Consider the following 144179-nt stretch of genomic DNA (forward strand, 5'->3'; position numbering starts at 1 on the left):
AGGGTGTCATAAGCAATGGTGATTGATAATAATGGCTCAGAAATGTCCCATTGATTCACTTCTATATCAGGCCTGTAAAGAAAAGGCTCTCTACATTAAAATCATAGGAGGTCAACTGAACCCTCTCTTCTATCCCCAAGTCCTTTGTTTTCAACACCATCGCCCCTCCCCCCGCTCCACAATTTCATGACGGGTGAAACTGTTTTGTAGGTGACACATCTGCGCTGCCTTACACATCTGTACAGAGCTGCTTTATATCAGTGATCTTTTACCTCAGCAGGCGAACAATTTACTATGTTTTACATGTTTACACGGGCCAGCGAGGGAAACCGAATGTTAACACTGGACATCACATTTTTCCAGCCAATCAAAACAAAGGAGACGTGTTACAGTTGGTCCGCTATGCTGGAAGTCTTTAATTTTTACGGCTGGGCTTCTTAACAGCCATGACTGATGGAGACATTTGGCTTTAAAGCTGTAACAGCTCCCGTTTGTTAATGCAGACAAGTTTGTGAGGCCACTCGCAATATGTCTGAGGATATACTTACAGCCTTATGTTTGCAGTCTGTTTGTATGTTTGCGTTTTTGTGTGTTTATAAGAGAGGGACGGAAAAAGAATGGGGTGGGCTGCTAATGACAATTTGGGAAGGTGTGTGTGTGTGTGTGTGAGTGTGTGTGTGTGTGTGTGTGTGTGTGTGTGTGTGTGTGTGTGTGTGTGTGTGTGTGTGTGTGTGTGTGTGTGTGTGACAGATTTTGCACCCACGTTATTATCGCACAGTCAGCATGCAAGCTCAAATCACTTCAATAGTTTCACATCAACCAATTTAATGGCACAATCCCGGGCCAGTGAAGTTTTTATTCCAAATCCTGTCCATAATCTAATGGCCTTTGAAAGTCTGCCACTTCCCCCTGGCTGACAGGTTGTGCATTTGGATTTAATTGAATCCATTTACATCCTGTGCAAATGGAAAGCACATGGAGGCCGACCCACCTGGTTCTGATCAGCTACTGAGTTGGGAGAACCGCACTGCTCGGAGCACGCCCAGTGCCAGCAGGGGCTACGCTACACAGCGGAGTGAGAAGAGAGGGAGGGAAGGAAGAGGAAACACGTTTTGATATTACTCTTGGCACTAATTTAAATCAGCCTGAGTTACCCCCTTCACTTCTCGGTGTATTCCTTGTCTGGCAGACTGTAGTCTTTTACAGTTGTGTGATATTTAACCACAAGGGGGAGTCCAGAAATATCCATTTATGCATCACTGTGTGCATGTACAACAGAGAAGAGATTAAATGAGCTTTAATATTTAATTTTCTCTATAAGGTTCAGTCTGACACAATTAAATTAAATTTTATTGAATTTTATTCTATATAATTCAATTCAAATTCATTCTCCAAGCAGTTTATGTTTTCCCCCCTTTCCATTTCTTTATTTGTGTGTTGGTTGTTGTTTTTTCTATCTAATCTACCAAAGGGATTTCCACAAAGATTTTTGGAGCTAAAAATTAACTAACTAATAACGTATTAGATGGAACTTGGGTCAGGGAAGAACCTATTAAATTTAGGGATCCAGTAATAGTTTTTTCACTTTCTTTAATGTAGTGAGATAGAGCTTTTTGACATTTGACAGCTTTCCAATGCAGGGAATAATTCATGGTTCCTGATGAAATAAAATCTGACATTTAGAGGACCGATTTCTATGAGGCTGTGAAATTTGGGGTATCTAGATAGAATTTAATTGAACCATTGGGCCAAAATCCCACAATGAGAAAGATCTTTTGCATCAAGAAACAATGAGGTCTATGTGGAGAGTAAAAGAGACAGAAACATGCTTTTTAACTCATCAGTATGCAGATGGCTGTTTGGTCAAAACATCTCCTGGACCTTAAAAAAAAAATCACTATTTTCCTTTGGAGACATGTCCGGCACAAACTTGTTCAGCCAGTAAACAGTGTACGGAGTCTTGGCCCAGATGTCCACTGTCTACACAGGAAGTCCCAAAATGACGGCCAATCTAATAATATAGTGATATAATATTAACCACAAATTTTTATTTTAATGTTTTGGTGTTTGTATGGTTAAAACCAATAACTTTGGAGGTTCTGGTTGTCAGATTGTGTCACATTTGGACAGAGCCAGACGATCAGTTTCCTGCCATTTCCGGTCCTTGTGGTGAGCTAAGCTAAGAGAGATATCAAGTCCTGGCAAGAAAATTGATGAGCACACTTCTACCTGCGCAGGTTTTAACATTTTACACAGTGTGTTGTCTTTGTGGTACAGTTGCAGTGTCATGAGTTCTAGACGGTCGGTGTCCACATCACGAGGAAGCGTCCCTGCTGGTAGAAAGCTGTCATGAATATGCATGAATATGCCACAGTCTGTGTGCGTGACCTACATTCATGCGTGTCTGCAAATGGATATAGTTAATGGGGGCAGTGGGTAACATCATGACCTTCATCAGGTGCCCGCTTGTGGTCCGTCGCAGCCCCACCTCACACCACATCTGGTTTGACCATCTCCACCCCCGAACCCCTGCTAGCCAACCCCCGCCTGCACCTCATCAATCCTCTGTGTCTTCATTGCCACACTTCTGGCCATTGCCAAAGTAAAGCCGTGACACCAAGACGTGAGAATGATGAATGGACTTTTCCGGACAGCGATGGTTGAAGAGACACCCCACCCTCACTCATCCGTCTGATCCATTTTTCACTTTCTTTCCTCTGCCACAACTCATCTGTTGTCCATCCTCCATGACTCAGTAGGAGCCAAGCGATCGCATTCCAAAATATATCCACACAATGGCTCTGAATATCTGACCTCTACTTACTCACTCTTGTTGTGCTGGTTGTGAGCAACGTTGAGGAGCTAAAGAAACATCCTAATTCATTTAATTTAGGAAAATAACACAGTTTCATCCATCTGCGTCCTATTTTTTTCTGATTTGACAAACCAAAACACTGTAGTTCTGTCTGTTTACACATTTCAATCTGTGACTGGTTTAGTCCTCACATCACCAACTGCAAGAATGAAAGTAAACCTTGTGGTTTTTCTGTTCTATTGTTGAGTTGTTGTGTCTGCCTCCCCACAGCATGTCCATTCACTGCTGTACAATAATGTCCTTTAACTATTATATGAGCGGCTGCAATTTTATTGGATGTTGATCTGAATAGAAGTCCCACTGTGTTCCACAAGAGACATTATCAGTCTCGATCACCGTAACTATTGGCTTGTGCTCAGAGGCTTCTGTCCAACACTTATCTATTGTCCCTGAATGCTGCAGAGCTTCTTATAATGGCTCATGACTGAGATATTCATCTCAAACTTTGGTCAGACATGGTTATTACCTTTATAAATTGTAGTAATTTTCTCTGTCATATGTCATATGATTTTAATGTTTGTGTCAGGGTGTGTGTTGAGGCTTCAGGGGCATGTTTTCGAACAGAGCCGACTCTTAAAATCCCTCCATAGTCATCGCATGCATTTTGCCCTCGTGAACTCTAGCTTCCAATATCAGACCAAAGAAACGCTGCCTTGTTTCTTTGGTCCCTCGGGGACAAAGCAGCACTGGTAGATATTTAAGAGATTTAAGCCTCCTTTGTTTAGGGAACTGAACCCCCTCCTATTCTCGCCCCCTGAAGCAGAGTATAAGGAGCAAAATGACTTCAATACAATATCATCATCATCTATACATCTAATTTCAGACAGGAAAGAATGCGTTCTGTTTCACTGAAAGTAGTGATGAATAAAACATTGACATTTTCTCAAGATCATTTGTTTTCCGAGCCTTTTAGAAATAATTCTCCATAGAGTTGCACAGTTTGTGTGACATCAGTTATTTCAAATAAGACAAACTGCTCCTGTTAAACCTGTCGTTCACAGCGGGACAGATGTGAATATTCAATAAAGCTGCAGGTTCAACACTCCCCAAAGTTTTTTTCTATTCATAATGACTATTTAACAGACGTACAGAGACGTATTTCATGCCACAGTATTTCAGAGTGAATATGTTAAGAAGTTCCCTTTCATATAATTTGATTAGTGGACCAGGATTCAAGCCCTCACTCATCTACTGTTATTGAGGAGAAAAACAATTAAGCTATACATGTTAGCTATCAAGGAGACAACACACCCATGCAAAGGGACACTAACAGATAAAGCACACACACACTCACCTAGGCACACACACACACACACACAAGTCTCATTTAATCCTTTATGATGTGCCTTGAATTTATAATGATTGTAATTAGGAAAGATGCAATAGGAGTCTACTCCGTGGCAATGCTGACACTCCAGGGTGCCCGGAGCCAATTAAAAATATGTGCTGATCAAACAGCCTGCCCTCGCCGTGCACAACTATCCCAGGGGCCTCGGCTGCTGCTGCAGAGGGACGGCCAAGCTCAGGGCCTCTCGCTCCCACCGAACAGGCTGCAGAGTAGCCGACTGAGCTACGCCCGTCGCTCTCCACCCTGCGATCTGGTGCGAGGCTATTCTCCCATTAACTGCATGCTATATTGGGCAAGGGACGACCGAGCATGCGAGTGGAAGAGGAGTCTCTCAGTTCACAATCAAACGTCTGTGAGAAAATGCTGCACACCTATTTGATCCCTACAGAGATCCTTTGTTTCCTCAAGGGAACAGACTCGGCCCAGTTTTCCCTCACTCTGAGTGAGAGCATTACATTAAATTATAATGATATGACAATTTAGAGTGACAATTAAGCCTGCTATTAATTACACTCTGTCTTTTGTTTCCAGCAATCCCTGTGATGTTGCCAGAACCACAATTATCCAAAACAGTTTAAATTTAAATGAATCTAAAAGAAACTTATATGTTCCAAATGTTATTATTCTCAAGGAATCCTTTATCTCTGTCACATCCTTTTCCTCCTCCCTCGGTGAAGTCCCTGGTCCCTCTATCATTAGGCATCTCTGTCCCCGGTGATTAATGAAACTAATGAGCATGTGCAGCCATTCACTCCGCCACACATTATTCTGTCCTTTGGTCGAGGCCATGTGTCACGTCTTCCTGAGGACGGGGAACATGGTTCCCTGGTCAAACAATAATATTAACTTAATCTTTTGCAATATCTTTGTCAGAGGGCCAAGTGATGCACATGCATATGCAGAGACGTGCATACCATCATTTTAAATTACTACAAAGATATTACATTTCTGAGAGAAAAAAAATCTATCACAAAAGACATATTGACATGTACTGGAGCAGATAAATAATGAGACAACATCCACTGTATGTGGACTACATTTAAAGTCAGTCGTGCAATGTGCAAATAATTCCCAATACATATCTAGTGGTTTAATCAAATGTGACAACCTACTGCTATGGCTGAATCTGAGTGGAATCTGTGATGGGAAAAAAAAGATAGATGGTTTTTTTTCTCACTCTTTCTTTCTTGTTCTTTTCTGTTGGATCAGACATTTGAACAATTCCCAAAAAAGATTCTGAAAAGCCGTTTATTCTCAGGAATCATCTTCAACCATCATCTCACTCTGAGGATTTTAGAGCACAGATTGCCCTTTGAGCTGACTGCGTCCGTGTGCTGTTTCTCCTCTTCAGTATTGTTGCAGTGATCTGGCGTTGTTAAACTTTTATCTCTGACAGACGTTGCACACTCGTCAGGTGGGCAGCTAGAGTGATAACTGCATATTTGAAGATCCATAAAAGGAGCACCCATATCTTTGGGAGTCCCATCAGCTGGGGCACTGAAATACGGCTCATCACTTTTATGTAGGAACCACAATCGGCCATCGGGATGTGAAATTAATATGACAGAAAGGCCATCTGCTTTAAGGGGGGGGCGAATGGCAACCATGGAAAACTGGTTTAGGCCTTGCAGAGGACGTTTTTAATTGGACACTTCATGCGAAAAGCATATACATGTCATATAAACTGATTCGTTGGTATGATGGCTGAACTGGATTTATGGCAGCGAGCAAAGAGACATGAGGAGAGACAGGGATGCTTGGATGAAATAGAAAAGTGGAGGCTGCCACTGGGACATTTGACATTTGATGCATGTTAAAAAAATGCTTAGTAGGTTATTTTTTTCTTAGTTGTATTTTGATTGTTCAAATGTTTATTTTTCAAGTCATAGCAGTTTAACATCATCCTACTTTAGTGCACATCTTCTATTGTCATTGATACATATCGAAAAACAAGGCTTTCCTTTGGGCTGCCTATAGAAATTAAACAATTTTTAGACATTTATCGCTTTTTAATTATTGTCTGGTGTCATGCTCTTCCAAGCCAATAATTTGACTTTGACAGAACATGCGGATAATGCTCAGTTCAAAAATGCAACTCACTTTCCATACTCCCTCATTGAAAAACTTCCTGATAATCTGATCTCCACTGTTTCAGAGCTCAGCCTATTACCAGTTGGCCGCACTCTGCAATGAAACCAGGACAAATACGTAGTTTTCATTTGTACCATTTCACCACCAGTTGAAACTTTGTGCTCTTATTTCTCTATCGAACTGGCAAGAGAAATCAGAATATCCTGATAAATCGGCTCTAACAAGCATTCGGGGTTGTCGTGTGAGGAGGAGGATAAAGCCTGAGTTGTGTGGAATGAATGTGCGGGCTCTGAATGACCAGAGAAAGCCTAAAGCCCCGCGCTGACTTAGCCATGGACAGACCTGGGTCTGGAACCCTGAACTGAGCGGCGTGATGATCGCTGCCCAGTTAGGCCATGTGACGCTTACGCAATGCTCCTCCAACCTGCAGCTGGGGGAGAAATCAATCACACCACAGACGTCCTTTTCTTCTCTCAAACAAGAGCTTTTTAGTGACAACAGCCATCTTGGTCACATGACCATGGAAGCATCGGGCAACCCCGGCCCAGCACCCCTTACTGCATATCCTGGGTAACAACATGGCTGATGAGTTTCATGGTGGGAACACAGTGTTGTTCTTGTGTGTTGTTAAGCCTCCAACAGCTGTGTTAGACATCCGCGATCACAAGACCTGAGTAAAAAAACATCACGACCTAATATGTGTCACAGTCTGACGCAGTGATGGAGAGCAATATTAATAGAATATCAACTAAAACTTTATTCATTTATTTGTATTTACACGCACATTAAGGCTGAGGTGATATTTTCATGCAGGCAGATTGTTGAACAGGGTCTGAGTGAATCAATAGAATTCATTAGTTCCGATAAAGGTTTTATGGCACACGCATGAGCAAGAACACACAGTTTACTCTTTAAACGTTCTGATTCTTTTTTTAAAGCGTAGAGTTGTGTAACTGACAAGAACTTTGCCAATGCTGTCATTTCCATTGTGAGCCTGCAGGGCTAAACAGGGGGAAACAGTGAGGTAATGACGGGGTTAAAATGTGACATCAGGTTACTTGGGTCTGTGAACTTAAAGGTAAAGAAGGTGCCAACAGTGCATGTCAGACGGCGTCACAGGATTTATCGTAATTGTAATGATTATATCCTCAATCTATGTAAAGCGGTCAATGTATATAAATAATATGTTTGGCTAACACTAGATAATGTGTGTGTGTGTGTGTGTGTGTGTGTGTGTGTGTGTGTATATGTGTGTTCTGATCATATGTGTTTCCACTGTTTCTCTGACATTCAAGCTTCTACTGATCTTTTGTTTTCAGTCAGAGGAAATGGGATGTGATGTAACTAGATGTGATTTACTGAAATTTCTGCCCTTTTTTAAAAAAGAAAAGTCAATTTCTCTCAAAAAGAATATATCTAAAAATAAGAACACACACACACATTTACGATGATGTGCCCACCATAATCATATCAAAACATTGTATGTTAAAGGTTCAGTGTGTAGAATTTTGTGGTGAATTTGCATGTTGCAGCTGAATACCCCTCACCTTACTCTCCCCTTCCAAACATAAAAAAAACACCGGTGGTAGCTTTCTATTTTTATGAGAAGTCAAAAGGTGTTTGGCCTCTTTAGAGGGACCCCCTCCCAATGTAAAGTTTTGAAAATTAAGGGGGAAATTCTTTGGATGAAGAAACAACAATTTATATAATTTAGATGAAACACACTGAGTGAGAACATTGCTAGGATTCCTTTATTTTCAATTCCTGCCAGTAGATCCCTTTTACCTCAATCTTACACACTGGACCTTTAATGTGTTAAACTTGCTGCAAAATATTTCATATTAATGCACAAAGATATACCTGATTTCTAAAATCTTAATTAATGTCGACTGATATCAGGTTATATGTGCATGCATAAGTGCTTGCACACACACACACACACACACACACACACACACACACAATATACACAAACTGTACACAAACACAGGTCAAAGGGTATCCATTGTTAACATCTCCATGTTATGTTGGGCAGTGGGTTTGTGGAATTAACTTGACCACATGCATTAAACCTAACCTAACCCATGAGTTCCCGTGTTTTAGGAGATGTTAAATATTATTATTTTTGGCCAGTTAGTCTATTTAAAATGTATTTCCACATTTTCAACAACATCATGAATGAAAACATATGGAAATCTTCCCTTCGAACTTTGGCATTTTGTTTAAAACTTGTGCTACCAAACCACTGCAATATTTTGTAGTATCACTGTCAGATGCTCCAAATGATCAGCCATGCGGAGAGCGGTCTAGTGTATTTTATATGTGGAATTAAAAGCATTCATCCAACGAGTTGTCTATAAGTAATATCCATGGGTCCTTTCTTCAACTGTAGATGTGGGTGGGAGGTGCAGGCTGTCAATCATCAATGCTTCATTGATCAAGGACAATCCTCGTCGTAAAACTGGCCTTTTTTCTTAAGAAATCACTCACTCCGCATTAATTATCACTTGTGTGTGTGTGTGTGTGTGTGTGTGTGTGTGTGTGTGTGTGTGTGTCTGTGTGTGTGTGTGCGCGCAGCTGACCCCCCCTCCCTGACTGTTTCACATTGCATCCATGCACTCACTTGAGAAAGGCCCATGATGAGAAGGAATTCCAGCACCTTCTTATATATACCATATATAAAACATTTATTACGTTATAATACATTAGAGCAAAGCAGCAAAGCTTTTTTTAAATCTCACAAGGGGCAATATAAGAAAACTAAAAAACAGTGTCCACTGTAGTAAATTATATCATGGTCAGAAAGAGTAAACAATAAAAAGAAAATATAAAAATCCATTTACTCCAACTCTACATTAATGTGTGCGAATAAAGATAATTTCATAAATATATTTCTTGATATAAGGGATTTAAAAAAAGATAATTGATAGATAAATAAAATATGACTTTTGAGGTGTCATTTGCTTCAAATAATAATTGAACTAATTAAATAAAAGTGAACACATTTCTAATTAATTTTGCCAGGCCATGTAAAAAAAACAGCTGTGGGTCTTGGAGCACTAACACACACACAGAAAGAAAAAGTGGTAATAATCTACCATAATTTCCCTACTTTGATGGGCTGATTTGTTTTTATATGATCTGTTGTTTAAAAGCAACATTTGCCCAAAAAATGTTTTGCAGGGGGAAAAAATTACAACAAAACGTCACTGTGAGTTTAAATAAATAAAAAAGATGGAAATGAGGAAACTTCTTTATTATCCTGATAAAATAAACATAGAATTAAAAAAAAGAAAATGTGTTGTGCATGAGAGAGTGGCTGCTTCATGTTCAGATCAACCTCTGCTGGCTCCATGCAAGCTTCTCACAGCCTCATCTGAATTCACTGGACGGCCACCATTACAAACAGGACTGCTACTTGTCCAAAAAAAATGCACCATAAAAAAACTAAATGCAGTGTGTTCTTTATCACTAGTGTGACTGTAATTTGAACGCAGCAGCACCGCAAAGACAAACCTCATGCAGACACGGTTTAAAAACGCTCCGTGCAGATTTTCTCCTCGGCGGGACGATCGTAGTGTTCTCCCCCGTTCAACTCTCACGTGCAGCCGGTAACCCGACGCGCTCGTTCCGCTCGCTTTCGCAACTTTTCATTAACGCCGTCCGTCGCGTGTTGTCCGAAAACTAACCTCGATTATTTTAAATATCCAACGTATAATTCCCCCCCTCCCTCTCTGCAGTATTCCCTTTGATTCACGCTTGACTCATATGGCTTCAGGGCCAATAGGGGTCCGCCTTTGGGGCGCCTGGAAACCGTCTCTTCTTTTTTTTTTATCCCCCTTTCATCATCTAACCCGGGACGCCTTGAAACCGCAGGGCCAGTTATTGCCTTTTTTTTTTCAAGACAGCCCAATGCGGACTGGCCAACAGCCAATCAGAGTCTTGTTTACACTCGGTGACTGACAATGCGCTGGCACCGCGCCAGCCAATCAAAAGCGCACATGCAGAAAGAAGGTGGAGTGGGGGGGGGGGGGGGGGGGGGTCATTTGTAAACATTTAGCATAATGTAATAACCAGAGTCCATAGTAATAACATGGGGGGGGGGTATTGGAATCACAGTGTTGTCTGTCTGATTCAGAGTTTCAAGAAATTGGTTCCGAAAGCATTTGCCAAAAAAAAAAAAAAAAACGAAGAAGGAAGAAAAAAAAATATATAGACACAAGAATAGTGAGTGTTTAATGTGGACTATAAATGCCCTGAATTGTTAACTTAAAATGAAATATACATAGAGCCATTAATCTGTAAAAGAGAGATAGGCCACCACTGTTTTATAGGACAATTTATTCAGCTTCATTATTTCTTTAATTCTCTTCATATGTTTGAGCTGTGTGTACATTTCTATGCAAATGTCATGAAGGAAAATATTTGAATTTTGTTTTTTACCCATTCATTGGGGAATCATGAATCTTTGTCATTGAAATATCAAAACAAAGATGTATTCAAAACATGATCTGGTGTAGGCATATATTTTTGACCATGCGTTCAGACTTAAGGCTTTTATTAACTATCATATAAGTAGCCTATATAAGTGACTCTCTAACCCCCATCAGTCCGAACGCTCCCTGAGATCCTCCAAAAGGGCCCGATTAACAGTTTCCTTTGCTGCCCCTGCCCCGCGACTTTGGAACCCCGTGCCTGGAGATCTCAGGGCAACAGTCGCTTCTTTTAAATCTGTTCTCAAGATGATCACATGGCTTATTTTTAACTGTTAATATTTATCTTTTATTTTCATCTTGTTTATTTTGTTAAATTGAATTTTGGATTCTTGAGATTCGGCTTTATAGTCCAGCCCTTTGAAACTTTGTTTTTGAAAAGTGCTACATACATAATTTAAGATAAAATAATCCTTTATTACACTTACGATGGGAAAATGTGCAATATTGCAGCAGCAAAAGTCAAAAAAAGGCATCAGTTAAGTAATAAGTTAATGCAATACTTATGTGTAAGGAATATGAAATGAAGTTATGTAATTTGTTATGCATCTTTTATGCTTCTTTTTCATTTCTATTTGGAACATTCGGCCAATATAACTTACATTTGGGGTCTGCACACAACTCAAACGCAGTTCTGACCATAGTATTTTCGTGCTTACGTTGCTATGACCGCTGCCCGTGGACCCTGCGTTATCTGCGGTGCATTTTGAAGCTGGGCTGAGGCTGCACTGAGCTCCATTGTGAGAGCATCACACCGACTCGTGCTTTAAATCTGGCGCTTCCTGCTCTGTTTAGTGTCTCCAGCCGGCGCGCCATTGGCCCGCGCTGGCGGCCAATCGGAGCCCTGCGTGTCCCCTGGCGGGCGACACGAGCTCATTGGGCATGCAGGTATCCGACCAATGGGAGGCCGTGTTTACCCTGCCCCTGAGAAGCGAGGTGCGCAGTTTGCACCGGGAGAGAAACCGCTGCTCGGAGATCGGAGCCGCGATCCAGCCAGGCCGGAAGCCCCGGTCCCACCGCTTCCACAGACCGAACCAGCGGGCTCCTGCACAGCCACAGATGGAGATACTGTAGGAGCTCCCTCTGAGCCACATGGTCCACTTCAGAGATTCTTTTTAAATGGGCGCACTCGGCCTCGCAGCGTCCCTCTCTGTGTTTTGTGTTTTTATAATTTATTGTTATGCAAGGATTTAACATACCAGTAAGTAGTCATTTTTTTATATACTTTATATATTTCATTACATTAAAATTATTACAGGGGCCTGAAAGCTGTGTGTGACGAGCTGTCCACTATAGACAGTGCAGAGGCATCAGTTTTTGGGATAACAAAACAGGATATCTGTTTCCTGTGGAAGAAAAAAACAATGATTTAATACAACGAGCTGACCAAATACACACACACTTAAATTATTATTTTTATTATTACATTATTATTATAATCGTCATCGTCATGACGTTATTGGCAATGCATTAAATAAAATACTTAATTTCTATAAACTACTTATTTTGTGCATGTTTTCTTAAATTATTCTAAAATTAAAAAACGTACCAGTTCTATTCATATATTTATTTATCTATTTGTGCTTTAGCCTTTAATAACATGGTGACATTTATATTTTTATTAGAAATTTAGCAGTGAGGTGCACAAAATGATTATAGTCTCGTTGTAAAAGCCTTTAAAAAATAATCCAGGCGGAATTGTTCGCACGGAGAAAGAGTGAGAGGGATCAGTGGGACACGCTGCCTCTCGCCCCGGCCGAGGTGCACTCCCTGCCGGCTCGCACGGTCGCGGAGGTCCGCCTGCCTCGCAGCGCGACCCGGGCGGACGCAGCGTAATTTAATTTATCTTTCTGCTTTCGGTTGGATCCTGTGAGTGAGACCGGCAGCTGCGAAATGAATCACATTAGGGCGTCGATCATTAGATTTTTTTAAATTTAAATGCAGTTTATCTGGTGAAGGAAGCAATCTGCGCATTTTAAAGGGTAAAACGAAGTAGGAACACCCACGGTGGTTCAGCCTTTACGCCACTGCGACTAAATTCCCACGAATGTACATACGCGCCTTAAAAAAATCGTGTCCGTGCTATAAAATGTGCGTTTATTTATATTTGAACACACGAGATTGTTCGTGGATCTACGTGAGAGAGAGAGGGGGCTGAGTGCTACAGCATGGCGAGGGGAAGGTAATGGCCGACTGCAGAGCACTTTCTCAGTGTGGAGACAAAGGCAGTCCTCCTGACGGGCGGCCATTCACCCTGGATCTCAACTCAGTCCACAGATACACATGCAGCAACAAGGCTTCTTCACCGTTTTCCATATAAATGTTTGCTCACCTCATAACATTTAGTCCCGGAGTCTGTGGAGGGATTTTACGCAGCTCTGAATTGTGGGCTCTGGCTGTAACTGGCTCCATGTGGAGATAATAGTGTTTAGGCTGCAACTGCCTTTATTTGATTAGAATATGCTCATCCTCGCACACAGCACAGTATATATATGCATTTCACACATTTCAATTTGTATTATTTAAATTTATATTTTGCTGGAGTTCTCTCCACAATGTCCTCTTCAATTAAGGTCCCCTAAAATGAGAATTTATAGTATTTAACCACACACACACACACACTCTCCCTCTCTCTCTCTGCGTGTGTGTGTCTCTGCTGTGTTTAGAAAACTCAGCCATGTATATTTTTATTTATTTGATCCACGAAATGAAGCTGCCCTCTGCTAGCCTGCTTTAGTTTTTAATCAGTACCATTGAAGCTGTCACTTGAAGACAAAAATCACATATATATATATATAATTGTTTTACAGTGAAGTTATCCCACTTTATATTTCAATTGATAAGACCGAGTCCCACCTTCTCTCCCCTTCTCTCCCCCCATCTCGACTAAATAATACTATTTTTGTGGCATGGCAGAGGATGCTGCCTGTAATGTATTTACTATACTCCATTTGATTACCTGACCTGAAATAGGTCAAGGCAGTGAGAGTGCAGTTATTCACATGCACACACACACACGTGCACGAGCGTACACACACACACACACACACACACACACACACATAGAGAAAGGGGGAGAGAGGGAGAGTCCATGTCTGCAGGAGCTGAAGCATCTCTGTTATGAATCTACATTATGATTCTTTTCCTATTTTAATTATCACTATGATTTCTCTTCTTTCTTTATTAAATGACAAGTGAACGTTCTTTATATTTGATAATGCAATTTTTTTGATGGACGCTACATTTATTTTTATTCATCATTATAAAGTGGGTTCTTTTTTTTTTAGTTTGCAGATGGTGCACAACTTGTCTATTTGGCATTCATTGCATATATAAGACCACGAACGTGAAATGTGCTGAGATCTCGATGGGGGTGCTGCTGATGGGAAAGGGGGGGGAAAAACGCCTGTATCAATCGGAAACAATAGGACGAGGAGAGGGAGGCATGAAGGCAGGCAGCGTTGTTCACCTTGAGATGTGGGCTGTTCCATCATTTTAATCCACCCAAACACTGCAACACTCTCCAGCCTCCAACACAACCAAACAGCTTTTTTATTAAGATTGTTTCAGCATAAAAATAAAAAAAATCATAAAACTATATATAGGTTATTTATTTCATTATGTGATTTTTGGAGCAGAGTGACAGCTGACAAGCGCTGTGACGTGTTTGGATAAAACGTAACACGGGTATTATTTATTAACCAGAAAAAGAATATGCATCTCTCATGTGCGCCAGTGTGCTCGTCGTGCGTGTGTCTGTGGAATATCAAGTGCTCTTCTCCATATGATGCATGTCAGGCCTATATATCCCAGGCTGATCGATAGAGCTGGGGCTGCTCACTGGGCTTGAGGACGAGCTCGCTGCTCGTTTGTATCCGCGGTGACTTTCCAGCATCAGCGTTTAGGCGATTTCACCTTTACGCACAAAAAAAGAACCCTTGACGCGAGAGGAAAGGCCGGTACAACCAAACGCAATGGAGCGCTACTAATTACTTGTTTTCTCTGACATCTCTAAAGGACTTGGCTATAATGCAATGTCAGTATTTTTGCAGCGTGTAATTCCTAACTGGGCTTTCCTTGTTTCATTTCTTGATAATGGACATTTGCTTTGAATTTCTCCTTTTGACAGAAAATATGATCGGGGGCTACTTTTTTGGCTGGATAAGCCTGCAGTCGACTGAATGCAACACATAGATCTGAAGGAAAGGATTATTATATGGGTTGCATTTGATTTTCCTGACCTGCCCCATCCGGAATTCGGATTACTCAACATTCCTCGGAATGGAAGGACGGGATTTCGCTGCTCCGGCGCACCTCCTATCAGAGCGGGGCGCCCTGGTGCACCGAGCCGCCTCTCGGATCGCTCCCTCGGGCCACGGCTCTGTGCAGCACGCCGGTCACTTCCCGCCGGGGAAATACTACCCTTCGCACATACCAATGGCTCCGCACTCAGGTTAGTCCAACATCGACGATGGTGTTTTGTCACATAATGGAGCACAGACTGAAATGTATGGTTTTCTTTTGGAGCAACATTTATCTACCTCTACGCTGGCTGTTGTTTCCAATGCCTTCCTTACACCGGTGCCTGTGCGTCTCTCAGCGTGCAGGGGCTGTGGCCTGCGTGTGTGGTGGAGCACAAAGCTGATTTATTTTTGCACAAAAGAGAGCCTCTGTGTTTTAAATAAACGATCGCTCAGGTGTGGCTGTTGACAGAGTTTCACTATTCAAATATCAGCTAATAAATTTGATTTACACGAGGCCTCAGAGGAATTTTGATTAAGCTGAATCAACAATTGTAGCTTAAATATCTCTAAAGGTAATAAAGGCGTCTTAGTTAAACAAATAGCCATTTGATAAGTTAGGTAAATGCCATGGCATTTGAAAATGGCATTAGAAGTCTGTTGTAGTTTGCAGTTTGCACTGTATGGAGTTGGACAGAGCACACTGGCACTGGTTTCCCACTGGCTATATGCAGCTGAATCTAAAATGAGATTTTGTCACTTCACGTTAAAATTGATACGAGTCACACTGATGCCATCACTTACCCATAAAACCCTGGGCCATACCCAGAGCTACAAGCAATCATGGGGAGAAGCTGGAGGAGCAGGTCTGCGTTGGGTTTACTATGTGTGGACTGGAGGTTGTAGATATAGGAGGACGAGCATTGCTATAGAAAATCCTCCTGCTGTGCATGGGCTTGGAAGTGTCTGGGTGCAAATGTGTTCACAGTGCATGAGTCAGGTTTAACAAGTAGACTTGTGAATCTTGTGTTCCCAAATGTGCACGATTACAAACACAAGGACACACATTTGTGTCCACAGAGAACAGAATAATCTATAGTGTCTGTTTTTGAAAATCCATCAGGGTGTGGACACATTGAAAGAAACACCTGTATAGTCAAATGGTGTCACAATAATCCTCCAAATAAAATGAAATAGAATAAATCCTTGGTAATGCCTTTAATCATTTTCCTTGCCAACATTTGGTGTCTATGTTTTATTGGATCTAATTAAAGCTTTTCTTAAATTTCATGTAAAAAAAATATGCACAGATGTTGTGATGATGGGCTGGATCACGAAATGCTGTCATTGCTTTTATTTTGTCCACGTATGTAAAACAAAAGAGGCTTAAAAATAAGATAAGTGACATCAGCGGCGTATTGGTTGCATCAAACACTTACACCTCTGGAACCATTTTCTTTTGAAAATATGTAAATGCAGCTTCTAAAAACACATGTTTGTGATGCGGCAGTTGAGGAATCTGCAGGTCACTGGGAAGCAAAGAAAGCGAAGCTCTTTAAAGTTATTTTATGTAAAGTGTATCTGCAAAATTCAGAACTGAATCCCGTGGGCTACATGTAGGTGGTTGATGTAGGTGGTTAAATACAGCAATCACTGAATTTAGTTTTTTTGTTTTTCTGCATTGTATTTATTTATTTATTTATTTATTTGTGTGTTTGTTTATTTATATCTTTTAATATCTTATTAAACTGCAGGCAGTGTTGTGGCAGGCTAATCAAAGATATTTTCAAATTCATTGTGTTTCTAAGGATCCAGAATTTGTCTGCAAAACCGTGCTGAGCATGAGGTATAATTAGTCATTCAGGAGAATTCATGGGCGCTGTTCACCATTCATCTCTCACCATTCATGTTTGCTTTTGGCAGCGCACACACACACACACACACACACACACACACACACACACACACACACACACACACACACACACACACACACAGTGCCTGCATCCATATGTGTTCTTTTTTTTTATTAAAGATGTTTTGTTGGGAGCATGAAGGCTAATGCTGGCTACAGGGTACAGGTGCTTACCCAACGAGATTTGGTGTTTCTTTTGTAGTGCTGCGCTGCACCAACATGAATACGTACCCTCCAAATGTCAACACTGTTCAATGAGCAGCACAGGTGGTTTATTGTTCTCCCCAGTCTCGTCGGTTACATGGGTGTGACTGGAGACAAAGTCTGTCTAATATCCGCAAGATTTGGGAAAATGAGTTAAATCTTTACATTTCAGGTGTTTGATTGAGGATAATGGAGAATAATTTGACATAAATTCACATAATTTCTAAATCTCCGCTGGGCTCTGTTAGAATAATATTTTGGTACTGCGCTCTGCTGAATCTTTGATTTATTTTAATTATATTTGAAAATGTCAAGCTTGTCATAATGCAAGAAGGTGGATGGGACAGGAGGCATAATTCACAATTATTCCTGGCATATATTTTTAAGACAGTAATTCATCCAAACAGTGAATATTGTAAATGTGTAATCTTTGTGACACAAGAAAAGGAATTTGGTTTTGAAAGCCATTTCCATTAATTAGGTCTAAATTTAATAAAAGTGTAATATTAACTATTCGTTTCAAATGTGTTAACGTTCAGCAGTTTTTTGTATATAAGTAAAGGTCAGTTGTACAATGAAACAACTGTCAAATGTTCGTAGGTTGTCTGGATGTACTGGCCTCAGAATGTTGCTCATCTTGACAGCGCAGGTCATTAGTGTCCCTTCAAGTGTCCTGTATGCTAGCAACATTAGCACAACTGAGCTTGTTGTTTGCAGAGTGTATTGGATCCCTTCAGTTTCTCTGCACTTTCCCCCCGGGGACTAACTTGCACACTGGTTCACATGAATACTTTAGAAAGAGCATGAATATTTCAGGGTTGATGTAAAAATGCATTCAGAGGCAGGTTTCTGATGTGGCTCCTTGAAAGGGCTCCTCTGACTTTGCAGAGGTATTTATTGTTGAGCGCACCCTTCACCCTCGCAGCTGAAAAGAGTGATGGCGGTTGCAACACCCCCCCCCCCCCCCCCGGCATTGTTCCTCGCCGGGCTACGGAGTTTCAGCATATTTTGGAATGAAATTTACTGTCTTTGTTTTGCTCGGACGGGTGAGATTGGTTACAATCAGGCAACAACAGACGCAAAACATGCATTCCTGCCGTCTTGTCCACTGAGCCATGTTCCCCAGCACTGGTAGAGATTCTGTCAGTGTGCGTTTGCCTCTGTCCATCTTCACCTACTACAAGTCAGTCATTTGTAATGCTTGTCAGGTGGTCGATTTATGTTATACACTTGCACCGTGTTTTGGGAATGTGACATTGGAGCAACTTCTTTATGCACATGCCTTCTGAAACCCTGAAACCCACAGACCTGTTAACTCTACCGTTTAATTCAGCCAGTTCATTTACAAGGACTTTGAAACAGTAATTTTATCTCATGCTGGCTCCGGTGCAGGGTTGGAGACAGTCCTCACTTGGCCGTGAGGCTGGGATTCAGATGTTGGATAGTGTCAGAACAGGAGACACAGTGGAGCTGTCTTTACTGCTGGCATTTATGGCTGGGGGCTCATCTTTCAGCCATATTGTTCTGATCAGTGTGCTCTGGCTGAGGTGTGGCTGTGTGAAAGCAGCAGGGGGTTCGGAGGCTGTCCATGGCTGAGCACTGCTCTAAACACCCCATGTAATCAAAGGTCATTTTTATGTCATCTTGCTCACTCGGCCTCCCCTTCCTTTACATCTCCTGTGTCTCCCTTTCCATAAGCTGGCCCCTTCTCTCCTCCCCTCCATTTCTCTGTCTCCTTTCTTTCCAACAGGAAGACCCTTGTGTCTGGGAAGAGGTGGTCTTCCTGCCACTTCTGTTTTAGCCACCCTCCCCTGCTCCGGGCCATTGTTGCAGACCCCAGCTTTGTGTGTGTTTTTTACGGCTGCTGTTAAAGATAAAAAACAGTCCCTTCCACCCCCTTTATTGTTTTCTGGTAGGATGTCCCTGGCATTCCCTTGGTTTTTATGTCCTAGCTGGATATCCGAGCAGCTTCCCCCTTCAAAGGTTAGCTGTGTTGTCTGCCTTCTCCTGTTTTTTTTTTCCAAAGGGGAATAAATAACTTTACTGAGACTTTTATTGAACATGTCATTGCTGGAACATCCCATGGGTCTGTGGTTGTTGGGAAGACGCTTCAAAGACAAACACAGGTGTTTGGCGGAGTTCGCAAAGAGCTGGTTACAACCAGGGTCTTAAAAAGAATAAACCTCAGTGAGTGGGTGAGGGTTGTTTGTGGGAAGGGTTGCTTCTTCTTAGCCTTGTAGTTCTTGTGTTGTGAGCACTCACAGTTCGTACCCCCCCCCCCCCCCCCCCCATTCTTGTTGACCCTAGACAAGAGTGGTGACAAGGGTGTGTTGCATGCTCAGAGTAATTATTCAGGACTACACCGAAAGCCTGTGTCAGTCCGTTGTTTTTAAATGCAACCGTTTGGGGGGATTTGGAGAGAGAAATTCACAAGGCTTACCTGAGCAAAAAAAAAACCTGACATCTTGAATAACCCTTCTTAAATATTACATTAAAGAGCTTCTTGTATCCAGGAGCCACTGTGGTGGAAGTGCAGTGACAGAACGTGGGTCTTAGGCCAAGTTACATTTGGCTGCAGCCTCATGCTCTCCCTCCCTCCCCTCTCCTGTCCAGCACTGCAAAACAGGGTGAGAACCTTGGCCTGTTGTTGGGCTCGTTTGTGGATTGTTGTGAGATGACACAGTTCAGACGCAATGTCACAAGAGCCCCTGAATAGTGGAGGTGTTGCTTGGCCTCCTACACCTGGCTGAAATAGCACCTTGCCCAATGCTGCCGCCATCTGTCACCTTCCCCTGACGCTCCCACTGTACTTGCCATGGCAAGGTCAGCCCTCTCAGAAAGGGTATGTCCCTTCCATATTTGCAAATAGTTTCGGTTACAAGGGTAACACACTCTGTGTTTTGAATGAATTCAATCATGCATATAAAAAAAACTTTGGCAAGCCCCAGAATTTGCCTTAATGTCCAATTACCCCCCAAAAATATAAAAATATATATATACTATAAAAAAAAGTGAGAGCATCTGTTATCTGAGCACACATTCAGGTAAAAGTGACGGATTTGATTTCAGATAAAAGGCTTCATCATCTTTTTATTCTTTGCATTTCTCTGCTCATCAGCAAAACTGTCCACAGAAAGAAAAAAAAGAAACAAAAAATTAGGGGTTTGCCTTTGAGGATTTTGGCCAGCGAGTGGCCATGCTGCCACAGAGACGGGCTCTTCAAACAGACCGCCACCCACACTTCACCGTGTGGCATGGTGCCACAGAGCCCTTGCCTCGAGCGCGGGGCGTGTACACAGGACAAACACAAAGGAGACCCACGGGTGAGAGCGACGGGCAGGGTAATACCTTCCTGTATCGGATTTCAGGGCATTAGATTTCAAAAACTTCCCATCTATTGAAACACTCAATATGAGGAAGTAAGAAGTTGAATGAAGAGTCCGACATGGCTAAAATCATTTGATCGCTTTGCATGACAAAAAAACGTGCACACCCGTCCAAACAAAAAAAAGTATTTGGAACAAAAATATATTGTTGTGAGATTGAATAGACTGATTAATTTACCCAAAGTCAGCCACTGCTGTTTTGTTTGTGATTTGTATCTCTCCCCCTGGTTTTGCTCTTTTTCTCTCTCCTTCTGTCTCACCCACCCCTCCCTCTCATTCTCCCTCCCAGTATCAGGCTGCTTCTCATCAGGCAGCCCCAGGCCCACCTCAGCGCAGGGCTGTATTGCATGTGACAGCTGTTAGACATTATTAACGGCTCAAGCAGAAAATCCAGATTATTTGTTTTTTAATTTCAGATTTATTATTGTAATCGTTCAGTGAAAAGAACAAAAAATGACCGTTGCCCTATTGTTGTTGGCAGATTTGTGGTCAGCGACAATCCTGAATGCACATGGGTGTGTGTGTGGTTTTGTTTGGGTGAGTGGGTTTTTTTGCGTGCGTGTGTGAATCCTGGATTGCGTTCTCCAGACAACACCCCCCGCCCCACTGCAGCCACGGCACCCTGTGGTTGGCTGTGAGGCCTAGACAGGTGCATTGTTAACCCTCTAACGTCTGAGTCTGTCCCTGCGGGATCTGCTGAAGATATCATGCTCACGATGCAGCTCGTGTGGCAGTTCCACTGTGTGCTGCGTTCACAGCAGCCAACTGTGCTGCACTAATGGTGCACATAAACATTGTATTTTATATCACAATTTTTCTATTTAACAGTTGAACGTACAGGGTGTGTGTGTGTCTGCAAAATTCTACAAAGAACAGGCTGACGTTTCTGCTGCAGCACTAAAGCCCAATTCCTGTTTCTGCGTGAAAGCTGTAGCCTATGTGTAGACATGTACCCTATGCAGAGCCCTACGCCGTACCCTGACCAGCACCTCCCCAAAAAATGGAAGATACGTCAAGGCGTTGCAGACCGCTGAGATTGGTCTGCCTGGTAACATCAACAGACTCGCCGCCATTTTTGAGTTGAAGGAACGAACACGGATGACGTCTTTCTTCTCTTCGGTGCAGTTCTTTTAGAAAAATGAATTGCTCTTCAACATCTATCAGCTCCCAACATGATCTGCTTAGTAACAATCGCCATTGTTCTGACATTGAAGAAAACCTGAAGACGCGAAAAGCCAGCATAGAAACTCTAACACCACTCGTGTTTTGGCGGTGCAATTGCAGCGTGACTCACACACACCTACGCACAACTATGAATGCCACGCGCTACGTGCTTACCTACAGCATAGCTTCAACGCAGATGCGCAAATTAATCGGGTTTAACTTGTTATTAATGTCAGGATTTGTTTTGAAATACAACTCTGCGGTTGTTCCTGTGCAGCTCTTCCTCTCTGCTCTCCTGTTTGTTTCTTGTTTCTCCATATTTTGTCTATTCTGAGCTTCCCCCGTTTTCACTTGGCTGACTATGATCCACAAAATGTGTTGGGAGGGCCAGGAGTGAGAGCAGATAAACTCAAATAATGGGCCACGATTCGGTGACTGTCAGCGGTGCAGCGGGCGGTGGCGACACGCGGTACCAAACAATGAGGTGTGCTGCTAAATATATGCAGAGATTTGTCATTAAATATACATGCAGTATGCCTCTCAAGGATGTGTCAGCCCTTTTGTGAGAAAACAAAGATTAGCATCAGGAATTCCATTTTAATAAGTCTCTCGGGACAATTCAACCAGCTGCCTCGTCCTCAATCCAAAGGGGACTTGTTGCTCTCTCTTTCTTATTTTTCTTCTTGCACTCTCTCTCATGGATTTCTTCTGTTTTATTATAATGAAACCCCTCTCCTCCTGTTTTTTGGGGGAGGGGTCAAATCACATGTTTTACAATACAGAATCTTTCATGTACATGATCCCTCTTTAAAGATCCACGTCTGTACCCTATCCACTCCTCCCTGTGGTTCTCCCCCTTCTCTTTTACATTCAATGTCCTCCCTGTTTCTGTCCCTTTATCCCTCTTTTTTTTCATTTGGTCCCCTCTGCCTGATGTGACCACTAGGCTACACTGCCTCCTCTCTCTGATACTGTATGTGTCCCGAGGATCTGGGGCAAATGACTGGCTCCTCAGCAACAGATGTGTGTTTGTCTGCCGGTGCCGCATGCATTAGCTTTCTCTGCTCGCTATGTACAACCACTGACCTACCCCATGGTGGATGTGGGGGAGGGGGGGACTGGGGTGAGTTTGTGTGTTTGCACAATAAAGGGACAGACAGACAGAGAGAAAGAGAGGATGACGACGGCAAGACTAGATGCACACTGTCACATGCTGTCATACACTTACTGGTGCATTGCAAGCAGATGCAATACAAAGGCACACACACACACACACACACACACACACACACACACACACACACACTCACACACTCACACATCTTGCTTCCCAGGAGGCTGTGGGGCCAGTGGGACAGAGCAAGCTTGAGAGTCTGGTTCGTCTGTTTACATCTAATTATAGAAACAGGACTATTTCTGCAACTGCTGCTCCAGCTTTTTTATATTCTTACGAGAGAAAGAGAGGGAGAGAAATGGAGAGAGAGAGAGAGCGAGAAGTGAGAGCGAGGGAAAAAAAAAAAACAAAGCTTTGACAGCCTTTTCTCACAATGGTGAACGGTTATCTCATCCCCTCAGCACCGCTACAGTCTGCAGGCTCACAGTACAGTACAACAGGAGATGGGGGGAGGGGAGAGTGTCTTGTATTGTAAGCCCTCTCATCCTCATGTTACATGAATGTGCAAATTTAAGAGAAGCAAGTAATGGCAAACAAGGCGATGTATTTTCCCCATTAGAAACATTCAGATGACAATCGCCCCGATATAATTTCCTCACCCCTGCCCCACGGGCTGTTGCCTTGACCTGGCAGAAAATGCTGTCCATCACAGCAGTCAAAACAAAAGGATGAAAGTTGTTGTTGTTATCCATAGTATTAAATTTATATAGTATTAAAGGGACAGGGCCAGTGCAGTGGTTAATCCTCAAGCTTGGTGACTAATATCAAGCTGAGTGGCTGTTGTTTGCCAGGGGGGGGGTCCAGAGAGAGGTGTGGTCTGTCTGGGAGCTGTTTGGTTGCCTCGGGATGTCAGGTGAGAGCCGGAGCGGGGCAGGGTTGGGCCTGTGCTGGGTCTATAGGCCTGACAGGTTGCAGCCTCTTGCAGGTGTTTTCATGAAGAGCCCCCAAGGCCAAATGCAAAGCCTGCTGTGTGCAACCTGAGCCAGGTGCTTCCCATCCCCCACCCAAATACATAAACAGCTCCATAATGGCAGCGTGTGCTTGCGTACACTCCTTCACCCTCCCCCCCTTTACTCTGAGACATGGCAGGTAAATTAATTGGCCGCAAGTATGTAACGTGTATACCGAGATAAAGGTGCGCTGTCTGGCCGAGGCGTAGCGTAACGGCCGTAATGATGGCTCCATTGTGTTGATGTTGAGGGGGGTAGTTAGCGGCACAGCCAGCGGGGCCCTCGCTGGAGGGTGGGATAGCCTCTGATTAATAGTGGAGAAAGCTTTGAAGTGACACCCAAGTGCACCGGCTCACAGGCTAATAGCAACCATCAGTGTAGCTCCCTCTTCCTCAGTCTTCATTAGCTAATGTTTCCCCAGCACTATCTCGCCACCCTCCACTCACACGCCTGCCTCATCCACAGAGAGGCCTCAGTTGCTCTTAGCTTTTTATTTTTGCAGTTGTTTCATGATTTCACTGTCATTTCTCTCTGTCGTGTTTGGTAAAGTAAGAGAGAGGAGGCCTTAAGTCTCAGAGCTCCGCTGCGCAGGTGAACTGTGGTACGGCCTAAAGACTCATGGGATTGATGTGCCACAAGTGGGACATGACAGGGGACTATTCCCAGGATCCATTTTGATCTCCCACGCTGACAGACAAGCTACAGCTCTGGGTGTGTCTGTGCATGTGTGTGAGTTGAGGAAGCCGGGACTCGGAGGCAGGGTCTGGTCTGTCAGCTGTTGGAGTAAAGTAAACTATTAGCGGTGGGAGAAGGCAGCGTTTCCAGTGAAGAATTAGAACCACTTCTAATTGCAGTGAGGTTGGGCTATGATTACATGCTGGCTAATGCACTGACAGACCTCTCACTTGGCTGGCTCTCAGAATGCTGCTGAAATGGCTGAATGCCTTTTGGTTATACAGCATAATGGAAGGGTGTGTGTGTGTGTGCATGTGTGTGTGTGTGTGTGTGTGTTTTCTGTGAGTGGGTGTCTGCCTGTGTGATTACTCTTGCTTGTAAGAGTGGGTTCCTGTGTTTTTGTGCGTTATGCATTTTGCTTGCATACGTGTGTGTGTTTGTGTGTATGTATTTTCTATGCGATAACTGTGTTCTGCTTGTTTCTTGAGTGCCTGTCATTATTTGTAGTGCGGACAACTTTTCTTTCCTCAATCAAAACTCAGCTGGCGCAACTGTCTCTGAGCAGTGAGGAAGAAGAAGTGTGGTTTTTTGTGTACGCATGTGTTGTATTTGTGAGTGTATGCCCACGGGAAAGCGCAATCAAAGGAGCTGCGTTGTTGAGAGATTGTATGAAAGGAGTGAGAGCGGATACAAGAGTGGCAGGCAGCTGAGAGGGCAGCGTGTGGGGGTGGACGGGGGGTTGATGCAGGTGCCTAATTCTACCTCAGCCCTGAGCGTTTTATATTCCATCCATTTCTGTCTTCTGCACTTGTGCACGAGGCTGCTGCGGGGATGCAGTAAATCCACATGCTCCAGCTACAACGCTGATTAGCCAATATACAGTATCTGTGACAGCAATCAAAATAATATCACACAACGATTGGTTTATACAGCAGTATACTATAATCTGCTGCATAAATAAGCAGGTAAGAGATTTAAGAAGCAGAATCTTTATTTTTTTTGCTTGTGGAACAGCTTGTTCTCAGGTGTGCCGACGCCCCCGTTTACAAGAAGCTGTGGTTCACTGTTTTGCTGGCGAGTGCTGTAAATCACATCAAGTTCCCAGCATATGGGACCATAGTTACGAGCGTGTATCGGCTGTTTCTTCATCAGGACATTATGCCCATGTTATGTCTTTTTTTTTTACGAGACCGAAGCAATGCAGATGTCCCGCAGTTTCTCTGGGGGGGTCAGAGGGTCAGAGACAGCCTTCAAATAACGGTATTATAAATAACAGGATTTTTTTGGTGTTCATCGCTGTTGCCGACATCCTGGGTTAGTCATAAGTCGTAGATGGGTTGGAGTGTTTCAAAGACGATTGAAGGGAATGTGTTTTCATGCAAGAGGTCAGCAGAAGACCGCGGTTGCTCAAGGATGGGCCTGATTGTACACATGTGGATTTGTGAGCAGTTGTTAGGAAACGAAACAAGAATGTGTTGAGTTTATTTTGTCGATGTGGACGATGTGTCTGTACTTCCCCCGCTAATGTGTGACAGAGCATTGAAGTATGAGGAGAGAAGTGGTCATCCGTGGTAACGGGGCTTGCCAGACCGGAGTCGTCTGCACACATGGAAACTGGATGGATCAATACCTCTGGTATGGTGGTAAACTTTGCAGCTGCGTGGGCAGGAGGGGACGGTTGGGCGTACTGGAACATATGATGGCACTGCAGATGTCTCTTATATTAGAGGGTTTTTTGAGCTATAAGGTCTGCGATGTATTAAAGTAATTTTTTGTATGTGTGGGTAAATGTGTGTATTCCCATTTGACAGATCTTCTTTCAGAAAGTGGAGCTGCTTTGAGGATCAATACTGACACACTGTCTGCAAAAGTACACACACACAACACACACACACACACTTTTAGGCTTACTGTCTCATCTGTCAGTTGACAGAGCTTTCTCCAGCTTCGTAGGTTCTCTTTCCAGCCAAGCAGATGGCGAACATTCAGAATGAAAGCAGATCCTAAGTCCTTTTGGATCTCCATCAATCCACCAGTCTCTGGGACCGTCCCACACAGGGCTCAAGTTTCTCCGCACTGACTGAGCCTTCCCAGCTCACCGTAGCCACCGCCTTCCTCACACAGCACATATGTCCAGTCTAACGGCAGTGCTATTTAATCTCACATCCAACAATAGTCCACATTCAGTCGCACAAACACATTTGTGCTGGAAAAAAAAAGGAGCTGCTGACAGTTGTTCCCATTGCTCACTCCTTTTTATCCCCACCAACTCAGCAGATACCTCCAAACCCAGCATGGTGCCTCAGCTCTTCCCCATCCTTGCCCAGTGTGTGGCACCCCACTGCGTGCATACAGCAAATGCTCTGAAGATCTCAATTCCCTCATATTCTCTCGTCTGCCTGTCCCGCTTACCTGAAGTAGCAGCTGTACCTCCCCCGGCCCTCCATCCTTTGCATTTTATGTGACAGAACGAGTGGGATTTATTTCAGCGCGTGTGCGTGCACCCTTTAACAGGGCTGGTTTGAAGGCACGCCGCTTTCAAGCCATCCGCCACTCTTAAGTGTAAGTGATTTTATGAGATGTGCTTCTGTGCCAGTCAGGCAGGCCTCTGCACCACAACCAGATTGGTAGAGAGCAAAAGGGATGCCATTCCAGTACACACCATCTGGGAGAGTGTGCAAAGAGGAAGGGAGAAACTGTGTGTTCTTGTGTATGCAAGTTTGCACATATGTTTGTGTAGGTGTGTGTTTGTGTGCGTGTAAATCAAGAGGGGTGGTTAGCGCTGGCTGTGAAAGAAAAAAAGAAGTTTGGCTTTTTGAGGGAGGCCTCACACTGCCCCTACCCGCGTCTACTGATTTATGGGCTTGTGAAGGAAATCTCTCATTTGTCACTTTTCATCTCTTTTCTCCACGTCATCCTTTTTTTTCTCTCTCACTCTCTCTCTCAGTGGATTTTTTTTCCCGAAATCTTCCTCTGCTCCCAAAGAACAGAAAGGGATATGGGAGGGAGGGAGGGAGGGAGGGAGGGATGAGAAAAGGAGGGAAGCCAGGAGGGAGCTGGTTTCTGTCTGAATCTGTTTAAAATCACGCTGCATAAAAAGGCATCTCTTTGTGGATATGTTTTTGTAAATATTCATAGTTGAACGTTACGCAGGCGTGTTGACATTCTAGCTTAATGTACTTTGTTTGTGGTAAGGATGCGTGTCATTAGACCGTGTATACATTTGCCTGTAAATAATTCAAAGCACTTGTTTTGGTGTCATTCCTGCTGTATTGCTGTCTGAGTGTTATTGTTGGAAATAGAGAAAGAACACACTGCGTCTGAGTCTGACTTGCAACACTGTGACTGTATGTGCAGAACATTTCTAGCCACAGCAACAAATACTGCTAATACCTGCTAGCCAGTACATTACTGCACTGGGGTCACAGTCAGGTCAACTGTTGTCTGGAGCTTTACCGTGTGTGTATTTGTGTGCTAGCCAGTGTGTGCTCGCCATGTGTTTGTGTGCCAGCATGCACCTCACTCACTCAGGTGGTAGCTGTAAATCTGCCTCACCCTTTCCTGGCCCGCTGAGGACACAGCGGGAGCAGTCGGGGTTTCACCCTCTTTCAAACTGGGGGGTGGTGGGGGGGGGGGGGGGGGGGGGGGGAGTCGAGGGAGGGAAAGAGCAAAGGGTTAGAGGGGAAGAGAGATAAATGAGGGAGGGGGCTTAATGAGAGCCCTGGCTCACATGATTATGGGACTGGCTGATAGAAATCAGGATCTTTCTCAAAGAAGTCAATTAACCCCCCCCCCCCCCCTTCCCTAATTATGCATGGATTGCTCCGCTGGCTCTTTACTGATAGGGCTGCTCAGCTCCGCTCAATATGCAGACTCATGCTGCTGGAGTCTACAAAGGGTTGTGTGTGTTGTTGGAAGCATTCGTCAACCCTTTTTTAAGAATCGGTCCGGTTTAAACTCAGGGTTTTTTAAAGCCATTGCTTAACCCCACCCCCCTCATCTTTCTTGTCACCTTACAGAGTGCCACTACCACGCAGAGCCAGGAGGGGGCTCCACTCCATGAGGCCCCTCAGTCATTAGTGAATCGTAGGCTAGATGATGGCTTGACTCTGTGGTCAGAGTAAATAAGCAGTGTTGTAGAATGTCAACATGACCAGGCGGCTCCTTCACAGCACTCGGTGTTGACATATCTGCTCTCTTATCTAAGGAGTGCAAAGCCCAGCCCCACAATAGAACTGTGCCAGAGCAAATACAGTAAGGAGATAGAAACCACAAGTCCACACAAACACATACACATGAACTGCAAGGGAATGAGTCGCATGGTGCTACCAGTCAAAGCTGCGGCTGCTGATGCCGACACACCGCAACGATCATAACCGTTAATACGTGCAGCAGTAGTGCATTCGACTTTTGGTTCCAGTGTGGGCTAATAATACTACCAGGCTGCCTCGTGTGTTCATGTGAGCTCATAAAAATAATGGGATGTTTAAGATCCCAGTAATCTGGGTGAAGGACGTGGACTTGGCTCAACACACTGTTCAACCTGGCGTGCGAAGGAGACCAGTCTGACTGTCATGAGACGAGCTCTGCCTGCAGGCTTACGTGAAGGAGATTGTGGAAGTTGCAGCTGCGATCACTGTGTGTGTGTTTGTGTCAAACTTAGCAGAGAGAAAGAAAAAGAGTAGCAAAGGAGAGAGGATCCAAAAGATAGATCACCGTGGTTTGGTTTTCAAACCTTTGTTTAAGTACCTGTGTCACATTTGCTATTTTTCTTTGTCAAAACATTTCACTAGACCTTCTTCCCCTCATTGCCTCACATCACCCTAATAACTCTTCTTTATTTTCCCTCCCCTGCCTCTCCCCGTCCCTCTCTGCCTCCCGTTCTCGCTACATTATGGCCCCTGCCAGATCTAGACCGAAGCTTTGGTTTCCACTGGCGTTGCGATAACCTGCTGAAAGCTGTTGCTCTCCCCCTGCATATGAGGACACCCAGCCGAGGTTTCTCTGCTCTTCATCTTCCTTGTGCTTCCTCGCTTTAAATCCACAGCGAAGACTCGCTGCCTTCTGTCCGCACATTTCAAAACCATTTCACCGCTAGGGGCCCATCACGTAGCCGCAGAGCCTTTCCGACCCAACGTGAAAGTGCTGACATGTTTTATGGCCGACAGAGCGAAGCACATATTAAAGAAAAATAAGAAAAGCCAACATGTGCGCTCGTAGGCACACTGTTCAAAGTCAGTTTAATGGTTGCTCTGGGACTTGGGGTCTTTATTTGAGACCAAAACACAGCCAGTAGTGCTATTGAACATGTCCAGTTAGAAAATATATGATTTTAATTTTCATCCCACTAATGTGTGTGTATGTATGAGCTTGTGGTATTTTTGTGTCTTTTTCAGCGATTGTGTATCTGTGCATGTGTGTGTGTGTTTGAGGATGTGCTATGGCAAACCGAAACGAGCAGCTGCAACACATCTGTTGACTTCGATCAGATGGTGCAAGCCTCTTGTAACACCACTAGGCCTCCCTCCTCCTAGCTGCCATTTCTGAATATGACCTACAGACAAATAAAGTGTGTGTGTGTGTGTGTCGGGGGGGTGTAACACGTGATTGCCCACCTGTCCAGCTGCCTAGATGTGATCACTGCAAAGGGAGATGGACAACTGCAATGGCAGCTATGCAGCCAACCAACCGGACAGACAAGCCATGAGCTGTTGATCAAGATAATACAGCCCCCCCCGCCCCCCACCCATGCCTCAGGCCCCACCCTACCCCCACACCACCCCCTCCCTGCTTTGACCTTGGATTGTGCCTTTTCTGCTCAGCTGGAGGAGAGGAGAGGCTTTTTTTTTATGGCTGCCCTGCTCTAGGTCACACTTCATCTGTTTGCGTTCGGATGAAGATGACCTTCTCTCCTCCGTGCAGATTGCAGGAAATGCTCCTAATTTTACTCGTCTCTGCTCAAGTGTGTTGCTGCAGATGTCGAACAGACCCCGGCAGCAGCATTCCATGGATGACCAGTGTCAGTGGTCAGGAGACATAACTCAGCTTTAAGGCCCAGTTTGTCACATGCATTTCATGAAAGAATTTACTGTGTGATTTGGCTGACCTTGCACGCACTTGACTTCGTAGTCCGCTACAGTGGGGAAAGAGTATAGTACCGGTATTGGCCAACTGGAGTACTGTCCTTATGGCCGAGGTTTGCAGCAGTAGAAGTCAAGGGGATGCACATGTGATTGTACAGCGTGTTCTTTACGAGGTAATACTGTATATCATTTAGCCTTGGCTACTTGGTGCCTCCCCCAGCCATGTCTGTGGGTTATCGGAACAGAAAGCTAGCATTTGTCTTGGCTAAAAGCTGCAAGAATGAAACTCCTTTGTTCCCCTTGTGAACCAATGGCAAATTATATTCAGGGTTGTAGAGAGACCTTGGACTGGCTGGCTGGCACGGCGGCTCTCGCCTCCGTTATCTGCACTGTTCTGTCTCTGAGCCTCTGACAGGACACATCAGACGGATAGAAGCCAGAGCAGGGGGCTGCCTTCTGTTTCTCTCACACGCATCACTCCAGGACTTTTATCATATTACAGGCCAATCCGAGAGACCGCAAAGGACAACTAGCAGTCTCCTCAACCAGGCCGCTCAAGTCCACTGTTGCTGTATGTGACCTAAAGGAGGCGCAGAGGGAGTGAGAGGATGGGAGGACAAGAGAGAACAGGACATTCCAACAAGCCCTGGTTGCCACTTGAATGCTGGGACGCTGATTTATGTGCGGTTCTGACAGAGGGAGGGGTCAACCTGTGACTCCTCATAAAACAAGACGTTCATTACCCACCCAGGCCTCAGGAAAAACGATGAACGGACGAGAGTAGAGAAACAGAGCGAGTGTGGGAGGGGAAAGTGTTTTTTAAAAAGCTGAAAAATGAAGAGAAAGTGTTTCCATTTTAAAACATGCGGATGATGGCAACTGAGGGAAGAGAGTGAGGTGATGAGAGAGGATAGAAATATGGAGCTGAGCAGCAGGGGGAAGGCGGGATGATGGAGAGGGTGTGAGGACGGAAAGGGGAAACTGAGAAGGGGAATGAGTGATGGGGCTTGAAGGAGCAAGGGGGCGAGGAGGGGATGAAAGTGAAAAAGGGAAGACAGCAGGCAAAATCTGCCCTGTTGAATGGAGCTGCTTGCAGATTTATGTGGTGTTGTGGGTATCGTTATACATCCAGAGGAGAGACGCAAGCAATGTGACGCCTGTGGGGTTTATCTGTGTGTTTATCTGTGTATGTTTTGCACCACACTTTTATTCTGCCTCCTCACGCCGCTCATGTCTCCTCCAAGGCAAAGTTACTTCAACAGAACACACTCGCCTGTGGTGAGGTAACATCCACCCACGTCCACACTCCACTTTTCCAAAGCCTATCTATCGAGCACCGCTGGTTGAGAAAAGAGAGGTTTAGACCACCCAGGAACGGGTAGTCAAAGAGCGGCTTTGATGTGGCACAAGCATATGTGCAGTGCATGGGTGCAATCTCTGCTAAAACACACTCACAAAACACGGTTTTACTGCCTCCTGTGCGGCACCATTACTCCTCGTCACCGGAGCGGTGGGACGCTCAAAGAGAGAGGGAGCGAGGGAGAGGCAGCCACCTCCTGTGCCAGGCCGTGCCGACTGAAACACTGGAGCCGTATGGTCACCCTGAGGGAGGGGAAACCTGCCCAGTCTAACCGCAGCTCAATTAACCAATTAAGTTCAAAGTTAACAGGGGACCAATTAGAGAGAAGAGCGCTGAGCTTGTGTTTTAATCTGCCACTTTCCCCCCACTACCTGGCCTGTCTGCGTCCCTGACCTCGCTGGCTGAGCTTTTGCTTTGGCTGAAACATGGCACGCAATCCGCCGTTACTCACCCATCCGTCCTCATGGCCAGGAAATAAAACCAATGGATTTAGACAGATCAGTCATCAGCTGTAAAACAAACCAGATCCAGAGCATTCCATGTGATTTTTCCAGTGGAACAGGAGAACCATGAAAATCATATTATTTTTTTTATTTTATCGGGAGATTGAGAGATCTGTGAGAGAATATTCTAAAGTGGAGGACACTAGTCATATCTATCGTGCCTATTTCCTGTTCGCCCCCTCGTATTTGGTCCTGCAGATGGGTTTTAATGGATGCCAAATGGGAGGTTTAGTGCCTCGCTATTGGCTTGTTGGAGTCTCTTTTTAACACCATCATAATAAATGACTTGTGTTTAGGACTCGAGGCTACAGCGCGCTCCTCTCGCTGATAACATGCCGCGGGCAGAGAGTGTTTGTAACTTACCACTAAAAGTACACATTTTATTCCTGTGTTCACGAGGAGGAAGGGGGGAGCTATATTGTCTGCTGTACCACCAATAAAAGATATGTGGGCTGCATGACACAATTGTAGTGGGGCTGCTTTGAGCCCCGGAGCCAAATGCAGTGTGTTCGGAATCACGTTGACAGCTAGATAGAGAGAGAGAGGTGAAAAATCCCTCTTTGACTCCACTCATTCTCCAGCAGGGATATCATTGTGCTTTGATTTTCTTTTCGGGGGTTTATTTGAAGGCTGTGACAATTTTAAGTTCTTGCATGGTTGATTAGCGGTGTCTGTGTGTGTGTGTGCGAGAATGAGGAAGAGTGTGAGAGAAGTCTTGGATGTCAGGATGCAGTTTGAAGGGTGAAGTACTCCCCTGTTGTATATGCGAGGCCCCGGAGGATTCCTCCCCCCTCTTCCTCTCTTCCTCCTCTTCCTCTCTCCGTCTTCGCCCCCTTACACTCATCCCTTCCTCTGTGAGACTCACAATGCTGGGAAGAAATGTGTCATTAACAGGGGAGACCAAAATAATGTTTATGGGCTCAAGCAGCACTGAAATCATTTTCCATATCGGTGCAACTGCATGGGCCCTGTGGGGGAGTAAATCTGATTTTCTCCTCTCTGTGCCAATGGGAAACATCATGGGAAAGAAAACAGATTGGATTGTTGGAGAGATGGCCTGACGCAGCTGTGGGCGGCTCTTTGTGTGTTTGGGTGTGTTGCTGTACGTGTGCTCGAGTGAGTGAGTGAGTGAGTGTATGTGTGTGTGTGTGTGTGTGTATATCATGAGACAACTAGGGGTAGAGGGAGAGAAAGCTAAATAAAAATGCGGATGTTTAGCGTTTGTGTATGTGTGGATGAGAGAACGAGATGGATGAGCCCCACTATGGTAATCACAATTTCATGCCTCAGGAATAAAAAACCGGGATGCAACAAACGGCCCTGGAACGCTCTTGTGTAACAATGGGTCAGTTAACAAGCACACTCACCGAAGTTTGGACAGATAACAAATGGTTCTCCTTGAGGAGTGTAGAGCTCCCCTGTATACAAAGAATAAAGTGCCTCTGGCCCTGCAAGTTCTCAGCAAAATGTCGAGCATTTATTTGCCGTTCCATAAGAAACACTTTAACTTTATGTGAACCAAATGACAAAAAAAGTGTCCGCTTCTGCAGGTCACATGGAGGTGGGGGGGGTTGATTAAGGTAAAATGCTGATGAAGATAACAAGGTAGCGCTTGGAGAGAAAACACTTTATAATGAGAGTCCAATCCAAGCAAAACTGCGACATGCTTTTTGTGTTTCATCATAAACAGTTGAAGTTCTCAGAGACAGAACAGAAAGGAGAGAATGTAAGAAACTGGAAGCAGAGCTTGGTTATGTTGAGTTTTGACACCGCTTTCCTTGTGTCTGCTATTAAAATGTGTGTTGTGGGCGTAGGGAATGTGAGTGTGCATGTGTGGGTGGGAGTAAAAAGGAAGGTAATGGGCCTTGAGCTCATTTGTCCTGGCCTGGTCCCGATGCTGTTTCACATCCATCCTCCCACCTCCTGTGTCCCAGCCTGGAATGCCTGCATGTTCTCCACAGATGAGGCCCAGTGACTCAGCAACACACGGCCGCTCTTTCACACGGATCACAGCGAGGACACCTAAACAAGTCCCAGACCTTTCCCTCAGCCATTTGTCTAGCCATTAACGTCACAGCGACTTAATGTCCAGTTCCTTTCTAATCTATCAGTTACACTGAACTTGAACATTGGGCTGTGTACCATGTTTACCTCTTACCTCCTCACCCTTACCCTTACCCCATCTGCTTCGTCTTACCGTGTCGCCCTCACCCACACTGCTCAAACCTATTAGCCAGCTCTTACTTTAGCTGCTTTCAGACATGAACGGAACCCCAGATTATCTCCTGACATTCACCATGTGTCAACACAAATGTCCGAGTGAGAGACTCTAGAGTTTCTGCGGCCAATGGAAAGAACTCACCATCATGTCCATGTGAGAAAACAACAGGAAATCCTCCAGAGGATTCACCGCGAGCCGACGCGGGTGTAAACAAAAACATGAAATATCTGTGTTGTCTTGAACGCGCCTGAGCTGCCATGTCCACACGTGAAAGTCAATCTCTGGAGAAAGTCCAGACTCAATTGAACAGACATTCTTTGCAGTTCATGTCTGAAAACGGCTTCAAGTTCCACTAATAATGAAAGAGGCGATCGACACGAGAAAGAGATGCATGTTCTTTGACATTGTTCCACCTCAGCTATACAACAAAATATCCCTCAGACAATTTTTCTGAGTTTTCAGCATCGTAGTCTGTGTGGATCCATTGTTGTTTTCAGGCTCCCTGCCAAACTGGAACAAGCCAGTTGGACTAATTTGTTTAGGATTAGAATCTCTTTTCCCTATCATGTCAACTTGTATTTTGTATAAACAGCTGGGTGAAGTGGGCGGCGTGTTCTGGCTGACCTTCCCGAGCTAATTTATGTGCAAATCACTCCTGCAAAAAAAAAAATAATTATTTAGACTAATTTCATCATCAAAATAATTCAGACACTAAATGATTCCCCATGATACAGGACACAGACTGGTAGATGTCACTTTATCTGTTATATTAATTTACATATGTACAAAGGGAAGGGTTGGCGTTTGAGGTGGGAGTGAGGGCTGTGTTGTGGGGAGTAGTGAAAGGCTGAGGGGTGGGAGAGAAAGGGACAAGGGTGAGAGGTTTCAGGGCAAACATCCGGTATTTCTCTCTTCTTTGGATAATAATTTGTTTCTCCACTTCCTCCCAATGTTCTCCAGCTTGTTCTCCATCTCGCTGAGCTCGTCCGGGCAGGCGAGGTGTGATTTAGTGGAAGCTTGTCTTTTCATGGTTTCTTTCTGGATCAGCTGCTCCTCATGTCAGACCTCCTTCAGATTGTAAACCTTTGAGCCTCATTTTTGGGGTTTTCCTTTCCGCTGCTCATTCCCTCAGTCAGACTTATCACCTGCTTTTTTTGGGTTCATCCTCAAGCATCCTCTGTCCAATCTTGACCTGCTCCTTCCTGGTGCAGATTTGCCTCCGGACTCTCACACTTGCCCTGACATTCAGTGAGCTCGGCTAAGCAGTCCATGTAGGCTTTGCTGCGTGCCGGCTGTGTCTTGGTCTCTTTTTGTAAGAGATCATCTTTCTCTTTCAGCTGGTCCTGGAGCTGCTCAACCTGCTCCTTAAGAGAAGAGTTTCCTTTTTTTAGGACCTTAAATTCACAGATGGCTCTAAGGAGTTTGGCTCTGAAGCTCTTCACGATTTTGTGTTGCTGCTTTGACCTTTGACCACCAAATTCAAATCAGTTAATCCTTGAGTCCAAGTGTATGTTTGTGCCAGATGTTAATGGATTCCCTCAATACGTTCCAGATATATCTCATTTACAAGGCAAAACATTTGCCAAGTGAGGTCACAGTGACGTACGGACACGCAACAATCCGAAAACATATGGCTGTCGCGGAGGCTCAGAAAATCCCAGTAACCCCTTTTATTTTCTAACCCGCTGTCGCTTCAATCACAAGTAAGTGGCTGACCACGAAGCCACTCTGCAAACACAAGCTGGCAACTTCAGCGAGACCACCACCATACGCGCACACAATCACACACACATACACACGGAGGCTCACATATGCTCGGCGACACACACTCCCACACACTCTCTGCTGCTCTTTCACTCTCAAAGTTTCTCACAGCTCCCCACACTTATCTACACTTCTCGTCTCAACTCTCGCCCTTTACCCCTCCTCTGGATGTTGCCCTGCAGCGCGAGGCAATCTCTCTCTCTCACTCGCTTCCTGCATCCGTCCTTCCAGCTGCTTCTCCCGCTCCCTTTTCCACTTCTCTGCTCACCCCCTCACTGACCACATCCACTAAACTCACTCCACAGGCACGCAGTGTGGAGAGTGTCGGAGGCGTGCGCTGCTGGCACTTTCCCCCACCCCTGCACTGGGCCCAGCTCCAGGACTGGACCGCCTCGCTCTCTCTCTCTCTCTCACTCGCTCACTCACTCACTCAGTATGCTTCTGATCAGACCAGCCTCCTGCTAAAGTTGCAGAGGGGGCCTTCTCCTCTCAGCCCCGCCGCCCAACCACCCACAGACCTAAAAAGATAGAGTCAGAGAAAGCAGTTTGGAGAGCAGAGGGGGGGGGGGGGGCGAAGCAACCAAAACAAAACAACCACCCCCAAAAAAGCGACAGTTGTTTCTGAAGTTAGGAGGAATTTGGCTACCAGTTGCGCTAATGTTTTCAAGATGACTCTGACTGTTTGAAGGAAATCCCCCCACTTTAGTAGCCATTTGAAATTCCTTCTGTGTTTTATTGCAAGGAAGTAGGCGCTGGGTTTAGTCAGCGGCCCTTCAGGGTAGCGTGTTCAGTCTGTCTGGGGCCACTGGTGTGTGCGGCTGCCCAATCCAATCTACTTTCCCCTACGTTACTGGAAAGGGTCTAAAACTTAAGTTGTGTGTTTATGAGTGGATATGTGTGTGGAAAGTCTGGCTGGGTTCTTCGTCTTCGTCGTCTTCTTCTCGGGCGTCTGAATTCCTGGGCAGAATATGCAACTGAATCACTAGGAAAGTCTGATGAGAAAGACACTGAAGTGGGTGTGAAACTCTCCTACCAACAGCCATCCTGCTCAATATGTTTTTACTTGGTAAGTAAACGTTCAGAATTTCTCTCTGTCTTCAGTCTCCACTGAGTCAAATTGCTGAGACTCAACTCCGACATGGAGATTCTTCAGGGCTTTGGTTGGAAAACTTGTTTGGAATCAGTCATCTTCTCCTCATACATGTTCTTGTGTCTCGTGTTTCTGTGTCAGAGCTACTTCTGAAACCAGCTGCTGGATTTTAAGATGCCCTTGGAATAACTAAAGCTTTCTTTCTTTGATCGCTTAACTCGTGGGGACATTAGAATAGACATATAATTTATTTAAGACAAAAAGGAAAGGAAGTCAGCGGACGTAACAGGGAGAGAGAGAGAGTTTGTGTGTGTGTGTGTGTGTGCGCTGCGATTGTTCAGGGTGTGTTGTGGGGAGCTGCAGAGGCTGGCTTCCATATGGCACTGACCACTTACTGTACAACCTCAGCTGCCTTGTGCTCACTGACTCCTTCTGTGACAGGATGTCTTATAAACTATTGGTGTGTGTGTGCGTGCGTGTGTGTGTGTGTGTGTGTGTGTGTGTGTGTGTGTGTGTGTGTGTGTGTGTGTGTGTGTGTGTGTGCGTGTGTGTGCGTGTGTATTTTATCTCCTGGCATTTCTACTTCTTCTATCCTCCCCCTCTCCGGTGCCTGCTGATAACTGAGCTGTGGAGAACAGGTTGATGCAGTCACACCTGCAATTTTCTCTCTGTCTTTCCTCTCCTCTTGTCACCATCACTCTCATCTCTCGTCTTCTGTGGTTTGGTGTCCTTGTCTAGACGACACGTCCATCCGTCCCTTCGGGCTGCCGTCTCCAGATAAGACGGAGCGCTGAAGACTACCTATTGGCTCATTTTTCAAGAGCAGACCGGGAAATATGATGCATGGTGAAATAATTGTACCTTATCTTCTCGTAGACAATAGGTATAGTCGTAGATCTGTGTGTGTATGTGCACGATCAAGCGCACGAGTGCATGCAGATAGGTGTGTATTTCTCTGGGAGGAAATTTTGATCTGATTCCCAGCATTCAAAAGAACAACGTGTTGTGGGTGGGTGCTCGTTGTGTTCTCAGCTTTTTTTTTTTCTTCCCATCACTTCTTGGCCCACACTTCGATGAATCCCTTTACATCCCATTATTGTGTGATTTCTTGTTAAGACACCAAACAACCACTCATCCCCCACTTACATAACTGGGCAGGGGACAACTCCCATCCACGTTAGGTTTAGACATATGTAGCTGCATTTTTATTCCTAGAATGAGCAGCTTAGTCAAACTTCAGCTCCTTTCACACTTAATTTTGATTTCATGTCTGGAATGACACAGTAATGCAGATGCAATCTAACTTTCGCAATTTGAGTGAATCACGTAGTAACCAGTTTAAACCGTGTACAGCAGCCCAGCAGTGTGATTTAATAAACTTGTAAACAAAATACTAAACTAAGCACTGCTCAGAGAACGACTTTTTTTATTGAAGCCAGAAAAGATAATTTACATACTATGTTGACAACATGTTATGGATGCTTTCAAAATTGTCCAAGACCTGAAATGTGTGTGGCAGTTTCATTTGTGTGGTACCATAGCATATTTATTGCACTTAAAGGGATAGTTCACCCAAAAATGAAAATTCACTCATTATCTACTCACCAGTATGCTGGTGGAGGAGTGGGTGAAGTCCACAAAACACTTTTTGAATTTCAGGGGTAAACAGTGTTGCAGCAAAATCCAATACAATTGAAGTAAATGTTGACCAATTCTTTAAACGTAAAAGTCCGTAAGACTCCAGACCCAAAATTAGTGTCTTTAGCATTTGAGGTATCGTCACCATTTACTTTACATTTACTGTACTGGATTTGGCTGCAACGCTGTTTCCCCCTGAAACTCCAAAAGTGTTTTGTGGACTCAAACACTTCACCCACCCCTCCATCTACATAAAGTTTTTTATGATTCTGATCTGCATAGTGGTGAGTAGATAATGTGTGAATTTAAATGTTTCAGTGAACTATCCCTTTAAGCTATGTGAGGTGCTAATAGATAATATTACAACACTGCTTTGAGTCGTTGTACTTAATGTGGCTATAAAAGTATGTTAACATCCTAATGTTAGGTTACCTGAATTTCTGTGTGTTGAGCCTCGAAGTGTCTCTACAGGTTTGTGGTTTTGTAGCCGCTGGGCGTCTCTCCCGACAATACACGTTCATTTTCTTTCATTACATTTGAACTAGGTCCAAATGTTAACCTGTTTTGTTGCTTTCATATTCTCTACCCTTCACTGTTTTATGATGTCCTACAGCCATAGGGTTTGTGTGCATAGCTAAGTACAGTCTTTCTCCAGTATGTTCATTCCAGCGCAAAGAAATGTACAACACAGTCATTTAAAGGACATTTATATTATTTTATTGTGATTTTGTGTTCTGTTTTTTCATTAACAATACCACCTGCTGGTTTTTAAATATGGAGGTGCTGTCTCCTCATTGTCTCCTTAGTCATCGATATAAATTAGTTTAGAGAATTCACACTAGACTTTACATTTCAAACAACATTGTAAGTGAAGGTGTAAGCGTGGGATGTTTAGTAACAGGGAGGGAGGTGGGGTTCGCTCATCCCAGTGCTCCCCTCTCTTTTAATTCTCTAATAGGATTAATCTTCATCGCTGTCAGGGATCGGCGCCGATTAGGATGCACATGACCCGATTTTCTTAAGAGCCCATGCAAGTGCTCGGCTGGCACCACTTAAGCATGAGAGAAAAAAATAAACAAGGTTTTCAAGAAAAAACAACACACAGGTACGAGAAAACACACAACTAACAAGGAGGCTCCATGGATCCATGTGATTAACAACCATTTGATAAGCTGCTAAATAAACAGTGATGGTGAGTCTGGTGCTGTCACATCTCGGACCTTTGCTCCACTTCTTCTGCACTTCTTTGCTGTGCACCCAAACTGTAACTGCCCCAGCACTGAGGGAGACCAGACCTCTTTTACAACCTGTGTGCTTTCTCACCAACACCTCTGATTCATAAAGCTTTCAATAGGTTCAGGGAGAGCATCGTATAAACTCAGCGTGAGTGTGGCGGTGTAGTGGTACGGACGGACGCTTGAACAAACTGCAAGAGAAAGACAAGAGATTTGAGAAGAATCATGCTCGGTGCATTTCTCAGCAGGAGGCAAACTGTGGACACAACACAGGGAGAGGTTATTTAGTGTGAGTGACAGGTTGAGGAGGCAACAAACAGCCAGTCTAACAGAGGTTTTTACCTCCGCAGAGGAAGTTATGTCTTCACCCCATCTGAAAGTGGTTTGTACGCTTGTACTTTAAGTGGTTTGTACGTACTACAGGACGGATTATCACGAAACTTGGTGGAAGGATGTGGTATTGGTCAGGGAAGAACCCATTCAATTTAGCATTGATCCAGATCAAGGGGCAGATCCGGAATTAGTTTTCCCCCTCTTGCTTTAGCATTGTGAGATTAGGTGTTTGTTCTCGAAGAATAAGTTATACAATTGGATGAAAATTAGACGTGTTAAGGAGACTGATATTTATGAGTGGATTCCAATGTGGATTCATAAGGGGTCTATTGGGCCTTGGTGGAGGTATTCTTACTCTGTGCCCACAACAGCTCAGATTAGACATGTGGTCAGCAGTTTTCCTATGGTAACTTAGATGTTTTCTCCAGTTGTGTTGTGAGAGCGGCTTCATGTATGTATTGATCCAAGATCGTCCTGAAGTTTTCCGTCGTTCCCCCCTTCTCTCCTGACTTAGACATCCTTAGTCATCCCACTTTCTTATGTATCATCCCTCTCCTTGTCTTTCTGGCAGAGGCTTTCTCTCCCCTCTTGGTATGTGAAGAGGGGCTTTCGCGGCCTCTCCCTGTCACTCTCTATGTCTCTCACCCCCCCCCTTTCTCTGTCTCTGGGGCAAGGCTGTTAATAATGCAGGGGGATTAGCTGATTTATATGAGCCAGGGGTCCTGGGGGCGACGCACAGGAAGACGACGCTGACGAGTGAGCAATGTGCGGGGCGGTGGCATACAGGAGCCTTGGGTGTCTGGATGATGGGGGCTGGATGTGTGCCCAGTGAGCATGCTGGCCATAATCCACCCCCACCCCCCACCCCTCCTGCCTCGATCCCCAGTCTGCACTCCACGGGGCTGTGCCAGGAGTGCTCCGCAGGGACATGGGTGATAGGAGGTGGCAGTGGAGAAGCAAGGAGGGGAAAGGGACAGTAAGCGTACGTGGTTGCTACGGAAACAGTTTTTATGTGGCTGGAGGTCTTTTTAAACATATTTTAGGGCCTCATCATTTTTGTCTGCTTTATTCTGCAAATGTTTGCGATGGTGGTTACCTCTGCCAAGGAGGTTATGTTTGCCTGTCAGTAAATTGGCAGGATTACGCAAAAAAAAAAATACTGGACGAATTTCCACGAAACTTGGTGGAAGGATGTGGTAGGGGTCAGGAAAGGAGCCATATTATTTTGGTGTAGGTCTGAATCAGGTTTTTTTTTACCTTCTTTAACATTGTCAGAGAGCGTTTTTCCATATTTTCGTTGATTCCTCAGAGAATAATTTATGGATCTGGATGCATGTTTAGAGAACTGATAATAATTGGTGTTGGCAATTCAGTGAGTGCAGTTCCAAATAAAAATCTGTATTTAGTGTATTTAAATTAGGTTGCATAAGGGAAGTGTTGGGCCAGGGTAGAGGTGCTCTATGTAAGTGCCAGTCCACTCTTCTGTATTTTGTCCCTAGTAGCACATCAGGAAAATTAATTCAGTTTAAAATTTTCACACATTTTGTAGAATTTGACTCAAAAAGTTGCAGCTTGACATAACTCATGAACATAATAGATTTTACCGTGGTCAAATTTCAAAGTGTACTTTGCTGTGCAGTATTTAATATACTTGTTAACCGTTTTCTCTCCTCACCTGTTTTACACACAGAAACAAGGCTGGTTTTAAGGTAGTTTTCACTGTAGGGTTCTGTTAGGTTGGGGATTGTGGGGGATTTCCACCTGTCTGGGCCTGTGGTGCAAAGTGTGACAGGAGTGTGTCTGTGTGATGTATGTGAGTGAGCACATCCCTGCCTATTTCTATGTGTGAAGTGTGTTATATATGTGTGTGTGTGTGTGTGTGTGTGTGTGTTTGTGTATGCGTGCCTCTGCATGCTCCTGTGCTCTGGCCCTTGAGCCATAGCCTATGCTGTGCAGGAGCAAGCAGCAGACTGATGGGTTTATCCCCGCTGTCTGCCCTGTGGATGTGCTCACTCACTGCCTGGCTGATTAAGACTTCCTCACAATTGTTCTCCCACTCCCAGAAAAGGATCGATTCATGTTTGGGCTGATTCATGCTTAAAGAAAGTCTAATCATCACCCAGCGTTCCTTGTTAGATCAGCTTGTCATCAGGGGCTGATAATGAATTTTTGCCATGTTGCTCTCCCCCCTCCTTTTTCACAGCTAGCTCTGCACGCACAATACTGTGTGTTTGTGCAAGTATGTGCATGTGAGCTCTCATCCAGGCATCACCATACATATGCATGAGTGTTCACGGCAGTGTGACTTGGGGGAAATGAATGTGCAAAGAGCCGGGCACCTGGGCCCCTCGCTCAAGTGCACTGGCGGGCGCGTAATGGGAACGCAATTTAAGCAGTGGTTAATCAGTGTGTTTTCTCCAGCTTGCCCAGTAATGCATAATAGACAATCAGCCCCCAGTCACACGGGCGTTGCTACGAATGGTCAATTACTCATCATAGTCTTGTTAAACACATAGTTCAGCCAGCCAGGGACAGATTGCTCTGCTGGTGCCATCATTATGGTAAAGAACAAAGCAACGCAATGCTATGTGTCAGGAAAAAAAGAGGGACAGAGCGAGGGAAGAGGAGAAAATGAGGGTTTAGGGAAGAGGCTCATTGAGGTGGCACCAAGCAGGGAGAGAGGAGAGAAGAAAGCACCTTGGTGACAAAGCAGTGGCGGCGAGGAGAGGGAGAAAAACACCAAAATGGAACCAAAGAAGAGGACAGGATTGTCAGAGTCAAGACAAGAATGAAAGAGAAACGGAGAGGAGGTGAAATGGAGCAGCAATGAGAGAGATTGAGGGCATGAAAGTGAGAGATGGAGAGCATAAGATAATGGAGGGAGGGAGAGAAATTGAGAAAGGGACACTGGGGAGCGGGAGCAAAAGTGTGTGAGAGCGAGAGGGAGAGAGCCTGAGAAAGTGTGTACTCAGCTGTGAGATGAGACCTCTGTCTGCCCATGGGGAGAGAAGACGAGGGGAGAGGACTCTGCTGTCAGTGAGGGGGAGGAGAGTCTCACACTCTTTCTCTCTCGCTCTCTCGCTTACACACACACACACACACACTCACACACACTCATTCACCTCCTCTCAACAGCAATCAAATTTGCCTGGTTTAATGATTCCACCTAGAGGGCCAATGGGGCTCCGTCGTTTTACATCTACTTGTAGATCTGCTGTAGTTTCTTTTCTGTTTTTTTTTTTTTGGTCACACTCATGTTCACAGTGTATATGCTCTCCTCTAATTCTAACCATGTTTTCTCTCCTTACCTCTGTCCCCGTGGGAATGCAGGCAGTGGATTGATGGGCAATTCCTCCGCCTCCTTCATGGGGACCTTTCTGGCCAGTAGTCTGGGTTCCCCCCCTTCCCACCCGTCTCACCCCTCCCGGCCACCCTCCTCGCCCTCCTCACCTTCCTTCCGGGGCGGACCCCACTCCAGCGCCTCGCAAATCTGGTTCCCCCATTCGCATGAAGGTACCTCAAATCACACATGTACACGCCCACAGTTCTCACCGCTCACCTGACCGCACTGCCTGGACGAGGCGATCACGTCATGGCAGTGTTGGCACAGAGCTTTACAGGGAGTATTGTTACTCTGATATTGTGTATGTTTGGGCCGTGTCAGTTTTCCGCCAAAGCACAGCTTGTAATTGTCTCGCAACAGCCAGGCTCCCACCCTTTTATTTGTGAACCGAAATAGGCACAGGCCCAGGCCCAATAAATTTGGGCTGGAGCACAGTGCCATGGTTTCTGGATGGGGACACAGGGTCAAAAGTTCAGCCAAGGAATCTTGCGGTATTCCATTCACGTCAGCAGGAATGCTCTGAGGCAGCATGTGCAAATGCAGGGCAGTAAAAATACGTTTGTAGCATTTCAGCTGGTGTCTCCATCATAGCTTAATAGGGCGGTTCTCACCCAAGTCTTAGCATTACAAAAACCCAGCTTTACACACACACACACACACACACACACACACACACACACACACACACACACATATCAGTACAGCACATTTCTGATCAGATACAACCAGGAACATCTCAGGACCCAATTCTCCAGGATTTACTCGCAGATCATTTTTGAAAACAACTCTAGTGAACCACAGTTTTTAACAGATTAGTTCGGGCCAGGGTGGTTGAGGGGGTTGTTTATTTGTGATCACTGATCAGTGGCGTCCTGGTTGCGTGATGTGTTGCTAGGGCCGAGAGCTGTCCGTGTTAAGCCACTGGATACCTCCCAGCCACCCCTACCTCCCTACCACACACCCCCTTTTGCTCCCATGTCCTGGCCACCAGGGGTTGAGTCAGTGTCCCGCGCTGCTACAGCAGTGAGAGGATGAGAAACTCTGCACCTCTTCAAATAAACATGGAGACAGGAAGACTGGGTTTGAATGACATGTCGGCTCGGTCAGACACATTTTCCCTCCAAACTCATTTTGTAATTATCAGTTTCTCTTTTACCTTATAGTTTACAGGGTTTCATTGTCAGACTTTCTTCTTGTGGAAATGTAGAATAATATTAATAAGAGTGATGATGATAATGCCAAGCCTAATAAAAGTAATGGAGGTGATTATGACTGGGATTATTACTCAGTTGGCAACGGAGGCCATTATCTCTATTGCAGTTTAATTGCATATAACGCACTAAGAGCATGATTGAATCCAGACTGTTCATCAACCACATTCAGCTGTTCCCTCCTCAAGATAATTGCATATTGTCTTTTTCCTGTTTTGCATAAAAAGCAAGTCATCAAAATGAGCGGCACAATTACCCAGACTCTCGCCTCCTCTCTCCGGGTGTCAGTAGAACCCCACAAGCAGCAGAGCAGGCACTGGCTTGTGTGTGTGTGTTTGTGTATTAGTGTGTCACTCGTAACCTTAAAGAAATATTCTCTGCGTTTTTTTTCCTTCTTGCAAATGTGGTTTTAAAGCTTGCATGCAAAACTGAGCATGAATTTGTACTTTATATTACTGTGAGATCTTCATGTCTCTGGCTTATACCTGTCATGGTGTAGAATGTCTTGGTCTTTATTCTGACATGTTTTGCACAGATTTCAGAGCTAAAATCTAACATGTATCAAGGAAATATTAACAATGATCTCACTAGTCACTTCCAATAAATACTGTACTCGTGGTCTGTGAGTGCATGGAGCAGGCTAAATCACAATTAGAACATTTTATTTGTTTATTTGAAAACATTTGAATTTTCAAGTTAATTAAGAACAGATAAATCGTATTCTTTATGAAATAACTTTGGAATTAAAAAGAGCCAATTCAGATGTTAATAAGCTCCCAAAGTTTATTATTGCCTAATGGCACCAAATACGTCTCAAAGGGCCGTGCATAAAAATCAAGCAATAATGAACAACAATATCAAAATACAACAATGTAAAAAGTGAGATGATTGGATATCAAATATAATTTTAAAATGTCATTGTAGTTTTTAAGTTTATGTAAAATACAATAATATACATTTGTTTGTATATAAAACCAAGCTGACATGTGCAGGAAGCTAGTGTAATGAAATAAGGACAAGGGTGATATGATCAGGTTGTCCAGTCTTAATATCCCAGCAGCAGTGATTGTACAGATTTTAATTTGCTAATGGTTGATTTAGGTGAGAGAAGGAAAAAAGTTGTCACTACTAAGTCTAAATGTTAATGTAAATGCACACTCTTTGTGATATCATCTGTAAAATAAAAGTCTGGGTCAAATAAGTAGACATTGACTTCTACTAGAGTTTTGTGTAATTGTGGCTTCAGCTTAGTGTAGACTTAGATCACTGAGTTTGTTTCAAATCTGCTTTGGATCAAAAACAAACAATTTCCTCAGCATTTAAGAAGAACTGAGTTACATGTCATTCAGTGTTTGTTTTCCATTAGACATTCTTTCAGCTTCACAGGGTGATGACAGACATCAGGCTAATGGAGACGAAAAGCTGCATATCAACTGCATAGGAATGAAAACAGTTTTAAGTGTACCAAGGGGCAGCATGTAAACAAAATATGACTTAAATAGTAGCCACATATATCCTTCAGGGTGGTCCCCCTTTGGTTGTATACCTCAGCTCATGGTGAACGCAACACACACATAGCCAATCTGTGTCATCACCTTTGAGAAAAAGTAAAGTAGATGTAGAATGTCATGCTTTCCAAGACAAATTTGAGAAATGCTCATTCTTTATGGCAAGCTAGTGACAAGCCAATATGCCTAGTTTGCAGGGACACATGAAACAGACCAGTGTTAAGCATCACTGCAGCTGGAACACTGTAAACTGGGTGAGTTCCAAGGACAAACGAATTGGATAAAGATAACACTCTTTGGAGGAGTTTGGGTTCCCAAGAAGCCTCTTTCACAGCACCACATTCTGTCAGAGGCAATGTGAGGCAGGCAAGTTTTATGGCGAGCTAAGAAGCTGAAACCTCAGTCAGAAGGAGCATTGTGAAGGAGTGCCTTGTTGCCACTGCAGAGCCTCTTGCACTGGACAAAGTAAATTTGTGCATTGTGTGCAAACACTGCATTTTCCTTCTCTGCAAAAACAAAAGCCTGCTATAACATCTGACATCTGAATATGCCGGTGAGTTCACAAAACCCCTTTAGGCTGCGTAAGTGTCATTTAATTGCTCGATGCACTCCAGATTCAATCATTACGATTCACAAATATTGTGAGCCCAAATTGGTAAAACATATTTGGGACAGAGATCTAAATGGTTTATCATAAAATAAGAGCATAAGACTGGAAAAAACAAACATTTACGACAGCTTCTGACCAGCACAATAGTCAAAATAATTTTTTGAGCTTTTTATTTTGGTCTTAACAATCTTCTCTGAACGTTTGATTTTAATAATAGAAAAGGTTAAGAAACCCTCATCTGAATCTAGATTTACAAAAACACTGTGATAGACATCAAGAGATACATGTTGTGGGTATATTTTTGTGATTCCGCAATGTTCAGGAGACAATGGCAAACCTTTTTTTGCCCTAAAATTTCTACCAAATAGTTTTTTGATGTTCCTCTCACAACAGGAACACAACTGGTCCAAAATCAAAACCTCCTTGGCGGAAAGAATAATACTAAAATGTATTTTATTTAAAATAAATAGATCTCACAAACGGCTACTGTACTTATGTATATTCTATTGATCAGATTACTATTTTATGCTCTTGTAGCTGTTTTTTCAAACAGAATGTGGAAAATAAATGCATAAGGCAGCACATGTTTTATCTGATTCGCTACTGAAATACAAACGATGTCATCAGAGTCAGTTGGCGAAGCAGAAGTACTTTTACCATGTTTTTGAAAAACAAGCTGTCAGTCATATATGTATTGTTCCTTGTATTTATTCAAATCAAATAATAACTTCCCAATATTTCCAAGTAAAAAGCTTTCTGGGAGGCCAAAGGGAAGCAGGCGTGTTGTTAACTCTGTATCCACATGTGCACGGACATGTCTGGGTATGTATACAGAGAGGGCCAGTTATGCATACATACTACAGCTCTACTGGGAGCATTAGTGACAAACCATTAGCTGAGTGACACATTAAGCACAGCTATAAATAACATCTCCACGCAACAGAGGTCCTTTTGGTTCCGAATAACTTTGGCAGAGAGAGTCGACAGATTTGGTTTTGTGGTAACTTTTGCTTAAAGATTGATTGTGTTGAAAGTGTACAGTGTACAAGGTGAAAGTGCCAAGAAGTGGCTTTCACAATGTCCGAGGGGAGAGTGGAATGAAAGAGGTCGTCTGATTGATTGAAGAACTGTAACAGCCATTGTGTGCACAACACATGGGATTGTCTGTTCATTTGCCGAGGGGAGATGTGGACTCACTGACACTAGAGAGAGGAGCGGCAGTATGATAATGGCTGCAAGAAGAGCGGGATAAAAAAAATTTAAACAGGGGGAAAAACAGACAGATGTCGTGTAGCGACTGCTTTAATAAATGTAATGCAAAATGTTTTTTAATAACACCTGGTAAAAAGGATTAGGCCCACGAAGCTTTCGAAAGATTGATGTTTTTTTCATGCATGGAACAGTTTGAATAAACCTCACTGAATCAACTGAGTGCAAAAAATGAAATAAAAAGAGGAGAAAATGGACGACAAAAAATCCCATGCAGTCACCTCACAGGCCTGAGGCCAGCTGGCTGCAGCCCAAATGACTTCTTACGCTTTGCCAGAAACAATCGCAGTCTCATATCTCTGTCCACACGTTCCACACAAACAGACACACATGCATGCACACACCTGTCTAATCCACTTCTGTTTGATACGCCTTTCCAAGCCTATCTTCAGTTGTCCATCTTTCCTTCTGTGAGCAGTTGCTAGCTTTTCCTTTTGTGGGATTTAAGCTGCACCCCCCACCTCTCCTCCCTTACATACTGCTGCCTCTTTCATTCTCTCTCTCTCTCTCTCTCTCTCTCTCTCTCTCTTGTGCCAGCCTGCATCCCTTCCTTTCAATTAGTCAAACCTGAGGAGATCCACTACAGCACTGCCCCTCCTCCACCAAACAGCTCCAGTCTTCTCTCTGCTTCTCCTCCCTCTCTGTCTTGATGGTTCTGTCACTTTTTCTCAATTAGCAGACTTGACAGGCAGCTCAGCCTGCTCCTCTCCTCCTGGTCCTCCTCTGCCATTCTGTCTCTCTGCCCTTCTATCTCTCTATCTCTGAAATGGCACAGCCATTTTGCCACAGATAATATACAATTTGGCCTTTGTGTTATTTTGCCTTTTAACAAAAATAAAGAAACCCTCATCAGTAATTGTATGTGGTGGTGTCTTAAGAGTGATGGGAGTGGAGAGAGGATGCTATCGAAAAATTCTGTCGCCTGCCTCCAATTCAGCAGGCTTAATTCTCCTTTTCCTCTCGGTGCTGTTCTTTATCAGACCTCTTCTTTGTCCTCCTTGTTGGCCTGCTTCTCTCATCCCACTGTGCTGTGAGAAATACCTTCAGAACTTCTACAAATCCCTCTATGGGACGCACTACTGTTCATTCTGCCTCATGCCCATGGAAAGGATGGCATGTCCTGTGAACTCCTCTCTGTCATTCACTTCCGGATGCTGACTTGTTTATGTGTGAATGTGTGGAGGGAGCAAAAGAGAGCAGGCTGCTGTGCAGTCAGCAGACTGCACTAAGACCCTGCTCATGCCGCCTGCAGCAGAAGCAGCAGCTTCCCTTGTCCAGGCCAGATTAATGGCTGAATGGGCTCTGCCGTGCCCAGCAGTCCCCCTCTTGCTGCCCCAGTGGACGGCATGCTGAAACTGAGCGGGCTGGCATTATCGGGCACAGCCAGACAACGCTGTGAAAAGGGATTACGCCGTCGATCGTCACGCTCACAAACAACATGCTGCCGTAGAAAAAAAAGCCCCTCTCTCAGCTTGGATAAAGACTGCCAAACAGCTCTCTGCTCTTCTCCCTCCCCAAATCAGAGAAAAATGTCTTGAACAAAGGATTCCTCTCCCTCCTCTATCTGTAGATGAATTGGCAGAAATGTGTGCGATTATTAATCATGACAGAAAATAAAGAAACAGAGACAAAATGGGAGAGAGGGAAGAGAGGTAGAAAAATAGGTGAAAGAAAGAAACAGAGAGAAAAAGTGAGGGTATGTAATTATTGCCCCGTTGCCCTCCTCGGAAAGCAGCACCTCCTGTGTTATTGCAGGGCTGTTGGCCCGCTCTATGCATTTCATTAATTAAAATTGGAGGATGCGGAGGCTGCTCTGAGACGAGGTCATTAAGCCCACCATAACACTCCTCCCTCCCCAGAGCTGGTCCCACAGCATCGGCTCCATTGTTCCACTGGCAGAAAGTGAGACGTTCAACACGCGGAGCTGACGTAAAAAAAAAAAAAACTAAAAAAAACACTGCGCCGCTTACACAGTGCATCTGCGCTTTACGGGATCAGGTCACAGGCTTGCCAACACAAATACGTCTGTCTTTCATTTAGCTCCCAGAGCCATGTATTCCTCTCTTTCTCCCCCTCCCCCTTCCTTCATTCCATCTGTGAGTTGTGTTTAAAAGTAAAGCTGAGGGGGAAACAGGTGCAGAAGCGGGGAGAAGGAGACATGAAGCACCTGGACATAAAGGTCACTGAGATGCTTATGTGCTGGTGGACAGTAGTCAACCGGTTTGTCCCACACAGAAACAACACATATGCAGAAAAACACCCATAGTGATTGTTTTCTTTTTCTTATTTGTGTATCACATTATAGCCATAATACCCTGTTTATGATTTACTCTACTTCTCCTCTTTGCAGTAGTACAAAAATATTTAAACATAAGATGTTTTATTTACCCAACTACAGTGGAAGTGGAATGTGATAGTGATTCTGTTTCTCTAAAATCATAATGAGCTTTCATCTTCAGCCATGTTTTCTTTCTCCTTTCGCCTCTACTCAACATTTCCTTTGTGATTTTGAATGTCCCATGGCAAAATGAGTCTTGTGTTTGGTTGTGGAGTAAACGTCCTCCAGATGGGCTTGATGTAATAAGCCCAGGTTTACTGGCCTCCAGGCCCAACATCTGAATGACCTTTACCCATGATGTGGGTTAGTAAAGGTCACCCGCCCACCTCTCATTTCACTACAAACACAACCTTCAAATCTGTCTTTATCACTTTGTTCAGATGGATAGAGGTGCTTTTGAGAGAGAGATAAAGAAACGGCCGTATCTGTCAAAGACAAATTTCATACACCACAGCAATCTCCAAGCTTGTCTTGTATTGTTTACATTGTAAACTCAGGCAGGAAAGGCAAACATTACAGGCAGAGCCGGTACTTATTTGCGTATGAACACCACCAGCTGCATTGGACCTGAAGGATTATACTGGGTTAGTCTGGATAACTGCATCGCGGTGGTTATTGTCCTGTCTTATCAATTCTGTTTTCCCTCTCTCCACTATCCTTTTCAGCAGCTCCAGGGTATCCTCGATTCTCAGGGAGTCTGGCCCACACTTTCCTTCCCATGAGCCACCTGGATCACCATGCCAACAGTGGAGTTCTCTATGGGCAGCACCGTTTCTATGACACCCAAAAAGGTGAGACATGAGATGATTAAAATTCAATCAGACAAATAACATAGTTAAATCCAATTTATTCAACATGGTATGGTATAATTTGATGTGGGATACTGATATAAGAATGCCTAGGGACACTATCATGCTGAATAATCAAATTCTGTCATTGCCTTTTCCTTTCTTCACTAATGCATTTGTCTTTGCTGCCCTGCCTTCCCTCTACTCTCAGAGAACTTCTACCTTCGAGGTCTCCCGTCCCAGCCTCCTCTCATCTCAGCCAATCACAGTCTGCCACCAATGTCCAGGGCAGGTTCAGGCCACTCTCAGGGGTCCTGCAGCAGAGACAGAGATGCAGGGGTGGGGACGGGGCTACATAAGGGTCTTAAAGAGGGGTCTGTCGAAAGAGGAGTGGTACCTGTGAAGGACAAGGAGAGGTCCAGTAGCAAACAGGAGGCAAAGGAGAGACATCAGCAGCAACAGCACCACAGCCACCAGCCACCCCAGCCCACACACCACCACCATTCCCACTCCCATCAGCAGCACCCACACTACCCACAGCACCCACTGCCCCTGGAGGAGGTCAACAGTCGGGCCCTGGAGAGGCACAAAGCATCACTAGCAATGGAGTACAGCAAGGAACATCCACAGAGTATGGGCAAACCCCTCAGTGCCTGCTTGCACAATGGCAAGATACAAAATGGAGATACTGGAACTGGGGCTGGGGCTAAGGCCTCCATGACCAGCTGTGGGGGAGAGGGCACAGCCCTAGGGTCAATGGGAGGTGGTGGTAGCGGCCAGGGCAGACATATGGGGTCCAGTGGCATTAGCCGCTGCACCAAAGAGGGGGTAAGTGGGGAGATGAGAATTAGTGAACAATCTTCGGACTGTCTGGAAAGGGGTCAGGCACAACTCCACCACTCTCTGTCCTACTCTGTACCCCCACCCTTACACATGGGTTCTGCTGCAGGTGGGGCACACCCCCATCCGCATCCTCACGCTCACCCCCATACACATCCTCACCCAGGGGGCTTCCACTGCCTTCAGCTTCACCCCAGCCACCCACACCACCCACATCATTCCCACCATACACACCACCATCCAGACTTCTTCTGTCCGCCCCCTTCTGCTCCTCTAGCCAACCCTGCTTCACATGAGAGGGGGGCAGCCAATGTGGGGCGAGAGCCTAAAATCACAGGACCTACATTTGTGCCATCTGTGGCAGATCTGGGGGACAAAACTAGTGGGCCATTCCAGCTTGGTAACCCTGACTGCCATGGTGTGGGCAATGGAGGGGGAGGTGGTAATGCCAAGGAGAAGGTAATAGAAAAGAATGGAGGCAGTGGGCATCATAATAGTTGGCATAGAAAACAGCAACAACAGCACCAACAACAACAACAACAACAACAACAACAGCAACAGCAGCAGCAGCAGCAGCAGCAGCAGCACGCTTACAGAAAAGCAGAGAAGGCTCCAGACTGGATGCAGTCCCATCACCAACATCTTCAGCCCTCACAGCTTCCTCCACCTCCCCAACAGCAACAGCCCCCACATCCCCAACAGCAGCACCAGGTAGTACGATCACGCAGTGCTGAGTGTATCAACAATGGTGTGGACATGGATGTTTTCAGATCCTCGCTGCCCCAGGGGCCCAAGGCTGGACACTCTGTCTCTCATTCTGTAAACACTTCCCCTTACAGAGACTGTTCCCATTCAGGACCCCCACCTAATGCCTCACCACTTGGAAGTAAAAGCATGGGTCAGCATAGTGGGGCTGGAGCAGCCCATGGCCCTAGTCCAGGAGGTAGCTGCTCCTTACAGAGAGATGGTCAAAAGGTAGCCAGGATACGCCACCAGCAACATGGCCGGCCTGGCCCTGAAGCTTCTTCTCCTGCAGACTTGAACCAGGGGACAAGTCAGGAGATGAAAAGAAAGATGGACATGTCTCCGTATGGTTACAGCAACAGCAGTGGGCAGCACCACCACCAACAGCCCCAAGTGCCACCCTGGACTATGAGGCCCCCCCACCATATGTCACAACCCGAGGAGGAGCAGAGGAAGTCCTACATGGAGTTAGGAAGCACTGGTGTGCAACACTCGCAGCAGCAGCAGCAGCAGCAGCAGCAGCAGCAGCAGCAGCCGGGTATGAGCTTGCCTCCTCCCCAGCCTCTCCCTGCACCTCCCCTCAGTCAGCAACAGCAGCAGCCTGAGCCCCAGGGTCAGACCCAGGGGGAGAGCAGTGCCATGAAAAGCTTACTAAAGTACAGCAACCAGCAACAGCCACTGCTCCTTTCCCAGAAAAGCCCATTTGGGGGTCTGGGAAACCTCAAGTCAGGTCCTGCTGGTGGGAGTTGTGCACTGCAGGGCAACAAACAGACTCTACCTTCCAGGAAGGGCCCGGCCAATGACAACGAGCGCCCTGATTACAGTGGACGGAGCCGAGATATTGGGGAAGCAGGTCATGGAGAAAGTGAGGTGCGACAGCCACCGGTGGGAATTGCAGTGGCGGTGGCCAGACAAAGGGAGCCAACTTGTCGCTCAACAGACGGTCATCCCAACAGCCGGCAGGGCAGGGTACATCCTTCTGTGAAAGGTAAGCAGTCAGGGTCACTGCCTCATAAACAAGATTTTGTTTGTGTGACCTAATCAGGACCTACCTGTTGAAGAATATGACTATAAAACCAGATTTAAAAAAAAAAAACATAAAAAATTCTGTTTAGTTATTCTCAGCTTTTATTTTGTTTGCCCTTCAACAAAATAACACTTTTCATAATTATTAATTGTTGAATCTCAAGATGAAAAATCTAAGTAAAAGAAAGGTTGTTATTACTAATATCACATCATATGACAATTCCTAAATTTGCCTAAAAAAAAGCAAAACACACAATTATGTTTATTTAATTTAGCATGTCCAATCAAAAATAAACTCTGAAGCACCATTATTATATTTAAATCTTAATATAATAATAAAATATTAATATATTAAATGTGCATTATCTTTAACAGATATGTGTCTTTGTTAGGACTCCTTACCCATTTGTCCATGTCCATTAAAAGTCCTAGCATGAATTGTCAACTGATTTCATGTTTGAGGAACAAATACAGGAATGATAAGTATTAGGCCATAAAATAGAGTGTATTCAAAAAGGTGGCTTTAGAAAAGCAGAGTCAAATATCTGTTGGGTGGAACAAACTAATGAGCACATTATCTCAAGTCTCTTGTGAATCACAACAGTGTTTTGAAAAATGGTGTGAGACTTGGGAATAGGTCTACACCAAGAGACAAAGCAGTGAAAGCTAATGGTTAAGTTAATGTTTGTCTCACAGGACTGCCCCGCTCCATGTATTCTTCAGATCCCACCACAGAGGAGGAGAGGAAGAGGATGAGTGGGGAACAGATAGGTCTAACTTGTTTGGACAGAGAGAGAGATCCATACATCAGGTGAACGACTGAAACCATTCCTTCATATACAACTCAAGTCTTCAATACCCTGGTTTTCGTTTTGATTTCTTGATCTTTGTCTCTTCCTGATATCAGGGATAATAAGGAAAGGGTGGAGTTTGCAAGGATCCATCCCTCTAACAGCTGTCACGCTGACCTCACCTCTCATCTCATGGTCCCAGGCGGGACTTCCCTCCAGTCTGGCCAATTAGGAGATCCTGCTGCACATTCTGCTCACCATCATTGGATGCCAAGAACTGGGAGTCCATCACTCTGGATGAGTGGTCATTCTTATGGTAAGAGGATATTGATATGTTTGGCCTTTATTGATAATCATATGTTGGCAATAATTTCAACATAAGCATCTTCCATTGGAGATTAACCAACAGTAGTCACAGTATGGTTGTAGCTGTTTTTTTACGAGGAATATGAGGGTTACATGATCTAAACTGTCATCCTTTAATAAAGCAGGTATAGGTCATACAGCCCTGCACCAGAATCTGCCCCCAGGTTTCTCTGCAGCCATGCCAGGCCCCCTGCAGCCGGTTTTGCCTCTGCCTCAGGATCCCTCTGGCCAGCTGGTTGTCCTGCCCACTGAGCCCCCTGCCCATCCTGCAACCCATCACCTGGGTATGTCATACCCCTTATCTCTCCTGTAAAACCAAGCTTATTTTTTATTCCACTTAAAACAAATGAGTCTTAATTTTAACATTTGTCCTGTCAATAAAGGTGCAATGCCAAAACATACCTTAAAAATGGATGTCCCTAACCTGTGTTTTATGCCTATGCTTCCACTGAGGCAGCATGTGCATGTGTACTGTTCCAAAATCTCCTGCTCACCATCTGCTTGGCCCAACAGGAATTGTGCTCTCAACGGGTCAGGGTGCACCCACATAGGCTACACACAAACACTCACACACACCTGCATGTATACACTCGTACCACACAAGCAGGAAAAGGAAGTGTGAGAGTACAGGAAAGAAAAGCTTCTCAGCAGTCCTAGTGGACACATATTCGGTGAACAGGCTGCAAAATTTAATTAGCCCACAATCTTCAGCGTTATGTTTCCTGCTGCACTCCACAGGAGTTTCAGCTGAGAGAGGACGTGCATCAAGCTTTCCCACAGGAAACATTTGCGTGTCCAACTTTATGTCACTGAACAAGGATTTTTGCAATGTCTCAGCAAAAAGGGTGGAAGAGTGAGTCAAATTGGACATAACTGTTTATGGGAAAAGTCCATTAAATACAGAGAATAGAAAAATGCCAGTTTTGCTCATATTACTGTGTGGGCCTATTATTACCCAAGTGGGACCTCTGTCATAGCAGCAGCATCTTTAAGTTGTACTAGTCCTCAAAGCCACATATTGAAAAACATTGTCCAATCACAGACATGGGAACCAAGCTTCCTGCTGAGCTCTTTCGTTGACCCCCTCCTGTGGTTTGTCCGGGCAGGTGGGACTTTTCGGCGAACAGGCTGAACGGAATGCTCCGGCGAGACAAACCCGCTTACCCACCCCAGTATTTTGACCCCTAATCAGTCTATAACCGTCATCTGTTCGCATTTCATCATTGTCATGACTTTTTCACTGCATTCCAGCAAATTCTCTAGGCAGTTCTTAAGAGACAGCTTTCCGTTGTTCAGAGCAGGAGAGAGTGTGGGATTAGTGTTGCCTGGGGAGATGTTGTGGGAAGTCGAAAATCTCATTTTTTATCTTTTTTTAAAGATTTGTCGTTATAATAAAATGTGAATTCAATGATTTTTAAATGATCCATAATGGTTTCAGTATTTGGAAATGTTGTGTGGGAGGAAGATAATGAGACATATGGATAAAACACTGTTGTATTGGTGTTGATGTGTATGAAAAGTGTTGTTTTTTTTAGTTCTAAGGTAGCCTCTGTCACATTCCTCCTCCTTTTTTCTCATTAGATGTGATGGAGCAGCAAGGGCTGTGGCCCCCTGTGTACGGCGCCCGGGGCCCACCCTCCCACATGCAACATCCTGCTGTGTACTCCCGATCCCAGTTTCTACGGCAACAGGAGCTGTATGCTCTCCAGCAGCATCAACAGCTCCAACATCAGCATCAACATCAGCACCAGAGCCACCCGTCACAGCAGCTACAGCCTCAACCTCAACAGCAGCAGCAGCAGCAGCAACAGCAGCAGCAGCATCACAGAGCTACACATGGCATGGACATGCAACATCAAGCCTCTCACAATGCACAGGTGATTACACAGTCAAAATATACAAGAAACAAGAGTTTAATCAACATAAGCTGCCAAAGATCTGTCTATACAAAATAGGACAAGTCTCAAATAATCAGCGTATATTCTCACACAACTATTTTTAATTCCTCTAATGTTTTTCTGGGATATGCTGATTTCCTCACAGGGATAAAGAAAGTCAGTGAATTTAGGCTGCGGAGAAAGTAGCTTTTTATTTTCATGACTAGATTACAATGACGTGATTATTGAATTGCTATTATACAAAATGATTTGCTTAAGATTGACAGGTTGTCTGTAGGACCCTTCAGCCGATGTATAATATTAAAATGATTTCATTTTCAATGTCACAGATGCAGAAGAGGACAAATGAGCCCTCAGTTGAGCTGGAGGAACTCATTTCAGAACCCAGAACGTCCAAACCTGCTAAGCCCTACTCCTATAACCCGCCCCAGAGGAACGCCTCTCCCCCTGGGGCCTGTGCTGCTCACCTGTCCCCTTGCTGCCAGTCCCCCTCCCTGCGAGCGCATCCCAAAAGCACTCCTTCGACACCCTGCCCTGCTCTCAGCCCCGCCACAGCGGCCCCTCACTCACCCGCCATCAGCCCTGCCCCACCACAGATGCCCAAGGGCGCCGACTCTCAGGACAAGAGAGTGGAGGGTCAGCCCCCACAGGTTTATCCAGAGTCTTTGGAGCCTGGTGAGTATAAACAAAAGCACCAATATGCATTCTAGAGTATACAAATCTGCCTTATCATTTTCTAGAATGGTGTAAGCATGAGCAGCACTGACAACATCAGCCTTTCAAAGAACATGCTGTTTGTAATCAGATTAAGATGCAACCAGTTACAAATGTTAAACTGAAGTCTGACACAGTGACAGAATAACGATAGTGAACTCTGTGATATAGCTGTACACCTTGTACATGATACCCAATGTACATGGAATAGTCACTGTTAACAATCAGTTTTTCCTGCTGGTGTTGTTATATTGTGTGCGGGTGACTCTGTTGGCAAGCCCCTGATTGACCGAACAGCTCTAAGCTGCAGAAAATGACTGCCAGATGAGCTGGGGCTTTCCAGTACTGTTACCTCAGTAATGACTGAGAAACACCTCAATAGCAGCCCTCGCCTCTCCTCCACCCCCACGGGCACAGCACTCTCTTCATCATCATTAATGTCGAGCTAACGGCCGGCGCACGCCAGAGGAATTGTGTCAGGCGCCCGGATAAACCAAAGGCCTGGCCCACTTTAAAGAAAAAAAACACTCAAAAAAGGTTGCATGTGGTCCTCTCCCCATCCCACTGCTGGGAGATCAAGGCAGCGTGCTACTTCATTTCCTTTTCCTGTTTTTTCACCCCTCGTGACCTCAAAGGTAGCAAGGGAGTTAAGTTCACAGTGGGCCTGAAGAGCAAGAATTTTAGTTCTGTTCATCACCTCTGCATGTAACAATCTCTTCAAGAAAAATGGTGCTGTCTGTAATGCATCAGATGAAATGATAGATGGTAACTGCATTATATTATATTTTTAATCATGTAGCCAATATTAATGATTCTGTTATCTATTTTTCTTTCTCTTTATAGACTTGCCTCCAGGATACACCTACCCTGCTATTGCCATGGGCTATAGGAGCGGACCTTCCCCTCAGGATGTTCGACTGGCTGAGCCAGCCGACCTGGAAGCAGTCCAAGTGGAGCCTGCTGAGCATGCTCCTGAACCTCTCTCCAGGCTGGAGGAGGAGCTAGACTGCCAAGCGGTGGTCAGGCCTCTTTCAGAGCCACTCCCACCTGAGGAAGCGGGGCAGGAAGAGGAGGGAATGGTGGTCGACAGAGTTCTGGAGCAGAAGGAGGAGGCGGAGGTAGCAGCCAACTTTGTGCCTGGGAAGGAGGAGGTGGAGGAGCAGAGGCCTGCTGAGGAGGAGGTGCTGGTTTGCCCCCCTGCTGAGAGCCCAGTGTGCGAGGCTGCTTCCTGTCCAGTTTCCCTGTCAACAGAGGAGTCTGAAAGGCCAGAGGCTGTCATCACGTTGGAAGAGGAAGATGATGATGGGGCGGTGGGGGAGGGGGCCCAGGTGGAGCAGGCTCAAAAGGTCAACATGCCTGGAGAGCAGGAGCCAGACCTGCCCACCATCTTTGAGCTTGCCCCAGCTTCCCCTGCAGCTGCAGAGCCGCAGTCCCCGGCCCCTGACGGAGCAAAGGACAGTGAGCAGCAGCGCGAGAATGAGATGACCGCTGATGACGCCTCAGTGGAATTTGTGTGTCTTTCCCCAGCCTCAGCTTCCTCTCCGAGCCAGACAACTGTCTCGGTGCCCCACAAACCTCTTGTGCCGTGTTACTGGAGTCTGGAGCTGCTTATTGCTGCTGCCTTCTGCACAGACGTTCCTCCATTTCCCATGTTCCCCTTCAGCACCCCATCAGTTGCTCCATCGCAGCCCAACCCCCACCAGGGTATGGAGCTTCTGAGTGAGCTGGCAGATCTAGAGCTGCAACAGCGGAAGCGCACCTGTGGGAAAAGCCAGGGTGAGGGACAGTGGATCCTCCATTACTTATACACATTATCATGCACACAGGAACACACTCTTATCAGCAGAATGCATTTCTCTCTCAGAGTTTACACTCCTTTTCCTTTGCATCCTCTGTGACAAAGTCCCACTCCCCCCTTAGGCCTTGCCTCGGTCGCTCTGTGTTCCCTCCCAGTTTCTCCTCTCTTCCTGCTGGTCTAAAGAGCCTCTGGTGGATTCGAACATGTCCCCAGAGAAGCTGTCTGCATGCCTGCTTGCCGTTCCTCTTCTTTGGTGTGTTAAAGGCACTTTTATTTCCTAAAAGGCTGTTCTAACGATGCAGAGGTCTCAGGAGAGGGAGAAGAAGCAGGAGGACAGGGCTGAACGGCAAGCAAGGGGTGTACACCTCCCCGTTCTCATTCCCTCTCTCCCTTCCAGCTTTCCTTAGGGAGCTGTTCTCTCTGTCTCTCCATCCTGCCGCTGCTTGATCCAAACGTGCGCACAATCACACGCACGCCCAAACACACATAAAACACACACGCAACCGCAAATACACACTTAAACAAAAAGGAAAAAAAGAAACACACTGGTTGGCATTCCACTCTCCCAAACACAACATGTTACTGAAAGTTAGTGTGTAATCACAAAAGCAGTCGATGTTTTCAGCACCCTGGGGCATTGCCTGGCTAATTAGACCCCATTGTTTTAAAGTGCCTTTAAAAGCTTCCTTGTTTTCAAAGCGCAATGTGTTTTTGTTTTTTTTATTCATGCAAAAGGATGTTTTGTGTTTACCACAGCATCCTAATGCATTTAACTGCTCCCAATAGAGGCTTCTTTAAAAAAAAAAAAAAAAGGTATCAACTGATTCCAGAGTCTGTGATGTTGTCTCTGTGATGCAATACTGTCGGCAGCTCGGAGAAGCGGCACATGTCGCAGCAGTAGTCTTTAACAAAACAAGTACTTAGTAAGGATCATCAGTATTTTTGTTAAATTCCTGTAAAGACATAAGACAGTGTCACATTTCTCCAGCTCCATGATAATGCTGTTACCCCTGCTGGCTGGATATACATAATTTCCCTCAATGTCTTTCTCTCACAATTTATTCACTATATAATATGGTTAATGCTGAATTTAGGAACTACATGTACAATATTTGACAATTAATGTGCACATGTACCACTCACATGCACAAACACCCCACTACATTTCTTGCTTACTTTGACATGAGCATGGACACAGAAGCCAGGGCACAAGCAAAGTGTCTTTAGTTCAGCTGTATTTAAATCGAGCATAAATGTGAATCGAATCCATGTTTATTTTTTCCCTCACAGAAGATGAGTTGCTGATGTTTGACCTCCAGAGTCTTGCTACCCTGGCCACAGCTCGTGCACTGGAGATGGGCACCCAGGAAGGCAGCACTGCGGGTTCAGGGCGACACTTCCCCGCCCGCAAGATCCTCAACTTGCGTCGGAAATGCAGCTGGACGCCTCGTAACGAACCAGTAAGTCTGAATTTACGGCGCGCCATTGTTAATGTAAAATGTTGTTTTTAATTTTAAAAATAAATTCTACTGTGTACTTCAGGTTTGCCCGGCCAAAGGTAGCATGGAAACAATGGATGGTCCTGAGCTTGCAATGCGTGTAAAGTTGGCTGAGCTACAGCGCCGCTACAAAGAGAAGCAAAAGGAGCTGGCCAAACTTCAGAGGAAGCATGATCACCAGTGAGTGGGACCTTATCCCCCTTTACCTATGGCTTATTTCCACCCCTCACAATAAAAGTGCAATTCAAACATCCTTTTTCGCTGAGGATTCCTTTCTGTGTTATTCCTGTGTTCTTTGCTGTGCTGACCTTTGGTGTGTAGTTATATTATGTATCTCAGGAGTTCCTCTCTCTGTCCTTTACATCTTGTATGTGCAAGCAGGAAGGAGGAAACCCCACGCAGCCCAGCGCGACGAGGACCGGGTCGGCCAAGGAAGCGGAAACCCACCCTCACCACAGGTCCAGTGTCCTCATCAGAGGGCCAAAGAAAAGTCAAGTGAGTGTCGGCCAGCCCGTCTATGCTGGCTGGATGCAGTCCAGTGCTGCCTGATAAGCCCCTCTGTGCCACTGGCATACAGGACTGGCTTCTCACTGGCATAAACAGGAAATGGGGGAATACAGCTGAACCACTTATGGAAGTCCACTTCTGATTAATTAAACACTGATGTTTATTGGTGCATGATTGTTTTCAGTTGCATGTATGTGAGAGTAAAAAACATTTGGTGTATGTGTGATATGTAAACGATACATACCCATGACTCTGATGAGGTTTCAACACGGCAAACTGTAAACCACAGTGGCATTACTTCGGTGCATGTCTAGCTTAGCTGGGCAGTGTTCGAAGGTGGGAGGGGTGGCTGGCTGGCTGGAGGGAGATGACAGGCAGAGGATGTAATTAGAGTACTGTGAATTCTCCTGTAATCTGTCCCAGCAGCAGGAATGTGACACACCACTGCCATTACAGCCCCACGGGGTCACCGGGAGTCCAAAGGATAATGTGACGATCAGACAGTCCAGCCACTCGAACTGACATTTAGAGCTTTCATACAACATGTGTGTGTGAGAGAAAAAAATAAATAAAGCAGGTTGTGGAACGCGGTGAGATGAACAGTAGAATAAGGGGGAAATAGGGGGAATATTAAAAAAAAGATTCACGGATATGCAAGAAACAAAAACCCTACTTTATTTCAAAATATGCTGTTGACATTTTAAAAGTTCAAGTGTCAGCTTTAGTCAAAACAGGGGTATCAGCGCTGTTTGTGTGTGGCACGGGAACTGATAAACCAAACGGGCCTCGGGGATAAAGGTTTGCTGTCAGGCTTCAATTAGCCTTGTCGTCAGGGTTTGGAAAGGCTTAGAGCACTAAATGTCACCTCGCAGCATTCTCGCTCCCTCCATCTTCTCCTCCCTCTCTCCGTTTCTCACTGTGGTTTCTGGGCAACGGTCCATAGTGTTCCCAGCTGCCCCTCTGCAATGTCACCTCCACTCTCCTTCCGCCCATGCACCCCTGCCCCCTTGCCAGGCCAGCACTGATCGGAGTGGGGACGCTGATGCTGGGTGACAATGACACTCAAATGAAAGGGTAACGGGCCAGGGCCCTGCAGCGAAGGGTGGTGGAGGGGAGGGTTGGGGCCCACGCGGGGGGGTTGTGGTGTCGTGTTGTACAGTAAACTGCAGTGTGACTCTATTGTGTTAAAATTTGAGCCACAGCTCAGACGCCTTTACTTTTCAAGGGATCCAGGCTGTTCTCTGTTTAGTGTCTGCTGTGTGTGTGTGTGTGTGTGTGTGTGTGCGACGCAGTAGAGAATGACATGACACTTCTGAGCAAGGAACAGGCAAGCAGACTGGGGACTGATTAGCTCCATGTTGCGTTACATGGCAGGGTTACGTAAAAACGTGTACTGCACCTGCCACTCATGCCACAACAAGATGCTGATGCTTGGGTGCTATGATGAAGGGCAGTGGGTCAGTGGGTAAGAGCTCAGCCTATCTCCTTCCTTAGCTTATTTAGCTGGAACCGCAGGGAGTGCGAGTGGCAATGTTGGAGTCAGTGATGTATTCCTGCCTGTCCGCCTGCGCATTCTATGCATCTGTGCATGTGGTTTGGATGCAGCTGTGTGCTTATGAGCATTTATCCCGGCATTGTTTGTTTTTCGTGCGTGCCTCTGTTATGCCTATGGGTAGAGCACTACGGTCCTTTGTGGTGCTACTTTGATTGGGGGGGTGGGGGGGCTGCAGAGAACTTCTGCTTGCCAGCAAACCCTGCTAATCAATTCTGTTTAATTAGTCACTGTACGCTCAGCCCCACCAACCCCCCACAGTGGGGTGGGACTCTGTCACATTGTGTTTGTCAGCAGCGTGAGGCAAGCCTTGGCGGGATCTGCCTCACAGGGACAACTCACACTCCACTGCTGCCTCTGTCGCTCTCCTGTCAGTCAATGGGCAGACATTCCGACTCCCAGACAATCACCTTCATTCTCCTCACGTTCTGTTACAGACGTACACACACACACACACACACACACACACACTACGATGATCAGATTCACACACAAGGCCAACGGGTTGGGTTTCTGTGATGAATGCGACAAGGAAGCAGGCACATATTTGATCCCACGCAATGTGTAGTCACAGAAATATATGCAGACAAAGACATAGCATGAAATTCTGGATATACTTTATTTACCTATGTCACATTTAAAACACTGCTTACTCTGTAAAATTCCGAGGCTGCACGCTCACCAGGAGAAGGGAAGTTAATCTTTTGTTTGGACATGGCCAGGCTCATGTCGGTGTGGTCTGTGGGCACGCTTCCAGGGGGAAATTCAAGGGGTATTTGGAGTGGCTGGCCTGTGATGCTGCTCAGCGTAGGGGAAAGAGTGTGCCACAGTGATGTGAAAATGCAACTAGAGAGCTACGATTTTCACTGAGAACAATGGTGCTGCAAACAAATGCTATGCCCTCCAACCGTTCAGTGTATCTTTCAAAGCTATGCAGTGCTTCACAGGCCGCAATGACACTCCCTAGATGTGGCGTTAAGGCTCATTATGCCACACTGCCCTCAAACAATCCCAGGGTCCTTGTTAGATCCCAATTTTTCAAGTGTGTGGCTCAGACACTGGGCTCTCCTTTTTTTCCTTTTTGTCATTCTGTTCATCAGACAGAGAAAGGAGAGTTATCAGATCCCACAGAGAGGTGACTCAACTCTGTTTTCCCCTGTGATGTTCTACCCCCTCTTTTTCTTTCATACTGCCACCATTTTTCTCTAATGAATGCATCTCCCTTGTTTTGACTGGCAGGTCCATGGGGGTGGGGCTTGCCCTGTCGCCTGAGGACCTCGGAGCGGGCGGAGACAGCCAGAGAAGGAAGAAGAGGCTGTCCAGTCGAGGCTTTGAGAGACTTAGCAGCTCACAGGTTAGGGTCCCCTTGTCCTCCTCCCTCTTGTCCTCTGTGCAACTAGAAATGAAACAGGGCCGTCTTTGTTTCTTTGTATTTGATATACTCTTTTGTTGCACACGATTTCTAATTAGGTGCTACCCCCAGGAGTCAAATCCTCTGCTCTCCATATTAATATCTCTTTTTCATTGAGGCTTCTGCTGTTCCTTTTTCTTTTCTGTGTGGGAGCAAATGAGAGTCCTCTCCCTCTGACGTCCTGATGCTTTTGCAGCTGCTGTGACCGGGAGTGTAACCGGCCCTCTCTGGCTCTCTCATCTCTCTCTGTTGCAGCAGATAAAAGTGCAGGGCTGCAGAAAAAGCAGTCTTCACAGCGTGCTCAGCTCCAAGCTGGCCAGCGATGTGGCTCAGCTCAAACAGAGAGCCCAGGGGAAAAAGAATCTCTCAGGGACTGGCTCCAGGGACAAGGAGGTTTCGTCCTGCAACTCTAACCCCAAGCACAGACACAGAAGCCAGGGCACAAACAAAGTGGAATCCCGACGAGAGTCAGGGGGACAAAGTGACACAGGTAGAAATATAGATTGTGCCCCACGCTGCTTTGTTCAATTATTGAATTCTTGATGTTCCACCAATATTCCTTAACTCACATTTGAACTGTGATTTGTTTCGCAAACTTTCTTAGCAGCCAGTGTTGACAGCGGCCCTCAGGAGAGCTGGACTGGGCAGGTGCGACATGGACGCAAAAAGGAATCCACCACCATGACACAGGGTTCCTCCTCCTCCAGATCGAGGATTCTCCGTGGCCACAGACAGGACGCCATGGCAGAGGGAGAGAGCTCCCCTGCAGAGAGTGACTCCTCTGATCAAGGTGAGACAGTGAAGACAGAGAGTTTCATATGAGTCTTGCATGTATGGTCACAGGTAATGAAACTGGCAACCCATGTCAGTGGTAAACAATGTCCTCAAAGCAAACAAGAACCGGGCATGTTTTTTGGCTTTAACCCTTACTATATGGAGCATAAATGGTTCCTGTATTAACACTTTAGATTTCTGGCTCTCTCCTTTACTACCACTTAAGCCGTTTTCAGACATGACCTGCGGGTAAAGTCCGGAAAATTGGGTCCCGCACTCTTCCTTTCACACATGCACAATGCAGCAGGAGGCAACAAATCCTCTGCATTTAGGAGAGAGGTGGAGCAGCCATTAATTCCGCTGCGGAGATCCCCCGATCATGTTTACAGCACATCTTCAGCTCTAATCACCACAACATCTCTTGACATCTTCACCCATGTCCTCTATGTGTGTGTTACTGCTTTTTCATTGGAATAAATTTGTTTTCATTTGTTTGTTTTTTTTTGCATCTGTTGCGTGTCATCAACCCTAATCTATAGACGGATGAATCAGGGGATATTCCTATTCCCTATTCTATGGAAGTGTTGCATCAATGACTGAACAGCCACCTATGAAGGTTGTCACTCAGTAGAGCACTTACCTCCTCCACCAGTCCCTTCAAATGAAATCAAGCTGCACCAAATTTCACACACTCATAGATATCAGTCCCCTAAATGTTTTTATTCATCAAGATCCATGAATTATTCCCTGGGAAAACAACACCTACACCCATTTTCTTAATAGCTAATCCATTCAGTTGATTGGGTTTAAAGGTTCAGTTTGTAGAATTTAGTGACATCTAGTGGTGAAGTTGCGTGTTGCAGCTGAACACCCCTCACCTCACCCTCCCCTTACAAACAGGAAAGAGAACTCTTGGTAGCCTTCAGTTGTCATAAATACTCAAAAGGTCCAGTTTGAACTACAGTAAAAAACATGGCAGCCTCTGTAGAGAGGACTTGCTAAAGTATTTAAATATAAATCTTCCATTCTAGGGTAAAAACAACTACAATTTGTAAAATTTAGATGATTACACACAAGTGAAAACATCCCTAGGATTAATTATATTAAATTTCTCCCAATAGATCCCTATCACCTACATTGTACACACTGAACCTTTAATCTTGTGTATAGACAAACTTACAAATCAACCAACAAACAATTAAAACCTCAATGGCCGTGGTAATAAGTGCAGTGTCTGAAGCACATGCGACTTGTTTCAACTTAGTAAATAAAGATACAGCCCTTATGTAGTAAACCAGTAGTAGAGTATAATTGACAATTGAATCAGGTGTCCTCTAAAGGTATGCAATGCTACTTTATGTCCAGCTTTAAAAGCAATGTGAGGTGAGTGAAAAGGTGTTGATGAATGTCTTGTAACAGACACGGGTGTGCATGGACATTTGACACCTCAGCGAACAGCCTCGTTGGCTGATCTGGGTTAGATGTGCAGCCACAGCTGTGGACACTTGCCTGTGAGAGGCTCTGACAGCCCTGGAGACTAGCTGACTGGGCCAAAGAGCTCCTTGAGAAAGTGCAGTGACACACACACACACATGCTCACTCCTACACTCCCCAGCACACTGTAGCATGTGGGTTCACACCAGGAAATACCACGGAGGCAAAGCACTTCATAGATCATTTCAATGAACAGTTAAACTATTTACTTATATGCTAATGAAGTGCCTGTGAAATGATGGAGGGGAAGTTAAAGAACTTCACTGGTGGGTAATGACTTCAAGAGCTGGATCTGATAAGCCAAGTGGGTTCATAAAACCCACCTAATAGTAGCATCTCTGTGCTGTATTGTTTTCCATCTCCATTAGATGATGAAGAAGAGGAAGGCAGTTATGATACTGATGAAGGTCAAGACTACAGAGCCCAACCCCACAGGGACGTCACTTCTAGCTCCTCCATGACAGGCCCGAGTCCCTCGTCCGTTGTAAAGCTGGAGGCCAATCAGAAAGCCAGGAACAAAAAACAGAGGCAGGAGCTTTATGGTAAGACCGTCCTTTGAAACTGATTTATGAGTCAACAAAACTGCCCCTCACATTCATGGGGAGCATCTGTTTTGTGTTTCTCCTACTGGCTTGGTCTGAGTCTGTTTCTCTAATTGAACTGCACAGCCTCCCAGTGTCTGTCTGGAGCGGAGGGGGTTGTCAAAGTAAGGGAGAAGCCCCCCTGTAGGATGGGCCTGGCCACTGCAGTCAAAAACCACCGTGAAGATCACAGACTCGAAGGTGTCAGAAGACCGTGTGGATCTCGGTCTAAGGAGCCTCGGTGGGGCGGCCTAGGGACCAGAGGCAAACGCTACAGGAGGAGCATGGGACTGGCCACCTTCCCGACCACCAGTGAGAGGCTAAAGAGGGCGACTCGCAAGAGCACCATGTTAAGAGGGGCCATCAATAAGGTTAGCAAAAACATTTTATAGACATTTAGATATACAGAATAAGAGCAGCTGAATACACTTTTTCTACAATTAGAAAATTCTATAACAAATATCAATAAAAATACCATACATAATAGGCAAATTTAGGCAATAGGCCAGAAAGTATCTTTGAAAATAGTTTAAATAGAGAGAATGTGAGCTGTGGTTGCACGTACTGGAAATATTCTGTTTAGGTGAGCAAGAGAAATGATAGAAACTGCATTAACACGCCCACTCACGTGTCTTCTGCTTATCTTAGCCGAGGTGTGAATACAACCATTCATTAGTAAGAATTCACATTACATGGACGTTGCACTCGGGGAGCTGGCAAAGTGAAATCAGTTTGAAGTCTTGTTCAACTTATTCAGTCATTTGCGTTCACACAAACAGTTTTTGTCTCTCACATTGATAAGCCTCTATCTGGTTAAAAAACTGCTTCTCTACTCCTCTGCAACTGAATAGTAGATGGAGAGAGGAGGAGTGAGCTCCTCATTTACGGGGTAATACTGGCGACTGTCTTCTACGGAAAGTAGCTGACGTTCGTCCAGGAAGTCATTAGTTTGTCTCTGGGGTGCTTTTCTGACAAAAAGTTACTAAGGGGGTGTGAAAAGTTGGTAAATTCGCAAATTTGCCAAGTTGGCAAAGTAAATGCCCCTGATAACGTAATAGAAACAGTGTGAACTATTCAGTTTCAACAGCAACAGGCAATGGGGAAACTCCCAACACTTGGCCGCCTGTAACTGACCAATGGTCTAACTCCATCAGAAACTCAACTCTTAGTCAGTCGTGGACATTCAGGGATGTTGGCTGTGTGTGTTTGGGTTCAGCCAAAACCTTCACTTAGGAACCAGGCACGTACAAACTGCCAAAAATGAATCCAAACGTATGAAAATCTGACCCTTCATACATTCCTTGAACAAATCTGGCGCTATCTCTCTGTTCCCGTAGAACTATTAATAGTGATTTGCAGATTGCACACAGCCCAACCTATGGGAGGAGAGGCTGGGAGAAAAGCTGTGGGAAAGTTGTGGGAGTGGGGGTCTCACACCTTCTACTGTGACAGAGTGAAAAAACATTTCAGATTAAAATGGCTACAGATAGGACATGATACAGGCACTGCAAAGTCCCCTGTGGATAGCTGCTACTTTGAGTTGCACACTAAACAATTTCTTCTTTCTTTCATCACACTTTCTATCTAAACATTTTTTCTTAACCATCCACACATCCATCTCTTCTTCTGTCCATTCCGTCTGTTCCATTCTGCAGCCAAAGGGGAGAGCGGTGAGTCGGCTTCTGGAGAGCTTTGCGGCAGACGAGGGCTTTCAGATGGATGGCAGCAGCTTCTCGGAAGAGGAGGAAGACAGCAACTGTTCATTCAACAAAAGCCCCGAATGTAAGACAATACACTGCATTTCTTGCAATAGGGTTCCCAGCAGCAGATAATGTCCGTGATTTTGAAATATTAATTGTTATGTTTGCTTTTCTTCATGCAGTTCCTAACTGTGTCCTGACCAAAGAGCTGTTAACCGATGGACTGAAGGTGCTGATCTCCAAGGAGGATGAGCTTCTCTACGCTGCCAGGATCCACACTCTGGAGCTCCCAGACATGTAAGCACCTGTGCAATGGTTTAAGTGATGGTTTTCACATCCTTGTGTCGACACCACATTTGTCCGAAAAATCTGTGGCTTTCCAAGTTGAGTTCTTTGTTTTGGTACTCACATTCTGCTGCTCCGGATAATTTCAGGAAAATGTCCAGACTTCAGTTCATGTCTGAAAGCAGTTCTAGATTACTTCCCTCAAATTACAGTGAAATGTTTGTACCTTTGTAAGTGTTAATTCTGCTACAATGACATGAACCAACTAATGCAAATACATCCTTCTAGATTTCAACCAATCATAAGAGCTCATGCACTAGAAGTTTTCTCTAGTATCCAAGTTTTTAGTCTCTGTCTTCCTTACATATCAAACCTCACATCGTCCCCTAGTAGCTCTGGTTATCAATACAGCTCCTCTGGCTCAAGCAGCGAAGGGATGCTCTTACAAAAGCAGAGTGGGAGTAACCTATGACATGGGATCAGGCAAATATAAAACAAGCATCTGGAAAAAACCTCATCTTTTATTTTCTTATCTGTGCTTTTTCTTTAGCTTCAGCATTGTTATCGATGGTGAAAGAGGAAACCGCCCAAGAATCTATTCGCTGGAGCAACTGCTAAAGGAAGCTGTGAGTTCAACCCGCTGCACTAAAACACTCTTTGTTCCAGGAAAAGCTAACACTTGTTTGGTCTTCTGGGTCGCTCAACACTTCTATTTCTCTTGAGCATCCTTCTCACCCCTTTTTGCATTCCTCCGTGTCCTTCCTTTGCTTTCTCTCTTTTAACCTCCTTTGAATCTCAGGATAACTGAGGACATCGAAACCTCTTTAAGTTTATGTGTGTAAGTGTCTGTGAATGTCTGTGGGTGGAATAATCCCACGAACACCTGGATTCATTCAGGTTTTGGAGTTTAAACGGGAGATCGTGTGAACTTTACATCCCTACTGGCCAAAGTAACAGGCTGAAAGACAAAAAATCATCCGATCACACACACACACACACACACACACACACACACACACACACACACACACTATGATCTCCTTTTTGTGCACAGTAGCATGTTTTTTTCTTTGGATGAGATCATTTGTATTTGTGATCCCCTTCTAGTTTCTTATTAAGATACAATTACAGTCATCCCTATAATGAGATATAATTATACATCGGAGAAACCACAGCACATTCTTGGGTGGTTTTCATTTACATTGAATTAACCTGCACTTCCTGGTGTGCTTTGCATCCAGAATGGTAGGTTAATGTTCACTGCTGGAGGTGACCTTTTTATTTTTTTTGACTGAGAAGATATAGGTTTCTGTGGAGTACGGTCTCCGAACACAATGTCGTCATTACTCACATCTTGTCTAACTATGGACATGACTTGTGTTTGCACACAATGGAGTGTCCGGACATGAAGACCCTGGAAGAGTAGAGCAGAGTTTAACTCACAAATGAAGGCAAGATAACAGTGCTGGGCCCTCTTCTAACATGGTCTTGTGATCACTTGAATATACATTTCTGCAACTGTAAACATATTTTGGAACCAGCTGAAATGTCTGTTATTATGGTTAAGTGCAGCATGTATTGACCTGAGCCGTTTGATTCTTTGTTGAAGGGTTATAGCTAGCATACATTTTCACTGCAAGTCCTGAGCACTCAATAGCCATACCCATAAAGTTTTCAATTAAAGCAGAATGAAATACTCAGCACATCATGTACACAAATTTAAATGCCAATATTTTTTAGATTAATACTTTGTCCCTGGCGCATTGGATTCAAATACAATTCCTATCACTTTTATTTTGATCTTTCGAACAAAATCATAAAAGAAGTCCAGTATCTTATTATTGTTTTAATCTGTCTATTGGCTAAGACTTATCATAGCATTTAACTGTCCCCAAGATCAATATTCATCAGGTTAGTGTTGTCCTGCAATTAAAGATACTCCCCTTCACAAATTCTATCCTTGCATCCTTGTACTATTTGAAGGCTTATCTACGTCTATTTCCATTGATGTACACTTGCTCATATTATCTCACTTTCTCTGCTGGAAGTTCTACACCATTCAAGCAGTTCTAGTCTTATCTAAACACTCATCTGATAGCAGCTGGCTCTAATTATGCCATACTTCTTGTCTTTAAATTAGCTCAAAAGCCATTTATATGACACCAATACCCCTATTTTCACTGAACTCCTTCTTCCAAGCCCATGTGTCCCTCCCACCCTCTACCGCCACATCCACACCTCATCAGTCAAAGGGTCCCTTGCCATGGCAACAGTAAATGAAAGCAACCTGAAAGAGCCCCCACTGAGTGGCGGATGCTGGGGCTGCCTGCATTGTTGGAGGGAAGATCTGGCAACCTGCAATCACAAGCCCTCTATTCAGGCCCTCTTTAGTATTACTCAGCAAGTCAGGATTTACTGCATCATGGCTTCCGTTCTTTTCAGCCCTGACTGGCACATTGGCATGAGATAAGTGCCGCTTGGAAACGTGGCACAGTGGCTGCCCATGCACAATGCTCCATTGCTCTCACAGTGTATGTGTGTGTGTTTATGTGTATGTGTCTGTCTGTGTGTGCTTGTGTGCAGCATGTAATGAATCTTAATCATGTTTTGGTCTGGCTTTCAGGTCCTGGATATACGTCCAGAGTCAGAGGCTCTGCTCAGCGAGGGAACCAGAGTGTGTGCTTACTGGAGCGAACGCTCTCGCTGCTTATATCCAGGCTATGTCCGCAGAGGTGAGACATCAGATTTTTCCATCTCTGTTTTTCCTCAACTTAATATTTTACTGCATGTACATACAATTGTTTCCTACATGTGACAGAGTGCAACTTTGGTCCTTATAGGTGCTTCATCTGATGAGGGGAAACAAGGAGGGGTGATGGTGGAGTTTGATGATGGAGACCGAGGGAAGATTTCTCTCCCAAACATCCGCCTCCTGCCTCCAGGATACCAGATTCACTGTGGGTGTTTCCTCTCTTTGTGTCTAGGAATTTGTCCTTTTATGTTACAATGTATTGTCCACCTGTTACTAAATGCTAATAATATTCTACCCCCTTCTCCTCTAGGTGGGGAGTTATCTCCTGCCCTGCTGGTATCCAGCGGGACAACAACCAAGAGAAGCTCCAGTCTTGAACAGGCCCCCATCAGTGACAGACACTCTGACAGACTCAACACTATGAACTCTCTAACAAGTAGTCAAACGCTAAATGTTCACAAAAGAAGACCGGGTAAGGATGAGCACCAACTATTTTATTATAAACTTCAAAATTTGATTTAGTATTCTTACATTTAGTGAAACATTTTAATAAATGTTTTATAGCTCCACGTAATGTGGAAATATTCCTTCTCTAATATTCTCTCTATTTAATTTGAAAAGCATGATCTTGTAGAAAGATGATTTATTTTTTTAGGTTTTGAATAGTTATGCTTATTCACTCTTAGTCAGAGAGGTGTTATTTCCAAGTAGCTTACTTGTAATTGTTGTGGTTTCTTAGTACATATTCATGATATTAAGAAGGATTCATAATTTTGTGTCAATTTTGTGTGTTAATCATGCACACAAATTGGGGTGGGATGATAATAGTAAAGTCATTATATCGCTGTCACAGTGTCAACATAAACTCTATATATCTGTAATAAAGAAGCATTAGCTTTACAACAACAGGACATATTGTGGGGCCGGTGTATCGGACTGTGTGGCTAAAACATATTATATATGTTTTCTTCATTTAAGGGAGACCAAAGGGTTCTGGGAAAAAACAAAAGCAACAGCAGCAACAAGCTGAGAGTGCCAATAAAAATCCTTCACCTTTCCTGGGTTGGCCCTTATTGGCCAACACCAGAAAGAGGACGTCCGACAATCTCTTTCAACTCAATGGGGTACCCAGGAAGGTCTTAAGAGGGAAGGACGATGACCGGTTTCCTTTGCCTCAAACCCAGCCACCGGCTTCCATCCCAGCCAAGGGCCTTTTTAGTAGCAGTTCCTTTGAGGTAGACTCATTTAGCAGTATTGCAAATGGCTACTCCTCCTTTTGTACTCAGTCTACAGGTCCAGATTTATCTCTGGGCCCCAGAAGTGGACTGTATGGCCAGAAGCGCAGACAAGATGAGCCGCCAAGGGGTAGGAAGTCTGGACAAGAGTTCCTTGTCAAGTTAGATCATGAAGGAGTGACCTCCCCCAAGACAAAGAACAGCAAGGCTCTACTGTTAAGAGGTGGATCTTCCAGTGTGAGTAGTATGCCCACGACAGAGGCCTACTCGCACCCAGTCCTTTTGGTTAAAGACAATAAAAAGGGTGGTGCCTCCAGGGTCGAACTTCTACTGAAAGGTACCACACACCAAAGAAAGCCCTCCCCTTCTCTGCGTCTGGGGGAGTATGGCGATTTGGGCTTCAGCTCCCACCGAGACTGTCACAGCTCCTACTCTGATCTGGATGATGATGATGAAGAAGAAGAAGAGGAGGAGAGGAGGAGGGCTGCACTGGCTGCAGCCTCAGGAGGACTAAGGACACCTGGCAGTTTCCTCTCTCGTCTCTCTGTCTCCTCCTCCTCTTCTGGTTCTTCTAGCTCCTCCTCTTCAGGCTCTCTCTCCAGTTCCAGCCTCTGTTCCTCAGACAATGATTCATCCTACAGCTCAGAGGATGAGGACAGTTCTACTCTAATGCTGCAGAGTTGTCTGTCTTCCCACCGGCGGCTCCTCCAACCGTCTGAACCCACTACGTCTTCAAGGTCACATCAGCAATCCTTTGTGGCCAAAGCTGTTGCTGTTTCCAATACTAAAGGTGGCACGACAGATCAGATGTCCAACAGCAAGTCTTTAAAGAGGAAAGATTGCAACAGCTCCACCCCTAAACCTAAGGAATTCATGAAGAAACCAAGGATGCTTACTGATGATAACTCATTTATTCCGAGGCCCAAGATGTCTGTATTCCTAGCAGGCCGACAAATGTGGAGATGGTCAGGAAACCCTACACAGGTGAGAATAGCATATCCTTGTTTCTACTGCATACAAGTGTAGCAAGGATTTGTGATTTTTTGCTTTGAAAATAACATTTCAGTGAATGTAATATACTAAGTCAATAGAAGTCAAGAAATATCAATAATAATCATAAATTGTCACTTTAAAATATTGGCTAAAGTGTCTGGTTTTCCACAGAGGCGAGGTCTTAAGGGCAAGGCCAGGAAACTTTTCTATAAGGCTATTGTACGAGGCAGGGACACAGTGAGAGTGGGAGACTGTGCCGTGTTCCTCTCAGCTGGACGCCCGAATCTTCCATACATTGGACGAATTGAGAACTTCTGGGAATCCTGGACCTCTAGTATGGTGGTTAAAGTGAAATGGTTCTACCACCCTGAAGAGACAAAGCTAGGCAAAAGGCATCGAGATGGAAAAGTAAGTAATGATGGAGGTTTACACTTTAATAGATGATATTACCGTGCTATTTGTTGCATATTGGACTTTTCAAATTACTTTCTTTATTTGTTGGTTATAATGATGAAACTAAACTTGTCTTTTCATAATCCAGCACGCCCTATACCAGTCATGTCATGAGGATGAGAACGACGTCCAGACAATCTCTCATAAGTGCCAGGTGGTGAGCAGGGAGGAGTATGAATGTCTGACTCGCATTCAGAAGCCGAACAGTACCTCCTCAGACCTCTACTACCTGGCTGGGACGTATGACCCCATGGCTGGTCAGTTGGTCACTGCTGAAGGGGTTTCCATCCTGTGTTGAGCCTCCATGAGGACACTACTGAAGGACTCCTCTGACTTTACCGATATGACAGTTCAGCACTGGAAGACGCAAATTGTTCCTTGGGTATGCCTCAAGGACCCATGGACTAAATGTCAACACCAATGCAGGGCTGTCTGAGGTTACACACTGGAGTCTATTGGCATCTAACTTTGTTAGAAGTGAAGGGGATGTCCATAACTGGTTGATCCTTTCAAGAGGAATAGTAGAAAGTCTGGGTCTTCCTGGGCATCGCAAAATTCAATAAGTGGCGTTTCAATCGTCAAACTAATCTCTTTTTAATAGATCCCATGTGATTGACAGCTTCATAACTGGTTTTAGGATTTATGCTTCCAGCTCCTATCATATGTCACAAAAGGAGAGCTGAGATTGCATTGGACTGTGCGAAATACCATGAGGCTGAAGAGTCTCAGCGGACCAATTCTTTAAAGGTAGCCTTACCGGGGGGGAATGGAAACGAAAGTGAGGCACGGGGCTCTCCCCAAACCTCTTCATTCCAGGGAAGTCTAAAACATGTAAAGGATGTAAAGTTGATGTCTGTAAATATTTTGAAAATTTCCCAATCAAGCCATACACTTCAGTACCTCTCGCCTGTCTTAACTGTTCAGGTGTACATTGTACAGTTCAGTTATTGTATTGTTGTCTGTTGTCTATATGTACATAAAAGCTATTTTATATAGGAGTTTATTGTATATATATGAGATGTATCTTTCCATGTTTGCGATTGATTTATTTTTATATGGGTGTGAAATACATTACCTTGTTTTTCCTTTGCTTTGGGAAGTCAAGATTGGAGATGTTAGTGTTGCACTGCATATGCCCTGCTGAGACAGAGACAGACAGAGCACAGACAAAGACAGAAGGAGTTAGTCTACAACAGGACGAGACACACTTTCTGAGAGAGAGGGGTCATCCTGTTTAAAAATAGGTCAAGTGGCTTTTTGGTATACGTGTTCTGTAACTTTGCATTTTTGTTATCCTATTAAAAAAACAAATGAGAGAAAAAAACAAGAGAAAAAATTATTTATGTACCTCTCAGTTGGTCATCATCACAAGGCAGATCCCAATGGACTGCAATCACGGGTCAAAAATGGTTTAAGAGTAATGATATGAGTGAACCGTTATGACACAATATCTGTGTGTGATGAGTGTCCTGGCATCACTATAATAATGTCCACTCAAATAAATTCTGAACAAGACTGGGTCTTTTAATGAAAATGTGTTAAATCATGTGCGTTGCTCTCACGGATGCATTGGTTCAGCACATTATAACTTACAAAATACCAAAGTGTCTTTAATATCTTTATTTTCTTTATTTAAATTTAACATATGTCACGCACCTGTACTGAACTCAAATCAGAAATCACTGGTAACTTAGAATACTTGTCCTTGCATATACTTGCATATATATTGGCTTTGCATTGTGACAATGGTTTCTTGCACATGTACCTGCAGTTTTGTTTAGTACAAAAATGTGCAGCTAAAGGCCGCCTGGGAGTGTGACTATGAAGGTCAAGGTACTGACAAAGTAAGATGTTGAGTGCTGACAACTATGTTGGAATTAGTATATTTTAGTTTCATCAGCCATCTTTGTCTATTTTGTACAGTACACGCACATACTCAAATGCTAACTGTGAAGGACAATCAGATTCACAAAGCAATGGACATAGAGTAGGTTCACTCAATCTGAAAATTACTTAAGTTTATTTAATTTGTGCCAAGTACATTTTGTCTGGTTTTTGTTTTGTTTATGCAATCTTAAGTATTCTTTGTTCACAAAGTTATTTTTTTTGTTGGCCAACGTTTTATTTATTGTCATTGTTGCTGTTTGTTCATGCCAAGAGCGCTTTATGAGAATGTGACATTGTTTTTATTGGTGTGATGTCGCATTTGCATTTCTTAAATAAAACTGGTCTTGTAGAGGCCATGTAGTGAAAAGAAATAAAGCAACACTGGATTCTTCTCATCCACAATCCTCTGTGAATTAATTATATTATGTTTGGCTCTGTCCCCTTCATCTGACTCCATCTGCCATTTTCCACCAACACATGTATGTTTCACTCAGCATTTTTCACCTATTTTAAAAACTTGATTTTAGAAGATTAAACAATTTTGCTCTGCATAAAAACACAAATAACAAAATCTTCAAAGCACAAAATATGTTCCTACCTTCACCAATGTGGGTGTGTGTGTGTGTGATATGAATGTGGTTGTGTTAATATTAGAAAGCCACTCCTCACTGTAAGTGGCAGAAACAAACAGGGGGATATATTACAGAGAGACCCCTCAGAGTTCTCAATTCAGCTGAATATAAATAAACATGATACAGTTAATTTTGTACTCCAAATAGGACAAATGGACACAAAAGAGACAAATGTCTTCAGTCTGTGACGAGCATTAGCACTTTATTCCTGAAAACGAATAAGGTGGGTTCAGTGCAATTTAAAAGGAAGTAAAAAAACAGGAATTGTGAAAGTTTATCCATGAACACATACAGCAACAAGCTCAAACCAAGTTGTAAACGTCGTCATTTGATGATTTGACAAAAACAATCATCAGCAGTCGAGTCAACAAGTCAAAAAGGTGTCTACATATCAAGCTCACACCTTTCCCCAGTAACCATCCCCCAGACTGCACCTGTTCTCGTTTCTAATTACTCGGAGTGACGATAGCAGCACTTGCCTCGCTGTGCATTATGTATATCACATATCTCATTTATATATGTGTGTGTGTGTGGGGGGGGGGCTCTGTTATTTATACCCCTTTGGGAGCTTTAACATGCTCCCCTCTGAATTTTTGAGGCTGCTTGGATTTATTTAAGCAAAATTCAATAAGCATGAGTCCTTTTTCTGCCAAATTCTTTTATTTGTTGCGATAAATCTTTTGATGTGAGTGTCTCTGGCTGAACTAAGTTTATGTGAGCTTTGAGTTCTTTAGCAAATAGAGCCGGATCTGTCACAGCATCAAATAAAGACTGCCGGGTTTAACTGCCAAGCTCTGTAAATATGATGTTGACTGATTCAGAGGGAAATGTAAATTTTCATGATTCATGATACATTTGCCCATTTTTCTTTTAAAATGAATTGGTTCTTTTTCTTTTCTCCCAAGGCCCTGGAACGACTGTGTCAGCGTTCAGTGTGGTGATTTGTCCGTGATTTAGAAAAGAGCAATTTCTGTATTTGTGGTGTAATTCTTACTTATGAATCTGTCATTTTAGGATCAAGATAGAAGATACAATGATCAAATATCACAACAAAAGATTTGATTAAAATTGAATGCTTGTTTCTCAACAAAATAAAGGGATTCTTATACATTTATATCTCTTGAATGAAGAGTAAATGTAAAGTAGGGCGCTCTCTAGTGGAACACAAAGCATCCTACATTACAGTAAATAAGCTTATGGTCTAATTTTGACTCAAATATAGAGCAGAATGATGCATTTTTAGTAGTTAAAATTGGTGGCAGAAATGTGTACCCCTCTTCATTCACTATCTTGAGCAGCCGGTATGTTCATCTATCCCACTACATTATCCATAAGCTTCTTCAGCATCTGTCCATTTGCAAACATGCTCATCTGCCTGGACAAAGCCAATCTCTGCAACCTGAATAAGGGAAATAACCACTGGCTTAGCCCGAAGGAGACACAATATAGGTCACTGACCTTTCTCTGCAGGCCCAGGGGTCTTTTTGTCCTGCATGGAGCCAGAGCGCTGCCACCCCTCCCCCTAATGCCAAGACAGGGGCTAATGGGCACATCAGTCATCTCTAACAGCAGCCCAGCGAACATAAACAGAGCTGTTTACCACCACAACCTTTTGTGTTGACTGTGGCCACTGCCCCGTGTCTGAGCAGGGGCCCTTCCTGTATCAGCGACACAAGGGTAGGACAGACTCTCCTCACCGCTGGAGCTGAGAACAGAGTTAATGAGTGTGGGGGTGGGGGGTTTAGGTTACTGTGTTTCGAGAGAGTTTGCTTCATTACTTCTGTTTGCATAAAGATATCAACTTAAGACAAGAATGGTACCAACAGCCCCCTTATTAAACCACATTTAAATTCACTAGATCGTGTTATTTGAGTGTGTCCCCTAAACATGCCTGATGTTTTTCACCAAGTTCCATAAATGATTCTCTGAGATATGAACAGAAATGTCAAAATATTTACCAAACCCCACCCCTCCACAAGATTTCATTGAAATAGTTTTTACATTAACACATTTTTCAACACACTTGTAATGATATCAGTTCCCTAAATGTGCCTTTTATTCATCAACATCCCTGTTAGTCCTTGCAAAAATTCCTGGATCAGCACTAAGGTTTAAGTAGGTGCTTCCCTGCCCCATGTGACATTCTTCCTCCAAGTTTCATGGAAATATGTTTTGTTTTTTTGTGCAGTCAAACAAAGAAACACACAAACCAGCCAACAAACAGCGATTAAAAAAAATAAAAAAAACTCCTTGGCAGAGGCGATAAGCTTCATTAGGGCTCTGATAAAAACAATCAAAGTATTTATTTTTGATAAATTATACACAGTCAACTGAACACCCTGCATCTGTATCACTTAAACAAGTCAATGCATCAGACTCATCTATTTCTTTCCTCACTTGGTGCATTTTTTCAAGTCTCCAACCTGGATTGTGTTACCTCTCACTTGACGGACCGGTCTGTCTGCCTCACTTTTCAGTGCCTTTCTGGTTCAGCTCGCTCAGCATCCAGGCTGTGTTGCTCAGTGTCAACAGGAGGAATGCTTTGCTGCACAAATATCTACACCTCATAAATTTCTCGCCCCCCGGTTGACCCTGTCTGGCCTCTGACTCTGAGGGGGTTGAACAGGGGACAGACAGCCTTGTGTGTGTGTGTGTGTGTGTGTGTGTGTGTGTGTGTGTGTGTGTGTGTGTGTGTGTGTGTGTGTGTGTGTGTGTGTGTTAAGCTTAGGTCTTGGGTCTCAACAAGGTGCTGGGAGAAGAGAGCAGGACAAACACATCAGTCAGATGTTGACTGCTTCTTCTTCAAGAACGCTAACGCCTTGATTATTCCTTTTTGAACTTATCAATAATACAGCAGTTACAGCCACTGTAAAATAACCTCAACCATCCTGAATGTGGTGAACACAGAGGCTTTCAAGCTGTTCCATCATGGAGTGAAGCAAAACATAGAATGTCTTTAACGTCTACATGCATTTTTTAAAGATTGAAATGTACAGACAGAACTATGGTAGTATTGTGTGCATAAATGACAAAGTTCCAGGACAGTTTGAAACATTTGCAGCTGTAAACAATATCCCATCATTTTGCTTGACGTGATTGAAACCTTGAAAAGCTGAAAGCGTGTGCATGTTTACAACATGTGTAATGGAAGGCTTTCAGAGGTGCGCTGAATGCCGAACCACCTGCTGTTTTCAAATACCTACACTTCCTCGTGAGGATATCCTGGACTAATGCGTTCTCCTGACACACACAGACACACGCCTGCACACAGTCCACTCAACTGCTCTGTGTGCTGCGTGCTGTGGCCCACAGCCAGCCGTGCCACCTCTAATCTATTTCTCTGTTGCTCATTATTAGTGGCTTATAAAGATTCTGTATCAACTATGCTAAAAGAGCTTTTCACAGTATTACATGGGATTACCGTTGCTCCTCGCTACATATGTTGCTCAGAAACTCTGATGTAATGTCGCCACCCTATTTACTGAGAAAATAACAAATGCACGACTCATTATCAGGATCTTCATGCTGTTTTAGCTCTGTATCCAAAAATCATCCCTCAGATGCTTTTCCATGTCCTGTTGTGCAGTGTAGGTGTAGTTCTGAATGAATGACTGTGGAAAATGTCCAGAAAAGAGAAATTCACAATGAATATAAAAATGGACGACACATCTCCACGTCCTCCCACTATTCTGAAATGAAGCCAAAACAAGGAACACCGCCATCATGCACATTTGAATATATTTGATGGATGCAGTTTTTAATCGGGTCTCTGAATCCAAAAGATCAATTATTTCTCTTTATTTCTCTAAATTCAGTGGATGTGAAAAAACAAAAACCAGGGGTAGTTCAGCTGGTTGTCACTTGTTGCTTCTAACCTGAACTTGAGTTTGATCTATTGAGCGGTGTGTGTGTATGTGTGTGTGTATATGTGTGTGTGTGTTGCTTTTGTCGTGTTGCAAAGACGTTACTGTGCCAACAGCCACAGTTGTGCTCTCACTGTCCACAGCACTATACTGACCCAACAACAGCAGGAAAAGTTACAGCCTGTAATAAAAAGGGTCAGGCGCCTTCTCATACTATCCAATTTGTAAGTGCTGAACAGCTGGTTACACTCTATATCTCATAAATAATAAAGAAAGCCCTTTGGCCTTCCTGGAACCGAGATCAGCTATGAACTCAATTAATTAGTTGCACCCAAAATCAAATGGAATTAAGCTGTGTGGTTGATAAAGTAGCCATAGACTCAAGTGTTACCTTTTCACCAGTGAAGAACTGGAACTGGTCTCTGAGGCAGCAGGTATGACTCGTCTCAATTCTTGTAATTATCTGTCGCATCAAAATACAAAACATTCAAGTCAGCAATTATATGGGGCCCCAGGCTGTAATAGAGTATTATTGTTTTGTTCTTTCGAAAACACACCCCTTTCTTTCCACTCTTTCCTCTTTTGTGGCGTTTGTGCATTCCTGTGTCGACAACCCCTCCGTGCAGTTCTCTGGGGTGTTTACCCCCTCTCACAGTAACTCCCGCCATCCCATCTCTGTTTACATTGCTCTTCTCCTCTATTTACTCTGTGCCCCAGCACCCTGGTGCACCGCGCTCCAAACAGCTGTTCCATTATGGGGAGAGCAGCCGCTTTAACCACACAATGCTGCCACACAGCTCTCTCTGACAGCCCACCGCGGTCGCTGCCATGATGACTGCCTGGGTCTGCTGGCACGCCTGCCATTGTTGCCATAAAGCTCAGCCTTCTTAAATGCCAGAGGGGCTTTTGGGCATGGAGTCAGCCAGGGCAACTGTCAGAGATTGTCTGCAAACCGCAAGACAAATTTGCCAAGTTCAGCTTTTGATTAAGTGTCTTGTTTTGTGGTGGTGAGTTAAACAAGCAGCAATCATATCCAGATGATCTTGACTAAACTAGCATAAACAGCTTTACAGTAGGATAAGGCTTTTTTTCCAGTGTCATTACAAAACAAACTACATTTTCATCATTTTGGTTAATTATCTAGATTTCCTGCTCCTAAATGACATCATCCATATGAGCCATTATCTCACAGAGCATGACAATCCGTCCTTCGGATTTCTTCGCCTGGCTTGCTGTCAGGTAAAAGTGAGACTATTCTTTAACTGACTGCCTTAGGGTCATTGTACACTATGAATCTCCACTGAATTATTTTTACCCTTCGCATGTTCTTTTTCCTGCTGGTGTGCACAGCTGGTGCTGAGTCAGGAGACAGGAAACCTGGAAGAAAGGCCACCGTGCATCCCTAGGCTCCCAGCAGATTGCTCCTGGGCCCTGTGGATACAGGGACAGGAGACACTCCATTTATCACAATACAATAGACACTGCCCAAGGCCAGAGAGGAATATGGGCCTGTCTGGGTCTATATGTTGCTTCATGTGTATATAAGTGCTAACATGTGGATGACATCATGCTATGTGTGTGTGTGTGCGTAGTTGTGTTTGTAGATGAATGATTACAGGTGTCTCATATACACTATCAAATGATTATTACAGTAATATACTGTAGTAAGTAACACATTTAAAGAGCTGGTACCATCCAATCTAATCCTTTAAATGTGTAGTAATTCTGACCTTAGTGATACGAATGATAAAATCCATCTATCTATGTTGCTATGGTAACAGTATACAGTGCCAAATACACAAACATCATCCATTTTACAATGGCCAGAAACACCTACAGATCCCTTTCCAACAATGTTATAATCTAGAAAAATCCCCAATTTTATTCAAGGTAATAGGATGTTTTATTTTGGTCGGCTGTTTTTCCTTCCACTGGTTGTCAGTTGTAATGGATCATGAAAATGAATGAATCTAACACGAAAAAAACTTTACCTTAGTCGTGAACATGATTTGCGTCGGAGTATTTTTATCAACAACTACCATGATCCCACACGGATCCCATCTAATTCCTAGCGGCAAAAGTAACGTACTGTAAATGTTTGTAGTTGTTTAATTCGTGACTGGGGGATAAGCTTATTTCTAACAAAATCACCTTAACCTTCACTTACCTACATCTGTCCTTTTTAGCTGGTTTTAATAATTTGGTGAAACAATAAAAGACTAACAATGATAATTTGTGCAGAAATGGAAACCAGGCGGCTGATACAGACCTCTTCCAACAACTTTGACAGAGATGGGAAAATTAGCTCAGTTGTTTACCATGTGATCTATTGTGTTGTCTTGAGAAGCTTCCTGAAAAAATAAGCTAAATAAATAATTTTAAAAAAGAGAGAAAGGAATTTCTCCCCTATCATGGGATGCAGTTAACAAAATTATACACATTCAACCTCCGCACCTCGAAGGGTGATGAAGACACGTGTACAGAGGTTTAAACTGCCCAGCACTCTCACACACACAGATAACCGATTTCTCCCGTCAGGCGTAGCTCTCTAGTAGCCTCAACCATGAAGAAAAGGGATATCAGCATATATGGCACGAGTAGTAAGTAAGCATATTAAAAAGAAAGAGAGAGAGAGCGAGAGATAGGCAGACCAGGGACTCATGCATGCCTATGTGTGTGTATAAACGTGCCAGTCATAGCAGGATATAAAAGACTTCTGCCCAGCTGCCAGGCCCCCAGCCCTGGTTTCCAGAGCCCTTAAACACATCCATCACTGGATGGCTCCTCTACTCTCCTCTCCTGCTCATTTATATCTAACACTTTTAAAAATATACAATCTGCTTAGATACTCTGCAGTTATAAGCTCTGTGGCACTTGGACATCTCATCAACATGAGTTGAAGCCTCTGGGCAACTAAACCAGGCTTTGATCAGACATTTTGGAGACATCTCTCATTTTCTTCAAACAAATCCATTGGGGTTGGTGTGCTAAATTCGAAACAAACTCAAAGCACTAAAATGTACCTTGTGATGCAGGAAACGAGCTCAGCCGTATACAATCTGCTTAATAAAGAGGTGAGATGCAAATAAAACTATTTGAGTATGTGCATGAGGCAAAGAAAAAAAAATGTCAAAGAGAGGAGGACGAATAAAGTGAAAAAAAAACAGTTTGAGAGAGGAGAGGCAAGGGCACAGCATATTCAGGCTGCACTATGAGATCAGCTGACAACATCACTGCAACCTTGGCGGAGGCAAATCGGCTTCCATCCCCTGAATGGCCTGTGACAGCTGATATGTATGGAGACCCAATTTCACCTTATATCTGCTCTTGAATTTTAGCCCCTCCACCTGTCAGTGGAAGAGAAACAGAGAGTGAGTGAATGAAAGAAAGAGATAGAAAAGTCGGGATCAGGCCATGCTGCTGAACAGCGGGGGAGAAAGAGAAAGAAAAGGAGACACAGAAAGATGTAGACAAGAAAGAAAATGAAACCTAAATGGACCAATTCAGTTGGGGGAGCCACACAGAGCATTCACCTGAGGCAGTCTTATGCCCTGTTTGTGTCTCCATGGAGACAGGCATCCTGAGAGTGCACCTTTGTACAGACTGACAGTCATCCAGCGAGTTAGTCCAGCTACTAATCTACACGTAATGTCCCTGACCAGATCAGTGGAACAAGCAAACCTGTGGTGTCCTCTTGACTGATGGGGATCAGTGCAGAAAACTGCTGTGCATCCTCATCAGTGTTCAGATTCATTTCTTTTGCTCGCTTTTCAGTTCATCGCTGACATCCAGTGAACATTTGAAGTGACATTTCATCTGCGTATGATGCATTCATTTTAATGTATAGCTCCCATCGCATCAGATAAAATGTTTTCTCAGCTGCTACGAGGCATTTGCTGAGGAAATCTCCAGCTTTGAATATATTAGGGTTTAAAGACTCCGAACCAACTGGACTAAAGACTGGATAACATCTTAAACTCTGGTGCCTTGAGATATAAATACATCTAGAGTGCATATCCGTTTAGTAATCTGCAGGGTTTTTGAGCCCTGAGGCGGTTGTCCTTAATGACGAGGCTTTTCTGTCATCTCTCCCCACTCAGCTCTCCATCCGGACCATAGGAACCAGATGAGAGGCTCGAGATGGCCTTTGTCTGGGGTCTATTGGCCAGTGTCAGCTTACAGGCCCCACTCTGTACACACAGCACATTATGGAAGTTTTAATAGGTGATCAGAGCAGCTGTTGCCGGCACAGCGTTGATTTACTGTGGCTAAGAGAGGGCTTAATGACTATAGAGGCAGACAGCGCTTAACCCTTTGATGTGCGCTGGATAATGTAATAGGATCAGGTAGCCCCCTGGGAAAGTTGCATGTACACCCATGCACTAACATAAGCGTACACTAACGCAAACACTCTTGGAAATACAATTACACAGTCTCTCGCTGCCATACAGTACACTGAAAACAACATATGGGTTTGACTTGTGCCACCAGTTGTGGCTTTTGACGCTCCAAAGGTCCACGCATGAACATACAAACACACACACAAATAAGATCCATGCACAGTTGTGTTGTCTGCTGACAGGTGGTGCATGCTCAAGGAAATACAAGCTTACCCAGCAAAAACAGCCACAGTAGGCTTAGCACCTCAGCAGAGAGCAATTGGAGTACTTATGCAGAAGCTAGCACTATTCCGACCATGCAACATCCATCTCTGGGGTCAAAGGCCACAAATTCTGTTTGCACCTTGAAGACGCCAATATCCTCTGTTTTATAGTATGTAAACCACACAGCTGGGCAAACAACAGGGCCTGGCCTGGCCAAACAGTCTTGAGATGGATTAAACATCTGATGACTCACAGCTTTGTCGAAAAAAGAATTCAATTGAATTAAATACTCGCACACACTTGTATGTTCATGGAGGAGAAATTACACACACACACACATTTCTAAGCCGTAATCATTGCTGTAACAACTGAAAATCTCTGCCAACCTACTGTTTTGAACCCAAACACAAACCTCTAGCCCGGGCCCCATTAACCAATCTCGGAATGATAGCTAAATTGTCCACTAGCTTTTCCGAGGACAGCCAGGATGTAATCAAAAACAGACGGAATAATCAACAAAAACGCTCTCTGTTCGGGTAAGGATGTCTCCCAAAAGCACATGAATTGCATTGAAGCAGGCCCTGGGACTGTGTGAATGATGTTGGGCTACCGGCGTCAGCCAAGTCACTCAGTATCCCAATGCCAAGTGAGTCGATGCCAGGCACTTCCTGCTGTAAACAATCTACCCAGACGGAGAAAGAGGGGAGGAAACCTCTGAATGAGAAACAACAGGAGACAGGGAGAAGACCCAGTTGTTCAATGAACATTTCCCCAGTGAACAAATGTGCTCAATTTGTCAGACAAGCTACGGTAGTCTGTTTGAGGGGAATGTGTATGTGTGTGTGTGTGTGTGTGTGTGTGTGTGTGTGTGTGTGTGGTAGGACAAATGGCATCTCTCTGTGTAGATGAACACAAACCAAGTGCTCAGGGCTTATGGAGACAGACGTTGGATATACAGCTTGGCTGAGTTCACACTACATAATAAAGGCTCCCTCTCCTTTTTTTTTTATCACTCTCTCTTCCCTCCAATTGTCCGCTGTACTCCAACTGCCGGCCTAACTGCCGTTCTCTAGCCAGTTCCATCAGCTATCAGCACCAACATTTATCTCATGTGTCACCATGAGTAGCTATCATAGCACTGACTTTGATCCCCATATGTAATCGTCTTTCGAGACGGTAAGGTGAACTTTTTTGTTTTAATGTACTTGTGATGATCCTAAAGGTTTTGAACTTGCACTGTTTTGGATACTTCCCCCCTGCGGCTATTAGACTTTGCCAGGAAGCTGAACAAACATGCTCCTCTGATCCTCGGGAAGAACTGAGGGTTTGAAATCAACACGGAAGCAGAATAGTGCACAGATGGTGTTGCCAGCTAAAAGTATTTACTTACTGTAGTTTAAATCGAACAGGAGATTTTCCCTGTGGCATACGACTAGCTTTTGAAGAATGGCAAGATGTATATCTATCTACTAATTCCAGAAATCTCTGTCTGTCTGTCTGTATGTGGAAGTCATATCTCAAGAACAGTTCATCCACAGTTATCCGCGTCACACTAGGCATGCAGGGCCGAAGGAAGTGCAGTGTCGAATTTGCTATAATTTGGAAGTGCCATAAATAAAATATTAATATATTTTGAATAAACTGGAGACCAGTGCTCTGTATAAATGGCAGCTAGAACCGTTGAACATGAAATTGGCATATAAGCGAAAAGAGCAAATACAACTTGTTCTTCACCAAACTTTGAATAAACAGGTGAACAGCTCTTTGGGCAGCCGGTCTTTACTTGCTGTGGCTCAATTACTGCAGGCCACTTTTACAGTTTCAGAAAGAATGCTACTACCAGAATAACCACAGGCCAAGCAAACAGCCCATTCCTAACAGGCAGGTTTTAAAACGGTACTGTACAAGCAAATATAAGCCTTTGACCGAACAGGCCAACATGTGGAGACACTGAAACACATATGTTTGTGCATAATTTGCCATAATTGCATGCACATGCACGCAGAAATAAAAGACACACCAAAGCATTGTCAGAATTAGCTACATATGCAAGATTGTATAGACATCCTCTCTCTCTCTCCCTCACACACGCACACAGAAAGAGAGAGAGAAGCACGTTTTTGCATACACACAAATACCTGTCATTGTAATTCACATGATCGTTTCACTTTATATGAAAGAGACAGGGAATTGTCAGGATGGCAGAAGCTGAGGCCTCGTATTAGCCCTGCTGTCAGAGCCAGTAAGCAAAGGATGACATCAACATGAGTGCTCCTGTCCCTTAAAGCTCACCCTGTCTGCATCGAAACAAGAGCCCGGTCTGCAAACAGCCGAACACAGCAACCAACACCAGTCTGCAGTTCAATCAATGAGGAACATCTTTTTTATTCCGTACCTATGTATTTACAAACTGCTTTCTCTAAGAGTTGAGGTGTCTTTGTCAATAATGTGTTGCACCGACGTCAGTGTAACCTCCAATTAAGTTATTCCACCGTCTCTCTCTGCATGAGCGGCTCTCTGTCTGCGCTCCTTGGCGAATGTGCAGGAGGAGGAGGAGGGGGTGCTTTAACAAGTTTGGCTCACTCCAAAAACAAATGACAGCCTACAAAACAAATGTGGCATTACAACTGAGAATTAAAAGGCTTGACATTTACCAAGGCTCATTTATATGGCTGCCCATACTTAGCTCATTGGCCGTGCTCATTACACCGGGTAGAGCCGGAGTGAGAAGTCCAGGGGCTGGACTTGCTTTCGGGGCTGGGCAAACACGGTGGGGTGAGCTGTTAACGGCCTGTGGGAGGATCGTCCTGTAGATGAATGAACACCTGGATTAATGGGGTCAGTGATCACCAAGCTGCTGAGGAAGGAGAATCCCAGCCAAGGCGGCCATTTTACATTTTACTTTTACTGCATGCCTCATGGGCCGTTTTCCTCTGCTGGATTTAGAGAGGGCCGCAGGAGGGTCCCGAGGGGGCAAAAGACAGCAAAGACATTTTTGGACCTAGCTATAATTTAGGATTTTATAAACTCTCCAGTGGATGTATACTGATGAACAATAACTAAGTAAATTGTTAAAGAAAATGTAATAGCGTTCAATTCGTCAGGTATTGGTAATACCAATTTTCTGATGATATTTTGTTGTGAAGTATTTTCATATCATAGTGGAATTTACTGGGGGTCTCCACTGTGTCATTTTACTTGTCAGATTAAGACATTTGCACCGTAGTCCTTTGAGGGTTAGTCGGGTTTAATTTGCCAATAGACAACCTTGACTTTTCTGTGAATGCGCTTTCAATAGCAGGCTGAACAGGGAGGGTGCTAGCCCTTTAAATGGAGCTGTGAGTGCTTGGCAGGCTAATAGATGCAGTCTAAAGGTACTAATGGATGGCAACCTGAAAAATGGTCTTATCTGAAAAGGTCCAGGACAGTTATAAATTAAATAATCGCGCTGGGCACATTAATCCATGTTCATGCCCTGGGGGAGACCTCAGTTCACCATTTGATCCGTGTGTGAGTGCATGTATACAGTATGTGTACGCCTGTGCACGTGCACGGCTATGTGTGTTTGCAAGTAACCAGCCACCTTTTCGCTCATTTTCTCCCCTCCTTCAATCATTTTCTCTCAGAGCTGAACGGTAAAAGGTTTTATTATTCTTTTTGACTAAGACCTCCGGCAGGGGATGCCAGGAAAGAGAGAGAAGAGTGTGCAGTAAAGATAGAAAGATATGAAGACAACCTAGACAGAAACAGAGAGGGAGAAATCCAGTCACAACTTGGCTTTACTAGTGGACCACCACAGTTTAAATGTAATGCAGGTATCGCTCAAAAGATTCCTGGAGTTTTGGGCAACCCAGACCTACAAGGGAGGAGGATATCTGAAGGACAAAAGATTGTCCTCATTTGTAAAATATGTCAATCATCACAGATAGTGATATCAGTGATAGTACATCCTTAGACCAGTTTCATGGTTCTTTCCCATTTTTCATCTTGAATACCTGCAACAACCAAATTCTGTCATGTCTCCAAGAGTCTAATTTGGCCGCAGGCAGCCGTTTTAAATAGTTATTTTTTAATATTATTTTACATTTCTTGCCACCATGTAAAACAATAATAGCAAATATAAGTTGCAGGAATTTGTAAAAAAAACAAAACAATAAACTAATAAAAAGGTTGAATGGATTAATTGATGAGACTCTTCTTAATCAGGTCGAGAAAAATTAGGATAGTCTCAAAAATGAAATCATTTATATGTTAGTCAGTGTTTCAACTGGCCGATAAAATCCTTTCCATTAGGAAAGTTTGTGAAAATCAGTGACACCTTTGTCATTAAATACTGTATTTTTCTTCTTTCTGCATAACCCAGTGAACACAATCTAAATGTATGAGAGAAAACAAACTACAATTTACAGTCAACACTGCCATCCACTGGCAATTGTTAAATTATACCAACCATTAAAAATACTGCTGTGTGTATATGCAAACATATCAAACCTGCTTTGGTTCAAAAATTTATAAAAGGAAAATGATTCAAGTTCATTTTTGTACAATTAACTGAAAGCTGGGCTGTGTCCCAAAATAGGCAACTCAGCCTGCAAATAGCCACACCTTTCAAACCCCAATCCATTTCCATTAAAAAAATATGTAGCCTCTGAGCCCAAGCCAAGACTACTCAAGAAATGTGACTGGTGTGTTTGTCCAATATTTAAAGTTAATAAAATAAAAAATAAGATAGATAGATAGATAGATAGATAGATAGTTGGAGATATATAAATAGATAGAGGGACATCCTAACTCTTATGATTTACAAATTAATACATAAGTTAACGTAGTCGATTTATTAATGTCAATGCCAAAAAATAGTATGCACTTATACGTGGCAATGCTGCCATCTAGTGAGCACAGGGTAAAAATACATGAAAAATAATTTACAGTATTGTGTATTTGTGAAAGATGGATCAGGGTTATGTCTGGGGTTGAAGGTTTCTATACACATTTGTATATGTTGTTTTGTTAGTTTGGGTTGTTAAAAATAATACATTTCTGATTACCTTATTGACTGAAGTTTTGGCTGAAAATTTAAAATCAATGATGAATTAGTCCAAACACAGTGGGACTGAAGAGGTTAACCTTGAGTTTTTCTCAAAAAGATTGAGTTTGTATGACTCACCATCTGACCTTGCCAGAAATCAGATGTGTTTATAGTTGCTCCAACAAGTCGCTCTCAAAGGCAGAGTGAAGGACTAATCATCATTGAGAGGGAGAAGAGGCAATATCATCCCTCTTTAGAGATTTCATTGAGTTACACTCACTATTCACAGGAAAAGTGACAAAAATGAACAAATAAAGAGAACTAGAGAGCAACAAGGCATTTAACCTGAATGCAGTAAGCATAGAAAAATACTTTAAGAATGACGAAGTCACCTAGATTCATTTCCTGATTAGGTCTTGTCGGTCACAAGGCTCCAACTAAATGCAAAGAATTGCCAAACTTTACTTTCAGTGACAGTCCCACCTCATCATCAATCAAAGATAAGAAATCCCTGGTCTTTGCCACTGCTGTATCTTGTTCATAGTATTGTCTGTAACTTACTTCAAATTGACTTGCCAGTTGATTATTATTATTAAACTATTAGACTATTAAACTAAAGTAAAGACAATACCCTAGCTTGAATCACACACTTTTGTGTTTGTGTATTTACAGTGTGGATGTCTCTTTGGCATTGTCCTCAACCTCCCCCCGGAACTTTAGAGAAAGAGGGTGGTAATGCTCTTACATGGTTGATCTTGGCGTGCAGTGTGACAAAGGTCACGGGGCAAGAAGTTGCGACCTCTATTTTCAATGGATTTACAGAAAAAGAGGAGGATTAGAAATAATAAGGTTGTGCATCAACCAAGGTGTAAGTGGAGGAAAGGCAAATGGGCAATGCTTGTACATTCAAATGTGACCCATTCAAATTGGTCCAAGCTAAACTCACAGAGATCTCAAATTCAAATATATCTGATGACTTCAGCCAAATATAATGTTGCTTGTCTGAACCTGCATGTGGAAAACTGGGATTATAACTTATATACTAAAGAAACCTTTGTGATGCTTTTGGAGTTAAGACTATGCTTCTAAATCAGTCACCCATGCAATTTGAGTATGGTCAAAAGCAAAGAAAGGGTCTTTGTGAAAACATTTTAAATCTTCACATCAAGTCTTTAACAAGCTGAATACTTATTCATGGATAGGAACTGTTATTGTGCTTGTATTTTTGCCCATGAAAAACTCAATTAATCTTAGACAAAATCTCATTGAAAGGGGACTCACAAGAGAAGGAGAGGCAGCAGGAACAACAAAAGCACCTTTACTCTCTGGACATTTTCCAATTAGGCTGTGGCTCGCCAACAGATCAGAGCTAAGATAATCCGAAGGCTGGATGGCATGGCTATGAGTGTGTGGACCTAAATATGAGAGTGAACCAATTGGGACTCAGTTTGACAAATGAGTGTGTCAGTGTGAATTACAGGGAAGGAAGACAACATAGAGGAGAAAAGAAAGAGATGAGAGTATGAGGAGAAAATATGGAAGAGATAGAGAATGAGCATCCGTTGAGAGTGTGCCGGAGAAGGAGTGGGAGGAAGGGAGGTTTGTGGTTGGTGCACTGGTGTGTGACGTCAGCGGCTTGTTGGATTGAGGTGCTGTGTCCTGCTGATTTTAATCCTAACTCATTAAGGAACAGAGAGCAAGTGCCCGTGCAAGTCCTCTGGGGAAAGAGAGAAAGTGACGAGGGAAGGAACACTTCACTACTCATCTAGAGAGATAAGTGGAGCTAATTTACGGCTTGAGAGGCGGAATAAGGGAGAAATCAAGCATTTTATTAATTTTTTTCTGTCTCATGCCCGCTTTCCCTCATCACCCTTTCCCTTGTTTGTCCTAAGTCTCTTTGCTTTCGATCTTGACGTGCAGCCTGTTCAAGCATGCCCACAAACGGAATTAACAGGGCCCTGAAGCTGCAGTTTGGCCTCATTAACTATGAAAACCGCTACCTGACCGCTGAGGCCTTTGGCTTCAAGGTGAATGCCTCGGGCACCAGCATGAAGAAGAAACAGATCTGGACCTTGGAGCAGGACGAGCAAGATAGCCAAGTAGTGTTCCTCCGCAGCCACCTGGGACGCTACCTAGCCTCTGACAAAGATGGGAAGATCTTGTGTGGGGCTGAGAAGCCTGACCCCGACTGCCGTTTCCTTATCGTGCCCCAATCTGATGGTCGATGGGCATTGCAATCGGAGCCTTACCTGCGTTACTTTGGAGGTTCGGCTGACTACCTGTCCTGCTTTGCCCAAGTCGTTGGAGAACAAGAGCTGTGGGCCGTCCACTTGGCTTTACACCCACAGGCCAGTCTGCTAAGTGTGGCACGAAAGCGCTATGCCCATCTGTCTTCCTCAGATGGAGAGATCTCTGTGGACAGCAACATTCCCTGGGGAGTGGTCTCCCTCGTCACCTTGGTCTACCTAGACGGCAAGTACAGCTTGAAGACCTGTGACAGCCGTTTCCTCAGCAATGATGGCAAACTGGTGAAGGAGAACAACAATAATACCAGCTTCACCCTGGAGCTGAAATCTGGCAAGTTGGCCTTTAAGGACTGTGATGGGAAATATCTGACCCCAGTGGGTCCCACAGGAACGCTGCGTTCAGGTCGATGCTCCAAGCCTGGAAAAGATGAGCTGTTTGATCTTGAGGAGAGTCATCCACAAGTAGTTTTCCAAGCGGCCAATAAAAGATTTGTCTCGGTCAAGCAAGGTAATCAGCTTTTAGTGCAGTCTCTATTACATTACCTCCCTATGGAATGCTAAAAATTGAGATTTTGATATTCACAAAAAATTGATTGCTCCATCCAGTACAGTAGTAAAAGTATAGTGGTGTGACAACAATATTTACTGTAAACAATGCAAATGGACATAGAAATGACAAGAAATGAATATATTCAAAATGAAGCAAGGCAGGGGTATCTAAAGAGTAACAAATGGACATGAAAACAATATAGTTTACAGGTGAGCTAAACATAACTGTCACAGCAATTTCAACCAGTGTACCAAAATGTTAGCATGTAAGACTTTGCCAACATGGGTAATGCTGATTTCAGATCAGTGGTCCTCTCCTTTCATTGGTCTTCTACCTTATTTCAGCTTTCTGTTCCCTGAGTGTCTCTGTTTAATCTCCAAAAGAGTTTTGCAAAACTGACACATTTTATAGATTTCAATATTGATGTTGACTTTGAATCGAGTCTGACTCTCACAACAATGTACTCGGTATGCTCTTTGTACCTTCTTGAGAGGAGCAGTGCCACTGTGTGTGTGAAGTAAATTAAAATATCACACTGTGTATACAAATGAGGGATTAAAATTAACTTGAGATGCCCTGCACTGAATTAATTAAATTTTAACAGTTATATTACAGTGACATAAAGAGAAAACCAGGAACATTTACAAGCTAATGAGAGAAGGCCCTATCTTTCTTTTCTACTGTACATGCTGGAGTGGTTGACAGTCATGCAGTAGAGGTAACTGTAGTAATGGGCTTTGTCATTTCCACCATGTGTCCATTGAAGATTAAGCAGGGTGCAAATGACTCCAGGGCGGATCTGTGTCCCATCGGTGTCAATTACCACCAATGGAATGTAAGCGTTGCAATATCTCACTCTTTAAGGTATTGTTTCAGGCAAAGGTCTCAAAATTATAGTCGACCGGTGTGGAGGTGAGCAAGCAAAAAATAGCTACAGCCAGGCCGTGCCAGACATATCAGTTACAAGGTCTCTTCACAGCCCTGCAGCAAGTGATCTGCTCTGTCCTGTATTATAACTATTCAAGTAAACAATGTGAGGAAAAACATTGTTTTACTACAGATCTCTATAGATTTAAAAACACCATTAAATAGACTAACAGCACTTTAGACTGCAGTCATCATTATGTTTAAGCATTTATAGAACTCTGCTTTAAAAATTATTATTGTCGGGGGGGTATTTCAACAATGTGGCACCTCATCCATATAATATGGGGCAAAGAATCAAAATTTTGACTGTGGTGTTTGGCCTTGTGGCGGTTTTACATTTTTTAAGGAACAAGGCACTGAAAGCTGCTTAGTAGGCCCTGCGGTGCAGATTTGCATTTCACCACTCAGGGAATTACAGCAAGCGAATGAACAGGGAGGGTGGAGGGGTGACTGTGGGGGATTAGGGTTGTAACAGGCTTAAGAGAAAGGTTGAAGGATATTTCTGTGGCATCTAATTTGAACTACAGCAGACACAGCTTTGTTTTGTGTGTCTGTGTATTCTCCACCACCTGACACACCCCACCAGACAGAGTTAATACATATGGATTAAGTGCATAACACTAGGTTGCCTGCAGGTGAGGTACTCAAGTTTAGTCAATGGTGCTTTAACTTATTTAATAGAAAATTCATAATTTGGATGTAGTTCTGTTTTGGGTATAGCTTTAGCTGTTCATGGAATGGGAACATCAGTAGCTCATTTGCACATTGCACATTGAGATGACCCTGTATTAGCAAAGATCATTTGCTCATTTGGAAGGAATTCAGAAGCAACACCTTGTCAAAGCCACTTTCAGGTGATGACATCCAGGGGTAGGTAGTAGGTAACACTTTTTATAATTTATGGTGCTAGAACCCTTGAATGGTATTAGCAACCAGGATTTTTCAGGAAATAGGTTGGAATCATAGACTATACATTATATATAGCTCATTCATGTGTCTCCACTTCCTCTCACTATCCAGAAATGGTGCTAAATTATCCCAGAAAGAAACGCCACCATCTTGGACAAAACCCGAATCTGCACAGTAGGGAACAGGGGATGGAGCTGCAGTAGCGATGTCCTGTCATGAGACAAACATGAAGTTTTTTCATCAAATACCTAATTAAAACCAAACTTACCTGAAAAAAAACACTTGACTCATCAGTGTGATAAGAACTACCTCAAATGAGAAAAAACATATTTGACAAACAGTTATTTAACATGCACTTTGATATAGTTTAGTCCATGCCCCAGTCCTTGAGGACACAGTCTTAATGACTAATAGAGCAGCCAACCATGCTTTGGTGTCACTTATGGGTAGCAGTCAGTTTTTGTATATTGTATGAACTGTATAAAATAATAGATGGAAACCTAATGTGTGTTTTCTGTAGATAAAATTAATGTGTCCATATGAAATTCATTGCATTGACATTTTATTTATCTGCCCAATAAAATGTTTTATGTGACCTAATAACACCTGCTGCCCATATGGGGACAGTCAGCTGTCAATAGAACACTGCTTTAGGAGGAGGAGGCATGGATGTAATTAAATGGATTATCATTGTGCCCACAAGTCTCTTGTAATACCTGAGGGAAGAAATGACATTTAAGAGGTGGCTAATGGCATTAAAGAGGATGCAATATTGTAATCCATAATTTCCACTGAACAAAAGCACAACTGTCAAGACTGTCCTTTCCTGTATCAACAGGAGTGAGTGTTTCAGCCAATCAGGATGTGGAGACAGACATGGAGACCTTCCAGATGGAGATTGATAAGGAGAGCAAAAAGGCATTGTTCAGAACCAATGGTGGATCCTACTGGACTCTAGTGTCTCACGGAGAGATCCAGTCCACTGCTACAGAAGTGTAAGATGCACTTGTAGTATTGAGAACAAAACATTCTTCCATGTTTCCACACGCCAGAACCTTTCCACCTGTCTTTCCCCCCCCCCAGAGAGATCAACACAATGTTTGACATTGAATGGCGAGGACAGAGGGTGGCACTCAAAGCAAGAAATGGAAAGTATGTGTGTACAAAGAAGAATGGGCAGCTCTCAGCGGTCAGTGATACAGTGGGTAAGAGCTTTGCAGCAAGGTGCTTGACATCAAGTGTTGTGTTTGTTTGAAATTGCTGCCTCGTGTTCAGCCTTGATGCCCTAAATGAGTTCATCTGTATTTGTCCTTCTCTGCAGGTGACGATGAATTGCTCCTGATGAAACTCATCAACCGCCCCATGCTGATCCTCCACGGAGAGAATGGCTTTGTGTGTCACCACAAGAGCTCCAACACTCTGGATGCTAATCGATCTGTCTATGACATATTCTCATTGATCTTCAACGATGGCGCCTACAACGTAAAAAGTCAGTTTTTGTGTGTGCGGAACATACTAAATTTCAGCATTGCTTATATCTGTATCCTGTTTTAGATAATGGTTGTTGATTGATTGATTGAACTGATATCCTTCTGCAGGTGTGAGTGGAAAGTTCTGGTACGTTTCTAGCAGTGGCCTAGTGTGCTCAGATGGAGAGAAGCCAGAGGATTTTTTCCTTGAGTTCCTGGAACACGGACGCGTCGCCATCAAGGGCTCCAATGGCAAGTACCTTCGTGGAGACCAGGGAGGCACTCTTATGGGTGATGGTACATCTGTTGATGCATCTTCTCTCTGGGAATATTAATCCCTTCAATAGGGTCCTCAAAGAGGGCTGAAGATGTGGTTGCAGAACTCGCTTCTATCAGCTCATTGACGTGAACTGACGGGGTTCCATTTTCCTGCCTGTTTTTATACTAGCTGCAAGGTGCCCGATTCCCATGCCGGGTTTGTTTTTGTTTGTTTTTTTAAATGGGAAGAAGTGAATGCTAGAAAGGTATGTGTGTTGTTTTTTTCTTGTAAATGTTCAACGTTCAATGCCAACTTCAAACAACACACACTGTGTGATTTCACAAATAATGAAATTAGAAAGTGACTGTGACTGCTTCCGGACACGTTTTTTTTTCACTTTAGTTGCAATGACAAAAACATATCAGCCACACTGGTCAGTCAATAAATAGAAGTTTAACAGTTAACAGTTGTGTTGCTCCATAAGTTGTTGTTTAGCCTTCTCAGAAAAAAATTAAAATATCTTCTAAAGGACAAAATCTATGCAGGTGTCTGTCTATCTAAACCGAAACTAATGTAACACACACCTGACAGTTTATGGATACAAAATTAATTTAATTTATATAGATTTATATCTCACTTCTATAATCTCTGTCAACTCCAGTATTATTTTAATACTTCGACATGTTTTATAAGAAACAGTGTAGTAATGATGCAAAGGTAATGCAGCATTAACTAGCAATGACTGTTTCCAGTGGCATTTTCATTTATCTTAATGGACCATTTGGACCTTCCAAAATATAAAGCAAATACATTGGATAGGAACATAGACTATTGCATCAGGCAACTCTGCAATGCTGATGACTTAAACACACAAATACATTTTTAATATAGATGGTTGTTAAATACAGGAATACAGATACATGTCATGTTCATGAACATATATCAGTAAAAATGTCACATATCCATGTCAGCGACAAACTCGAAACCAAAAGAGGAGCACACTTAAAGTATCTGATGGATGATACATCATTTTTAATGTACCAGGTGGGAACTCAGGAAGTGCTTTGCTGGTGCTCTGCCTGGGGGCCTTAAACCGTACTGCACTCTGTATCCCTTTTTACCCTGTACTTATATTCAGAGTTGGGTGGTATGATGGATTAAATACATTACTTCGTGGAATACATATGCGTGGAATGCAACAACTCATTAGACCATTGAAACAAAGAAATCCTATAACATGATGCAGACACAAATGACAAATCTTAAAATGATGCTTGTTCCTTGTTTACCCACACTCAAGCTGAAACGATTAAATTAATTTAGTTTATGAAATGAGTGCTATGTCACTTTGCCCCGCAGTTCTTGTTTTCCAAAGGAAATATTTTAGTGGACAACAAATTCAAGAGGACTGCTTTAATGATTCAAAGGAGGATTTATTGCGAGTCTGCATCACAATTATCTAGGTGTACAAAAATAACTTGATGAGTGAGTCTAGATATATAAATAGTATAAATACTTTGTGTCATAGCAACCCTTTCCCTACACTGGCAGACCTTTTCTCAACACTTTTTCAATGCACTGGAGAAATGTGCATTTAAGAAAATCCCCTGCAACTGTATTTTTGCTTCAATCAGGAAAATATTTGAAATGATTTGCAGATAATTACGACAGTTTATAGCACTAATTCAAACCATTCCCTTACTCATACTTGGCAGTTTAATTAAATACACAACAGCTGAATAACGGTGGTAGATGACACATTTTGTGCTGTTTTGTTACCATAACAGCAGCGGGGCATAGATCGTTTGTTCCGTCTCTGAATAAGCCTTATATATATTGATGGGTGGGAATGAAAAGTGTTTGAATTCAGGCTTTGACTGGTGGTGGCCATCTTCACGAGGTGCCATTGCCATTGACTGTCAATCAATAATGTTGGATGTGATGCATCACTCAAGGCCAGCAGTCAACACCGCTTTTCCTTAGGGCCTCAGCATTAAACCATTATGTGATCAGCAGCCTCTAGCTGACTCTTTGTCAGTCAGGGCCCAATCTCTTACAATACTCACTCAATTGATTACATACTCCTGCCACCAACCACGTAACATTTCATGTAACTGTGATATCTCAAGAGCACCTTGAGGGAATTTCTTCAAATATGGCAGAGATGGCCACTTGGAGTGAAGGAGGACCTGTATTTGGTGATCAAAGTTAGTGAGATAGTCACTGTGACCTCATAAAACATGACTTCATTGCTAACTGTGACATATTTCACACTCTAATAGTATAAATTGATAAAAGTATGACATTTTATACCAAACAGGTCATTGGTCGACATCACAATGTTCTTAAAACACTTTTTGGTCCGATATTCAATGACATATCTCAGTAGAAGAATGGGGGATTTGGGCCATATTTCACTTTTGGTCAGATACTGAGGTGCCCACCTTGAATCTGTGGTGATTGTACAGATCTTGTGTTGTGCCCTAAGTGAAAGATGTGTGTGAATCATCCACATTTTAGAATTAGTATCTTATTCTTCGCAACATCCATATTTGAAGCATTGCCCACTGTCATGGCTGCAACATTGCTGTCTATCAGAACCAGCCTCCAGGCCAAGCACATGGACATATGCACAAACTATTACCGGATAAAAACAACTGAACTTAATACATTTTAGTTATACATCCCCATATCACAAATAATATATTTACCTCATTGGGCTTCACGATTTGTACAGCAAACCACATCCTCTTATGTTAGACTCGGATGAGGAGCAACATCCATTAGTGGGAGCAAAGTGGTAAAGAAACCTGACGAACACAGACATGGGAGTAAACACAACTTGCCTAGATGGCGGAGACATACAGCTGCAAGGCCATGATTGTAGTTTGAAACAGATGTTGGTGTGCAGTGCAGAGGACAGCCTGCACCTGTATACAATTAATCCTGTAGATGTTTGTCAGCTGATTTCCAGGAAGAAATTAAATTTGCAATAGTTTTTCAAGTTTAATATCTAAACCAATGGTTGTGTGACGTGTGAAACTTGCATTTAATAGAGAAACGTTGTAGAGAGCAAGGTCTACAAGGCTCAGACACAGACGCACCCTGTAACAGCTCTATAGAGAGCCTCTGGCCATATTTTAGAATGTATTTAAAAAAGATAGACAGATGTTTGCTGTTTTATTATTTTTGTTTGCTGATCTGATTTTTGAAAATGTTGACAACAATAAACACATGACAACATCTTTGTTGGCTTCGGGATTAGAATTGTAATTGAATTCAGTAATGAAGACAGCAGCAGTCAGTTGTAGGGTTGGTTGGAACCCTGCTCCTGTCATGCTCATGTCAAAATGTCCTTAACACTCAACCTAAATTTCAAGTGTGTGAACAAATTATCACTCTGTGAAAAAGTGTATGCCTGCCAAATGATTGCAATGCACAGGAGTCCGAATTATCCATTAACACACATTAACATCCATGTTATAATTGTGACTAAGAATTACAATAAATAATAAGTATGAGGTATAATTAATATATAATTAATTTGATGACTCTTTTTCAGGTCTGCAACCTAAGACATGCAGTAGTTAATATCACAACACCTGTTCAATTTTCTTGTTAAAAAACCTGCATGGAGACGCTAGAAATTTGAAAATAAAAGTCAAAATATTGCAAAAAAATGTCTTAAAGCTCGACAGTCCTTGAAAAGTTGAGTGACTGGAAAATTCCTCAAACTGAGATCACACAAATATAATGACAAAAACAGTGTGTCAAATAAACAGCTTTGATACAAAATCACAGTTATTTTTTACACTGTGCTTCTCCAACTCTGTGTGAAAAGGCCTATTTTTGTTAGGGCTCAGTAATATGACAGTAAATGTCAAAGATGAAATTTGAGCATTTACCTGTAGCGTAAATGCAACTATGGAATCATTAAGGTGATTAGACATGATGTCAGTGCTATGTCTGCTATGATATGTCACAGTGTCTGTTGAAAAGGGCTGACGGACACAGTTCTTGCTTCTAAAATACTTCCCATGTATGAATTTCAGAAGAAAAAAAAGGTATTCCTTTATAAATAAAATGCACAGAAGAATAAGATCAGTGTGAGGAGTTCCCTTTCACTACACTGGGTGGCAGTGTGTACCTACCGTAGTTCATTCTATGTTACAATAATAGTCAGGGACAGGTGCTGTGAAAACCATTATATCCTGCTGCAATCACAGTCATGTGGCAAAAAACACAGCTGCTAGCAACCCACCTCACTGCATTGGAGATCATCTGCCGACACTTCCAGCGAATTCTCAAATTCTCATTCTTGTGAAACACAATATCTTAAAGCCCTCAAAGAAAAAAAGACATGGATTCCCCTTCTCCCTTCTCCGACAGTTTTCAAACTATTTATCCACAACATAGCATGGCATTTCACTTACACACATCTCACACACAACAACCCAACACATTTTAAATTGACACTGCCTCCTCGTGTTTGATTCTACGATTACGCTGGCAAAAGTTTTCTTTGAGAATCACAGCCCATAAACGCCTTGATCGCTGGCCCTGATCATCACACACGCTCACTGAACTGTTTAAATGGCTTAACCTCTTTTAACGTCATGTAGACTCCGTTTATGGCAAAGGCAAAAAAAAAAAAAAAAACCAGGGGGCAAAGATTGCAGTATTTGCAAACAGAATCTAACTTTAAACGTAAATCAGATGTGTCAATTTCACTTGACCCACTTTTCTCACCCGAGTTTCCCTTGCTGTCTGTTTGAGTGTGAACACGAAAGCTGTGAAAATCTGGTGAGACTTGATGGCTCGAGGTCAATATGTACTCCTGGCACTGTTATTCTTCTGGCTGCTGTACTGCAACACTGGCTGGGTTCACTTGCAGTCAGTGTTGTTCTGGCCAACCAACACAGTAATGTTTGTGCTACACTGTCAGACTCACAGCGTTTAGTTTCACCAAGGTAGTTATCTGCAAAAATGCAAATGTTAGCGAGAAATCCAATTCTGATTTCTTGTGGATCAAAAGCAGGCGCTCGTGCTCAACACATAAGTCTTTATGGATTTAAATGCAATATTGCAGAAGAAGACGCTTGGAGCAATTTAGAAATCGTGAAAATACATAAATATGTATGTGTCCAAAAAAAATAATGATTTCCTGCCCAGGGAAAGGTTAATAGAACCAGCGTACATTATATAGAGCACACAATATAAACAATATTGGCCAATAAATCAATATCATATTTACACTTTCTTCTTACAGCCCGAAAGGAAAACCAGCAGCCCTGATGATCAAACCCAAAAAAGGCACAAATCTTGCATGATGTAACACAGTGTAAAATGTATTTCACCTCCAAGAATATTGTGTATTTTAAGTTCTGTATCTGTACATTAGACAACTTCTGTTTTGCAGATGATCTGATGTTCCTCATAAAAAGAGATATTACAGCAGCTGCATTATCTGCACACACTCTGCCAGACCTGAACAAGAAGTCCTGACCTCGGTGAAACCCAGAAAGGGTTTTCGTTCGCTTTACATTAAGGAATACAAACTATATTTAATTTTTCAGCGTTCAGAGACAGAGGAAGGAAATAGTTCTTATATCACAGATCGATCTTACCACCTACCATATAGATGTGAAATACAGGGACACTGACATACTCTCACTCTGAGTGTCAGGCCACAGAAACACAGCAGTACACAACCAATGCTGTGCTGAAAGACACCAATTTCCATTTATAACTAGGATCCAAAAAAGAGCCATGAAGATGCCCAGCCCAGGACTGCCTGTTAAAAGCTACAGAGAGGAACAAATGTAAAGAAGTCTTCTTATCCATTAAACTAAGAATTAACTTTTTAGAACAGAACAAATAAAACTGATTGGCCGATTAGCTGGGAACTCTGAACAAACAAAAACTGAGAGAGATTTGAATGACCCCAACCTGGTCACTGAGGCTTATTCCAAAAAACCGGGCAACCATAGAAGGTACAGATAGAGATACTCAAAGTGACAGACTGAGGCTCTGTTCAGACTTGGTATTGAGCAGTTCAAACACCACTGGACAGCTCTGAGTACAGATGTGAAAGCACCCAAGATGGATTTTTATGTGGTCTGGGAAGCATGTGGCCACTTATGTTCAGCAGTGTGAGCGTGTGTGTCCTGGGTGGACGTCTAGGACGACTCCCTGAAGTTTCACAATGAACCAAAATTATTTTTACACATCTCTGTGTCAATCACCACATATTGATTTTCTATTTTTATAATGCACAGCCCCTCTTTTCCTCTGACACCAACACACACAACGACACTAACTCATTGACAATGGATGCATCTGTATGGCTGACCCATCTAAACCATCAGTTGGTGAACAGACATGTAGGTGTGTATTTGCATATTGAGTGTGGAAGTAGGAGCAATCACAAAGTAGTGATTGAAGTAGTACAACTGTCTTGTGATATGATGTCGTGAGAGGAATGTTGGTCTGAACACAGCCTGAATGACACATTGGTTTATTGTGTCAAAACTGGAAAGTGGTCAGGACAAAGAAATGTTGCTGATCATGTGTCTTCACCGACTTCAACAGTTTGGATAATAACACATGCTGAGTTCCTCTCATGTGCATTCTTGAAACAACTCTGTAAGAACAATGGCCAACAGAGGAATAGAAAAATACCAAAGAAAAGAAAGGTTCAATCTTACTCACAAGCTAACAGCGAACAAGTAACTGACCTGAATGTTCCTGTGAATTGATTTAGTCATTGATATTTATGTCATAACTTTGTCCTCCATGCAGCACCCATTTTCTGATGAAAAAGCAGAATGACATTGAGTGTTTGATTGTGAAACACCAACCCTGCAATCGGATGCTAAAGTTTGCTTTTTGGTTCAGGTGCCTGTGACTTCATCTCTCATCAGTTTAAGGTGAATGGTTCCTCCTGTAGCTCAAGCAACGTGGCTGCTGTCTTTCCTTTATTAGTAACATCACATAAGCATTTCCCCCCCTAGAGGACTCCTTCGGTCTGACAGGTGACTAATGACAGTAGATGTTCATATGTTTTATTTCAATAACTTATTGATATAACCAGGCTTCATACCAACCAAACTTCTTAAATAGGATCATCCCGAAAGACAGGGATATTTTTATATCTCTTTTATCAGAGGAAAGCACAAAAGGCTTAAATGTTGATTTTTATTTTTTATTTTGGTTTAACATTAAATCCGAAGCTGCCGTTTCATACTGGGTATACTGATTAAATCCTGTGTGGGGTAAGAATTGTATCTTGGTCTGGTCATAGTAACAGCCACTGTTACTGGTGAAAATAGGCTATAATTACAGTTACACAGTCAAGTTAACTTTAATGATCAAGCTATCGGAAATTGGCTATCAAAAGGTAAAAGCTTAACACATTCTCAACATGTGTTTTCTTGGTTGGACGTTTATTTTGAAAGACAATACCGGAAACATAGTGTGTTATTCCAGGAGACACTATGGGTCTAATCAGGAGGACTACTGCTGCTGTCCGCCACAATTATCCGTCAGTGTGGTGAAACTGGCGCAGATAATTACGCATCTGTCTTATCTCTCTTTCTTTTTCCTTATTCTTTTTTACAAAGAAGTAAAAATAATGATTATTGGTTGTATATTTTATTGATTGTATATTTTATGTCAGTTCATCCAAAAGTACATATATAGACATGCTTGCAGCGCAGAGGAGCAACACTTTCCAGGGAAGGATCCGCTTGGACAGCTTTTACGCATCGCACATCCTGGAGCGTCGATTGAGATTACAGTGAAAGAAAGAGTCCACAGTGTTACTGCGCCCTACGTGCGGACCGTATATATCTATGATGAGGTACGGATCTGTGATCGTTGCTGCTGGGTGCACAGCTGTGCTCAGTTTCTGCCTCCTCGCTGTGGCAATTGGGACTGATTACTGGTACATCATCGACGTGAATAAACCCAACCACACAGGCTCAGACGACCTGAGTTCTCATTCTGGACTGTGGAGGATTTATGAAGGTATGTCTGCTCAATCTCAGCACGTGGTTTGTACTTTGCACGAGCTTTTATTCAGAGAGGAAAATTCGTCTACTCATGTACAATGTATATAAAATTGGATGCAGCTCAATTTTTTTCAGGATAACTTTTGCGCAGCTTCGCCAGGGCAGTTAAATTGCAATAGTGTTGTGCGTAAAAGGCACACAATATTCATACAGTAACGCACATTCTGCTGCGTTTGTGCAAGTGAGTCTTAGCTGATGCGCAGAGAAGGTGTCATCCCAGAGCCTTATGTTTGGTGAAATGAAAGGAACAGGATCATATGATGAATTTTAACTGCTCTAAAATGGATTTTTCAATTTCTCACTTCAGATATAGTGAGTGTGATGAACTACAGGTGCTGCCTTTAAGTGAGCAATAATAGACCCATGGCTCCCCCCCCCCCCCCCCCCCAACCCTCTAAGTAATAACTGGAACTACTGTGTGGGGACTTCTGTATCAGCCCCTGCAGGCCAACGCACATGAGGCTGCAAAGAGAAAAGGATGCTTTTCAACACAGCTGCAATGTTATCTGCTTGTTAGCTGCACAGCTTGAGGCGTTCAATTTGTGGCCGCACCATGATACACAAAGTAGCTGCCTGCCAAAAAAGACAGCATATAATGAAGCATCTCAAGCAGCTCACATGTAACATATTGGCAGGAGTGGAACATGCACTGGCTCCATCACTATGGTGCAAAACAGTCAACACATGCACAGGTGAAGTGAAATGTAAAGAGAACTTTACCTTGGTGGATTCATCTAATTGTGGGTTGCATTTCTAAATCTAGCTATAATTACTTGCACTCCTCAAAGACAAAAACATCACATTGCTTGGTGTCCAGGAGCAATTTTGCAGAGTCCTACTGCTCATTCTTTATGTCTTGTCATGTGTAACCTTTTCCCTTGACATTTTCAGGAGCGAACAGTAGTTCGGTCATCCTTTCTTTCACTGCAAACATGTCCAGCCTGTCAGAGGTGGAAAGGCACCTTCTTGGTGAGTGGATTTGTTTATCAGCTGAAGTAGGAATTGATTTAAAAGAGATTCCTGGCAGTGGTAATCGGTAGGTCGTGGTGGCCGCTGAAAGAAAAGAAAACAGAAAAAAAACATTGTATTTAAGAGCTGTGCTGTTATATCCAGGTGTTCAACACAAAGCAAACAAGGACTTTTTGACTTTAGATTTTCTAAAACAGTCTGTCCAGTTGTTTACTGAGACAATCTATTTCAAGGCAGTCCCAACATTCTGCAGGTTGATTTTGATTTCTTGCCTATGTAGAAAATGAAAATTAATGGATAACCAAATTATAGAAATCAATCTGACGATACCAAAGGGCTTTGAAAAATGTTGCACTGGGTAAAATCCAGTTGACTTGTAGACACAGGGCCTATAGAAATCACTGCAAAGCCCTTTTCAAACTCTACATACAATATGCATTGTGTGTGCGTGTGTGTTTGCAGGCTTACACAAGGTGGTGGTCATCCTGCTGCCCCTCAGCCTGGTCCTGCTGGTGTTTGGCTGGATCTTTGGTCTTGTCAGTTCGTTGGCCCGCAGCCCAAAATTGTTGACTGGATCAGCAACACACTTTCTCCTCTGCAGTAAGTTAAACAATAACGATTATTTATTTTTATTTTTTCTGAGCCTTTGTAAGTTGTTCAGCACAGGAGTAAGGGAGTGGGTGGCACATCATACACTTGCAAGTGAGCGAGCGTGTGTGTGTGCAATAAAGAAACCTTGAAAATCAAATGTCAGCTGCTCTCACTCACTTCTGAGTTACATCAAACTAAAAACAACAACAAAAGGCACAACTTAGCCTCTCCAGACGTTTCTTGAACAGCTACATTTGTGTAAATATTATATGTTAGCACTCGACTGGAAAAAAATCTTATGGGTTTGAACTTGAAGCTACATATTAAATATCTCCTTGTGGACGTTAAAAGCCCCATTTGACTTAATTGAGTCGGGTTAGGTAATGATGCTTTTGCTCACACTGCTGGAGTGGGTGAAGATGGGGATTTAATGGTGCAAATAAGGAAATTAGTCACAAAGCACTTTTAGACTGGTGGTTGTGACAGTGCTGTGCAACTCTTCTGTCTCTTTATTCAATCTCTTTGTGAGCAGACACTGCATGATTGACTTGCCGTTATAGTGGTACTGATAATTCACAGTTTTGGCATCCTTTCCCAAAAATAGTCGCTACTGATGATTTAAGGAGGTGATTTTTTTCTCAGCAGATCACGGCCCGATTTGCATAAAATCAACCATAATTGGAAGCTTGTTCCTGATCAGTCACAACATTATTTTTCGACACCAGACAACCTGGTCTTTGCAGCATGTGGAGTAAATCCTGCACGTGAATGGCATTAACCTGCAGAAGAGCGTGTCTCGATTGAATGATCCCCTCAGACCCTTGGAATCATCAGTGGGCAATTTCTTGTGTTATTGTGTGTCACTCAGAAGTTCGACTCCGTTTTCACAGAAATTGAGTGCGAGCAAATGGATGGTCCAGTTGATTTACTGTGGTATCCACACACAATGAGGTCTCTGAATCTTGGATACTCAAATCCTGAATATCTATGTAACATGTAATTGTGATCGCATAATTAATATACTTATATCTTTTCAGAGAGAAAAGCAGTTTGTGCTTTAAGACAGTCCGCTCTGAGTGGTAATCCCCTTTATGTTTGATTGAAACAGTGAGGACATACTTCAGCAGCACAATGGCAGAATAAGATTGCTTTTATTTCCTCCACTAAACTATGAAGCGTTCGGCAAGAGGACAGTCACAATGAATAGTATGTCTATCAAAAATCTATTGGATTTGGTCTGAATGGGTTAATGGTAAATGATGGTAAATTAAACTCAAAGTGCTTTACAGTACAGTTCGCCATTCACCCACACACACTCAAACATATAGTGAATCTATCCGCAGCACTTTTGTTCCATGAGGGGAAATATCGAGGTTCAGCATCTTAAGCTGATAGTGTAGGCATGAATCTGTCACAGAAAATGAAGGTGTTACTTTGACATTTCTGCAGACAGGCCCAGCCTCCAATATGTCCCCCAGCAGAGACAGCAAATTTAAATATCCCTTCCACATCTCTACATCACCTGCAAGCACCAAGCTCCTGCAGTTTCAGTACCACCTCTGATAGTCGGCAAACAGAAAATGGATTTCAGTTGAATTCCTGAGTTTTGGGCTGCTCTCATCCCTCCTAAATAAATGCATTAGCAATCTATTTCTGAGTTTGAAGTTTTAATAGGAGAGATCTCCAAATGATGAATGGCAGTAAATGGTATTTATAAAGTGGATTTTTTAAATGATCTTTTCAACCATTGAAAGCGCTTTACAGTATGCATCACATTCACCGATTCACACAATGCTTCTATATGTAGTTATTTTTCTATCACAAATCATTAATGAATTCATCAAGGTCAAGGACACTATGGCTGGTGGAGTCGACGATTGAACTACCGACCTTGGTTAGTTGACGACCCGCTCCTGAGACACAGCTGCCCAGTGATGGAGAGACAGATCCCAAGAGATTCATCTGTCTCTCCAGCCTTGGACAAAGGGGACTGTGCGAACAAAATGAATGTCGATTAGAACTGGAGGTAAAATCTTGCTTAATGCAAGAGCACAAGTCAAGTGTCTTTCTTTCTTTCTTGTCACACCTTCTTAAGCCCTGTGAGACAAATTGTGATTTGTGATTCTGGGCCATATTAGTATACATATTAAATTTGATTTATTGATTGATTGGTTTAATTAAGCACCTCTAAGCACACTCGACATTGGGAGACAAGCTGTCCGCAGTTGTAATTTAACATGATCAGTAATTAACAGAGGTTAATTGCTACAGTGTGTGCTGGTACTGCTTGTCATGGTCCCGGCCTGAATTATACAATTAGTGTTGAAAACTCTGTATTTGGGGATTAACAAGTAAACAATACACAGGAGAAGCTTCATATTTACAAAGAATCTGATTAAAGTTAAAAGCAGCTTGATGGAATAATTTACATATGAATGAGGAAATTAGTTTTTTTTTCAAAATGAGACTAATTGTTTTAGACTAATAGGCTTATGGGTTCAATTCTATATTTTATAATATCATCTATTGCACTGCGTGAAGATTAAAATACTATTACATTTGCTAAGGAGGTTATGTTTTTACCCGTGTCGCATGTTTGTTTGTAAGCAAGTTATACCAAAACTGGTTTACCATTAAACCTGGGGGAAGGATGCAGTATGGCTCAGGGACGATCTTGTTAAACTTTGGTGCAGGTCCGGACTAAGGGGTGGATCCAGGGCTTTGATTTCACTTTCTTTAACATTGAGAGATATCGCTGTTTTCAACATTTTCCTCAATTTCTCAGAGGATATTTCATGATGATAAAAAAAAGGCTTGTCCACGGGACTGATATTTATGAGTGTGAGAAATTTGGTGCAGGTCCTAACAAGTTAATTTCGAGCTTGTTCTATTTTTTGTTAATTGTAGCTGCAAAAGCATTTTTTAAGTGTAACTGTTGTGGTGTGTGATTAGGCAGTTCTTCTAGTTAGTCAAATGGATCAGATCAATTTCCATGTTTGAAGTACATAAGTTATTGTGGAACCATTTGTCTGTGTCTGTGCACCAACAGGTTTTTTCACCCTGTGCGGCGTCAGCATCTACATAAAATACTCAAACCAGGCCATGGACGAGTTCCAGAAGATCGTGTCCCCGGGGAACCTCCCCTATGTGGATGTGTCCTTCGGCTGGTCCTTGGCCATGGCCTGGCTCTCCTACAGCCTGGAGGTGGCCACCGGCCTGCTGCTCATGCTCGCCGCTGCAATAACTCATATGAAGGGACGTTATGACTCTGGAGTCGCTATTGCCATGTTATAGAATGAGAGAGTGAAGAAAAACAAAAGCCCAAAGGTTAGGTGGTATTTTGTTGTTGTTGAAATCCATTTATTTTCTGTAGTGAAAAAGAGCAGTTCAGAAGTTATTCAACAATGGCCAAGATAAAAATGTAGATGCAAGTTGGCTTTGCATAGCTGTAACCATAGAGACATAAACGCTGTATATGTGCTCGATGTGACGCTCTCTCTGTGTAATTTTCTTTCAATTGTCCCAGTCCACAATGATGTGATTAAGAAAAAAAGAGGCTACTCATTCACAGAGTAATCACTGCAGATTTTAATAACAGGCTTATTTTGAGTATTTTCAGAGTCATATTCCAGTCCATATATGTGTAGAGCTAAAAAACATTATTTTGCATTTGCAGTGCTGTCTGAGTTTGGGGCAAACATTTCATTAAGTATAATGTCTTTTCTGTGAAATGTTTTTTTAATTTACTGAACACAGCTTCGTCCACAGCCCAACTACAAAATCACTGCACATCAATATGAACACGTATGGGATTATTTCCTTTTGGTGTGTGTTACAAAGGCTTTTCTACTTAAAGAGCACATCTGTAGTGCTACTACATCTATAACACCTACTATACCCATATATCTATTTATATATATGGTGGTTTACTGCTGCAGAAATACACCATGCAAAGGAGACACCTACACTCCAGCACAGTCACAGGTGCTAGAGTTTGTTGTATTTCATAATACAGCTGCTGCATTGTTTCTCCATTTTCTGGAGTAATTTCCATTTCATGGCTTTTGAAAAGCAGTTAGGGTTTGATCAATGTAATTGTTATGACAATGTTGGCTGCAGAGTATTACAGATTTTTAAGGAAATGTAAAACATAATAGTTCATCCCTTCTGCTTACAACAATCCTGCTGGTAAATTCTTTAATCACAGGAACTGGGCTGAGGATAAGTGCACTCTTGAGGATCCCTCAAGCTGTTTTTTTAGCACAACAAAATATGTGCATTAGTTGCTGTCAGCTTTGCCGTAGTTAACAGCTACATATTGTAATAATCTGCATGTGCTGTACAAAATGAGACTTGTGCTCTCTGCATACTGAAAGTAAAAAAGCACTGTAACCATGAAAAATGTATGACTTTGTAATGCAGTGGATTTTATTGTGTTGATGCTCTTTTGTGCAATCACGACAAACCTTGTTCATGCTCTCGTAACTGAAAGGCTTTTTTATTTTCAACGGGGACAGACAAACAACGAAACATCAATCCAGTTGTTGAGTTAGTGCAACAAAAAAAAATAGATCATCCAAATGGAGACATGTTTGTCATGCACTGTATATTTTTATGTACAAGACAAGTCATGCAGCTTACAAGAATATCAAGTCTTGCCTCAGGTTAAATTGAGACTGCTCTCTTGCTGCTGCCTCTGAATGCAAATGAAGCACATACAGAGTTGGGCCAGACAGAAAAGCAATTGCGTAAAGAATTGTCAGAGAGAAGCTCTAAACAATGTGTTGAAACTCTGTTGCCTGTAAAGGTTACACTAATTCGAAGATTTATTTGCACGATCAAAGCACCGGAAATGTTGTGTCAAGAGTAAAATAAACACAAAGGCCTCATCAAAGTCAGCGCTTTGGTTTGGAAGTGTATTGAAATGTATTTAAATGAGTGAGTATCTAAGACTTGATATAAACTTCCTCCCACTATCCAGAACTGCAGCCAAAATATCCTGGACACAAATAACCCCATCTTGCACCAATGACAGTATTTGGAGCCAGAGTCTGCACAGTAGGGATCATGGGATGGAGGCGCAGTCAGGGGGTCCCGCTAATAAACACATTAGAGTCAGTCTCAGCTGTCACTCATGCTTGTTTCACCCCATTATCATTTCATCAACCACCCAAACTGACCATAAAGACAAGCACTTGAACATACATCAGTGTGATACTAACTACAAAATAGGAGAAATGATTTGAAGTGTAGTTGGCCCATATCCTATCCACTAACATGGAGGACACATGGTTTATAACCTATACTGCAACTAGCCACCAGATGGCGATCAAGGTATATTGGCTTCACCTTTTGGGAGCAGTCATGTCATCCATCTTTATACATATTTTTTATGAGTGGAAATAGTGACATACCAGATAAATAAGACACAAAAAACTGCCTATATAATGAGATTACATACAAAAAAATGATGTACGTTTGTGTGTGTGTGTGTGTGATGTCTGCTTGAGTCCATAGTACATATAATAACATATTATATAATGATAACCATTATAATAATACATATACATCTCTACTGTGGTGTATATATATAACAACATAACATCAATATAATAACATTTTAAGGTTTTTGTGAATGCGTTCTTTTTTTCAAAGAGAGGGGGTAGACCCCTGACTGAATTTAATACAATTTTTATATGCTACACCAATTACAAGTGAGAATGTTGCTGTGAGCAATGATGCAGTGTCGAGGGAAACATAATATAATAACATGATATATAAAATAATAGAATTCACTGGTCAAATTTTGGTTGGAGAGGGCCTCTGCATTGATCACCTGTCAATTCACTGACAACTTGGTCATAGCCTAATGATGATGTACCAGATGATTTTACACCCATTGACTGCCAAGGATTTAATACATTTATTCAATTGTCTTGCATTTTGAACTGCGAGCAAAGACTTTATATACAGTAGCACAAGAAATCTAAATTCAGGCCATATTTTTTTACATGAGGAGTCATGACCACATTTATTGACTGGAACTGACCCGACTTGACTGATTATTTTTTCATTTCACTTGATAGGTTTCAGGCCAAAATATGAGCTGCACTTTCGACTAATAGTGTCGTAAGTGGACTAACACATACCTCTAAATTGCAGCGCTCAGCCTTGTAATGGGGAAGCGGTGCTGAGGTCTTTGCTAAAGGGTGCTGATGCTCAGGCTGTGTTAGAGTTGAATGGTGTGCTTGTGTTTGCCTAAATGTGATTTGCAACATGATTGAATATGTCTCGGCCGGTGAATCAAAATCCAAACCATGAAACATTGTGTCCACTCAGCTGTTTGTCCTGCAGCTCCCTGCCCAGTAATCCTCTCTCACATGGTACAGAGAGCGGGGGGCTATAAAGAAAGAACCAAAGCACAGCGGCTCAGTCTCTCAGCCTCCCTTTTATATATTAGGCCTGCTGAAATCCCATTAAACTTTTATAGAACATAATAATTCAATCCTCTCTGGCAGAAAAACACCAAAGTAGGTTCTTGGTCATCACTCTTTGGTTTGTGGCCTCGTCCTTGACCGAATGCTGTAATTCTGACTTGGACAACCTCACAGTTTTGAGAATTTATTGAAGAAACACGGCCTATTTTTTATCAGAGCTGCTTTCCCCCTCTTTCAGCTGATTTAAAAAGTGTCTGTTTTTAAAGTGGATCCTCTCATTGTTGGAGACGACCATTGTGAAATTTGTCTTTTTCATCAATCGTGGGCTTTTGCACAACCCAGCTCTGCTTTGCTCAAAACAGTAGACATACTTTGCTGTTTGCTGCCATCAAGAGGGATAACATAATCTATTACATATCCTTCCACTCAGTGTGGAGTTAATTTAACCTTAAAGTGTTCATTTATCTTTATATCAAATCAAATCAAATTTTATTTGTACAGACCATATTCACTTATCACGATTTGTCTTATAGAGCTTAACAAGGTGCAGCATCTTCTATCATTACCCTTCTTAACCCTATAAGGTGAGACAAAATTCACATATATCTTATATAACAAAAAATGCTGTAAGCAAAGGTTCGATGTTGAATGTTATTTTCTCACATCATTATCTCAATGCTGCTACAAGCCGTAGGCCTACAAGAGACAAGGCATGTTGATTTTCAACAACAAGGCCATTCAAGTGCAAATTGTAAAAGCAACATGTAAGATAGATAAAAGCATTACGTGCATATAATATATATAACAGCTTCATGAATGGATTTACTGTTTGAGATAAAAAGGGTTGTGGTCTTCTCTATGGAGGCTGCCATGTTTTTTACAGTTGCCCAAACTGGACACTAAACACTCTGAGTTTTATGGCAACTGAAGGCTATACCACAGGTTCTCATTAATGTGTGGAAGGGGAGGGTGAGGTAAGAGGTTTCCAGCTGCAACATGTAACTTGGTTACAGTAACTAAGGTGCACAGTATACCCTGACCTATATGTTAGGCTCTATATATTCTCATCAGAATGAGGCCAATGTGGTTCATATGACCAATTTTTTAAATGTTCTAAACTTTTCACACCCCTTTTAAAGGTACAGTGTGTAGAATTTTGTGATATCTGGTGTTAAAATTGCATGTTGCAGCTGAACACCCCTCACCCTGTCCTTCCAAACATGATAAGGAAACTGTGGTAGCCTGTAAATGTCATAAAAACTCAAAAGGTGTTTAGTTTGTCCAGTCTGGACTAATGTAAAAAACATGGTGGCCTCCGTATAGAGGACCCCCTCGATGTAAATATAACTTTTTGAATATAAAGGGCCATTTTTGGGGTAAAGAAAACTACAGTTCATACAATTTAGACAAAACGAACTAGTGAAAACATCATGAGGATTATTCTACATTCAGTTTCTGCTAATAGTTCCCTTTCACCTAAATCTTACACACTGGACCTTTAAGGGAAACGGTGATGCAGGTGTCCCAATGATTAATTCTCCCATGCTTTGACTATTTCCTTTCATTCAAACCTATCTTTATTCCCTGTCTCAGTAATATCCTTAATCTTTAACCTGCTGGACACTTCACCGCATCACATTGCTTCATTGTCGCACTGCCATCGAGGGGTGTGCGGAGCAGATGTCTCAAGATGGAGTGATCTCATAAAGTGAGGAGGGACTCAGGCCCTGAAGGAACGTGAATAAGATGTGTTTTCTCTCTACCTGAGAACCACTTGGAAAGTTAATTACAACTGTGCCTTGCTCTGTGTGTAATGGGATCATTCAGGAAATGGAAGTTGTCATTCATCTATAGCTATCAACTAATATTATTATTATTATTGTTGTCAACAGAACAAGCAGTGTGACAGTTCCACAGCTGCCCCATTTCTTTCCCACCTGACAGACTGAGGACTTGTATCTGATCCTTGATGCTACTTGACGCAAGTTGCAAATATGTGGACTTTTTTTTATTAGGCCTGAACCTCAATGGCTGAATTAAATTTAAGATTAAGATTCCTCTTTATTGTCCCACACACAGCATGCAACATGCAAACATGGGGAAATTTGAACTCTGTATTTAACCCATCCGTGTGAACACACGGAACACAGTGGGCAGCCATGGCGCCCGGGGAGCAATTGGGGGGTTTCGGTGCCTTGCTCAAGAGCACCTCTGCAGTGCCCAGGAGGTGAACTGGCACCTCTCCAACTTCCATCCATATTGGACTTGAACCCGCCATCCTCCGGTTCCCAAGCCAAGTCTCTATGGACTGAGCTACTTCTCAATGGAATAAAATGAAGGGCTTCATATATTTTATCAAGCTCTGTGTTCAGCCTCTATTGAAGAGGTTATGTTTTCACCCCTGTCCGTTTTTTTGTTGGTTTGTTTGTTTGTGAGCAAGATTACGCAAAAAACACTGGAGGAAGGATACAGTATGAGTCAGAAAATAACCCACTAATGGGGTGGATTTAGGATTTTTACATTTTGAATTTTCTTTCACATTTTCCTTGATTACCACAGAATAATTAATGGACATTAAAGAGGCAGGATGAGGGAACTGATATTTATGAGCTTGTGTGATTTGGTGCAGATTCAAATTAAAATCCTGAATAAAAATATTCAGCAAAAACAGTCTAGAGAAACGTTTTGAAAGGTATCACTCATTTCCGCTGAGCGAGAAGGAAATTGGAAAGCTTCCCCGGTGGTTCAGCACATTGTAAAATGAAACTTGGTAATGCTTCTACATAAAAAAAACATGAAAGTATTGCTTAAGTATGATTTCAGATCAAAAAGGAAGTGGAAAGAGACAGAAAGAAAAAAATATCAGAAAGCAGCATGGTTCACTTATCTCTCTCAGAATAAAGTAGTCCCTCTTTCTGTTGATGAAAGCCTGATAACGCTCTCATCTGCAGGAGAAAGGAAAGCAGACTGATTGCAGGGAAACCAGTGCACAAATGGCTTTAATTTCCCTCCACCTTTGTAACCCTCTCCCTTTCACTTTATTTCTAGAGACAAGGATAAATTGCTCCTGCCGCAGCCAAATTTATTCTTATCGCCACCGTGCAGCTTCCTCAGCGCCAACCAAATTCCAAGATATATATGTGAGTTTAATGAGGTTAAATGAAACAAGCAAAATGTGGACTCCATGTGGCATGGGATTATCTTACATTGTGGCAGCAGAACATGTAATGGCGTCATGGTAACCCAATAAATCCTAATACACACACCTCTAATTTGATTCAGGTCATCACCTCAATCGTTGTGACATTTTCTGACTAAGCTCATATAAACCCTCTTGAAATAAAAGGCTTCTGGAAGAAATAAAAACTGCAGTGATGCTGTGTGCTGCAAGCGATGCTGGGATAGTAGAGACATCAACAAGACTACCTTGCAAAGCAAAACAGATTTGAGAATATTGTGCATACTGTGTACACCAATTTATTGTGATAGAAAATAGTTTAATAATTTCTAAAAATATATTTAAAATGCAATAAAAAATAATAATACAAAATAATAAAATGAAGCCATGTGGAGGACAGAAATGAATAGTATAAGTCTTTGTCATTATGAGTGACATGTTTAGCATGACAAATATACATTTGACTTATTGTTTGTATAAAAGTAATAAATAAACAAGCTGAATTTTTTTTTATATGCATTCTAATTATCTAATTCAATAAAAATCTCAATTCAAAAGGTTGACTTTGTCTGAGAAAACCACAGAAGTCATATTGACCGTCCATTCAGTAGTTTCCACAGAAAATTGCCTTAGCCAAGCTCCTATAGCGAAGCTTCAGAGGGAAATGGAAGATCAATTTACATTAGCACTGTGTGGAAATGTACAGAGCCGAAGAATTTTTGCAAATTAATAATTCTAACTATACTATGAAACACCATAAAATGTCTGAAATCTATATCAATGGCCCATTAATAACCCCATTAACAATTAACAGGGCGGTGAGCGTGTCCCACTGGTTTCTTTGAGATAAACAGCAGCTTCATAACAAACTCATTATGCATGCAGCGAGCCTACAGGCGAGGAATTAATCATTCAGATGGACACACAATGTATGTAACTGTCACACATGATCCAACCCTCCACTGCTCTGGACTCATCCTCCCATCATCCATTATCCACCAGGGGTCAGCATTCTTCCATTGTCCACACTCCTCACCCTGCACGATCTCCAGAGTTTATCACAGGCCACAAAATGATGTCTTTGTTGACCCAAACACACACCTGCTGTCGCACACTGGGTGCGACTTTCCTGCTTAATTTCACTTAAAATGGTAGTTTTCAGCAGCAGCATAATCTCAGTAAATACATTGTGTTGTATATATACAAATACAGTAATTATTATATATTATGCGTCTTGAGTTATTCTACCTTATTTTCACATGTAAGAAAAAAAAAACTCAAATTCATTGTGTTGTGTTATAATAATTGTTATAATTGTTATAATCCATGATAAGGCTGCAGAGGATTTTACTGGAAATATTAGCAGCACAAGTACACTCTGTTAACTATGTGTTGTGGCATCTATTTACGAGACCTGTTTTTGTCTGTGGGCCAATAACTAAATTACCCGTTGCAGGCAAGAGGTGACATACATGTGTCGTGTAAGGTAATCCAGAGGGCACCGCACTTCCAGTAAGGCCCGGCTGGGTGTTGGCACTGTTTCCTCCTATTCAACTGCATTACAGTAAGGTCCTGTGTCCTATTAGAGGCAAGAGAGAATTGAGGAAGAATCGAACCTCCATGTGTTTAATCAGCTTACTTTTCCAAAACCACTACATTTTGTTATATTGGCTTGCATTTCATTGACCCTGCAGTTATTTTCTTGTCCTGTATTTTTTTTGAATAACCATGAACAGTTGATCAGTTGTCTTTAAGGTACAGTTTCGTCCCAGTCCCTCTCCGCAGACTCTTTCTCTCTTGGGAGGCTTTGATGTGGACAACATCAACGCCCAATGTCCGGTAGGAGGACAATTATTTTGTTTAGTGTTTGAAATTCCTTTTGGACCCGTTTTTCCTATCTCATCATGTGGAGGCAGAACAAAGGCCCTCTATATGGTCTTTGTGCTATTTGATGGTGAACAACATCTCCATTTTCAAAGCTGCATTGAGTCATATACTTACATGGCAAACAAACAAACAATCATGCAGTGTTTGCAAGACACGGCTTACATATGCTGACTGCTGTGTCTGCAGAGCCCCAATTCTAGATCCTAGCGTTCGGCTTAGCTGAGATGTGTGTGTTCATTCCCGTAGACATGGCTCTGCTGCCAAAGCAAACAGTGCTGTGGCATGGTCACTATGCACCCTTTTCCATCTTAATCCCCTCAGCATGTGCGCTCCACCAACTGGACAGATTCCTCCCTCCCCCCTACGATTCAAGAAAGGGGTTCTGAACAACTCACCATACAACTCGTCGTGGCAGACGAAGCAGAAGTCAAGCCGAGATGAGAAGAAACTAACATGAGCTCACTGTTGGTACTCCTGCCAACACTTCATCCCTCGGGGTGCACCTCTACTCCTCCATCTGCCTCTGCTATCGTCCAGTGAAAACAGACAGGAGCTTGCATTTGGGTTAGAAGAGGTGGAAGACAGCTTGATTCAAATGCCACTTATGTTGCAGCCAGTAAGAATGTTTTTTTAATCTTCATTCCTCTGAAGTTATGTTTCACGTCTCTCATCTCTTTTCCCTCCCTTCTTCTAGGAAACAAGGAAAACCTGAGCTGCATTTTACAATTTCTCTCTCAACATCCCTCAATGCTGAAATATTACAGGGGGGGTCCCAAGAACGATGCAATAGAAAAGCCCACCTTAGACTGTATATGCCATCCACCAGCTCAGCTACAGATCCTGTGGTATTTTAAAAGTAAATCAATAACAGAACGACTTTCTGTTAAATGCGTCCTGATAGAGTGCATGGGAACTTGACATCTACTAATAGAGCTGTCGATCTTGTCTGGTTATTTGGAAAGAGGAAACACTCGCTCATGCAGTTCATGTGAACCGTTGGACAGTCTGTGTCTGACAATTATACAAGCCTCTGGAGAAAACCAAAGCTAATTAGAATGCCAACGCCCAACAGTTCCCATGAATTTAATCAGCCTCACAACCAAGCCAACAAAACCACGTAGATTAGGAAATCATTTTGCAGATGAATAATATTTTTTGTTCTTTATTCTCGGGAAATACATGAAAATGTCAATAAAAGAGACGTCCCCAATAATGTGGGTGTGCAAATATTTAGGTCCCCACAACATGAGTAATACCTGGACCACACACACACACACACACACACACACACACACACACACACACACACACACACACACACACACACACAAACACACACACAAACACACACACACATACACATACACACATACACATGCAGTCTGTGTATACTCTCAGGGTTACAATAGGTTATCTAGAATCCAGAGGAAGGTGTGTGCTATAGTTCGAGATAACATTTTACAGACTTATGGGAACAAAATCCGCCGTTTATAATTTCTTTGTGCCAGAAAGTGTTCTGATAAAGGCAACACACACAGTAAATGAGCCCTCTTTATACTCAGAGCACTTTTTAGCACAAAAAATAATAAAGATAATCCAATCCACAATCCAACAGGTAAAAAAATAAGGATAAAGAGGGATCACTTACTGTGTTGTGTTTATGCTTCTATGCTGCACTTAAAAAACTAGAACAAACAAGAGTGAAACCTAATAGCTCTTCCCTCAGTGTGTCTGCCTTTAATCCACTATTTATGTCACACTAAGAAGTCTGTCTCTGGAGAGCTCACTGTTTCTCATTCATTGATAGCACACAACACTAGAACAATTTTTTTAAAGACACATAATAAAGTGTTTGATCTATAGGCCTCGGGCCTTGTTGGGTGAGACTTCATTGGTATTTTCAGTGTCAGAGGAGCAAAAACAGAATGGGCTTCAACATGAAACACACACAGAGGGAGAGAGAGTGTGTGTCAGTGAGTTGATTAAAAATGGAAGTACCTCTCCCCAGTCTCTCTGCTGTCACCCGATCCACTAGTGCAGCCATCCGCACACACGATGGCATTACCTAAGACCGGAGGAGCTTGGGTTTCTCATGCAGGCCAAATAAAGTCCAGCCCATTCTTTGTGCCACAGCAGCTCTTTCTGAACCATCCACAACAGCATCCTGAGATAATGAACCAAAAAATGTGCCCAGAGAGCATCCATGACAACATAGCCGTTTAATCTGACACTGAAGAATACAGTGTTTCTGCTTCCTCGTGATTGGAAAACGTGTTTATGCACTTTGGATTAAAGTGTCAGCTAAATGAAAAGTAATGTAATCATGGATTGCACCTGCAGCAGCCATGATGATTCCTGTATTACTGTTGAATTGTTATGCAGTAAAAAATTCATGCTCGTGTGCTGGAGGGTGAATATTATATCCACAAATTGTTGAATGCAATAGACTTGTGCTCTACAGCATATCTTTGCAAGGTGATTTTTACACTATGCTGAAATTAATTGAAACGACTGTAAGAAAAAATAAAGATATAAATAATCCAGCACATAACCTGCCAACATGCTTCAGTTTATACCACACGTAGAAAATGAAACATTTAAACAACTAGAACATATGAGACATTCACAGCAATTCATTACCTATCAGAAACAACTCTCTGCAAGTAGATTTTTATACTATTTTGAGCTGACTGTCTGTAACGTGATTAAAAACAGAAAAATACACGTGCTATGGTTTAGAATGGAACAAATGTAAGGTAAAGGTCAGACTGGCACATTGTTTTTCTAATGTTGCACTTTTGAACCCAGAAATTGAAACCTGAATATATTGTTTGGATATTTGGTTGATTGATTTAGTGTGATTTAGACCCACTGACCTCATGCTTTGTTCCTGCAGGCGAGCACCCCAGATCCTCCATCTTATTACGGAACAAATAATAAATATGTGCCAAATAACTCCCCTGCCTGCCAGTATCAGGTCAAAGTGTGTCAGTGTGTGTGTGTGTGTGCATGCATTAGTCCGTTAATCTTAATAGACTTGTACGTGCATGATTGTATCTTTGGAAATGGCTGAATAAGTCAACGGAGGCAGCCGGGTTAATGCCGGGTGAATGCAGGGTTTTGCCTGGCGTCACTTTCGCCCTCCTCTGGTCAGGGTCGGTCACTGTGGTCTCCATTCTCCATCGACCACTGGACCTGTTTGCATAGCAAATCATGCCATGTCACCTGGTTGCCACAGCAACAGCGCAGTGTGGTCAGACCTTTCCCGGAATAATAACAGATCCGTATCCTGCATGAGTAACCTCTTTTCATGTGCGTTTGTTTAAACAGCTTTTTTAGTTGCTGGTTTCTCTTACAGCTGAACAACTTGTCCACCTGTCTCTCTCTTTCTCACATTCTATTTTTCTTTCATCCGTCCTTTGTTTGTCCTCAGCAAGGCCCCTCCTCTGTGACCGTTTGTCTGGCACTGACCTGGTAATCGTGCATGTGTGGCATCTGTTTCCTGATTCAAGGTGTCACTCACACACCTCGATACATTGACCTTTTGGTGGTTTGGGAAATAAAACAATTTACAGAAGAAGGCTAAAGTTTCCACATATGCAACGTGCTTGTTACGTACTGGAAAACTCATGACTTTTAAAGGGGACCTACTGGGGAAGCGGTGAATTCAGTTCCACATCAAATAATGAATAGTTTTCCCTGCATTTATCATTCCAGTAGCACTTCATAATACGTTATCAACTACAGAAACTGTAGTTCAAGGGAACTGATAAAAAATTCGCAGTGACCTAAGCAGCTCCAAGGAAAGCTGATATATTATACTAATAACCAAACTGTTACTTCCAAAGAAGACCTGTTATCAGTGTCAATCTGCACACCCTGAGCACATGAGCATTGTCTATATGCACAGATATTTCCTGGTAAAGACTTATTTTAAAATTGTGTTGGAAAAGGCTTTAATCCAGGATCACAAGTGCTGTTGCAGAACGACAAATTGGTGTTTGGAAGAAATAAGCGAGGGAAGAGAAATTCAACTTGATAGCCATATAATGTACCGCAGCTGCTTTTGTATATTCTGCTTTGTCTGTGTCTGACTTCATAGTGAATGGAAAATCTAATGACTTTAGTTCCCTTATGTGTAACATTAGTTTTAATTATAGGACAGTTTGTTCATCATGTCAGTTTTCAATTTTGGGAATAGTCTAGTTTCTGAAAAATAAGATGTATTTAAAAGCAAAAAACACCATTTTACTGAGTGCAATGCTCATGAAGGATGTTTTGCGGAAAAACAGGTGATGCACCATCTAAGTTAAATATGTATTTTTCCCAAAACTGCAGTATTTCTCAACTTCCAGTGTATAAACACAAATTGCACAATGGATTCAAGTCAAAACTCGTCAGAGTGTATAAATCAGAAGACAAACTCACCACAGGACACAGGATTGGTAGTTCTGTTCATCCACATGTGCAGCCAGCTTTCCAGATGTGGTGTTTGTAGATGTGTGATTGTAATTTGTTTATGCAAAGAGAAAATGAGAGCTTGCTGACCTTTGGGTCCCATTTGTTAAACATTTATGTGTTGTTATCCCCCTTTTAAACACTGCAGCTAACAAACATGCTCTGTCTGTCCTTGAGCAACCGCACAGAAAAAAGACTCTTGGACCCAACTGAATATTCTTAAATGGTTGTGACAATAAGTAAGAGAGAGATATGAAAACTGACAGGAAATGCTGAATATGATGTACTGTGGAGTGTAATGAGGTATTTCCCTGTGTCATATCTGAATTACTGGAACTCATGGACATTTAAATGGCACTCATTTGGTTTCCAAATAAGGTATTTTAATTCCAGGAAGATCACATCACAGAAGGCAGCATCCACAAGTCATTCAAATGTAACAATCGACTTTTTTCTAGTGTCACAACATTGTATCCCTGTCCTGTTTCTTTTCATGAGAGCAAAGTGGTTTTGTGGTGTTGCAAGCCTGTTGTTTATGGGAAGCGTACGCTTTCTGCTTATCTGATGTGTTAAGAAAAAACTCTTGGTTTGCAACAGACTTTTCCAGGAAGCAGGGAGAGGGCCTGTTTGACAAATATACTTTGTTACTGTACTTAAGTAGATTTTTCAGGTATCTGTCCACTACTCGAGTATTTATTTTCCTGACCACTTTTTACTTTTACTCGCTACATTTGAACACAAATATCTGTACTTTCTACTCCTTACATTCTCAAAACTGGATCGTTACTTGTTTTTGGGCTTTTACGCAAGAACACCTCTCACTCACTCGCTCACCCCCTGCCTCAGTAGACGCAGGGGTCATTTTTACTTGTGTACATTTCAGAGCCTGTACTTTCTTACTTTTACTTGACTAAAGGAGTTTAATCAGTACTTCTACTTTTACCAGAGTCTTTTGCCACCTCTGTTTGACACAACTCACCTGAATCAGATTAACATAAAGATATGAGGTTTTACTTCTCTAATTTCCAAAGCCTCCAGTGTTTCATTCTCACTTCCCAAAACTTGCACAGCAACATCTTTCTGTGTAACTTGATGTATTTTTCCTCTTTTTTCTGCCTCCTGCAACACACACAAACACACAAACACACAGACACACAGACACACACACACACACACACACACACCTGATGATAAGGTGACATACTTGAGAAACACTGCACCAGATGTGATAAAGCAAGTACATCTGCTCTAACAGTAAACAAAATAAAGCTCAACTCTTTCATATGACAAACATACAGGCATTTATACTTTTCAAGTGTCATTGCATGTAAGTATTAAAGCTAAGATCATGAAACTCACCTGTCTGTTTGTTTGTGGGTTTATTTGTTAGCAGGATAAAGACTATACCTATTTCCACCATACTTGGTCTCTACCATGATGTGACCTGAGCCTAAGAAGACGCCAATACATTTTGGAGTACAGTAGATGTAGATTTCTTTTATTAACTTGTTTCATCTTTAACTATATTTTATGACAAATCATTTTGACTATCAGACAACTTCACTTCTATCTTTATATACGCAACCATTTTAGTTTAAATAAGGTAGTGAGCCGCATACAAAGTCTTGAGCGGCCCTGCATCAGCCGCAGGTTTGTTTAGCTTCCCCATTCAATCTTCCCATGTTGGTGGACATAAAGTTAATTAAAGGTTGTGTTTCCAATAGGCTGATGAATTTGTTCTCACTGTGTTTAATGATTCAGTCACTAGGTAAAGGAATTTAAAAAGAATCTAAAATCACTCAAACTCTCTGTGAGGGGGCAACTCACCACATGACAGAGTTCCTCTACGCACTGTATCTCACAATACCACCACAGAGAAATGTTGCAAATCTCAGAGGAACCGAGAGTACACTCATATCCACGTTGCCAGCAACAAAGCAGTGGAATAATTCAATCTGACTAAATGCTTACTTTTTAACCTTAAACTGATAAAACGCAACACTTGTGGTAAAAGACATATAGTTTAGAGGAAACCAATTGTCTGGTATGAGGGGGCCTCCAGTGTTATCATCACACAGGGGTCCCGATGGTGTCACTTCCTATCATTGCTGTGGGAGAGAAGGGGGAGGGTTCTCTCGACCTGATGTCACACATGTTGAAAGAGAAAGAGAGAAACGCATGGGGGTCTCTGCCTTTCAACACTATCGTTCTTTATCAGAAGGACATTTTATTTATAAAGCACCTTTCATACACAGAGGATTGAAGGTGCTGTACAAAGGATGTTAAAAAAACAAACAATACAGAGAAAAAATTAGAATTACTTTTTAAATCAGAAAGCACATGTAATAAAGGGGAGTTGGATAAAAGAGATAAAAGATTAGAAGAGGTGAAAGAAAGAAATAGAATGTATCTGTATCAAAAGTTGAAAGGGGAAATTAAAACTAATACAATAGAAAGAACTGTATGGATTGATACAATCAAAAGAAAAGAATGATACACAGTGATCGTTGACTTTTTAAAATGTAAAGTTGATTTTTTAGAAGTGGGTAAAAGCGTCTGGTTTGGGCTTTGTTACACAGATTCCTGCTGAATGAGTAAGATATTGGTTGAAGCTCCATGTCCTGGCTCTTGATTCATTTCCTTGTTCCTAAGAGGCATCTTGTCGTGAAAATATTGCTTTTTATTAGTTTCACAGTTTACTCACGCACAAATTAGAGTCAGTAACTCAAGCTGACTGCATTGCACATCTCTCTGTTATGGGAACTGGGGATGAGGCTTTTGAACAGAAGTAACTGACGTGAGCAGTTTGGCATGTGAGGCCGCGTTTCTACGCTGGACTTCCAATCACAAATGTGTCAATATCCTGTTTGAGTGAGAAGATGGAGGAAAGCTTGAGAAGATGGAGGAAAGCTTGTGTGATGTTCCCATATGTACATTTGAGAATGTGAATGACATTTACAGAAACAAGAGAAGAGAGAGAGAGAAAGAAAAGGAAGATGAGGTAAGGAGGAGTCCAATGGTTTTGCATGAAATGAAGCTGCGTTTGCTCAAGGCACAGGCCGTGAGCAACATCTGAAGGGTTTCCTGATATGCCACAGAATGAGTCACACTTCTCAGAGGCCACAATCAGTTCCTTGAATCGTTACTAATACGAGAGCAACTCCCCTCCCCTTCCTCTTTCCCCTCCCATTCTTCTATCTATGGTTGTCATTTTCTCATTCATATGAAGTGTGTCAGATAAGCTGTTCTGGCAGCGGCTGAAGGTTTCATTGCTTTTTATTTTTTAATCATCTAATTGGTTTATGTGTTTTCTTGTATCACATTTTTCACATTACCTTCAGCTGAGGAGATTGTGTTTTTACCATGTGCTTGTCTGTTTGTGTGTCTGCCATTTAGCAGGGGTACACAAAAAATAAAAGGGATGGAATGACAATGACAAGCTTGGTGGAAGGATGCGGCACGGGTCAAAAAATAATTCATTCAACTTTGGTGTTGATCTGTATCGAGGGTGGATCCAGAATTTATTTAACATTGCAAGATAGTTTATTTTTCCAATATGTCATTAATGTCATTGTAATGTTTAGGGGGATGACATTTATGAGTTTGCGCAATTTGGTGCAGATCCAAATAATAATCCTGATCTAATGAATTGAAATGTGGTTTCATAAAGGGACTTAAGGTCCATAGCGGAGGTAGGTGCACTATGAGTGCATATATTCTAAAGTACACAGTACACACCACAAACATTTCCCCCTCTTGAATTACTGCATAGGGTAAAGTTGAGCAGTTACAGTGATGCTACCACATAAATACACCAACGTCTTTTTTAACATTTCACTTTCAATTTACTTTAAAGGAAACCACGTATTTTCATCAGAATGGAAGTGATGCAGGGCAGGTTCATAGTAACACAACTGTCTATTTCCAGATAATTTCCCCTCCCTCTGTATGCAGCGTGAAAAAAATAGCACAGCAGACCTCACAACCACACACATGAACTCTGATCATGAACAGCAGGGGAAAAGTTCACAACCGTTCACGCTGCAGCTGCCTTTCACTTTAATACATCCCCAACAAGATACTGCACATTCTTTTCTTTCTTTCTTTTTTCATTTGAACATCTCCCTCAATCATTACTTCACACTACCCAGAGCTATTTCAGCACTTCCTCTGGCTTGTAAATTGAGCAAATGCATTTCTAGTTAGAATCATTTTGCAAGCATGTACTGTACTGTATATAGCATCTTGTTGCCTGGATATACAGCAAATGCGTGTAGCAATGTATTTTTTTTCCTGTTTTGACCAATGGTACAATTATGACATTAGTTCCAGTATAGCGTGATGTCTGTAGTTCCACTTCCTATATGGACATGGTTTGTGGTCAACAACAATATTAAACAACTCAGAATGTTTTGTTACTGTAATTGGAGAACTAACCGTGAAGTCACATTTTGGTAGAAGATGAACCAACATGATAAAATTTAATTTTTTCGACATATATATCCAGACAGGATGTATGAGTGTGTGTGTATGAGTGTGTGTGTATGAGTGTGTGTGTATGAGTGTGTGCACAGATGATGGGAAGGAGTGATCCTTCCCAGTTTACAGTCACTGTGTGTGCTCAGTGACTCAACCTGCTGGAACAGAGGCTAATAATCACCTTTGTTCATTCAAGGGTTTTCTGAGAGATTTCACTGCAACGCTTCAGACTCTTCCTCCGACTGTGATCAATAATCACCGACCAATTATAATAATCAGGGGTCTTGATGATCGTCCTCGAGGAGCTACTTTATAAGCCTGCCTCACACCTAATCTACGGTGGAGTGTCTTCATATAGCAAAAACACTGTGGTAAGAACACAGTGTAAAGTAGATTTGTGAGACTGTGTATTTTAGATCAAACCAGCACCACAACACAAAAGCAAGACAAGGGAAACTATTATGATGGTTTTGTGAACTATAATAAGATGTAATAAATGCAGAAAATGAGAGACGATGTATTAAATCCTAGTTTTCCTCCTCCTTCTCAAAATCTCTGTGTATTAAACACATGAGTCAGCCCAGTGAAAATGAGCCTGTCCGCATGTATCCTGTCCTCAGCTGACCCCTGAGCTCATTCTTGTAAAGTCCATGCTTACTTACCATCACAGGCGTAGAAATCGCATCCAGTAAAGGTTAAATATTCAACACATTTTGCTTTGGTTCCATGCGTAACTTTATATTTTCTCTCAGTTTGTTACCAAGCAACGTTTTGGACCGTCCTCATGCAAGACACAGTTGTTTCCAATCCTGTGAGTCAGTCCAGGTCAACAGCAGTTATTATTGTTTTCCAAGGAGTCATGAGTTCACATCTGAACTGTCCCTGTCTTTCATTAATACACGTTGCAATGCTTTCACAAACACAAAACATTGTTTCATCTTTTTGCAATACAATCGTTCAGAAGGAATCTTGGTTTATGCTCGCTCATGCAGTTAATGTGAATCACTGGGCAGCACAGTCATGCAGCAAATATTTCATTCTACTTCAGCTCTGGAGAAAAATAAGGCTAACTAGCTAGAATGGCATTCAGCAGAACCCACACCTCCATGGAGGCCCAACAGTTCCCTTGAATTCAACCAGGCCTTACAAAACCAACAAAACAATGTGGATTATGAAATCATGTTGCATAAGAATATTCAGTTTTGTCATTTTTTCCTGGGAAATATGTGACAATGTAAAAAAAAATTGTGTCACAATGTTAAAGAAATGGATAAAGAGCATTCCTGAAACCATACCAAAGTTGGTGGATGCTTTTTGGCACATGTCCCATCCTTCAAACCAAGTTTTGTGAAAATCCATTCAGTGGTTTTACGTAATCTTGATGACTATCAAACCAACCAACTAACCAACCATCCATCTATAGAGTCCGCAGAGGACTAAAGCAGGAGGTGCAAATGTCCAGTGAGACACTCCACAGTTTCTAAGGACAGAAGATATCAAGACAGTTTGTGGCGATAAGAGCCGACGACGGTGGTGTGGTGTTGTTAACATGATCATGTGATCTATGCAGCAGAGTTAATACATCACTTCCTGTCTCAGCCTGCTGCACCCGGCTGCTCCCCATCTCGCCTGAATAATATGGAGGATTTCTTGCTGTTGTGAACGCGTCTGTGCAAAGAGCCTCCCGCTGTGTTGTGTATGTGTGAATGGCAAACTCTGGGTTAACTCTGAAGCCAATTCTCTGGATTTTACCCTGAGGTCATATCTGAAAACGGTTATACACTCACATTTAGGGCAATTTAGAGTTTTCAATTAACTTGCATGTGTTTGGGCTGTGGGAGAAAGGCAGAGAACCCAGAAAAACCCCAGAGAAAGAGGAAGAGCATACAAACTCCACAAAGAAAGGCCCTGGTCAGTTGCTAACATTGCTAACCACTGCACCATTAAGCTGCTTCCCTAACACCAACCAGACAACAATGGAATTGGTCCCTGCAACTGTATTTTTTGTTTCACACTCAATGAGAGCTGCAGTCACCCAGATAATGTTCTGTTATGCTATTCTAAATGTGGCTCTGTTGCTACTGAAGAGACAGCCACTGGCATCAAAACACCATCTCACTGGACCTGCTCCTACATCTGGCCCAGAGCTTTGCTTCAGTATGTATGTGCTGCATTGAGCAAAATGAAATTAGCTATGAAGGTTATATGAGGGTGTTTTTTTTCAGCGTTGGTGATCTTGCCGTGCTGTTGCCTAATTTACTTGCTTGTGCTCTGTGGTGTCGAAAAATCCTTTTGATATCCAGCGCATCAGACATGAGTGTTTAAAGCAGCTCTCATCAAGCAACGCCTTGTAGAGCTTGATTGCTTGAAAATGGACCTCATGACTTGGAACTCATCAATCAAATATTTTCATGATTATTTAATTCTTCTAACACCCATGCATAGGGAGCTGTTTTGTTTTAAATTCATGTCAAAGGTACAGTGTGTACAATTTATTGATATCTAGTGTTGCAGCTGAACACCCCTTCAAAGTATTTGAATATAAAGGGCCTTTTCTGAGGTAAAGAAAACTACAATTCATATAATTTAGATGAAACAAACTAGTGAAAACATCATGAGGATTATTCTACATTAAATTTCTGCCAATAGTTCCCTTTCACCTAAATCTTACACACTGGACCTTTAACTGAAAAAAACTGATATTACTGATATGAGGGTTTTTTTATGTCGGAAATTAACATGACACACTTACATTCATTTCCTGGGGACTTGCCTAACCCTGAACCTTAACCTAACTTTGACCACAGCATTAACCTACAATTAAAACTAAACCTAACCAAACTTTGCCTTAAAACATATCTTAACCTTAAAATATATTCATTTATTATGGGGATTACTTTTTTGTCCCCATAAAGAAGACAATCCACATAATGTAACTGCAAACAGATGTAGGTGTCCACACCGTGAGCAATACACACACAGAAGCACACACTGAGCCTTGACTTTTTAAAATTTATGTTTAAAACATTTTCAACATTTCATGCCGATGGAAAGCAGCAGTAACTAGGGTTTCCCCAAGTTTTGATTCCTCTCCAGACGAGTGAGCTCATAATAGTGGGTTTAGGTTTGTTATGGTGTGAGAGCTTGTAAGACCTGCTCTGGAGTCAGTGTGTGGGCTGTGTGGAGCCCGCAGGGACACAATGAGCAGTGTACTGTATCAGATTGTTCCCTGCTCGCTCTGTTGTGTGTGAGCGGTTCCCGGAGCATTCTGTGTGCCATGCATTTCCCTGCAATGTGAGAGATGTGTGTCTCTGTGCCAGCGGCTTGGATACCTGTCATGTCCTGACAGGAACTTTGTTCTGAAAATGTTGCAGCCAGACCACGCCTCTGTTGTGAAAACAAGGGATATTTACACAGAACAATAAGAAGTTCTGTGTAAATACCCTTTGTCATCAAATCAAAGATTTATTAATAATAATTACCATTTTGGTTCTGCAGAAAGCCAAACCTGTTTGTACTTGTAATCCTTGGTTGCATTCATTTTTTAGGTGTCATCTGGGAATAATGGTATGCTCATCTCCTAAAATAAAACTCTCAAGACCCTCACACCAGAGAAATCCAAATACTGACACATTTTCGAATGTTATCAACTCACCAGCCTTTTTAAGTAAAAAGGTACAGTTCCTGTGAAACTTTAAATTTGTAATTAATACAAATTTTTTTGTCATCCAGATTTAAGTTTAAAATACAATCCTACAAGTTAGCTGGCAGTATACAAACCACTACCAAAATTTGTTCAACCTTCACCAGCTGCAGCAATAAATGTTCATGTTTATGGATACATTCAAATGTGTCCTTTTTTTACATATTTTTCTTCCCCATGATCCAGTAAGTGGTTTCAGTCTTTGCTGACGCACCATCCCGGCAGACCACATTCAAGGTCATTCAAGGTCATTTCTGGTCACCTGATGACCCCTGTTACAGGAAAGGCCACCTGACTAAGCTCTGGTTTCAGCTTTTTGTTCTCTTATCATAACCTCGTTGTCTAATATACACACTTACACACATTCAAAGTAAATATTATATACAAGCAATGTCTTTTGCACACACACAGCTGTCATATTATACTCAGTGCGTGGCTTGATGTATTAAATGGCTGTCACACTATCGGGGAGTTTCCAGTTAACCTCCTGCTCAGGGCTCTGTCCACACAAAAATGTAGCTTTATGTCTTTTCTTCTCTCAAGTGTCTGAATTCCAGCATTTGTTCTTGTTGCCAGTCCAGGCAGGACATTCAAAAGCTTTACTGAGAGCCAAACAGACGCATCAAAGAGCAGCAACATGTGTTTACATAGATGCCTATAGCAAATCCAGTTTCTCCAGTAGAAACATGTTGCTAGGTTTCTCTTGTATGCCTACAGTTATAGCAGAGCTCTGGATGTGTTGTTGAAAACCAACAATATATTGTAAAAAAAGAAAAGATTGCCTCATGGTGAGCTTTATTCAAAATACCCCAGGAATCTGTAGCTGCCCGCTTTTGGCACTTGACTGTTGTTGCATCAGTTTTGATTCAAAGGAATAAAGCTGGGATATAATCTATTATAATATTGGTTTTAATTTGCCAGTCTCAAGCAGATGAGAGGTGCACTACAGGTCTCTTTTTCACCACTGCCCCAGTTGTTGAATCAGAAATTGAAAAATGTGGTGTTTCCAATGGAGGCTTGATGGATTTCTATCGTATTACAGTTGAGAGCATCCTCACCTTTGCATAACTGGTTTCTTTGGAAATGTGTCTGCTGAGAAGGAGAGACAGTTAAACAAGGTGGTGCATGCTAGAATTACTGGGTGTGTTTCTGACACCGCGGAAGGAAATGTACACAACCTGACTATAAAAGAAAGGCCTAATGACTTTAAAGGACCCCTCCCACCCAGCTAACGGCATTTTTAATGTTCTCCCTTCTTGAAATAGACTAGAACAACCAGATTCCAGAAGCGGTTACACTGTAGATGTTGAATCAAGAATCTTCTTTAAAAGTATGCATTGCATGACTGAGTGTTAGCTAAACTGACAGAGCGTGTACTTTTTGCAAATCAGCAATTGGATGTTTCACAATCAGGAAGTTTCCTTTGTGCACGAAAACAAGTAGTGAGTTTCGCAGTGTGTTCATATTTTCATATTAAACTTGACTTAATTCTGTTTCTGCTGCTTTGCTTCACTTTAACTGACACTTTCATTGTGAACAGTGAGAGTCATCCTCACCATTATCACTTGCAGAGAAAATCTGTGTAAAGAATCGTTTACGTGATAGGAACGTGATGCCACGTGAGATGACGACTTCACATGGCATCTAATTAAACACATAGTTCCAATATATCCACACATGATTCACAGCAGCTGCTATAAAGCGAGCATCTTTAAAAGATGCAGAGATGGTCCCTTATGGAGTAGCACGAATACACCAGATGAGATATAGTGTTGGTACAGTATGAAAACCTGAAGGTGTCTGCAGATTTGCAGATTTTCTGTCAGTTGAACAGCTGTAAACACAGAACTAGCGAGGAAATGAAAAAGAGTTTATTTGAATCCTCATTACTGCAGGTAAATCAGATACCTTTGTATATCAATGAAGGAATCGAACAATGAAGGTCATTCATGTCAATGAAACATGAAGCTATGACAAGAAAGATAAGGTATCATCATACTGACTACACAAATGTGTAAAGAAACATGGTTCATGAGATGTTGACAGTCATACAGTTGTTTCTGTCATGTAATGTGTCTTTTGTTTAATGGAATGATTATGTGACGTTCTTCTGTGATTGTTGTAATGACAGAAAATGTGTCTGAATAACAGAACGGCTTCACAAAGCTTTCTCAACACACTCAAGAGCACAAGAAACTCACACATGAGCTCATCGAGGTGTTATGATAAGTTCATCTTCTCATGTATTTCATGCTAATAAGTCAAATTCAGAGGAAATCTTTGGGGAACTACAAGTCATACCCTTGAGTCATAATTGTGCTTCTGCCAGCTGTTACTCTTTGTCTGGCCCTAGCCAGACAAACAGCAGAAGGAGTGCCAAATTCTACTTTAGGGTTGTTATCTTAGAAGATAATGACATGATTTGAAGGTACAGTGTGTACAATTTTGTGATATCTAGTGTTGAAATTTCATGTTGCAGCTGAACACACCTCACCTCACCCTCCCCTCCAAACATGAAAAAGAACCTGTGGTAGCTTCAGTTGTCATAAAAACTTAGAAGATGTTTAGTTTGTCCAGGACTACTGTAAAAAACATGGCGGCCTTCGTAGATAGGACCCCCCGATGTAAATATAAAGTATTTAAATATAAAGGGCCTTTTCTAGGGTAAAAAAACTACAATTCATACAATTTAGATGAAACAAACTAGTGAAAACATCAAGGATTATTCTACATTAAATTTCTGCCAATAGTTCCCTTTCTCCTGAAACTGACACACTGGACCTTAAAGAGAAGTTGGAATACTAGGAAAATGATTTTGCAAAACTGTATGGTTTCACATGAAAAAGAAGTTCCTGTTTCTTGTGTTTTTTGGCACTGAGTGTGCTGATGTGTTATCGTAGGCACACACACAATGTTGTGGCTCTCATAATAACTAGTATAATTAGTTTAGTTCAGTTTAGTTTATTTCAGTCCACATAGACATTTTTTAAGAAAGGACGTTTACAGAAAAATAAATGAAGGAACAAAAAACAAATATATAGGATAAAAAGCTGTGAGATGAAGTGTAATGGAAATTCTAACTGTCTGCTATACCTTGTATGTAAAACTTTCCTTTACCTTTTGTGCATGAACCTTCCTTGCCCTTATAAGAAACAAAAATGCCACTGTTACAAAACAAAACATGGCACATAACAGCCACCAAGAGAACTGGCATTTATCCAGTACTGACTGCCCAGATGGGAGTACTGATTACGTTAACGTAAGAGTCATGGTTCAAATTGTTTCCTCTGTCTGACGATAGTTGCATGACTAGAATAATAATAATCATAAATATCTGAAGGAGGGAACTCCTCTTGGTCAGAGTTCTGCATCACATAATGGTGTTGAGAGCTCTGTCCTATTCAGCTGGATAGAGACTCTGATAGATTCACAAAAGACAGTTCAATCAAGAATTTTCATTTAATTTCTCTCACTGAGAATTTCCACCACGGGAAGTATGTGGCTTATTATACCTACTCTTCATACTAATTCATCTGGCAACCCTATTAGGCCCTTAAATGAATTCCAACAGAAATAAACAAAATGTCCATCGTTTATGCGAGCAGCATGTAGCCCTGAATCCTTCACGGCATGCTGCAGATTAAATAAAGTACACAGTTAACATATAAATACTGCATCATTTGGTTCCCATGGTGATGAGGAGCGGTTCCCCACAATGACTGGGAAGAATACCAACGTAAGAAGGCCAAATTGCGTCACCACACAGGCCCAGTGTCCTAACGTGAGAAAGACACACCCTATTCCAATAAAAGAATCTCTACTGACTCAAACACACACAGGCACACAGTGTTGTTATATAACAGTCCAATAAAAGCTCTCATATCTCATGATACTATGTAGATTATTTATAGAACAATTGTTCAAACTTCTTTTGTCTGCCAACAGTGAGCACAAAATGTCACGGGTATTCAAATACACTCGTGATTTAAAAGGAAATGATAGAGCTTTTACTCTAGGGCTTGAATATATTTTCACAACACATGCAGCGACAAAGAGCAAAACATGCATTATGCTCTATCTGCAGAGCTGTTTATTAGTTTCAGTGCGTGATAGCACATTGTTGATCGTTCAAAGTGTTTCCCACTGAGACAAACTGATCAGGAAGTGAGTCAGGGTACCACCTGTTGCCACATTTTTTCCATCGCACACGTATCTGTTTAGTGCTGTGTGATTGCTGATTACAGTTTTCATGTGGCTCGTAACACCACCATATGCGAAGCAGCCCTTGATTTCCCGTATTGCAACTCAGAACTGTTTGCACAATGTATTAATGTGTCTTGTGCATGAACCAGCCACCAAAAATATGTCATTTCACCCCGGGCTAGGCCACAACAGCTAACTTCTGCAGCTGTGACTCAGAGGGTGTTTCCTGGCAGTGTGGGAGGACTGTTCGGGATTTCTCTTCAGCTGACAGTGTTTACATTCACTACCTGCTCTACAGCTGCAGTCACCCATCTGTTCCTGGAAATGCAGAGAAGAAATGTGATCTATCAGTGATTTACCTGAAGCATCAGTATTTCAGCTACTGAGTGACTTATCACATGAAAGCAAAACTGGAGCAGTCAAACGTATTAAGTGTTTTATCTGCTCTCTTTTTCCATTTTATTCTTGCACTTTTGGACCAGTATGAGTAATGGTTTTGAACTGTTGTGACTGTATTGAATCTGACTTCTCACCTGTGAGCTACTGTTAACTCACGCTGTAGGTGTGTGGAGTCGCACTGTGTCATGGCCACGTTGTGGCTGGTGTGTGAGTCAAAGAAGCATTTCTACCACAGGACAGGGCCACTTTGAAAGTGGCCTCTTGGAACTTGTATGGCTGGTTTCCAAAAAAACCTGTGGGCAGATTTGCACACAGGAGTAGTAGGACTTACACTGACTCAAAACATTTATGCATGATTCCAACCTCAACTGAAAACCTAGGTTAAAGAACTCAGTAAACAATTCTGGAAAAATAACAACTAGAACAGTCCCCTTGAATTCAATCACGCTGCACAAACTTTCACACACTTATAGAAATCAGTTCCCTAGGCCTGCATGATTTGTTTTGTCATCAATATCCAGGATTTATTTACTGGGAAAATGGTGAAAATGTTAAATAAAAAAAAGCCCTGCACTATTAAAGAAAATGGAAATCCTGAATCAACACCCAAACAGACAGGGATTAAAACATAACCTTGTTTCACACGGTCAGAGACGTATTGTTAAAAATACATGTTTACTATTCAGGTTTTAATTTGCAGTTATGTTTGTCCACATATCAAAACGACCAGAGAAGAATATTAGAAAGTCATTTGAATATAATGTGGCACAACACCAACCCTGTGAGCTCAGCAATAAAAACACAACTTGGGACCTCTTCACAAAACTCATCATAATAAGCTGTAAAGGGGGAGAATATATGGCAGATATGGTGCTGTGGATTATATTAGATTGTAAAGGTGTGCATTATAACACTTATATGACAGAGAAGTGGATCGTAAAGTGAATGCTGTAATCCTAAAACTATCATTGTAGTGGCATGGAAAAGTGGGTTCAATGCAGGAAACACAAATATATCTGGGAACTAAGACTAAAATATAGCTATGTACTGTTGGTAGTGGCTTAAAATCACACTCTAATGTTCCTCTAATGTCCCTCTTATCCTCGCTTCATCTGGTTTCCTGTTTTGTCCTCAAAGCTGAGGCAGGACCTCAAAGTCTGCACAGACCTGCTGAAGTGGCAGAGGAGTCAGGTTGGATGAACACAATGAAGATGGACATGCAGATTTATATTATTACAGCCTGAGGTTGTGCATAGCGCAGAGGGAGTGGAGTGCTTACAGTAAATCTGGAGGCCTGCAGGAGGAGGAGGAGGAACAGGAGGAGCATGCCCGGAGAAGAGTCTTGGTGGGAGGGACTTGCGGCCTGTGGTGACTCAAAGCTTCTCCCTGGTTGGCTCTGGCAGCTGGCATCTGGAGCTCATTACTCACAATAACTCCATGGCAACCAGCAGTTGTGGAATTGTAAACAGACTGAGATACTGGAAAGATGAGTGGGAATCGGGCGCTTGACGTCTCTCCATGTGCTCTGAAAGCACCAATGAGGCTGTCGGCTTTTGCTGGGTACGCACGTGCTGAAGGCAAAGGGAGAAAATGAGGAAAAACTAACACAAACAGACCTTCGCCTCTGCACAGGATTATTACGATACCTTACGCAGCTCTCTATGTCAGAGTAAGTTTAACCACAGCAAAAAGTGAGTGCGTAATAAATGCTTTAAAATTAGAACATTGCAAACTCGTTCCAGTTCCTGTGAAACAACCATTAATCTTGCTTGTGAACAAAATATCAGTCTAAGAGAAGATACTCTGAAAAATGTATGATCCTGCTCTCTCTATATAACAACAACTGTATTTTGTTGACTTGCTGTAAATTGTTTAGCTTCTGTAACCCCTCCAATTGTTTTCGCATTGGTTGGTTCTAAGTAATAGTTTGAAGAATCACCAGACGGCAACATACAACATAAATCATTCAACATACTTATTCCGTAAGTTCCAGAAATGACAGTTCCAGATATTCTGGCATTGACCAGTAGCATTAAGTATTACAACATATAAAGTAAACAAAATTATAAAGTGTACCCCTGTTCATTTTTTGGATGTTGGTTTGTTTGTTTATAAGCAAGATTACTCAAAATCAACAGAACAAATTTCCGTGAAACTTGGTGGAAGGATGTGTTATGGGTCAGAGAAGAATCCATTGGACTGGATTTTTTCACTCTTTAACATTAACAGACATTTTTTTCAACATTTTCACAGTTTTCCCCAGAGAATAATTCAAGGATCTTGATGGAATAAATAGGAAACTGTTATCTATGAATGTCTGATGTTCAATGCAGCTTGACTGAATTTTATGAGACTGTTGGGCCTTGGCAGATGTTTGCTCTCTAATGAGTGCTATTCCAGTCTTGAATAGTCAACCATTTTTCACTTGAAACGTCAGACAGTTATTTGTGGTGCTATTTTCAAGAAACTTCACACTTGACCACCGAATGTTTTCCCTTGTAATCATTGGTTTCATGAAGAAATGAAAAATGTATTATGCCTACATAGCTCAGAGGCTTTCACATTTAAATTGTATAAAGACATCTACATGGCATATTAGTCATAAGCAATAATAATGCTACCAAAAAAAAGTGCACTATTTGGCTAGTATTTATCAGTCGATCCATATCAATACTGCTTATCCATTGAGATTTTATTGTATTTTGTTAAACATTAAAAGTCTTTGAATAAGTGTTTTAAGAGATCACATGTTATACGCACATTGTCCTCCCCCTTCATTATTGTGTGTTCTGCATCAACTGTTTTGAAAAAAGCTAGGGAGGATTAACAACGATCTTCCTGAGAAAACCCTGATGCACAGCTTCCGGAGATGTGTGTGGCTATGAGAATACCAGAGAATTTCTCCAGAGCAAAACACAGTACACGTTTAACAGACTTCTGCTGGTGGTCAGATTGGTTTCAGATGTTTTTGAGGCCTTGGAGGTGTTTTAGTGTGTAAAGCCTTTATAAAGGTTCCTCAGACTCCTCATTAAATACCTGATAAAGAAACATAAAGCACTGACAGATGTTCCAAACTGTTCAAAAGGCTTAGTTTTATTTAGGAAAATTTACACTTCACATAAACCCTCAATTGATCACAGACAATCACATAAAACACTCACCATATAATAAACTATGCAGAGTCGTATACGCACCATCTATCTGCTGCACTGTGGCTCAGACTTACTGGGAAACAAGATGATGGGATGATATTTTTAAGCTCAGCAATTTGGCAGCAGCCACAGACTTATTTGGTATTATCCCACACAAAGAGAGTATTTAATAGTCCCCTGCCTCCTCCTGCACTCACCTCTTTAAAATGAATTCAGCCAGAAAATTGATTCATTATCTGACCCATCACTTCTGAGTAAGGGTTAACTGAAATATTTTGTTTTACTCAGAAAGGACATGTATTTCACATGAGCACATTCCAAGAAAAAATGAACATTCTTCTGAAGCACTCTGAGTGCAAATCACCTCGGAGACCCTTTATCTCAATGAACCCTCTGCACTGAGAGGAAACAGTAAAGTGCTGCTAGAGCAGGTAGCGCCAGAGCGCCTTCCCGTAACCACGTTGGATATGGAGGTTATTGCAGATTCCTGTTCATCCATCATTTTAGCAGTTAAGTGTGCATGTATTCCTGGTCTCTCTTAATGATACTGTATATGTGCAGCAGACATGAGGGATCCATGTTTTCACAGGGCTGCCAATAAAGAAGCTACAGAACATCCAGGAAAGTCATTGATTGATAATCACAATTTATAGATCGAGAATTGTTTAATCCTTGTACAAAACAATATAATACTACTTTATCAATCCTGAAGGCAATTTGGTTAAGGACAAATACAACAAGACAAAGACACAGGATACAGACATTGACACCTAACCCCCCAAACATTATACTTAATAAAAAAGCAAATGCAATAAGCTTTAAGTGTTAATAAATAAATTGATGAATGAATTTAATAGTCCGCATGGCAGATAAACATTTAAGTCCATCCATCGATCACCTATGCCGCTTATCCATGGAGGATAGTGGGGGGAGCTGGATCTAATCCCAGTTGACGTTGGGCGAGACACTGTGCAGCCTGGACAAGCCGCCAATATATCACATGGCCAACATACGAAGAAAAACAAGCATTCAGTCTCACATAATTTTTTCTCTTTTGTCTCCAATTAACTTAATACTTATGTGCATTTGTTTGGACGGTAAGAGGAAGCTGGAGAAAACCCACATGGAGAGAACATGCAAAATCCACACATAAAGACCCTGGCCAAACTGGGATTCGAACCAGGTACCTTTCCATTTCCTTTCTTTTCCTCTGACCTCATTCAAATCTAATATGTACTAAAGTATTGACCCATAGAGAACTGACCATAAATCCTTGCTGGTAGTAAAAGAACATTATAGGTCTGAATAAATGGATTCTTGCCATAAAGTTTGACAAAAGAAAAGTGTCTGTTTCACACACAATAAAATGGTGTCTTTCCTACATACACATAAATTGACCAGGCCACCTTTTCAGAGGGAAGACACCCATCGAGCACAGGATGTGTTGTCCTTATAATAATAATTAAAATCTTAACAATGATGTTGCTGCTGTTGTATTTCCCAGGGCAGATGTTGGAGACTTTGTGTGCTAGCAATATTTTTGAAATAAAGTTCTGCAGATCTGTCATTTTTCTGTTGGCTGACCGTCAAACCTGCAGGTACAAAGACAGGATTACCGGACATGGTGCATCATGTGTTCCGGTAAATACAACATGTCTCTGAAGTCCTCTGTGCTGTGGTACTGGTGCATTTTTTTCACCTGAGTGTGTGTTCAAGTGCAGGTTGGGGAATATTTCTGAGAACACGTGTGCTCTTAAAAATTCACTTATGTTACAGGCAGACGGCTGCATCAGTATGAATGTGCATGTGAGAGCATGTTAGGTCACGCTAACAACCACAAAGAAACATTGTTTGTCACAACAGAACAAAGGAATTCCCTCATGCCATTACCTCACAGTTCTGCTGTATTTTGTCTGAAGTGGCCACTCCTATCAGATTCTGTTTAAAGGTGAAGCTGAGCATGTGCAGTTTTACAGGAAGCCAATCTCTAAGAGGGAAATGTGGTGATAACTCATTGAAAGCTGCTTGTGTACAGTGTATCTTTAAAAATGCAGCATCATGTAGAGCAATGTTTTCCCATGTGGGTTCAAGGCAACGACTGGTGCCCATTAAAGTTTCTGAGGAAATCATGAAATACCGTGAACTTGTGGTCTCTGACCCCAGCGGCAAGTTAAGCCGAATGGGATGTATAATATATAATGTTTCGGTGTTAGTGATGTAAAACCCTTAAAAGAAAAGAGAAAGAAACACTGTATGAGTCAGTTCACTCCACCTGTATGGAAACACAGTTATTCACAAAGCAGAATCAGAAAACGACATCTCATTTCATAGAAAAATAGTGCTCTTTATTATAAATTAACAAACGCTTCTTACAAACATAAATAAGTGCAAAATCTTATCAGTCTGCTCGTTTCGTCAAAACTTCTCAAATATCTACAAGCACCCTCAGCCAGTGGTTTTGGCCGGCAAGGGTTCATCTTTACAAAAGACAGCATGATAAAAGCTTCACCTCCACTCATGTAAACATTGTTTTAAGGACAAGATACGTTTTAGATGCCACGTTTCCTACATTCATTTGCATGTAAGTGACAATCCTGTCTGTGCCACAGGTTTGTGGTGTGTATTTCCTCGCCACTGGTTTTCACACATACTTCTGATTTTAGTTATAATAGCTCAGCAGTGGTACTCCTCTCTCAGTTTAAATTCAGTCGTGTTCCAACAAACTGTTGTCAGGTTTTAGGCAAATCTGGCATAAACCTTCCCTTTAAACAGAATATCAAAAATATATATTCTTTCCACATTTTATGGTCAAATAGAACCTCTTAAGAAAAAAGTCTGATCATAAAAGCCGGTCCAGCTTTTATGGATGGATGGTTTTCTGAGGCTGATGTGCATGAGCTCGACAGCCTCACAGCACAATAGTTAGCAGCAGCAGCAGCAGCAGCAGCAGCAGGACACGGAACCTGTGTGTCATCAGACTGGAGACGGCTGACTGTGATCCTCACTTCAGTTTTCAGTAAGTTGAACGTCATCAGATGGCAGAGGGGCAGAGGAGGCCAACGGTGTCATCTCTTATTTCAAGAGATATTTTTCTGAGGCCTCTTTGTGCATTAGTCCTCATCAGTCCAGTATTTCTTCCTAAATGAGAACATTAAGAGACAGATGCCCAAACATTTTTTAGAACAAAACTGTTCCTTCTCACAAGCTCAGTCCGGGGCCTGACTCTCCTGTCTCTGCTTAATCTTTACTCCTCACATGTCGTCAAACGTAGCTGCACTGAAACCATCCCATATTTCTTTGTGACACTCTTCTGCTCCTTCAAGAGCATCAGTCTAACTCCTCTAGATCGGAGCATCATACTCCTGGAGGAACTCCTTCAGAGGGTGAGGAAGTTGGTCTCTTTTAGACGAAATGTCCAAATGTCCATTGACCGTTTTCCTGCACAGGTGCTGCAAGGTGGACAAGCTGCAGGACAGAGGTCTGATGAGCTCCAGAGGGATCTTCTCTCCTCCAGAGTAAATGTAGGACATATTCCCACTGTGTGTGTTCCCCTTGCTCTGAGGCATGTAGTGATGAACCAGCTTAAGTACACAGTCAAAGCGGGGAGCAGACTGAAGGTTCTTAGGGTCTGTTTGCAGGTGAAAAGAAGCTGCGTCGCATTGGATGCGCAGGTTCTTGGTGCCCGATGCTGTTTTGACGACGAGCGTGAACAGGTGCCTGTTGTCAGAGCTGTCCCGGATGAGGAAGGTGCCGGTGGCCTCAGCCACCAGCATGGCATTGGCCTCCTTCCCAGTGATGGTGCCCCAGTAGAAGCCGCTCTCCTGGAGCTTGTGGATCGTGGTGAGGACCATCTGATACTGCGCCTTAGAGGTGAGCGTCTTGAAATGGTAAGGCAGCCGCATGTTGGAGTCCAAGAGGCTGCTGCTCATTGCGGAGTCAAACTTGCTGTAAGTTACCATGGCGCTTTGCCCACTCTCTAGGTAGCCTGGGGAACACCGGGCGCCACACAGACAAGATGAAGAAGAGGTGGAGACGAACAGGGGTTCAGAGGGTTGTCTGGGAGGGCACAAAGAGGTCAGCTCTTTGATTGTCTGGAGAAAAACACCTGATGAGAAAGAAAGGAAGAGATTATACATAACATTAAAATCCAGGTTTAAAGTTTTAACACACACTGATAAAATGACTGATCTGCTAATGCTGAGCTTTAATGTTCTCTGCGGAAAACTTTTTTTCCAGATGTGGAAGTTGTGCCTTTAAATTTGTGATGAGTGGGAAACTGCCCCACAGCGGAATGAGTTTTTCTTTTTCTTTTCTTTTTTTTAAAATCATCTATAGACCAAAAACAAAGAGCAGGTTTGTTTAGCTCTTCTTCTGAAGTGTTGTCCACGTGTTTAACTACATTTCCTCCATTCAATGAACTTCCAGTCGTTTTCGGGGAAACTTTCTTAGTGTAATCTGCCCTCGGGACTCAGTCAATTCCAGTAAAAACTACGTAAATCCCGATTGCGCAATTTACGCGGAACATTCACCTCCACTAAACAAAAACTCTACCCAACTTTTAGACAAACGTTAAACACTTTTTGCGTAAACGTTAACTGCTTATTATAAGAAAGTAAGAGCTTGTATAAAAAAATTAATTTAAAAAAAGCCTTCATTATTACCTTCAGTGTTTCTCCGAAGTGGCTCGTGTAATAAATCCAAATGCGCAGGAGTGAGAAGGCCGTCCACAGTTTGACCTGGATCTGTCAGGAGTAGTTTTAAAGTTAGTCTCTTCAGACTTGTCTCCTCTGTGTGTGTGTGTGGAGGAGTGTGTGTGACAGCCTGTGTGTTCCTCTTGCTCAGATCAGGCTTTTTAAATGGAGCAGTGGGGGGAGCGGTGTGAGGTGACTCCTCCTCCTTCCAGTAAGCCTCTCTCTCTCTTTCGCTCTCTCTCTCTTGGCACATTGTCAGGAAGCAACGATCTTATTTATTTTATTCAAAGGATTCCTGCTATGAGAAGTGAACACCCCCCCTCCCCCACCCCCTCATATGTTCCTCTAAAAGGAAGTTTATG

The 144179-nt window shown here is 42.6% G+C and overlaps 4 protein-coding genes and 1 long non-coding RNA gene across 14 annotated transcripts; 3 read left to right on the plus strand and 2 right to left on the minus strand.

Annotated features, from left to right (window-relative positions):
- Positions 1-11738: 11738 nt before the first annotated feature.
- Positions 11739-77505, plus strand: LOC109634322 (BAH and coiled-coil domain-containing protein 1). 10 transcript variants are annotated; one of them, XM_069525421.1, is made up of 28 exons: positions 11739-12008; positions 14937-15260; positions 44074-44256; positions 51688-51813; positions 52022-54382; positions 55117-55231; positions 55328-55527; positions 55700-55861; positions 57159-57454; positions 57805-58150; positions 59033-59965; positions 61278-61447; positions 61530-61666; positions 61868-61981; positions 64785-64899; positions 65212-65446; positions 65561-65746; positions 67593-67766; positions 67893-68176; positions 69461-69587; positions 69688-69802; positions 70341-70416; positions 72414-72522; positions 72631-72747; positions 72853-73014; positions 73521-74761; positions 74942-75178; positions 75312-77505. In XM_069525421.1, exons 2-28 carry the CDS (start codon positions 15089-15091, stop codon positions 75519-75521), a joined length of 8703 nt encoding a protein of 2900 aa, XP_069381522.1. In that variant the 5' UTR covers positions 11739-12008; positions 14937-15088; the 3' UTR covers positions 75522-77505. The 10 variants fall into 10 exon arrangements, with proteins under 10 accessions (XP_069381522.1, XP_069381525.1, XP_069381523.1 ...); XM_069525424.1 differs by having other exon boundaries at positions 65564-65746; XM_069525422.1 differs by having other exon boundaries at positions 65215-65446.
- Positions 77506-92906: 15401 nt separating this feature from the next.
- Positions 92907-100857, plus strand: fscn2a (fascin actin-bundling protein 2a, retinal). The gene is made up of 5 exons (XM_020094752.2): positions 92907-93992; positions 96709-96865; positions 96954-97075; positions 97192-97359; positions 97469-100857. The coding sequence occupies exons 1-5, from the start codon at positions 93170-93172 to the stop codon at positions 97672-97674; spliced, it is 1476 nt and encodes a 491-aa protein (XP_019950311.1). The 5' UTR covers positions 92907-93169; the 3' UTR covers positions 97675-100857.
- Positions 100858-101287: 430 nt separating this feature from the next.
- On the plus strand, positions 101288-114437 carry LOC109634157 (transmembrane protein 235). Its single transcript, XM_020094454.2, has 4 exons — positions 101288-105626; positions 106562-106639; positions 107102-107239; positions 110280-114437. The coding sequence occupies exons 1-4, from the start codon at positions 105452-105454 to the stop codon at positions 110522-110524; spliced, it is 636 nt and encodes a 211-aa protein (XP_019950013.1). The 5' UTR covers positions 101288-105451; the 3' UTR covers positions 110525-114437.
- LOC138407831 (uncharacterized) lies at positions 106583-123364 on the minus strand. Its single transcript, XR_011241146.1, has 3 exons — positions 123161-123364; positions 107108-107234; positions 106583-106723 (listed from the first exon to the last, which is right to left on the minus strand). It is a non-coding gene; the product is annotated as an uncharacterized lncRNA (long non-coding RNA).
- Positions 123365-141449: 18085 nt separating this feature from the next.
- socs3a (suppressor of cytokine signaling 3a) lies at positions 141450-144105 on the minus strand. Its single transcript, XM_020094150.2, has 2 exons — positions 143788-144105; positions 141450-143231 (listed from the first exon to the last, which is right to left on the minus strand). Exons 1-2 carry the CDS (start codon positions 144068-144070, stop codon positions 142468-142470), a joined length of 1047 nt encoding a protein of 348 aa, XP_019949709.2. The 5' UTR covers positions 144071-144105; the 3' UTR covers positions 141450-142467.
- Between the last annotated feature and the right edge of the window lie 74 nt (positions 144106-144179).

Source organism: Paralichthys olivaceus, chromosome 5 (assembly GCF_024713975.1).
Source record: "Paralichthys olivaceus isolate ysfri-2021 chromosome 5, ASM2471397v2, whole genome shotgun sequence".
NCBI lineage: Eukaryota > Metazoa > Chordata > Actinopteri > Pleuronectiformes > Paralichthyidae > Paralichthys > Paralichthys olivaceus.

Coding starts and splice junctions, on each gene's coding strand:
- LOC109634322 (XM_069525421.1), top strand. CDS start 15,089: ATGGAAGGACGGGATTTCGCTGCTCCGGCGCACCTCCTATCAGAGCGG. Junction 55,232..55,327: donor GAGAGAGATCCATACATCAG/GTGAACGACTGA, acceptor TCCTGATATCAG/GGATAATAAGGAAAGGGTGG. Junction 72,523..72,630: donor TCCAGGCTATGTCCGCAGAG/GTGAGACATCAG, acceptor TGGTCCTTATAG/GTGCTTCATCTGATGAGGGG.
- fscn2a (XM_020094752.2), top strand. CDS start 93,170: ATGCCCACAAACGGAATTAACAGGGCCCTGAAGCTGCAGTTTGGCCTC. Junction 93,993..96,708: donor ATTTGTCTCGGTCAAGCAAG/GTAATCAGCTTT, acceptor CTGTATCAACAG/GAGTGAGTGTTTCAGCCAAT. Junction 97,076..97,191: donor AGCGGTCAGTGATACAGTGG/GTAAGAGCTTTG, acceptor CCTTCTCTGCAG/GTGACGATGAATTGCTCCTG.
- LOC109634157 (XM_020094454.2), top strand. CDS start 105,452: ATGATGAGGTACGGATCTGTGATCGTTGCTGCTGGGTGCACAGCTGTG. Junction 105,627..106,561: donor ACTGTGGAGGATTTATGAAG/GTATGTCTGCTC, acceptor TGACATTTTCAG/GAGCGAACAGTAGTTCGGTC. Junction 106,640..107,101: donor GGTGGAAAGGCACCTTCTTG/GTGAGTGGATTT, acceptor GTGTGTTTGCAG/GCTTACACAAGGTGGTGGTC.
- socs3a (XM_020094150.2), bottom strand. CDS start 144,070: ATGTGCCAAGAGAGAGAGAGCGAAAGAGAGAGAGAGGCTTACTGGAAG. Junction 143,232..143,787: donor ACTTCGGAGAAACACTGAAG/GTAATAATGAAG, acceptor CTTTCTCATCAG/GTGTTTTTCTCCAGACAATC.